This window comes from Eublepharis macularius, chromosome 1, assembly GCF_028583425.1.
Source record: "Eublepharis macularius isolate TG4126 chromosome 1, MPM_Emac_v1.0, whole genome shotgun sequence".
Lineage (NCBI taxonomy): Eukaryota > Metazoa > Chordata > Lepidosauria > Squamata > Eublepharidae > Eublepharis > Eublepharis macularius.
The window spans coordinates 228,384,393-228,526,703 of record NC_072790.1 but is presented as its reverse complement, the minus strand read 5'-3'; the positions used below and the strand labels follow the sequence as shown (position 1 = coordinate 228,526,703).

The following is a 142,311-nucleotide window of genomic DNA, read 5'->3' as shown; positions in this document are numbered from 1 at the left end:
AAGACCCCCAAGATTCTATCGTTCCACAGAATGAGCAAAACAGAAATGTTCAGGGATGCATTTTTATAAAAGGACTTTAGTTTACTAGAACAGTACAGGAGGCGCTTTATAAGGGATATTTTTTAATGAGTTGCAATGTTCTTTTTCCCCTGTATGTACCATCCTCCTTTTACTGCACTGTTCCACCTTTGTAACTCACTTTCTGTATTACAGAGCATAATGCCTTATGATACTTTCTGTAAATCTAGTCCTACAGACTCAGAGGGTTGCTGCTGATGACAAATGGTCATCAGTGTGTCCCAAGAGGTTCGGTCCTATCCCCCATCGTGCTATTAAATCTATATGTAAAGTCCTTAGGAGAAATCATTTGCGACCTTAGGGTTGGTTGTCCTCAGGGTTTTTTTTTCTGGGAAAAGAGATGGTGGAACTCTCAAGAGGGAAATGAGGAAGAAACACACGGGATTCTTTGAAATAATATTATTTTCATGCACTATTGCCGAGTATTTTCAAAAGGTGCCAGAACTCCGTGCCACTGCGTTCCCGCTGAAAAAAGGCCCTGATTGTCCTCAATATGTTCCCAGCTCTTCCCCCCTCTGTCAAAAACACCTGGTGTTGCTGCGGAGAACTTGGGCAGTAGCCTGCCCATGACTGTTGTGGTTAAGTGGCTAAAAACGAACAAATTGCAACTGAATCCTGACAAAATGGAGGTAACATTGGTCAGGAAGGCTGAGATCTTGAAGGATATTGTGCCTCCCACATTTGAGAGGATGTAGCTGACCCTTGCTGACTGGGTTAAGAGCTAAGGGGTCAGACTGGAACCAGCATTACTGCTTTCTTCCACTTCCATTTAGCCTGTAAAATGACTCCTTACCTTGACCACCAATCTGGCCACCTGTCGTGGTGGCTTTGTGACTAGACTATTATAATGCACTTTACATGGGTTTGTCTTTAAAGTCAACTCAGAGGCTCCAGTTGGTACAGAATATCGCAACTTGGTTGCTATCAGAAGCTATGCGGCATGTACATATGACACCCATCTGTAGCCATTCCATTGACTACCTTTCAGTCATCAAGTTCAATTCAAGGTCACTGTTATCACATACAAAGCCTTACATGACCGTCAACCCACAGACCTCCTCCTAAGCACCAATGCAACAGTTTTGCTCATCTGAGCTCCTGCGGATGCCACCCTGCAAATGGATAAAATCAATAACTAGCCAGACATGCACATTCTTTGTTGAGGCCCCCACCGAAATGGCCTGTGTGAGGAGGCTAAGAAGGATCCCACACTTCTGTCGTTCTACAAACTATATAAAACAGTGTTGTTCAGAAGGGCACTTTTACAATCCATAAGCAGGCACTAGGTGAAGTATTCAGAGCATTCTACCAGTCTCTCCCCATAACCAGGGATGGATTGACCGTCAAAGCCATTGGAGAATGTCCTGGTAGGACAATGGACTTGGGGCAGCTCCCCCTCAGCCACAAGCACCATTCAGACCCCAAGGCAACCCAGCACAAAGTATGTGGGGGCTGCTGACACCACTGGTGGCTCACCTCCCTGGAGGCAGTGACCCACAGCTGTGTGTGGGAGCCACGGCCGCTACCAGTGATACACTGGTATCACTGCTATTGAATGGGGGAACTAAGGCAAACCTTCTCCTCTTCCCCCCATGTTGATATGGTGGGGCTGGGGTGGACTCTCTCCCTTCTCCCTGCCATGTTGGGGGGAAAGGAGAAGAATTGCCATTGCCACAAGCCAGTGAGCCAATCTACCCATAACCAGTCCACTCACTCACAGGACTATCCCCATTTAGTAGAGAGCATGTGACAATCAGAGCGGAGATGGACCAACACTACTTCCCCTTTGTGTCTGTTCTCTACCACGGAGCACATCTCTAAGTTTCCCATTCCCCCCCATCTCAACCACTGTGTAGGCATTGCTGCCAACAGGATGTGGCAACCTCTTCTGCCCCCAAGCTGTCCATGTGGGCCTTTTCTCCTGAAGTGACTGCCAAGACCAGCAAGATAAGAGAGATCATAAAGCATTCAAGATGTTAAGCAGTATTTAAAATGACCAAGGACAAGAGAGGCCATTGAATGTAGCTCAGCCACCATACAACATTAGATGTGCTGTCCAAATTATATCAAGCAGAACAGTGTTGGGCTTAAAATAATGTTAAACAATTGACAAGAAGTGCCAGTTCAGAAGAGAGCAGATCACGAGGGTTTTTATTAGCAAGGACTGATAAGGGTGAACTATTCAGGTTTATCAGAGGTACCCAATTTACAAACATCCCAAGAGCCAAGCAAAAGTTCAGTTGGTCTCAAAAGGAGGAACAGCTTTGATTTATACCTTAGTAAGCCAGCTCCTCATGTTCCCTTTTGATTTGTGCAAAGGTCACTGCTACGGCATCGGATAACATCACCAGATGTCCCTATTTACAACTGAGAGGTACCGCTTCCCCATGCCATGGTCTTGAGCGGAATTCGGCTCTGCAGCTTTGAAAACTGCAATTCACTGCAGCTAATATGTTTTTGCACCAGGTCAGGAGAATCCGGACCTAACTCATCAAAAAACATATTGAGTAATTGGGTTAGGGTGGCCAACTCAGGCTTAGAAATTTCCTGGAGATTTAGGGGTGGCACCTGGGCAGAAATGGTGGGAATTGGGGCGGGGGAGAGAGCTCAGCACAGATGTGAAGCCATAATGTCCATCCTCCATAGCTGCCATTTCCTCTAGGAAAACTGCTCTGTGTAGTCTTGAGATCAGTTGTAATTTTGGGAGGTCTCCTGGCCTCACCTGGATATTGGCAACTGTAAGTTTGGCCCTAAGATAAACAGTCCCACAGCCAGAAATGTTATGGGGAGGGAACATGCATACACTGCTGGAGAGGTCTAGGATTGCCAAGAATTCTCTCAGAATTAAAACTGAAAGAGATCAGTTTCCCTGAGCTTTGAAGGGAAAACTTCATGGCATTAAACCCCAACTAAGCTCCCTCCACAGGCACCAATTCCAAATCTCCAGGAATTTCTCAAGTTGGAGTTGACATCCCTAGAGCTGGGGGCCATTTCAGGTCAGGAAAAGAGCACGGTTTGTGCTTATGCGCTCTTTCCTGGCACACCTGGGAATTTAGTTTTAACTGAGATCTCAGATTTAATTTATGCTTATAAACTTCTATAATTAAAAACAAAGAATAACCAGCTCTAATGTGTGAAAATGGCCACTTTCCAGTTTATTCTGAGCACTAAAACCCTTGGAGGGAGGGAAGGGGGAGAATCTAGAGACATCCTAAAACACCTGATTTACACATCTCTAAGCAATGGGAATAAATGATCCCAAAGCTGTTCAAATACTGCCCCCTTTGTGTCATTCAGAGACTGAAAATGGAAATAGTGTGAAAGAAAATCCCTTCATCCCCATGAGGTGAATGAAGAAAGGTGAGGGCTAGGTTGGTTGTAGAGGAAAGTGCCATCAAGTCTTAGCTGACTTATGGCAACCCCTGCTGTGGCTTTTGAGGCATGAGACTAACACAGGTGGATTGCCATTGCCTGCCTCTTTTTAGTTACTCTAGACTTCCTTGGAGGTCACCCATCCAATTACTACCCTGCTTAGTTTCCGAGATCTGATGAGATCAGGTTTGCATGGCTGTCTAGGTCAGGACAAGGGCTAGACTAGAGGTTTAAAACCAGTGTTCCTTCATCTTTCAGATATGAAAAGGAAACCAGATGAAACTGTGTGTCCTGATGCACTTTACAATGGTTTACGTCATACCAAAGGGTGTCAACAGGGCCTGGCCTGTTGGTGGGTAAACCAAAACAGAACTTCCTTTTGTGATCACCTGAACTTTTGCTTGGCTCTCGGGATGTTTGTAAACTGGGCACTGCTTATATACCGTTGAACAATGCACCCGCATCAGCTCTCGCCAATGAAAACCCTCATGAATTGCCTCCTTCAGAATCAGAACTTCTTGTTCATTGTTTAAAAGTATCTTGAAACTATGTGGCCGTTGTTGATGTAATTTGCACTCGGATGAGCTGCGGATGAGGGATTCTGTTGTCCTTGATTGTTTTTTTATAATGCTTAATATCCCATGTGATTTATAATCCCTTATCTTGTTTGTCTTTGCGGTCACAGTGTGAGGGAGGGTCACATTGAGATTCTGTATAGTGTAATGAAGAAATTGTCGGACAAGAAAAGGAGGATAGACCACCTTTTTAATCCCTACATGGCCATGGAATGCTCCAGGTGACCTTGGGACAATTGATTTCTCTTCACCTAACCTACTTCACAGGGTTGTGTTGAGGATAAAAAAGAAGGGTTAAAAATGTATGCTGCCTAGCCTCCTTGTAGGAAGGGCTGAGTAAAAACCAATAGAAAAAGTTCACTTGGATTAGAAATAGTATGTGGTTTATTATATAATGCTTTTTACTGCTGGTTTTAGCCCAGGTTTTTACTGGGTACTGTAATGTGCCTCGTAGTGCAAAATTTGTCTTACCATTTTTAATTTTCTTGTTTTATTTTATGGTTTGCTTTGTGTGATATTAATAGGAGAGTCTTGTTCACAAATATTTTAAATAAATAAAATGCACTCAAGCTTGCACTAGCAATATTCTAGGATGATGTTCCCAAAAGGCAAAAATCAGAACTAAGTAATAGGGTCATCAATCTAGCAGGAACATAGGCCAGAAAATCAGTAGTGTCCAGAAGGTACCTGTGCAAGGAGGGATTGGTTCATGGAGAGGGGCCAGAGAGCACTTCATTATTCCTAAATATGTAGGGAAAGGGCATGTCTGTGGTTACTCTATGTTTAGAAAGAAGGATCTTTATGGAGGCATGTTTTTTTAAAAGTCTGCACATTCATAGTCATACATTCTGGCTTTTGTGAAGCCATTGGAGCACATTGAGGAGGAAAGGCAGCATACACATATATTCATTAATAAACTGTATGTTGAATTTTCATGGACAACTGTATTGTGTGGACAAAAAATCTGCAAGAGAAGGCCACCTACAGCTAAAATAGAGGATTAAAGAAAAAAGTGTGGAGAACTAACAAAAGACTAAGAAAGAAAAAAATGATTGGAGGAAAGTTAAATATCTCCCAAAGCTACAAAAATGATGTCTGTGCAGGTGCAGGCACTGAAAAGAATCAAAGAAAGAAAAGGGCTCTTTAACATTTGAGTGGAATCTTGGGTTGCTATAGCAACCCAAAATGACACTTCAAATAGTATGGCCCCTAACCAGGAGTTTGGGAAGGCTGAGGGGAAGGAGAGAGGCTGCAGGGACCAAGAAGAGTGGTGGAGAATATGAAAGCTGTGAGGAGCAGAAGATATGGGGGCATTTGAAGGGGAGAGGCCGTGGAGTTATGGGGAGAAGGGAGCTGGGAAGGGGATAGAGACAGTGTGGGAAGTGGGTTCAGAGCGGAACTGGATTTCCCTTCCTTCACAAGGCCCCCCATTTCCCCCTTATATTCACATCACAAGTAGCTTGCCTAAGCTGTGGTATTGAAAACTGGTTCCTAAATCGAGCCTGGGCTCAGGTATATAACTGTGGGGTTCAGAAGGGGTATAAAGGGAGAGGGTTGCTCTTTCAGTGTCAGATTGGGTGTGCACCACCTTGGTGGCCATGGCTAGATAGAATCAGTATCATCACATCTTGAAGGGAAGGTCCCCTATAGGGAAAATATGGGGGGACTGCAAAATGGGACTCACAGAGAGGTTTCAAAATGACAAGCTGAAAAATTCATGGCACACAAAAGGCATTTAAGTGGGGGAGTGGAAGCAGTGCTGGACTGAAGGGCCAATTCATAGGCTACTAACCCACAGGGTGGACATGCCGGTTGTCAACAAAGTCTGGGAGATCCATGCTGAGAACTCAGTACTTAATATGTGTTGGCAGGAGTGGGCCTAGGGATTAGCCCTCCCATGATGTCATGGAATTGGCTGCAGCAAGCAGCATCACTGGGCACAGTCACACCAGTGCACCTCCTAGTATGTGCATGCTCTTTCACTTTTTGTTTACTTCACTCATATCCCCATTTCTCCCCAAGTGGCTTACAACATTCTCCTCTTCTCCCTTTTATCCCCACAACAACCCTGCGACGTAGGTTAGGCTGAGACTGTGACTGGCCCAAAGTCACCTAGCTTGCTTCCATGGCAGAGTGGCAATTTGAACCTGGGTCTCCCAGATCCTGGTCTGACATTATACCATGTTGGCTCTCTTTTCCCTTCATATCGGCTGGGCATGGCCGTGGCTGCCAGCTGTGGGGTGGTCTGCAGAGGCTGAGGTTCCTGGGCTGCCTGAAGCAATGTTCCACCCCCTGTGTGCTTTCTGACTGACACGCTTGGCACTGCTATGCACCACTCTGCCACCCTGAGACTTGGTTCCCCCCTCACTCTTACTCTGATACAATAAAAGCATTTCTTTATCAAGCCAGTTGTTATTTTACTAGAAACTCTGTTAGCCTCCTACTCCTCCAAAGAAAGACTTTGGGAAGCAAAACTGTCAAGGGGAAAAAATAAAACATACAGTGCAAAAACCTAGAGCATGCAGGCAAATCTCACACACAACAATGGAAAGCTGGGAGACTTGAGAGCCTCACTACAAGTGACATCTTACACGCGAACGGCGCTTGATCATTTTCGCAAGTCTTTCTGGGAATTGAAGTCCCTCTCCCCCACCCCTTTTCTTTCTGTTCCTTCCCCTCTCTGTTAGAATGCCTGCCTGAAGAGACGGAAAAAGCCTACGATAGCAGCTTTTGCAAATCGTCTTGCTGGGGGGTGGGGGATGCTCTGGAGAAAGCTGACATGTCGGTGAAGTCCTAGTGTCCTTTCAGTGATCTTTGGGGGCGGGCAGCTGCAACTTTGCTAATCGTCTTGCTGGGGGGCGGGAGATGCTCTGGAGAAAGCTGAGAAAGTCGCAGCTGCCCACCCCCAAAGATCATTGAGAGCAGGCTTGTGACTGGAGGAACGATTTGCAAAAGCAGGCTTTCTCCATCTCTTCAGAGCAGCCAAATCACTCCACCCCATCCAAGGACTGGTAATGCAAAAACAACATAACGATCTCTTGCAGGCGTGCTCCTTTTATGGGGAGCTTTACTGAGCCTCAGAAAAAGGGGTTTTTGTAGCTCCTTAAAGGATAAAATGTGCATATTCAAGGAACTCCTGAAAGCAACCCCAGCACCAGGAAGGCTATGATGGTAGGGAATTGTTTTTATTTCTGTATTCATTTTGAATACCAAGTAAATGAAAGTCAACATTCATTCTAAATGTTTCATTTTTATCTTGATTGAATGCGGGGGTGAGCACCAAATATTCAGCCTAGGGCACCAAAAACCAGCCCTCGGTGCAGGCTCAGTTTGCATTAGGCCTGCAGCACACGGAGGAGACGAGCCAGCCTCTGTTATCTGCATCTGAAATGCCCTTCAAGGAGCCACGGTTTGCTTTGCTGGGGAAACTTCATGTGTTCATAATCTGTCTCCTACATAGAGGAGTTCTGCGGATAAATCCTTTGCGTCTTTCCTGATAACACTGCCATCTGGAGGTGTCTTGCAGGAGGCAGGATTCTCTCAGAATGTGGGTGGAGTCTCCCAGCATGTGGGTGGACTCACCCAGCTTCTTGAGACCTATATCAGCAGGTGTTCTACCTCCAGCCAGGCAATCTTGGAGTCCCTTTCCTTGTCAACATGTTGGGTTCCCGGGTGTGCTGGCAGCTGCTCCTTGGGTGTGCTCTGCTACTGGGCCAGCCAGTCTTTGGAGACTTGAGTGCCTCAGAGCAGCTTTCTTTAGAAGACCCAGAGAAGCTGGTGCCAGAAGAGCCAGAGGAACCAGTGCCAGAAGAGGAGATGGAGGAACCGGGGCCAGAAGAGACAGAGGAACCGGGGCCAGAAGAGACGGAGGAGCCGGTGCCCCAAGGGATGGAGGAGCCAGTGTCATCATTAGAAGAAACAGGGGAGCCTGTGTCAGTGTCAGCAGAGTCAATGGAAAGGGAACTGGAGGAGTCAATGGGAAGGAAACTGACCTCAAAAGAAAGAGAGGAGATTTTTGGTCCCTTAGATGAAGGACTAGAGGAAAATGCAAAATCCTTGAGAAGATGGATGAAGATGGCGCGCGACAACCCTCGCATTGAGGAGATGCATATGTTGAAGAGAATGGCTTTGTGCCACCATAATCAGAAAAGTGATTATATTTACAGATCATATGATGGAAATATAAAAATTAAGGTAATGGAAAGAATTGCCAGGAGAACCCAAGGGAGATGGGGCAATAGACAGATCAAGACGTGTGATCCGTCTTTAATCATTTCCTGCTGTGAATATGAAGGGTGTCATGGTAGCAGAAGAATTAAAGTCAGGTCTCCCTTTCCAAAGAAAAGGGGCTGAAGAGGAGTCCTTCTTTATAACCACATCCCTCTGCTCTGGACCCATAAGCCAGGTTTGAGGGTGACAGGTGTACTCGCTTAGCGGTGAGGGCAAGCCACTCCGCTCAGGAGCACCTTGCACCTCACCTTCCAAGACTTGAGCCCCAGCAGAGAAATCAAACCCAGTGGCTCCAATTAAGTCCAGGATAAAAACAAAATATATCCCTCTGCACATCCCACCCTCTCTCGGGTATCCATCTGGAACAGTTAGGGAAAGATCGATTTGAGCAGCCAAAGTTGAATATTTTTTTCTTGTTCTTCCCTTCCAGAAAGCAATCGGGACGATGATGTACATCAAGTTGTTGTTGGTGAAAACCAACTGCACAAAGGAAGAAGGGAAGGCGCTAACCAGACTCCATGGACACATGTACAATGATTATGGTGATGATGATGATATAATGGACAGTCACGTTCCTGGCACGAGAAGAATTTGTGAGGTGCCACCAGAATCTGAAAAGGAGGTGAGAAACAAAAAAAAGGCTCTGCTATGACATGGGCAGGAACACATTCAGACCTGGGTCCTCCTAAGCAGTGTGCATCTTTGTGCAGCCTTTAGCACCCCCCTAAAACTGGTTTCCTGTGGACCCAATTGAATAGTGTTGGGGAGCAAAATGGGAATCTGCAGCAGGAAGTGGGAATCAGCAAAAATCTCCTTCCCTCGCCCTGTAGATGAAAAAGCTGTTCCATCAAAACAGCTGCTGAGCTGACGGAATAGCACCTTAGGATCCAAGCCTTTGACATTTCCACATGGGTTTTTTACTCCAGTTTTGACTCTCCACAGCCCAATTAAGGATCTGAGTCATCTTGGATGTTTTCTTAAATTGTGGTTAAAACAAACGGCTGTGGAGGGACCTGTGATACATGAACCTATTCATTCACATGCAAAATGAAGTAGGGATATTTTTGCTTGTACAAAAGCAGAGGACACAGATGGGGGGAGGTAACATTTCTCCCCCTGCCATACTCCGCTGCTCTAAGCATATCGAATCATAGGTTTGGAAGGGACCGCTAGGGTCATCTAGTTCAACCCCCTGCACAATGCAAGAAATGCATAGTTACCGCCCCCTCCCCACACACACAACCAGTGACCATTACTGCATGCCCAGAAGATGGCAAAACACCATCAGGATCCCTAACCAAACTGGACTGGGGAAAATTGCTTCCTGACCCTAAAGTGGCGAATGGCTTTACCCTGAGGCATGTAAGAAGGGGCCATGAGAACTAAGCGCTGATGTAACCCTTCCTGCCCTCCCTCTCATGATATGGCTGTTTAAAGCATTTTTCCCTGTTACGGACATATCTGCAAGAGGGAAACTGAATTCATTTGTACAATGAGAAGGATTTCTCCTCCCTCCTTGAAAGGTGGGGAAAGGCATCCCGTGGATGAGAGGGGCAGTCCGTGAGAATTTGATCCAATATCTTGGGATCCAAAAAAAGAATTTACAAGCAGAAGTGTGTTTCCCATGGAATCTAGTGGGAGTGTCCAAGCAGCTCCAAACACACATCATAACAATGTGAAAGAGATGGATACGAGGCAGACTTCTGAGCACGTATCTGCTACTTTAAATGTGCTTGTTACGAGCTCTTTTCAGATGTTTGAATTTGGCATGCCAACCATGCATAACAGCAGCAGCTGTTATGCATACCTTCTGATATGCATGGTCATCATTTTGCAAGGATAGGGCAACATGTGTATTTTCCAGCTTCAGCATGCATGACCAGAATACTGGAATAAGCATTTGTGGGCACATAATAATGTGTACTAGAGCCTGGATAAATACACACATTGCTCTAGTCACATAAAATGGTGGCTGTACATATTGAGAGGATGCTGCATGTGTGTGTTAAGTGTAAGCTCTTGTTCTACATGGTTAGTGCACCAGGTTGGAATGTCTAATAAAGGATATAGTTCATGAATATATGAGGCTACCATCCCTTGCTGAAGAACTCCATCCAGCATCATCTTTACAGACTAGCAGCAGCTTCCTGGAGACTTTCCCAATGCCAGCAATTTCTGGACTCCTTTTTACTGGAGGTGCCAAGGCTCTTATGAATGCAGAACAGGTGTCCCACCTCCCAGCTGTGCCTCTTCCCCCATATGAAAGTGCCTACTAGCTCACTGTTGCCTTCTCTGACAGGTACCAGTTCTCCAAGTTCTCAGGCCAAGAATGGCCCTTCCTGAGAGCCAAACTTGACGAGATGTTGAATCTCCCAGCACATGGAGCTCCCAACATGTGATTTGTTGAAAATGTCTGGCGTATTGGGCCCCAATTCAGATCTGGACCGCAATGAAGCAGGAAGGGTGGAGGGTTAAAACCTTAACCATGACACTCGTTTTCTGACCCCAAATGACCCAGTGGGGCTGCAAATTGCCTCTATGTTAGGACCTTTATGCTGGCATTTGTGTTCATCCAGCAAGATAAAGACCATCTTCACGGGGTCATTTAGGGTAGGGCAAATGGTGTGTGTAAATGTGTGCCTCCATGTGTGTGCGCGCACACATGTATGTGTGAAATATCAAAGTACATTTCCTTTGTTGTCCCAGCATGGATTATAGCCCTACAGAATGGCTATTTAAAAGGGTAAAAAATTGAGCTCTATACACAAAACTCCCAGCACCTCATCTGGTTTGGTCCTGAGAGACTGTAATTAGAAATGTCAGGGACTGACTCTGGAACCTTCTGCATTCAGAACACAAGTTCACTACTGAACTTTAAATACTAGCAGGGTTCATTTTGTAGAAAAAGAGCTGGAGGAACTCATTAGTATAACATTAGCATAACTCATTAGCATACGCCACGTCCTTTGACATCACCTGAAATGCGTCATTAGCATAACTGATCTGCATATGCCACCCCCCACCCCGACATCACCTATCCTGGCTGCTTTGGACCCAATCCTTGCCATTCAGGGCTGAAATTGGGGCCAAAATGCCAAAAAGGGGCTGAAAATGGCCAAAAAGGAGCCCAAAATGGTCAGGATTGGGCTGCTGCTGAACAGGAGAGTGATCCACCACTCGTCAGAGGCCCAATCTGGATTCTTTCAGCCCCAATCCAGGACGAAACGGCCCCAAAGGGCTGAGAATCTGGTGGGTGGGGCCACTTGACATGTGACCTCCTTGGGGAACTGCCAGAACTGCATTCTTGCGTGTTCCCCCTTGAAATGAGCCCTGAATACTAGGGTGGGGGGAATGCTTGTCCCAGGATAGCCTCACATGCTATTCCATACCAAAACTGAAAGTCTTTCTTTCCAAAATGGGATGGGGACAGTTTTATTACATGGTCAACAGACCTTTCAGTAACACAATAATTAAAACCAAATATAGGAATTGCAGATTTTTGATTAACAGAATTCTTGCAACATCCAGGTTCTAGTCTTGGCTCTCAACAGCTTCATTGTCATTGGTCAAGCAAAGGGTTTGTGTTATAGATTATCAGAATATGTATTCTGGGGCATGTCAAGCTTGGGAAAAAATGGTATATTTCAGACTAAAACACATTCTTAATAGCCACATTATTCAAAAGCTGACTTCAGTTACATCAGCTCAACTGCATATTATTTACTTATATTTATTGGGAGAGCCATTCTGTTAAACAACAGATGGAGAAGGTGATTTATTGCCATATTATACTTGGTTTTTTTCCCCACACGGTAGCCAATAGCACTGGGGGTATGTGTGATTTCTGGGGAGGAAATGAAATAGGAGAAAGAGTTGGCCCCCTAACCCCAGTGCAAGCCCCAGATCCAGCTGCTATCCCCCCCCCCCCGGAGTTATAAAGAACTGGGCAATCCAATCACAAATCTCCCACAGACTGTGCTTCAGACACACGTCCCAAACTTTCTCCGACTGCAGAAAATATTTTCCCCTCTCCTCCCGGAAGAACTTTGCTGCTTCTCCTAAACCAGAGAAATGTACAGTAAGTAACTGAGAAAATTTGCTTTCATTTCTGCTAGACATAGGGAGGAGAGCTCAGGAACCTCTTGAAATTTGTTTCTTTGAACTGGTGGAAAGTTTCTGGTTTCTGAGTTTTTAGCAGGGGTTACTCTGTGCTTTCAAGCTTTGGGGAGCCATCTTTAAGGGGTCATTTTTTTAAAAAGTTTCTCAAAGCTGATTTTCCTGGATTTTGGATGCAACACCGAGAATGGCTTGCTATGCTTGCTCAGTGGAATTTGCATAGCCCCTCTCTGCTCTGGTGTGATCAGAATCCCAGCCAGAGGGAGAGCAGCTTGGCCAGTACCCCAGAGCCACTCACATCATTTTTCTTGTTTCCTTTGTCCCTTGTCCCCAACTCCTTCTTGTTTTCAGATATTGGAGTGCACGTTCACACTCTTCCATGATGCAAGGAGCAGTTTGTACCATAATGCTGTTATTGGTCACAGTTGTAAGCCATTTCATCTGCCTGAAGAAGGTTACTGAAGACTCTGTCATCTTTGGATCCTGATGGAAAATTGTGGGGGGGCATGTGGGGGAGAACATTGCAAGTAGAAAAGCAACCACTGGGCTATGATATCCATTAGGTTCACATCTGGAAAGTGTCCCATTGCAAGGGGATAATCTGTCTCCCTCTCAAAACCTCTCATCGATTTCCCAGCCATCTTGTTTCTCTTGGCCCTATTAGCTTTGCTTTGAAATAGAAAAATAAAATTAATTTGCTCAAGCATTACCAACCTGTAGCATACTCTTGCTGTTTTACATTCTTCTCTCCTCCACTCATGTGGAAGCTGTGAGCTGGACCAAGTCTGGAAACTGGATTATATGATAAGCATAATGAAATGATGAAGGCCTGGATGGACAATAGTCCTCTTTATACTGCAGAAAGGTAGTTTGCGTGTGTGTTGATCAAAGAGTAGTTTCTTTGTTTCTATGTTCCATCCATAGAATTTGGATACAAAGGCCCTCTCAGGATCCAGAGAGACCTGGGTCACTTCCAGAGAGACCTAGGTCACTTCCAGCAGATAAAGCTCTTAGCTAATAAAAATTTAAAGTTACAACATAGATTCAGAGGAGTTAGCCATCTTAGTCCATAGTTGCAAAATAGTAAAGAGTCCAGTAGCACCTTAAAGACTAACCACAGTAGTTCTCAGAAGTTACAACATATAATGCGTATAAGTTGTGAAACTTATCCAAGCCAAAAAACCTCAATAGTTATTATAGTTTAAATGAAGAAAATCGAAGGCAAAAACCTCAACAGGTGTCTAAATTTGAGCAGGGGGGGGGGGCTAGGCCTTGAGGCCCAGCCAAATTTGCCCCCCATTGGCCCTGTTCATGGCTGCTCCATATGCTCCTTCAGAACTCTGGACAGCAGCTTCATTGAATTAAAGCAAAGAGGATCAACAGAGCCCAGGGTAGAATTTAACCCTTCTGGGAGGTAGAAATCCAGAGCGGTGTCTGTTTCCCCTTGCAAGCCCACAATTATGCAGAACTGAGACACTGCACCACGTCTTCCAGGTGTGAGCTGCATACCAAAGCCAGCAGATGTCAGTAACAAGCAAGGAATTGTTTCCAGCCACCAAACCCCAATCTCACAAAGACACAGCTGCACAGCAGGTGAAGGCAGACTTTATATTTTGGGAGCTTCTTAATTTTTTTCAAGAGCCATGAGAGCTGCCAGTCACTAAGTGGTGGCTTGGAGGACAAAGCTAGTCACAAAATGGCAGCTTGTGCCGAACAAAATTACACTCAGAGCTGATCGACAGTGTGTGATTGGGGAAATGTTTCCTCTCCCGTTTTCCAAAAGCAATCCATCTCCACAACCTAAATTGTAACTTGAACTGCAGGGGTAGGGGCCTGTAAAATGGAGATGTTCCCCTGGGCCTTCAGCTGAGTGCCAGTGGGTGTCCTCCTCCTCCCATCTAAGGCCACCACTTCTTCTGGGGCTGCCCTCAGCCATCTGCTATGCCCATATATGGACTTCCAATATTTGTCTAAATAGCCTGCTCCTGGACTGTTTTAATGATTTAAAAAAAATTGTTGGTTTTATGTTTTTGTGATTTTAATGTATTTTTAATGTTGTTAGCAGCCCTGAGCCCATTTGTGGGGAGGGTGGGGTATAAATCGAATAAAATAAATAAATAGATAAATAAATAATATACAGTTACTTGTATATTGAGAGCCAGTTTGGTGTAGTGGTTAAGAGCATGGGTGGGACTCTAATCTGGAGACCCGGATCTCCTCTAGTCAGCCAGTGGGGAGGCTCAACCAGCATCAACCATATGCCTGGTGGAACAGCTCCATCTTGCAGGCTCAGTGGAAAGATAAATCTGTCGGGCCCTAGTCTCTTTAGACAGAGTGTTCCACCAGGTTGGAGCCAGGACCAAAAAGGCCCTGGCTGACGCTAGGCAGGCCTCCCTGGGGCCAGGGACCATTAACAGCTGTTTTTCACTGGATCGAAGCATCCTCTGGGGCTCATACAGATACAGGCGGTCCCTGTATGTGTCCCAGTCCACGTAGGGCTTTATAGGTTAATACCAAAACCTTGAATCTGATCTGGTACTCCACCAGTAACCAATGCAGCTGGTACAATACTGGTGTAACATGTGCATTAGAAGGCACTCTGGTGATGACTCATGCTGCCACATTTTGGACCCAGTTGTAACTGCCAGATCAAGTTCAAGGGAAGCCCTACGTAGAGCGTATTACAGTAGTCTAACCTAGGGGTGACCATTTCCTGGACCACTGTAGTTAGTCATGGGTCGAAAGATAGGGGGCAAGTTGTCTGGTCTGTTGAAGATGGAAGAACAACGACCTGTCAACTGCCATGACCAGGGCTTCCATTTTCAAAGAGGCATCCAGGATCACCCCCAGGCTCCTAACTCTCAGAGCCAGTGTAAGCACCACCCCATTGAGTGTAGGAAACTTGGGCCCCAAATTCACACTCCCACAACTCAAATACAGGCTCTCTGTCTTCAAGGGGTTAAACTTCAGCCGACTCTGCCTCAACCATCCAGCCATGGCTTCAAAAGCATGCTCCAAGACATCCAGGGCTGATCCAGGCCGGTCCAGGTATAGCTGGGTGTCATCAGCGTACTGATGACACCCAAGCCCGAAACTTTGCACCAGCTAGTGAGGAGGCGCCTATAGATGTTGAACAATAATGGGGAGGGTATTGCCCCCTGTGGCACACCATACACTAGTGGATAGCGGGATGACAACTTCTTCCCTAGCACCACCCTCTGTCCGCGACCATGGAGAAAGGAAACAAGCCACTGTAATGCCTTCCCTTGAATTCCCACATCAGCGAGGCAGTGGATCAGAAGATCATAATCAACCCTATCAAATGCTGCCAAAAGATCTAGTAAAATCAGCAGCACCATTCCACCTCGATCCAGGTGTCTACAAAGATTGTCCATGAGGGTGACCAGCAGTGTCTCGGTCCCATGGCCCGGGCAGAAGCCAGACTGGAAGGGATTCTGGGCTGAGGTCTCCTTTAGGAAACTGCAGCTGTTTCTCCGCTGCCCGCTCAATCACCTTGCCCAGAAATGGGAGGATCGAGACTGGGTGGTAACTGAGCAGGTTGGCGGGATCCAGTGATCCCGCCAACCTGCCAGAGGAGCCAGAATGTCAGTGGACCCCGGGAGGGTGGGAAGTTTTCCTATAATTAGCAGTGCCTTTGTTTGAATTGTCACTTCTGCCAATTGCCACCTTCGGGTGAATACCTGTACTGTATTGTTCATAAATATTTTAAATAAATAAAATACACTCAAGCTTGCACTAACAATATTTTAGCATGACATTCCCAAAAGGCAAAAATCAGGACAAACTAATACAGTCATCAATCTACCAGGAACATAGGCCAGGAAACTAGTAGTGCCCAGAAGGTACCTGTGCAAGGAGGGATTGGTTCAAGGCTCTCCTACTAGTATCACACAAAGCAAACCATAAAATAAAGCAAGAAAATTAAAAATTGCAAGAGACAAGTTTTGCACACAGCACAGTACCCAGTAAAAATGCAGCCTAAAAATAGCAGTAAAAAAGCATCATACCATAAATCAACTACTTTTGCTAATCCTGGTAAGAGATATGACAACTTTTTCTGTTGGTTTTTACTCAGCCCTTCCTCCAAGAAGCCAGGGCAGCAATTTTTTTTTATCCTTCTCTTTTATCCTCAACACAACTCTGTGAAGTAGGTTAAATGAAGAGAAAGCAATAGTTTCCTCTGTTGGTGACACTGATTATACCATCCTTTCTGGCAACAGCTCCTCTGTCCCTTCTGGCACCAGCTCCACCATCCCTTGTGGCACAGGCATCGGCTCCTCCGGCACCGGTGCCTCCGTCCCTTCTGGTAATGGCTCCACCATCCCTTCTGGTGGCGGTTCCTCAGGCAGTGGTGGAGGCCAGTCCAGAGGTGGTGGAGGCCACAACAGAGGTGGTGGAGGCCATGCCAGAGGCAGTGGAGGCCAGCTTGGAGGTGGCAGCAGTGGAGGCCCCTCTGATTCCGACGGTGGCTCCGGCTCCTCCGGCGGCGGCGGCAGTGGCACCTCTGGCGGCGGCGGTGCCTCTGGCGGCGGCGGCACCTCTGGTGGCGGCGGCGGCGGCAGCAGCACCTCTGACGGCGGTAGCAGCAGTGGTGCCTCTGGCGGCGGTGGCACCTCTGGTGGCAGTGGCACCTCTGGCGGCAGTGGCGGCGGTGGCACCTCTGGCGGCAGTGGCGGCGGTGGCACCTCTGGCGGCAGTGGCAGCGGTGGCGCCTCTGGTGGCGGTGGCACCTCTGGCGGCGGTGGCACCTCTGGTGGCAGTGGTGGCGGTGGCGCCTCTGGCAGCGGTGGCGCCTCTGGCTCTGGTGGTGCCGGCGGCACCAGCACCGACTCCTCTGGCTCCGGCTCCTCCAGGTGCGGGTCTAGCTCTGGCTCCTCTGATGGCGACAGCTCCGGCTCCTCTGGCAGCAGTGGCGCTGGCTCCTCTGGTGGCGGTGGCAGTGGCTCCTCTGGTGGCATTGACGACAACGGCTCCTCTGGCAGTGGCAGAAGCGCCTCCAGCAGCATTGACAGCTCCTTCGGTGGCAGCGGCAGCTCCTCCGGTGGTGACTCCATCTCCTCCAGTGACAGTGATGGCTCCTCAAGCACCAACCCCTCATGCAGCAGTGGCTGCTCCTCCATCCCTTCTGGCACCAGGAACTCTGTCCCTTCTGGCACCAGCTCCACAATCCCTTCTCGCACTGGCTATACCATCCCTTCTTGCACCAGCTCCTCTGGCTCTGGCTTCTCTAGATCTTCTAAAGAAGGCTTCTCTGAGGCATCCCAGTCTCCAAAGACTGGCTGGCCCAGTAGCAGAGTCCACACAAGGAACAGCTGCCAGCACACCTGGGAAAGGGACTCCGAGATTGCCTGGCTAGAGGTAGAACACCTGCTGATATAGGCCTCAAGAAGCTGGGTGACTCCACTCACATACTGGATGACTCCACCCACACTCTGAGAGAATCCTGCCTCTTGCAAGACACACCCAGATAGCAGTGTTATCAGAAAAGAGGCAAAGGAATTATCCACAAAAAATGTCCATGTGAGAGACAGAATAGGAACACTTTGCTGCACAGTGCCCTCGCCGAGCGCAGACCCCCCCCCCCAGCTTCCACCGGCCCATCCAGTCCCTGTGCCGCGGGCCGGAAGGGGTAGAGGACAAGCCAAAAGAGGATGCCCCGAACTGGGACTGGAGGCCGAGGAGGTGCTAGCAGAGTTTGAAGTCCTTACCCAGGACAACGAAACCTCCGTCGGGCAGCTGTGAAACGAGGAGGATCTGTTGTGAGGAGGCCCCAGCAGCAGATCAATAGGAAGACCACTCCGGAGGAGGTGAGAGAAAGAGGGGCCATATTATTTATCCCTGTCAATTTAGTTAATCTAAAGAGGGGAATGCACATGCGAGTACAAGCCTTAATAGACTCTGGTTGCTCGCAGGACATTATTGCTCCGGCGCTAGTCAATGGGTTGGGGTTGGAAACCCATGCCTTGGAGTCCCCTATAATATTCAAACAAATGGATGGCTCTAATATGAACCCAGCTGTACTGGAAACAGAGTTAGTGCCTACCGGGATGGGCAAGCACTGGGAAAACTGCCCCTACATGGTCAGCCAAGTGGCCAAGTACCCACTCATCCAGGGCAGTAGATGGCTGTGGAATCACAACCCCTACATCAACTGGGAGAAAGGGATCATAATCTTTGACCAGGAGTATTGTCAGGAGCATCACTGGAGATCGGAATGGGGCGAAGGAGCGCCGGATAACTTAGAGGTCGCTCTCCTCACTACTGAGGAGCTAAATCTGATTCCACTGGAATACCGGGATATGGCCCGAGTGAGGAGGAGGCAAATTTATGGTGATTGCTGTATTCCCAGGAACACAACAATCATCATAAATACATATATCTCAATTAACTTATATAATTAAAGTGCAAAGTACTGAGTGATAGACAACAATGGGAACCACCTAATTACATACGTACCATCTGTGATATTAATAAATACACTCATAAATATGTTAAATAAATAATGCAACAATATATACAAAGCTACAATTCAGTATCAGATCATCAACATGTAATACAAAACACTTCCAGACCTGTCAGGATGTCAATTCTCTAGCCAGAGTTATGCCATATTAACTTGTGTTATAATCAGTAGTTGTCTAGTTTCCCTCCCTCTAGGCCCAGGTGTCGTCCAGGCCGCTCATGCCCATGGGAGCAAAGAGTCCTTATCTATCCAGCCCGGCCAATGACCTTGATGTCTCCATCTTCTCATGCCTTCGCAAACAGGACTAAGGGGGAGGCTGGAAGTGGGTGTTTGAAGTGTTCTAACTTTTGTTTTACATGCCATTCTCAACAAAGCTTTTGTTCAGCCAAGGGCCTCTAAGCCTTTGGATTATGGACACCTGTATCCTGAGCATAGTCTTTCAATAAACCTTTTGGAATCAAGAAACTTTGGGCTTCTTGCAGAAGGGGGGAGACGAACTCTGATAACTGGGATCCCATAGTCTGACAAGACCAATAGGTAAGTATAAATCACTGTATGTCTTCAATAAATACAATAAATATGAAGTCTAGAGGCTGTTGGTGAGTAAAGTTCCTTATACTTTAAGTGTAAACCATTGTTCTTTTAACGTAACAGATTTTTTTGATGTTATTGTAGAAGGAACCTTCAGAGGACTTGTCTGGCAAGTCCATATAATTGTGAAATCCTCCAATAGATGTCTGCTGGCATGTAATTCGCCCCTTTTGCTGAACACTTCCTCAGGGGCACCAATACACATTCACGTGGCAAACTGACCATCACGGCCGTCACAACTCGATTGGTCACAACTTGATTGCTGAGACTGAGTCACTGATATCACACGGTGTGAATATGAGGTAGTGTTCAGCAAAACGGGCGAATTACAAGCTGGCAGAACCCATTGGGCAGACATCCATTGGAGGATTTCACAATCATATGTACTTATCAGACATTGTCTATCACTCAGCACTTTACACTTTAATTATATAAATTAATTGAGATATATGTATTTATGGTGATTGTTGTATTCCTGGGAGATTTTCCTGTTATCATCCCTTCAGATCAGGCTTGCAGCACATGGGGGAAATGGCAGCCTCTATTGTCTGGATCCGAAATGCACTCCAAGGAGCCGCAGTTTGCTTTGTTGGTGAAAATTCATGTGTTCATACTTTGTCTCCCACATGGATATGTTATGCAGATAAGTCCTTTGCCTCCTTCCAGATAACACTGCCATCTGGGTGTGTCTTGCAGGAGGCAGGATTCTCTCAGGATGTGAATGTATATTGGTGCCTCTGAGGAAGTGTTCAGCAAAATGGGCCAGTTCCATGCTGACAGACGTCTATTGGAGGATTTCACAATCATATCTGCCCTGAGCCTGCTGGAAAGGTGTTGAGGGCGGAATAAAAATCAAAAAATAAATAAATAAAGATGTGCTTGCCAGACAAGTCCTCTGAAGTTCCATCTTTGGCTCCTGATGGAGCCAAAAGCAGTGAGGATAGTAGAATAGGCTCAAGGGATTTTCGGCTGATAATTACCTATCTAAAGAGCAGAGTATTCCCCAATGGAAGAGGGCTTCAAATGGCCAGTGTTCTTGACTAGGAGGGTCTTAGGGAAGGAGACCCTGAGGGTACAGTGCTCGCATCTGAAGAAGCATGCACAATTTGGAAGTGGCAAAGCCCAAGTTCTTATAGGGGAAATCCAGCCCTGGAGCATTTTGCACCAATTGGAGCCTCCTAGATGGAAGACCAATGTATAGTGCATTACAATAGTCAAGTTTTAATGTTACTATAGCATGGATCCAGGTGGCCAGGTCAGCTTTGTCAAGATAAGAAGCCATCTTCTAGGCTAGAGTGAGATTGTAGTAAGCATTTTTTTGCAGCTACCTTAACTTGTTTTTCTAGTAGTAGCGCTGGATCCAGTATAACCCATAGGCTCTTAACCAAGTCTACAAGGATCAGACGAACTCCATTGAAAGTGGGGAGTACAGTGTCTTTCAGGATATCGGACTTCCCAACAAGCATCACTTCGGGCTTGTCTGGGTTCAATTTCAATTTGTTATTTTTTAGCCATTTCGCTACGGCTGTCAGGCAGCGATCTAAGATTTCCACTGCATCCTGCGGGGACCTGGATAGCGAGATATAGAGTTGGGTGTTGTCTGCATATTGATGATATCCATCTCCATAGCTGCGAATGAGTTCTCCTAAAGGTTTTACGTAGAGATTGAATAACATGGGAGATAGGATGGAAAATTTTGGGGGTGAGGCACATGGCCCTTGTGGCTTAAGGCCAATGTTAGGATTGCGAACTGCCTAGAGAAGAGAATATCCTGCTTCTTTAATAGAAGCTAAATGGGATGTGATTTACCTCCATACCATGAAAAGCTTCAGCTACCCATTCCCAAACAAGAAAGCATTTATTCAAGGGACGGGACGTTATCCCCCAGACCTAGCAGCAACCCTAATTGCGCAGCAGACACTCCAGTGACGTGTCATGTTGAGGGAGAGAATAATGATGCTTGTAACAACTGTGCTTATATAGTGCTTTTCTAGATAGATTAGTGCCCTACTCAGAGCAATGAACAAAGCCAGGGTTATTTCCCCCACAATAGAGCTTGGGAGCTGGGGCTGAGTGGAGTGGCTGACCCAAGGCCACCTGCTGAGCTCAAGGCAGTAGTGAGATTTGAAGCAGAGTGCTGATTTGCAGCCCAAGCACTTAACCACTGTGCTACAGCAATCCTCTGTACAACTACAAGCATGCCATTGTTGTCCTCCGTAAAATATCGGAGCGCATTAAAGAGAGGGTGTGCAACAATAATGTAAAGGTGAAAATAAACAGGTCAGTTATTGGCTCGATATGACAACGGGCAGGGTAAGTAACAGATGGATGGGGAAGTTAAGCCTCATGGGGAGGTTTTTTGCAAATGGAATGCTAATGCTTCACTGCATCCTGAGGAGGTTCTTTTGCATATGGATTGGTGCTTGATATGCTAATCTTATCTGCAGGGCTATTGTAAGATGTAGAGTATTTTGTTAGCCTGGTGTTTTTCAGGACTGGAAACCAAGCTCTATTCATTCTTAAAGTCTCTTCTTTCCTGTTGAAGTTGTGCTTATGCTTATGAATTTCAATGGCTTCCCTGAAATGTCAGGAACTACAATGCCAAGACCGCAGCGATACAGCCCGGAAAATCCACAACGACCATCGTTCTCCAGCCGTGAAAGCCTTTGACAATAAAACTATAGACTTTGCTTCTATGTACTGTCTGTTGCTGTAAGTATGATGCTACTGGAGAGTGTATATGTTGTTGAATATGTCAGTCTTAGAATTGCTTACGTTCTGTTTAGCATTTCTTCAAGCCTGCTAGTTTTAAAGCTTTGCATATTTGCATTTACTTATTTGCAATTACATTGTTTGTTGAAATGTCTTTGAAATGGACTGTACTGACTCACACTGTGTAATCCACCTTGAGTCTCAGCGAGCAACTAATGCGAATGAATAAAGAAAGAAGGCAGACCCAGGAATGAAGAAGTGTGGCTGAAATGGAGCAGTCAAAAGGATGTGAAACTTTATGGCATGTGTTTCAATTGTTAACAAATGGAAGTTAGCCAGGTTTTCTTTCTTTCTTTTTAAAATATAGTTGTAATTGTAATGTTAGTAATAAACTCGGATTTTAAAAAACATAGTTGTTTTTCCACCCCCCACCATGTTCTTAGAAACTAGAGGGTAAATTTGAAGTGCGGGCTGGTAGAATTCAAGATATGAAAGATGGTTGTGCTCAGACATTGATACCAACCAATGAATCAAAAAGATGGGGGAATGGAGATCCCATCTTTGCTTGGTATTGAAAAGGAAGAAAAGAAAAGGCTTGCTCTGTTCTTCTGTGGCTCAGATACAATGATCAGTTCAAGGCCCAGAATGGGAAGCTTCATTTAGTCTTTGTTCTCCCCCTTCCTCTAGTTTATCCTCACAACAACCACCCTGTGACGTAGGTTGGGGCAAGATAGAGTGGCTAACTAGCCCAAAGTTACCCAGTGAGCTTCTATGGCAGAATGGTGGCTCAGACCTGGGTTTCCCAGATCCTAGTCTGGCTCTCTGGTGTGCTTGAAACAATGGAAGCCGCTTAAGTCAGAGGCTGGCTCCTTAGGCTGAAAGAAGGCATCAAACTGTGTTGAGCAGAATGGCTAAATCTACCCCACTATTTGTGAAACCCCAGTCCCCTCATCTCACTATTTGTAATGTTGAGACTATAACCGTGCCTTACATATAGGCTCAGGTGGATCTGCAGTAGACCAGCGAGATTCAAATCCACTAGCACCTTTAAAGACCAACAAGTTTTCCAGGCTGTAAGCTTTTGACAGTCAAAGCTTCCTTCGTCAGATACCAGATATCTTACAAAGGGAGCTTTGACTCTCAAAAGCTTATACCCTGGTAATCTTGTCAGTGTTTAAGGTGCTACTGGACTCAAAGCTTGTTCTTCTTACTTTATAGGGTTGTTGTACAAGTTATAAGAGACTCCCTTTGAACACTCTAAAGCATTCTATAAAGGCTCAGCATTATTGTTATTGCTATTATTAGGCCACAGGCTCAAGGATGGATGCAGCATTTTCTATTGCTTGGACAACAATTGTCAGGTGCTGGTGGACATCCTCCCAGTTGCCTGACTTCTTGGCACTGATGTACGCATCAGCAAGGCCAGGAAAGGTGGCAATGAAAGATGATCTGGAGGCCATGATAATGTGGCTGTGTGGAGAGAAAAACGCAGAAGTGAGAAGGGACAGTATATATCAAATGTATTTGAGTACATTTTAAAAAATTGTTTATTTCATTTATAGGCTGTCTTTCTTGCTGAGGCTCGAAGCTATTACACATCGAGAACAATGCAATAAGAACAATAGAGAACACAGAACCAACAGCAAAGACTGGGCTACAAAATTACAGGGTAATATGTCCTAAAAACAGGACAATACATGCAAATAAAGTAACCCAGATGAATCGCAAAACTGGTCAATGCAGAAATAAGCACTGAAGTATATAAAAAGAACAGAGCTATGAAAACACAGTAAACTTCACAGATGTTAGACAGCTTTGTTTCTATAGTTTATTGTAGGCAAAAAGACAACACAAGGCAGGGTTCTTAACCTCAGGTTTTATGCTTCTGTCCCTCTTTTTGCCTCTGATATACTTTCTCCTCCCATCTTTCTTATCTGACCTTACTCTGCTTTTTCTTTCACTATAGAGGGGAGTTCATCTGCCCAGCAACAGATGACGCTCTCCCTAACCAGACACACTTCTAAACAGCAACAATAAGCTGCAAAACAACTATTAAAACACAAAACCTATTCTGTATTATAAAAATGTCCTCCTGAGCATTTTCTGTTTACACATTCTATGGAATGCTAAGAATGGGGAATTCTCTGTCATTGACATCAGGTTTCTGCTTCCTCTTAGCTGGCCAGCAGTGGGGAGAAAGATAGCAGGAAATGGGGGGTGTCAGCAACGTCCCAGCATACTAACATCACTCCTCATGTGTCCACAAGTGATGTCAGCACATTGCTGGGAGCTGCTGGGAATGCTCTAGTAATTGGGCAAAACTTTATGGTTAAACCAAATACCAGAACATCCCAATGCCCCCAACAATGCATTGAAAGCACTTCTGGGGTCACGGGAATGATGTCATGCCAGGTGCACGGGAGCAATGTCACTGGCGAGCCACCCTGCCACTTAATAAGTCTCCCTTACCCCCTGCCAGTTACTGGGGGGATCTGGCAACCCTAAGAAGAGCATACAAGGTTTTTTTGCCTCATCAGACCTTAAGTACAGGCAGCTGTCAATCTGAACTATTTGCAAGATGAACCACCTTATTCCCTATTATTAAAAAATGCCCTCATGGTCAGCTCTATTTCACAATTGTAAAAGTGTAGGAGCTTTCCTGTTCACCTTAGAGATAAACTACACGAGACAAATTACACGAGGATACTCAAGTGAAGGGAGATGCAATGTTAGATGAGAAGCATAGTTTGAATTTCACCTCTCTCTACAGAGCAGGCAAAGATTGCTCCTCAGAGGATTTGTTCATTGCCAGAGAAGGCTCTGTCAATTATTAACAAACCTTCTGAGAAGTGATTTTTGCAGCTCTGTAGAGTGGTGAAATTAACAAACCCTCTGAGGATAAATCTTTGCCGGCTCTGTAGAGAGAGGTGAAATTCAAACTACATTTCACGGCTAACATTGTATCTCCCTTCACTTGAGTGTCCCCGTGTACTTCGTCTCGTGTAGTTTAGCTTTTAGACAGCCCATTCCGCTACGACAGCGAATGCTCAGGTATGGGAAGCTATTGATCCGACTATTTGCAGGGTGGCACCTTCAGAAGGCATTAGTCAGATCTCACCGTGGAGCATATTGTGAAAGGTGATCCTGTATAGCTATATAGGTTCTAGGCCATGAAGGATCTCATAGGTGATAACCAAAACCTTGAGTTAAATCTGGTAATTAACGGGCAGCCAACAGAGGGATTGTAGAATAGGTGTAATGTGTATTTTCCATCTGACTCCTGATAGTAATTGAGTTTTCCAAGCTAGAGAGACTGTGGAAGTAGGAAGAGGTTTCCCCCGACTCTGAGCTCCCAAATTGGTTGAGATTCTGGGTGAGTGTCCCAGATCCGAGTTAGAGAGTCCACATGTGTCTAAGGAAAAATGTGAAAGTGAGCACATGTGGTAATAACACTAATGGTGGCACTTTCCCCCAATGCAGAGCCCTTCTTTGAGGTGCCTTGTGCCAAAAAGACATGGCATTAACAGGACCAGAATATCCTAGGAAAGTGGGTTTATTGATCCATTTACCTGTAATAATACTTGTCTGGGAAGGCCCTGGGGTTTAGGAATGCCCTTTCTAGCAACATCAGCTGGTCATTCACCATCCGCACCTGGAGGGGACTGTTGAGAGAGAGAGAGAGGACAGGTTAGGGAGAAGAGCGCTGGGCTCAGGTTTCTTGAGCGTCACAGCCCCAGCAAAGTGCACAGAGATACAAACATAATAACAACAACAATCACTACTACTACAACAACAACAGCATTCAATTTATATACCACCCTTCAGGCCAACTTAATGCCACACTAAGGGCAGTTTACAAAGTGTGTTATTATTATCCTCACGACCATCACCCTTTGAGGTGGGTGGGGCTGAGAGAGCTCCGAGAGAGCTGTGATTGACCCAAGGCCACCCAGCTGGCTTCAACCGGAGGAGTGGGGAATCAAACCCAGTTCTCCAGATTAGAGTCCTGCTGCTCTTATCCACTACACCAAACTGATTCCCTACAGCAACCCTACTGGATCAGACCAATGGTCCAGCTAGCCTAGTATCTCATTTCCATTAACAGGCCAGTCAGATGCCACAGCGAAGTTCATAAGCAGGGCCTGCTGGCAACAACTTTCGTCTGCTCACTGCTCCCCGGCATGTGGTTCTGAATGCAGAGGTCCCATTCAGCTATTATGCCTAATATGCAATGATAAAACGAATCCTCTAAAAATCTGTCTGTCTTTTAAGTCCATCTCTGCCAGTGGGCATCACTGCATCACGTGGCACTGGGTTCCACAATCAACCACCCATGGTGTGAAGCGCTGCTTCCTCCTGTCTGTCTTGAATCTACTGCCAATCATACAGTGATCCCCACCCCCACCCCCGTGGCAGTTTCTAGTATTACAGTAGAGGGGAAACGTTTCTCTATAAATATTTTCATACTATGAATATTTTGTAGACTTCTGTCATGTATGGCATGTTGCCTCTTTCCCTAAACAAATCCCCAAATGCTTTAGCCTTGCCCTTTTCCGCACTTTTCCCAGTTCTTCATATCTCTTTTTTGCAGTGACCAGAATTGTATACAGTATTCCAAATCAGGCCACACTAGGGACTTCTACAAGGGGATTATTATACTGGGTATTTTATTCTCAATCCCTTTTCTAGTGTCCCTTAGCATGGAATTTGCCTTTTCGTATCTCCACGACACACTCAGCTGACATTCTGACACTTTCACTAAGCTATCCACCAAAATCGCCAGGCCTTTTTCTTGATCTACCACCACCAATTCAGTTTCTAGGTGAAATTGGAAGAGGGGGCCACACTTTGTACTGACGTTGAATTTCATCTGCCATTTCATTTCCCATTTGCTCAGTTGGAGAAAACCTACATGGCTGGTGAAGGTCAAGTTCATTTACAAAGCTGGCGATGCAGTGCCTCCCTGAGGCAATATCTGACACCAGCTAGTCTTTGGACGTGTCAGAAAATAACATTGGGAACTCATTCAGCCTACGCTTGATGCCAAGTCTTGCTCTGATCAGCTCTCTGAATTTTTTGCATCTTGTCTAGCTAACATAAGTTTTTAGCGGTTAAGAGACTGAACTATCATCCCAGAGACTACCAGTCCACATCTCATCCCAGCATAGTGTTACCAACTCCAGTTTAGGAAATTCCTGGAAATCTGGGAGTGGGGCCTGTGGAGGGGAGAGCTTTTATCTAGAATCTGGGGAGAGCTTTCTCCTAGAATCTATGGCATACCACAGAGTTTGACCACTGAAGCTGCTCTTTTCTCTAGGGGAACTGCTTTTTGTAGTCTGGATATCAGTTGCAAATCTGAGAAATCTCCAGGCCCCACCTGGAGGCTGGCAACCCTAGTCCTGCCACAAACTCACCTTAGGCCTTCTGTCTCTCAGCTTCCTCATCTACAATACTGGGTATAACTCTATCCGTTTATATTCAAGGCTTGTCATAAAGATTACTGAGATGAATGAATGTGAAGAGCTTTGAATGTGCCCACAATACTTTATAAATCCTACAGAACATTATTAAGGGAGGGAGGCTGCTGACCTGGGAGACGCTTCTTCTTGCAAACGGGCAATGCGCTGGTGGAGGCCGGCAGCTGCTGACTTGAATTGCGAAATTGCATTCTGGAGTGGGACTGGAAAGGGTGGGAGGGAGCCAAATGTATTTATTAATTAAGATATTTATAACCCTCTTTTCAATTAAAGCATTCAAGATGGTTAAGAAAAAGTTTGCTAAGAATCAAAAAGACACAATGGGTAACCCTAGCCCATAAACTAACTGTGAGCCCCTGAACTTATAACACTGGCGGTTCTTTCTATGACCTTTTTCTTATTTCTGCATCTCAGCTCATGGGTATGCTCTCTCCTGCATCTCCTCTGGTTTCTCTAGAATCAGGGCTTTTTTTCAGCTGGAACACAGTAGAATGGAGTTCCAGAACCTCTTGAAAATGGTCACATGGCTGGTGGCCCCGCCCCCAATCTCCAGACAGAGGGGAGTTTAGATTGCCCTCCGCACCAGCGCGGAGGGCAATCTCAACTCCCCTCTGTCTGGAGGTCAGGGGGCGGGGCCACCAGCCATGTGACCATTTTCTCTGAGGGCAACCCACTGAGTTCCACCACCTCTTTCCCCAGAAAAAAGCCCTGTCTAGAATTATGGCTCAGTTTACATATTGGGTGAAACTATGAGTCTGTCTACACGAGACCTCTTACACGAGGATGCCCAAATGAAGGGAGACGCAATGTTAGCCAGAAAGTGTAGTTTAAAAATACAAGACAGAGCCAAAGTTGAAATTTACAGGGCTTTCTGGGAGGTGAAGATGAAATAAACAAACCCTCTGAGAAGCGATCTTTGCTGCTCTAGAAAGGAGAAATTGTCTTTTTAAACTACACTTCCCAGCTAACATTGTGTCTCCCTTCTCTTGGGCATCTTTGTGAAAGAGGTCTCATGTACAGAGACTCTATGATTCAACAATAGTTCGTGATTGTCTGAATAAAGGCCGCTCCACAAACTAGTTAGTTACAGTCCATCAAACTAGGATCTGAAAGCACAGTTTGAAGTTGGTTTATTAACCACGGTTCGAAGCTTTAACTATGATTTTGCATGATGTACAAATGCAGTCATCCTGGCTTGTTTCCTAGAACTGCCATCATGGACTTTCCAACAATGACACTTTTCCAGCATTTAAGTGACTGTGTTGCAAGCTGAATCCTGGTTTTGCAGACTAACCATAATTAAAACGAACCACGTGTTTGCGTTTTGCATGAACCAAGATTAACAGTGTAATCCTAAGAAGAGTTACACCCCTCTGAAATCAATGAGTTTAGAAGGGTGTGAGTAGTAACTGTTACTACTGGCATGATTGCTTAGCGTTGCATTGTAAATCTCAGAGTGGGGAGCAGGTGCCTGATCTTTAGTGTCAACACCTGTGCATGAACATTAAGGCACCATGTTGTGCACAGACTGCCATGTGTGTGTTATGTGCCATCAAGTCATCTCCGACCTATGGTGAACCTATGAATGAAAGACCTCCAAAATATCCTATCGTTAACAGACTTACTCAGATCTTGCAAACTGGAGGATGTGGCTTCCTTTATTGAGTCAAGCCATTTCATTTTGGATCTGCCTCTTTTCCTACTGCCTTTCACTTTTCCAAGCATTATTGACTTTTCCAGAGAATCTTGTCTTCTCATGATGTGACCAAACTATGATAGTCTCAGTTTTGTCATTTTAACTTCTAGGGAGAATTTGGGCTTGCTTTGATCTAGAACTCACTTATTTGTCTTTTTGGCTATCCATGGTATCCACAAAACTCTCCTCTAGCACCACATTTCAAATGAATCAATTTTCTTCTTGTCAGCTTTCTTCACTGTCCAACTTTCACATCCATACATAGTAATGGGAAATACCATAGTTTGGATGATCTTGGTCCCCAGGGAGACATGTTTATATTTAAAGATCTTATCTAGCTCCCTCACATGCTCTTCCAAGTCTCAATCTTCTTCTGATTTCTTGGGTGCAGTCTCCCTTTTGGTTGATGATTGAGTGAGGGAATAGAAAATCTTGAACAATTTCAATTTTCCTATTGTCAGCTTTAAAATTGTGTAATTCCTCAGTAGTCATTACTTTTGTTTTCCTGAACTTCAGCTGTAATTTTCTCCTTTAACCTTCCTCAGTAGTCATTTCTTCACTGTTTTCTGCCAATAACATGGTGTCATCAGCATATTTCAAATTGTTAATGTTCCTTCCACCAATTTTCACTCTACCTTCTTCTTAATCTAATTCACCTTTCCTTATGCCATGTGTTACCCTTTTCTAACATATTGCAAGACTATTATGCAGTCCTAATATATATGTAACAAACACTCCTGGCTTTTAAATCAACATAGGATAGGCTATTGCATGGTAATTCAGTGTAGCAGAGAGACTATTCAGCAAGTTAACTTGTAATGGTGGAGAACGGAGGGTTTAGGCAGAGATCCTTGTTTTGAGAACAGGGGAGTTAACAAGTATTGTCTATTTTCAGCTGTGATGTATGGGGGATACATTCCCTTTGATTTCCATACTTTAGTACATCCAGGGGTCATTTTGTAGAAAAAGAGCTGGAGGAACTCATTAGCATCACCAGAAGTGTGTCATTGGCATAGCTGACTTGCATATGCCACACCCCCTGACATCACCTATCCTGGCTGTTTTAGACCCAATCTTCGCCATTCAGGGCCGAAATTGGGCCCAAAATGGCAAAAAGGGGACCAAAATGGTCAAGATTGGGCCACTGCTGAGTGGGAGAGTGATCCACCACCCGTCTGAGGCCCGATCCGGGCCATTTCGGCCCCAATCCAGGCTGAAATGGGCCCAAAATGGCCGAGAGTCAGGTGGGTGGGGCTACCTGACATGTGACCTCTCTGGGGACCTGCCGGAACTGCGTTCCAGCTCATTCCCCCTTGAAATGAGCCCTGAGTACATCTAGCTCTCCATAAGATCAGGTCCACTCTACAGGATATCTCACGGGGATTTATGCAGGCTGCCCCCGTGGCTATCACCCACCCAGCAACACACAGCACCATATCAATATGCCACCATCTCACCAAGCGACACGCTGTGGTTTTTCAGGTCTTCCACAATATACTCATGGTCTACTGCTTTGTACAACGTTTCCAGCATCTCTCCATAGTCAATTGCATTGAGTGGAAGTATCAAGGTATCTGCCAAGCGCACCAAAACGTTGCCAGCTATCCGTGCCACAGCCTGGTGGCTGGTGAACCCTGGAAGAGAAAGAGAAGGATTGACTGAATTGCTTCACTAACCAACCTGGGTCACAGTCAGTGGAGATCCAAAGTGGCTTACATTGTTCTCCATTTTATCCTCACAACAACCCTGTGAGGTAGGTTTGGTTAAGTGTGCTTGACTGGTGCAAACTTCCATGGCAGAGTAGGGAATCAAACTTGAGACTTCCAGATCCTAGTGTGACACTCTAATCTCTGTACCAGATAAGGTATGAAATGGAAAGGGGATGGGGGGAGGCATTGTGAAAAATTGGACTAACATTGAGAATGAAATGAAAGTAATCGGTGAATGAGTGACCGTAGAATTATCAGCTTAAAAATCCAGAGGAGTTAGCCGTGTTAGTCTGTAGTTGCAAAATGGTAAAGAGACCCGTAGCACCTTTAAGACTAACCACCTTTATTGTAGCATAAGCTTTTGATGAGCCCTGTGGCACAGAGTGGTAAGCTGCAGTACTGCAGCCCAAGCTCTGCTTACAACCTGAGTTCGATCCTGGCGGAAGCTGGGTTCAGGTAGATAACTCAAGGTTGACTCAGCCTTCCATTCTTCCAAGGTCAGTAAAATGAGTACCTGGGGGTAAAGTGTAGATGACTGGGGAAGGCAATGGCAAACCACCTTGTAAAAAGTCCTCCAGGAAAACATGGACGTCCCCCCATGGGTCAGTAATGGCTTGGTGCTTGCACAGGGGACTACCTTTACCTTTACCTAAGCTTTTGAGAACCACAGTTCTCTTCGTCAGATGCATCTGATGAAGAGAACTGTGGTTCTTGAAAGCTTATGCTACAATAGTTGGCACATCAAGCACCAATCCATATGCAAAAGAACCTCCTCAGGATACAGTGAAGCCTCCCGCCATTAGCATTCCACACCCTGGGAAACTCCTACAGGATGACTCAGCTCAGTCCCACCCCTCCTGAGTAGATATAAATGACCTGCCACATCTTTTCCACACTGTGACACTGAGAGATCTCTATCTTTTGGTGCTACACCTCTGAAGATGCCAGCCACAGCTGCTGGCGAAACGTCAGGAACTACAATGCCAAGACCACAGCAATATAGCCCGGAAAACCCACAACAACCATCGTTCTCCAGCCGTGAAAGCCTTCGACAATACATCGAACACCTCTACGGGGAGGAAACATTCCAACAGACCCGGAGATTGGAAACACTTCGGAACAAGAAAGCACATCTACTCTGTTCTTTAACCTTTCTCCTACGCTGCAGGGACACAAGAACCATTCCATCTTTCCTCATAACAAAAAGAATCTTCAAAACCACACAGGCGAACCGCATTTATGACCATCTAGAACAGGCCCTCTTACGTGAGAGAATCCACACTACCCGCAGAGAACTTGCTGCCACAGACAAGGAGCAATTTTGCCTGCAAATCAACACCAGCCATAAAATGAGAAGTCAGGATTGGGACAAGGTCGATAATCTCACCTACAGGAAGATGGAACAAGTTTTTACCAACCACACATCCAGACAGAAACAGAAGTTTAACAAACTACAGGAAAAAAGACAGACAAGCCCAATGCTCAACAATGCACGCATTGTCATCAATCTGACAGACTGTCAACTCTCAGCAGAAGAAACCTCCATCTTGGCAAAGGGAGGAAACTTTGCAGTCACCCCCACCAGAATTCCTGTGGAAGACATCATTGCAAATGTAGAAGCTGTCATTCATCATCTACCTGAAGAGGAAGCTGAGGAAATAAGAGGAGAGACAGCCAGGATTCTACGAAAGGCAAAGCTTCCCACCAGCAATATAACACGCAAGGAGAGAGATGCCATCAAGACCCTCAATGCAGATCCAGACATCATCATTCTACCAGCTGATAAAGGCAATGCTACAGTGATCATGCAAACAGAGGAATACAAAAAGAAGATAAAGGAACTACTGGACCCCTCCACCTACAAAAAACTAAAACGAGATCCCACCTGCAAAATCACCAGGCTAACAAACGCGCTGATCAAGAATTCCTCACTACATCCCGATACGCACAGAAAACTATGCAAGACAGAAGCACAGCCACCCAGACTATATGGACTCCCTAAAATACATAAGGATCCAGTCCCACTCCGACCCATCTTGAGTGCCATTGGTTCACTGACATACGAATTAGCTAGACATCTGGCCGATCTCCTGCAGGACCACATCGGGAAAACCTCGTCTTACATCAAAGATTCAGCAGATTTCATCAACAAAATCAGTTCTCTGAAACTCAATCCGCAAGACATACTTGTCAGTTTTGATGTTGTATCCCTGTTTACCAAGGTTCCAGTAAAAGACACTATTGCACTGATTAATCAGATTTTCCCAGAGGATGTAACAGCCTTATTCCATCATTGTCTGACAACCAGTTACTTCCAATGGGATAACGAATTCTATGAACAGATGGATGGGGTGGCCATGGGGAGCCATCTCAGCCCAGTTATAGCAAACTTCTACATGGAACATTTTGAAAAAACAGCTCTAGAATCAGCACCCCACAAACCTAGTGTATGGTTCCGGTTTGTGGATGATACATTTATCATTTGGAGCCATGGGGAGGAAGAATTGATGGGGTTTTTGAATCATCTCAACAACATCCACCTGAACATACAATTCACAATGGAGAAAGAAATCGAGGGAAAACTCCCATTTCTGGATACCTTGGTCATCCGCAAAGCAAACTTTCAGTTAGGTCACAAGGTCTACAGGCAACCAACTCACACTGATCGGTACTTACACAAAAACTCCAATCACCACCCCCGACAGAAAAGAGGCATAATGAAAACATTAGTGGATCGTGAAAGACGGATATGTGAGCCACACTTTCTCAATGAGGAAATTAATCATCTAAACCACGCACTTCAGGCAAATGGCTACTCCAGAAATGAAATCCAAAGAGCAATCAAACCCAGGATGAATCAAACAACCAAGGAAAAACAGTCTCCTACAGGAAAAGTGTTTTTGCCATATATCAAAGGAATTACTGATCAGATGGGAAAGCTTATGAAAAAGCATAACCTCCAAACAGTATTCAGACCCACCCGAAAAATACAACAGATGCTACGATCAGCAAAAGACAGTAGAGACCCCCTCACCTCTGCAGGAGTATACCGTATACCCTGCAGCTGTGGACAAGTTTACATCGGGACCACAAAGCGTAGCATCCAGACAAGAATAAAAGAACATGAAAGACACTGCAGACTTGGACAACCGGAAAAATCAGCAGTGGCTGAACATAGCCTAACTCAAACAGGGCACAGTATCTTATTCCAGGACACCAAAATACTGGACAACACTTCCAACTACTTTGTCAGACTGCACAGGGAAGCCATTGAAATTCACAAGCATAAGCAAAACTTCAACAGGAAAGAAGAAACCTTAAGAATGAACAGAGCACGGCTTCCAGTTCTGAAAAACACCAGGCTAACAAAACACTCCACACCCGACAAGAGCCCTGCAGAGAAGATTAGTACATCAAGCACCAATCCATATGCAAAAGAAGCTCCTCAGGATACAGTGAAGCCTCCCGCCATTAGCATTCCATACCCTGGGAAACTCTTACAGGATGACTCAGCTCAACCCCACCCCTCCTGAGTAGATATAAATGACCTGCCAACATCTTTTCCACACTGTGACACTGAGCGATCTCTGTCTTTTGGTGCTACACCTCTGAAGATGCCAGCCATAGCTGCTGGCGAAACGTCAGGAACTACAATGCCAAGACCACAGCTATACAGCCCGGAAAACCCACAACAACCAATAGTTGGTTAATCTGAAAGGTGCTACTGGACACTTTACAGTTTAAAAATAAAAGAGAGGCTTGTTCAAGATCAGAAAGAAACACAAGTAGAATCTTGCTGCATCAGATCAAACAGTCCATCTACTTTACCATCCCATTTCCCACCTGATGCCCCTAGGAAGACTGCAAGCAGGGCACGAAAACAAAAGCCCCCCTCTCCTCTGATTCCCCGGCACGCCTTCAGAAAACATACTGCATCTAACAATGGCTATCAAGGCTAATAACTGCTGGCAGATTGGTCTACCTTTTATATCATGAATCCTGTTAGAAGAGACCAATAACCCATCAAGTCCCACATGCTATTTCCCACAGTGGGCAACAGATGCCTTTGACAAGCCCACAAGCTGAATGTGAAGGCCCACAAGGCTTCCCTTGTTTGTTTAGCTTCAACAACTAGTAATCTGAGGTATACTGTCTCTGAACATGTAGGTTCCATTCAGCTATGTTGGCTAATAGCCATTGACAGACCTGTGCACCTTAACATCCTGTGGCAGTCAGCTTAATATATTAATGATGCTTTTTATGAAAGAGCTCCTCCTTTTGTCTGTCTTGAACCTGCAGTCAATCAATGTCATTGAATGAGAGAGAGAGAGAGAACAAGAGAAGGCAGAAATCTCTCTCATCATTCATAGAAGGTTTTTAACAGGAAGGGGAGAGTAAAGTTAGAAAAAAGCAATGAAGAAGGGAAGCAAGAGGAAAGTTTTTAAGAATCGAGATATTAACAAGGAGGTGTGACTGCTGAATAGTTTTGAACACCACCTGCCACCTCTGGCCAGCTTCCCCCCTCCACCTTTCCACCCTTTCCCCACCTGCTACCTGGGTCAATGAACTTATCCGCATAGTCAAAAGTGTCGAAGGCTGTGTGGTAGGCAGGATAAATGCGAGCTGAAGTCTTGCTCTAGGTAAAAGAAAGGAAGGAGACCTGATTAGACAGTCCAAAGTAGCCCAGAACAAAATAACTTCAAAGAGACTGGAGCTGCTATTAGAGCAGTAGTGACATATGCTGTTTTGGGAAGGTGTAGAGAAATGCCCTTCACCCAAGTATGCACCCCAATATTGCATTTATTGTGACTCTGTCCATGCACAGGAGCCCAGCAGCAAACTCATAACTGGCGGAAAGGAGAGAGGGGTGGGAAGGAGCCATTAAGTTCCTAGCACAGACCCCACCATCTCTTACTTAAGCTAACAGAGCTGGCCAAAGCAGGACAATAGGACATCCTGCTGCCAGGTTACACGCAAAAGGGACAGAGACTGCTAACAGCCAAGAAAACTCTTCCTTTGGGGGCAGGAAGATCCAAATGACCTCCGGGTGGGACAGACTCCCCCAGAATAGATTCTAAATTCCCAGGACACAAGGAAAGAATCTCTCTTCTGTTTTGAGCAGTTTCTTGGAGAGACAAGCTCTGAGATGCTAAGGTTTCACCGAGGAACTCCATCTTGTCCTCAAGGCAGGGGACAATGGACAGGAGTTCCCACCTGCGCATCTAAGAGAATGATGAACTCTAACTTACTGAACTCTCAAGTAAAGTTAGCCTGTCCTAAATTAAACATCCTTAAGGAAGTACCTAGAAATGGGAGAGGGGACTGTGTGTTTTTCACCTTTGTTCCCTTGCCAAGCCCGAAAGCTTAAACGGAACATGTGTATTCTTTTATTCTTTGATTAAACTTCCTTGTATTTTGAACCCTCTAAGTCTGGTCTCTGGAAACTCACATCTCTTTGGTCTTGCGGTCTAAAGTCAGGAGCGGCTCAAGGGTTTTCGGTGCTTGTGGCTGGCCGGGCACCGCCCCCCCTGCGTGCGCACAAGCACCACCGCCGACCCAATCGCTGCAGCGGGTGGCTCTGACAGTGTGCAGGTGGCCTCTGAGCTCTCCCACTCGGTTGCCTGCACTGCCTCAGATGCCTGCCCACAGTGGCTGTGCCCGGCTGGGGGCATGTGCTGGCGGCGGCAGCAGCGGGGCAGGGCGGGGCAGGAGGGATAGAAGGCTGCAGCTCTGTGGCATGCGCTCCCATCACCCACGCCTCCTCCGGCGCTCCCTCCGGCACCCCGCGCCTGAGGCCACCGCCTACCTGGCCTCAATGGGTGCGCAGGCCCTGTCTAAAGTAATGGTAATGGGAAGGGGCAGCTCAGAATCTCGCCATCCCTGGAGCACAATAGCTCTAAACAGCAAAGTTGTGACAGAGCCCCCCCCCCCCTCCAGGCGCCTGCTTGTAGACACATAATGGGAGGAGCGTGGCAATGCAAGTTGGAAGTGTTAGATGTATGTGTAATGAATATTCCAAGTAAATGTGTGCATGTGTCTTTAAATGCTTGGTTTGAGCTAGGTCAGGGGTGGGCAAATTGCGGCCCGCGGGCCACATGCGGCCCGCTACAGAGTTTTTTGTGGCCCACCAAGACAGTAGAAAAGTGTGATAGGGTACATTTGTCTCATTAAACTGATTCTAAAATTAAATGTGCTTGCAGCTATAGATGATACGAAATTAGCACAATAAATAAATTGAATAAAACTACCACTATTTTATTTAATTTATATTTATTGATTTTTATGATACAATTTATACCTTTTCTGAAATGCAAAGTTAACTAATGAATGCAATCATTTTAAAAGGTGCAGCCCTCCGCTAACCTCCGCTCCCACAAAGTGGCCCCCGAGCCAAAACAATTGCCCACCCCTGAGCTAGGTGAAGAATGGGGGTGAGAGAGAGGGAAGAGTGAGTGATGTGATTGGTTGATGAGTGAGAGTGTGGGTGGAGTGAATGCAGTTTGAGACTGAGAGGAGAGAGAGAGGGTTTTTTGCAGTCAGAAGAAAGCAGGCTAGCTGTGTGCTGCCTGAATATGTTGAAGTGTTTATGAGAGAAATATAACCTGTGTGGAACCTGAACTGAGCATGTTTGTGAAAGGACACTCAGTCAGGGAAAGAGAGGCCAGCTGTGTGAATGAGAGTAAATGAAATAACTTTAAGAACCAAGAACTACTTTTATGAAACCAATACGCTTCTTGAAAAATAAACATTTATTTTGTTTTGTTATATCCCAGTGTAGCTGTCATTGCTATATCCCATTCATATCCTCAGGGCCACACAGAACCATGAAGGAGCCTGACGCTTAAACACGTTACCAAAGGGGAAATTTGAATAAAATATTATGGAATAATATATTCCTGGTGGCAGCAAACTACACAGAGGGTGTAAGGGGAAGATTAAAAGAAAAATCTACCCCAAAGAAAGTACAGGTCATAACAGTATGACTATGTTAGACCGGAGATACTTCTAAGCAGGGCTCATTTCGAGGGGGAACGCACAGGAACGCAGTTCCAGCAGTTCTCCAAAGAGGTCACATGTCAGGTGGCCCCACCCACCTGACTCTCGGCTATTTTGGGCCCGTTTCAGCCTGGATTGGGGCCAAAATGGCCCAGATCGGGCCTCTGACGGTTGGTGGATCACTCTCCCACTTAGCAGCGGCCCGATCCTGACCATTTTGGGCCCCTTTTCAGCCATTTTCAGCCCCTTTTTTGCCATTTTGGGCCCAATTTCGGCCCTGAATGGCCAGGATTGGGTCCAAAATAGCCAGGATAGGTGATGTCAGGGGGTGTGGCATATGCAAATCAGTTATGCGAATGACACACTTCTGGTGATGGAAAGGGGCATGGCATATGCTAATGAGTTATGAGTTCCTCCAGCTCCTTTTCTATGAAATGACCCCTGCTTCTAAGGATCATTGGTGGCAGTCTGTGGTTATACAGTTTGTACTTGGCATCCTTGGGGAGTGAGAGGAAGGGATGCATCACCAAGAAGGGACCTGGATCAGCCAGGGAGCTCTTCCAACCTCCCAGGGGTCCAATCAGAAGGAATCACAGAGGGAAACAAGAACTTTTTGAACACTTGTCCCGTATCCTTATATAAACAAAAGGTGGCTTTTATGTGCCACAGCAGCATTCAAATTAGCTGCATGAACACTTGCCGTTTTCAAGGAGAAGTTTTGCGGAAGCCAGGGGAGGAAAACCACAAAGCGGACTGCTTTTAAGATACATCTGTAGGCATCCTTATTCAGGGAACACTTACCTTATCATAGGTGTAAGCAATATCCATGGATGTGATGCCTAAATAGTGAACAAAAGGGGCGTAATCACTTCCGGCACCCAGAGACCCTAAACTGAAGAAGAGAGGAAGACCGCAAGTCAAAAAGGACTGTTTCAAGTGGGGGACAGAAAGAGCATCTTTCAGAAACAAACACCAATAACCGGAGCCCTTGTAGCAGGGGTGCATAATCCCCAACATTTCACAGACACAAATAGGGACATATTTGCAGCCAAGATCAGGCTTGCCTGGGCTATCTAGGTCAGGGCAACAGCAGTCCTACAGAGTTATTTTTAACCATGAAAATGGCGTGGGTCCTGTGCATCAGCTATTTAACAGAGTGGGGGGACAAACACCAGGAGCTTCAAACACAGTTCTCCAAGCATCTGAGCCCAGAGACACTAGCAAGCCACCACCAGCCAAAGCAGATAATACTGAGCTAGATGGGTCTATAGTTTAATTTGGTTTAAGGCAACATCATATATTTATAAAGGAAGGCTGTAGACTGCACCACACTTTAATGTTCGTGCACATATATTTCCTTGAATGTATGATTGAGTCAAGAGATACATCCACTTACTGTCTCAGTGATTAAAAGGGGGAGGCTGTAGGGAGGACTTTGAATAGAGTTGTCGGGTCCCTATAACCAGGGATTTTTTTCTGGGAAAAGAGGGGGTGGAACTCAGTGGGTTGCCCTCAGAGAAAATGGTCACATGGCTGGTGGCCCCACCCCCTGATCTCCAGACAGAGGGGAGTTTAGATTGCCCTCCGTGCCGCTCCATGGCAAACTAGACTCTCCTCTGTCTGGAGATCAGGGGGCGGGGCCACCAGCCATGTGACCATTTTCAAGAGGTTCCGGAACTCCATTCCACCGCGTTCCAGCTGAAAAAAAGCCCTGCCTATAACCCTTCTGGTGGGATGAGGGGAGATTTGACAGTTACCTTGTGCCTCCAGTGCACTCATGCAATGACATCACTTTTGGCCCTTTGGGGGCTGAAATTCCCCCCAGTGAAGCCCAGGAACATGCCCACTGCTGGCGCGATAAGATCCCTTCAGGAACTTATGTCACACCCCGCTGGGAGCATGCCTAGTGCGTACTTTCCCAGGTTGCCTGCCAGGGACAGGTGATTTCTGGGGGGCTTCCTTCTTTGGGCAAACTCCCGGGAGATTGCCTGCCACTGGTGGGCACCTGGGTACCCTAGCTTGGAACCCTGAAAAATAACATGCTAACAATACTGTACAATTACATGAAATGGATAACAAGGACTTGATGGCATCTGGATTTATGGATTAAGAACCATGAACAATAGAAAAAAGAGAGCTCTTACGTTTAACTTAGAATAAGTGGGACTCTGAAAATGATCTATATTTGTAGTGGAGAAAATCAGAACTCAATCTGTAGTTTAGTTCAAGGGTTTCTTTTATCTTTTTTTTCTTTTTTCATTTGTTTATGTATTGTTAGTGTGTCTTCTTTTTAGAATGTTTTTTTATCCTCTATGTTTGTTGTCTATAGCTTTTGTTATTGTTTATAGTTTAAATAAAGGAAAATTCCATTAAAAATAACAATACTGTAACATAGTACTGCTAAATGGTCAAAAGAGGGGAAATGGTTTACTAGGGACAGTGACCAAAACACCAGGACTGTCTCTAGTAAATAAGAGCATGGGTGGGAAGGTCCATGATTTCTTACAGATCCTAGAAAATCTGCATACAGGCACTGGACCATATTTTTCACAGTGTGTGTAGTAAGGAGCTTGGGATAAGTCTGTCCTACATGACAAAGGTATGTTAATACCCCCTTAACAGCTTTGATCAGGCCCTCTCAATGGGTCTTGATGGCTGCCTGTTACCAAGTGCTGTCAGGTATGGGAGGTGCCTAGGCAAATGCTCGGAGATTTGAGGGGTGGTGCCTGAGGAGGGAGGAATTTGGGAAGGATGTGATGCCACTTTGGGTGACATTCTTAAGAATTCCTCCAATCACTATGATAAAGACCACAGAGAATAGAAGAAATTCCTAGAGCTCCAACTATGGAGGCCATTTTTTCCTGCCACTCCTCAATTTCTTGAGGGTTGATAATTGAGGGTGGGGAATTCTGTATTGGAAAGTCTAATGGCAGGCTACTCAGATCTTATCATTCCAAATTTATACCTGCATTGGCTCTCAGTTGGTTTCCAGACCTCAAGTCCAGACCTCAATTCAAATACTTTTGAACTTTAATGCTCTAATGGTATAGGCCCTGGATACAGTCCACCTGCTACCATAGCAACCTGTGAGTGAATGCAGACCACTGCTGTTTGAAGTACACGGTGGGGCCTTTTCCTCAGCATCACCAAAGTAGTGGAATTCCCTCCCAAGGGGATTCCATCTCACTCGTTCTCTGTTGGTGCTTTGTCACCAAGCCAAGGAAGCTCTTTGGTGGAGAGTCTGGGGATATCTCGGCTGCTGAGATCTGCTGCTGGTGTTTTGTTTTTCATTCTGCTCCTCTGCTTTCCCTGGTGGTTTTTAAACCTGATTTGAGTCTGTATCCTTGGTGAAATGTTTAGTAGCCACCTAGAAGATTTTAATAAACAACTGGAGTATCAATGTATTAGTTAATAAACAGCTTCTCCTCCTGCCACTTTTTCACCTGGGGATGACTCCATAAATAGAGCTGGTTCTATTGTAGTGGAGTTTCCAGTTATCATACAATGGAATGGGATTATCTCCTGGGGTCTGGACCTAGAGAGAAAAAGCATGTGAGGTTTTTTTTTAAGAGAAGACAAGCTGCTTCCACATGAAAGAGGGCTTTCCCTTTTAAACTAGAGCAAAGGGGGGGACCACATATGCCCTGACTTAAGGGAGAATTGGCAGGGGGGCTTCAGGGGCAATATCTGGAAGTTCTGCCCACATCTAACCCAGGGAGGGGTGGTGGAGGAGCAAAAATCTGCCTTCAAATTGGCAAAGCTAAGATTTGTTTTGTTCCTTTCCCTCATTCAGCCCTTCAATGGCCTTTCTTTTAGTTCCCAGCTGAGCCATACTTAATTGGGAAGGGGAGAAGGGGTTGCTGGGTAGGGTGGCTGGAGATCTCCCGGAATTTCAACTAATTTCCAGACTACAGAGATCAGTTCATCTGGAGAGAATGGTTGTTTCAGAAGGTGGGTCCTGTGTCATTATATCCCACTGAGGTCACTCCCCTCCCCAAATGTTGCCCTCCCCAGGAAATTCCCAACCTGGAGCTGGCAACCCTGTTGTTGGGCCATGCGGGGGCGGGGGGGGAGCAAGATCGTGATCACATTGTTGCTTCTATGTTGATACAACAGAGGGACAATGGGTTGGGAGCAGAGCCATCAGCCAATGGTGCAGGGATGGGGCATGTGGACTCCCATGTAGAACCAGCCAGATGGTAGGAATATCTGTGAGACAGATAGAGACTGGCTCTTTTAAACAAGGGTGATGGCACTGGTAACTTCAGACTTTAGAGAGCGATTCACCATGGAGCAAAAGTTACCCATTCCAGCAATCCACACAGTCTAACAGCTTTTATTCCCCTGAATAATTATCCTAGTGTTTCTCCTTCATATAGAACAGCAGGATTTGAGTTCAGTAGCACCTCAGAGACAAACAAGATTTTGATACTGATATTGAATATTATGATTTGTGTATATTGACCCATCCAATAAATTTAACAAAAAAAAAAGATTTTCAGAGTACAAGCTTTCGAGAATCAGAGCTTCCTTCTTCATACTCCCTTTTTCAGACACTTACAGTCTGAAAATCTTGTTGGTCTCTGAGGTGTCACTGAACTCAAATCCTGCTGTTCTACTGCAGACCAACACGCCACCCACCTAAAACTTCCTGCACATAGATAACGCCATTCCCATAATTAGGCTCGTCTTCTCTTGAATCAGCTGTCCCTTTAATAACAGACCTGGATTGCCGAGGCTAGTCCAATCTTGTCAGATCTTGGAAACTAAGTAGGGCCAGCCACCAAGGAAGGCCAGGGTTGCTACTCAGAGGCAGGCAAAGGCAAACCACTTCTGAATGTCTCTTGGCTTGCAAACGCTACGGGGTTGCCATAGGCCAGTTGTGACTTGATGGTGCACGCACGTGCGCACATGCACACACACAGAGCAGCAATTAGTAAGTGATGTTTTGTTCAATGCCCAGAAGTGCTTCACCTACTGATTTCTACTGATCAAAACACTATTAAAGTTACAAGAGCAGGGCTCGTGCCTCTTCTCCTCTCGTATCCACACTCAGAACTGGGTTACCTGCTTGGCTGCTGTAAAAAGGACACTTTGGGCAGGTGGGGTTCCCTGGGGTCTGAAGGTAACATTGGCTGTCAAAGGAGAAACAGAAGCATCAGCATAAGAAAAGGCCATCCAAACTAAAGGCAGGAGAGGGTAATCATCTCTGCCTGCCCCACCATGGCTCCTGAATCTTTAACAGCTACATGGCAGGCAAAATTCAACAGGAACAGCTTTTATCATTATGTACAGTGGCCAACCGGGCTGGAGTACCATGTCCTCTTCCTTCGATAAAGGTTTAATGTGTGGAAACAGGCAGCTCCTCATGGTAAATCATGTCACCTGGCATTTGCTGCATGTCAAACCTACGTTAAAGGGACAGATAGATGTTAAAAGGACAGCCAGTTGGCAACCATAAGCCTGCCCTACTCACGGTCTACCAAGCTGAATACAGGCTGCTGGCTGTGTATGATGGTCCATCACGGCCTGGATGAAACTCCTAAATTTACTTCCTGGCCAAGAATGCAAAAAGAGAAGGGTTGTTACGCTCTGGCAAGCCACGTGCTACTGGACTACATGTCAGGCCTGCTTTAGAGGGAGCCATGACATGGTACTCCTTGGTTTGGCTGAGCCCTGGCCAATGTGTAAGTCTGCCCAGTGAAGGCAGGGATTCGTCTCTCTTTTTTTTGTAAATTCTCCTCACTGAACCACAGCAGTCAATAAGAATATTCAGAGCAGTCAATAAGAATATTCAGAGCTAGTTAATGCACTAGCTACATAGGTACAGCTTGATTGTAAACAGAAGTGAGATCAGCGATGCTTACCAAAGACTGCAATGTCCACATTGATGTAGGCCACACTGCGCTGTTGCAATTTGCTGAAAAATTCCTGCATGGGAGAGACATATGTCAGGTAGCAAAGGTGTGTGCTGTACCATCTGGTTCATTTGCAGGTAACTTGGATGTGCTGTCAGAGTTCTGGGTGTTGTGAAGGCCACCACTGGTAGACTGATCTCATTGGGTAGTTTCTATGTTGTTTAATATCTGTCTTAGAATTGCTTATGCTCTGGTTCAGCATTCCTTCAACTCTGTATTGGATTTCTGCTGGTTTTTAATCTTTGCAAAGTTGCGTTTATAAACCCTATTCACATTGTTTGTTGAAATGTCTTTGAAATTGACTGTACTGACTCACACTGTATAATCCACCTTGAGTCTCTGAGGAAAGGATGGACAATACATACATACATACATACATACATACATACATACATACATACATACATACATACATACATACATACATACATACATACATACATACATATATACATACAGGGCTTTTTCTGGGGAAAGAGGTGGTGGAACTCTGGGTTGCCCTTGGAGAAAATGGTCACATGGCTGGTGGCCCCGCCCCCTGATCTCCAGACACAGGGGAGTTGAGATTGCTGAGTGGCACGAAGGGCAATCTAAACTCCCCTCTGTCTGGAAATCGGGGCGGGGCCACCAGCCATGTGACCATTTTCAAGAGGTTCCGGAACTCTGTTCCACTGTGTTCCAGCTGAAAAAAAGCCCTGCATACATACATACATACATACATACATACATACAGTTTGGGTTGTTACAATCTTGCAAGCAGAAAGGGTTATTCACCCATTGCAAAAGCCTACTTACACAGGGACGTTTTTTCATATGTGGCGGTTTTGTAAAGAGGTGCATAGATACTATACACAAACTAATACAAGCTATTTTGCAGATATCCATTCCTCTCAAACCAGAAACTTTCTTACTAAATTGTATGCCAGATACAAGCAAGGAGCAAAAACATTTGATAATTCATATAGTAACGGTGGCTAGAATTTTATTAGCGACCTACTGGAAACAACAAAGAATTCCACAGCAAGAAGAGTTAATAGTGAAAGTAATGGAAACTGTGGAAATGGACAAATTAACTTCATTAATGAAAGAACAAATGGAAGAAGACTTTTCTGCACCATGGGATCCCTTCTACAAAAGGATGACAAATAAATATAATGATCAAATGTAATGTAATATTAAGGATAATAGTATATGATAGAATAGAATGCACAGTTAAAGATGTAGTAGGATGAAATATAAGAGGTGAAGAACTAGATAATGTATATAGGCAAGCATAATGATGACTGTCTCATGTTCTTTCTATGTATATGTGAAAAACAATAAAATAAATATATTAAAAAAAAAGCAAAAGCCTACTTATAGAATCATAGAATCACAGGGTTGGAAGGTACACCTAGGGTCGTCTAGTCCAACCCCCTGCAAAATGCAGGAAAGCCCCATATACCCCCCCTCCCACACACAGACACAGCGATCCTTACTCCCTGCCCAGAAGATAGCAAAACTCCATCAGGATCCCTAGTCAAGAGGGGAGAGCAAACCTCCCCTGCCATGGCGGCAGCAGCAAATGGCACAGGAATAGGGAGGAAAGGAAAGCTGCAACCTCCCCTTATTCCTCTCCCAAAAAAACTGGAACTGCATTCTGCCAGCCTGGTTGCTGGAGTGGCTGTGGCCAGTGCCCAGAACTGCGGATTCCTGCGGAGACCCGTCACCCCCCTGTCCCCTTTACCTCTGTGTACTCAGTGGAACCGATAAGACCAAACTCCTCAGCACCCCAGCTGCCAAAAATAATGGACCTTCGTGGGCGCCATTTCCCTGCAGAGAAATCAGGCCAAGCCTTAATTCCTAGTCTCTTAGGTGCTATGTGCAGGTACAAAATAGGATCAGTTGCACCTGACACCAAAAACCCTTTTAGTTCCATATTGATGGAGGTGGTTGTTTATGTAGATAGCAACATTTATCCTGAGAGAACAACTCTGAGACACCTGGCCAACTTTTGATCGCTCTATCAGTACAAAATAAACAAGGAATGCTCCTGGTTCTTCTGTGGGACGGTGGAAATGGCCAAGATCAATGAGCCCCAGTGGGTGGGGGGAGCCAGGATCCTTGTATTACACCCCAAATTGTGTCCCCTGCCCACTAGGGAGACTTCTACCCACATTTACCAAATAACACCAGCCAGTAGAAAGAAATTGTCCCATGTGCCGGCTCACCTTCCTTCACCATCTTGCCTAAAACTCGTGTGATCTCTAGCATTACAGCCGTCCCACTGCTGGGATCAATAGCACCGTGCACCCAGCTGTCCCGATGGTTACCATATATGACGTACCGGTCTGCGGGAGGAGAGATATAAAGCTTAACAATAGTGAAAACATGAGCCTGCCTTATACTACATCAGGTCATTTGTCTACCAAGGTCCGTCTGTCTGTCTGCAGCTCTTCAGAGTCTCAGGTCTTTCATATCACCTACAAGCAGAGCTTTTGAACTGGAAATGGCAGGGACTGAACTGGGCTGAAACGAACAGGACAGGCCTGTTTCCCCCCTATTTTATTGTATCCTGCCAAGGTTATCATTCATCTCCATTTCTTTTAACCAGAGAGCCTAACTAGATGTTACAAACTGCACAAGTTTCCCACAGGGACTTGTAGCTATACTGTAGCTGCTAGTTCCAGGTGGCAATTCACGACGAGTAGACATGCAGCAGGGCCCAATTTGGATCAGGACTACTGTGCAGGAGAAGGAGGAATTCCTGCCTTCTCCCCTGTGCTGTTTTTGGTGGCTGAAACAGCCAGGGGGTGGGCATGGGAAGAGTTTTATTTGCTTCATTGGGAGCCAGCATATGCATTGAATATCAAGTGAGATTATTTATAAAAACGCTACCACACAATTAGGAAACTGCAAGAAACAGGGTCTTTTCTGTTGTGGCACCTCACCGTTGGAATGCCCTCTTTTCAGATAATCACTTGGTATTAAAGTAGAAAAGAGTCCAGTACCTGATGAATCTGACGAAGAGAACTGTGGTTCTCGAAAGCTTATGCTACAGTAAAGTTGGTTAGTCTTAAAGATGCTACTGGACTCTTTACTATTTTGCTACTACAGACTAACACGGCTAACTCCTCTGGATCTATCACCTGGTATTGACTTTATTGAGCTTCTGGTACAGGGTAAAGCCATTCTTATTTACTTAGGTCTTTTCTGACTGTGTTTTTTTTCACTGTGGCCACATTCCTTCTCAGGCTGGCCTCTCTTCTTCCACTTGCTTTGATTGTATTTTCTGGGGTTCTAAAGCTGATCTTGCCAGATATACAACATCTCTGCTGTTTTTGTCTCCTTTCTCTTTACAGGTATTAGAACCCTGAGTGTGGCCAGAGACGCAAGCCAAAGCTGAAAACCTGTAGCCGTTGAGTGGGCTGACCACTGGACTCAGAACCTGCCCCCAAACATGGTTTAGGTTTGCTTGATTTTGCTTGATTTGGTTTTGTTGTTTTGCTTGATTATTGATTTGGTTTTAGTATTTTGCTTGATTATTGATTTCGTTTTGGTATGTTGCTTAATTATTGGGGTTTTTTTTAATTAAGAGTTTTATATAATAAAAAAGAAAAAAACAAGATTCAATTATACAAAAAACTAACAGACAAAACAAAAAAGAAAATAAACATAAAAGATAAAGAAAAACTAGATAAACTAAAAAGAAGCTTCCAATTTTCTCTTAAGACTCTCTAATACTTTCTCTAAGTATTAGGATTTTCACATTTTCTTTTATTCTATGTTAAAAGTTTTTCTAATGTCCAAATTAGTCCATAAATCCACAAGTCATCGAATCATTGTCTATTTCATGTAAAAAGTCTGTAAGGGGTTTCCATTCAACAATAAATGAACTTATTGTCTTCTCTCAAGTTTGATTATTGGTTTTAATCAAGTATTTTTGCAAACCAGTTTGGTTTCTATCTCAGAGAAAAGCAGGGTAAAAGTTCCTTAAATAAATAAATACATTTGTGGGTAGCTGTGTTGGTCTGCAGTACTTGAGTCCAGTGGCACCTTAGAAACCAGCAAGATTTTCAGTGTAAGCTTTTGAGCATCAGAATTCCCTTCTTCAGACACAAGTAGGAATGGAGATCTTTGAGCCTTTATATCCCAGCCAAAGCCACATGGAGCGTAAAGAATGTAACTCTGTTTAGGATGTTATTGGATGATGCCCAACTACGTAGAGGGACTCACCAGGCTCAACACTTCCTCGAATAAGCCCCAACACATTAGAAGATTTCTCAATCCTTCTCTGGTTGTAGACGTTCACCTGGACCTCACTGGGAAGGAACGATTCAATCACAACATCAGAGTACAAAAACACTGGTTAGGTATGTTTGATGGGATCTGGGTGGTCAGACCCTGGTGACATTTACTACAATCCTAAAAAAACTTATACCTTTCTAATCCCATTGATTTAGAAAGGTGTAATTTTGGGTCAGGACTGCACTAATAGCTTCCTGACCTCATGGAAAGGAGGGATAAAGAGAAACCCAGTTTGAGTTTTGTGTATCCTGCTACCTGGTATTAAAGAACAGCCCATCATCCTGGAATCCCGGTCCCAGGTTGTAGACACAGCCCAAAGATCCTTGCCAAGTGTCATCCGCTGCAGGGCCAGTCAGACTACTGTAAGTACAAGATAATATCAAAGTCTCTCTCTCCTCTGCCATACCATCTTTACCTACCTTTCAAACTCATTTTTTGCTTGGAGAAATCTATCTTCTCCTTGTTCTTTTGAAGCATTGCTACTATGGATGCTATATGGTTTAGGGCGCAGCTGTTTTGTTAAGTTACAAGGAGAGTAAAGTATTAAAACTGGCATTTTTAGAGTTTATTTCCCTAAAGATGGGCTAACAAGATTTAAAAGCTGCTTTCCCCTCTTTTCAAATTGTCCCTCAAATTAAATTTGGGAATTTCTAAATCTGGATGCTTAGAACTTCAGCCTTTGGACTCTTTTACCTTTACAGCTTCTTGAGAATTTGCATATTTAGGTTGTATTAACATACCCCACACAGCATTACCCACCAGATCAGCGTCCTGGCATCCTCAAAGCCAATAGGTTGGGTTGGGATTGGGGGGATCCCCGTGATTTGGTCCTCTGGGATCCTATAGGTGAAATCTGAAAATACAGAGGAGGGTGTAATTAGTTAAGTAGATGAACTTGCTTACAACAGTACCAAGACTCCAATTGTGACTTGAAGGAATTCAGGCGAGGGATTCATCCTAGGTACCAATTTCAGCTGAAAGCAGGAATGGCAAGAGGAAGACCAGCCAAAGAAGGTTCCTTGCATCAATATAACAGATCCTTAATAAAAGGCTTCCTTGTGGGCCCTCTTAACCCAGTATTCTGCTAGAACCAGGTCTTCAAGGCCTTCCCTGGCATTCCTCCCATGCTAACTAGAGATGCCAAGGATGGACACTGAGCCCTGTTATATGCAACGCACGTTCTCTACCCAAATGGCATTCACAGCTGTCTTATTCTCAGGCAGATCCTTTTGATCCAGCTGCTCAGATAGGAAGCAGTTTGAAGGTTTCTGTTCTTTCTCACGCCACTTTGTTAACCTGAACTACCAAGGAGCAAACCAGGGACAGTCTGAACATGCCATGCATGCACTTTGCCAATGAGCTTTAGCCCTTCTGAGCCCTGCTGTAGAATCAATCGGATGAGATGGTCTGCAGGTGGAAGCTAGAGCTGGGTACAATCTACTCTACTTCCTCCTTGGCCATGAATTGATTTGGTGGAGAGATGCTCATAGTCTCAGCAGAATTTGAAGCCTTTCTCCTGTTCAAGGAGCTTTCTTCTGATGGAAGTAATAGGATATAACCCGTGGGAAATAGTGCAAACTGGATGTGGGAAGGTGGTGTTGGTACAGAAGGTGCACAGGTTTTGTGCTCATTGCCGCAGCCTAGTTCATAAACCATTTAGATAGCATCACCTTTGGCAGGATAGTATGGTGTCAGCAGATCTCCAAAGTGGTTGTTGTAGGACCCCCTCTCCACTCCTGAAGGGGGCAGGTACCAGGAATAGGGGTATGTCTCCTCTGCTGATGCTTTTTTGTCATTGATGTCACCTGGGTCGGTGTAAACCACCACCCCGATTACACCAAATTTGGCCGCGTTGATCGCCTGCCAAGAAAGGATAGTTGGATGGGTGTGTGTTTCAGAGTTTGTTATAGGAATTCTGTGGTTCCAAGACTGGATTTAATTCCTTCCTACGACACTGGCTAACTGCTACGATTATGGTTGTTTTTAAATATCTAGCAAATTTTTTTACCTTAAACTTGCTTACAAAAGGTCATTTTCATAGTATCCTAAGTCAAAGGTTTTACACCAGTCCCAATCATGTATACTGTTTCAAAAAGCATTTCCCCGAAGAGTGGGAAATGTCTTGACAGGCTGTTTCCTTGAGTGAGTAGGCGAGAAAACACTGAACATTTACACAATCTTTGTAATATCAGCTTATCTTTAAAATATGTCTACATCTCCTCCAAGACTGCCTGAAGCAGTGTGGCCACTACCCACTTAGGTACGTTGCCCCAAAACTGGAATGTTGGCCACCAGGTGATAACTGAGGTCCAGGAATACCTTTTTCAAAAGGTGTTGCACAACAACCTCTTTCAAGGTGGTCAGAACTACACCCTCCTGCAGAGGGGTATTATTATCTCCTGGACCTATTCAACCAACTATTCAACCAACCCAGTTCAGCTCAATACCAACAGCCACAAAGGGCAAGGGTTGGGTCCAGGTGTTGGTGGACTGCACACTTCTGAACAGCTTGTCCACTTCAGCAGGCCTCACCAACAAAGTCATCCATAGAAGCAGGACCAGAGTGGACCAGACTCAAATGGCATCCTGAGGTTGAACTGCACAAACAGTGAAATCTATGTCATGATGACAAGTGAGCAATTTTATATTCAAAATGCATTGCAAAAGCAACATAGCAGGCCTGTATGTTTTCTGGGACTGCATTTGCAGGAGACTGGGATAAGAGCCCCTTCACAATCCAGAAAAGCTCCACTGGATGGTGTTGCATGGGTGCAATGGTGGTGAAAACATGAGCTCACTTTGCTGCCATCACTGCCACAGAGGAGGCATGATAATATGCTCTCAGCTGAGCTCAGTCATATTTGAGTTTTCCTCTACTTGTGCTCCAGTCAGCTGACTGATTTCTCCATTGCTCCAAGCTCATCAGTAAACCAAGGAGCGTTCCAGGAGAGTAGACGTCACTCTAGAACCAATCAGGTCTACAGCCCAGGTCATCTCCACATTCCAAAGATTGACCAGGGATATGACCAGAAAATCTCCAAGAGATGTCAGGAAACCACCCAGATCTATCAACCTCTTGGTGTGGAGCACTCTGATGGTGGACCTTATGCACATTTATGTAGAATAGAATGTTACTTACAACCAACCTGTTATATCATTGATGGAACTAAGGCTGCTTCCACACACGTTGGATAATCCACTTTCAATACTCTTTAGTGAACATTTGAAACTGATTTTCCATGTGTGGAACAAAAAATCCACTTCTAAAGGATTGTGAAAGTGCATTGAAAGTGGATTATCCAACGTGTGTGGAAGCAGCCTAAACGGTTATTATTTAAATATAGGATTAATGTCTTATATTTTGCAAATTAATATTTATAATCAATAACAACAACAATGCATCATAATACAACAACATTATTTCAATAATATTTTTTTTTGAAAATGTGAAATTTTGGCTTCAGTTAAAGATGGTGGAGTTGTAAGAAGCAACTCTGTGCTGCTCCTGTCTCTTTTGCATGTTATACTTTGATTTGCACCTGTTTTGTCCGATGCAGCAATCACTTGCCTTTATTTATTGTTTTGTTTTCTTTTGCTAACAATTTGTGATAAGTGGGCTTATAATCATTTTCAGCTATGAGCCATAAAGGAAAAGACCTGAAGACAGCTCCCCCTTCCCCAGCTGGTGCTGAAATTCAAGAAGTAATTTCTTTGTTGAGAAATATGGGAGCTCAGCTGAAAAAATAATATGAGCAGTGGGGGGAGGTGAGTTTCTGTGCCCTCCTGCCCAAAGTCATCTCACATCGTTATATGATCGTCTATAGGTGAATGTATAACGTGCTGCTATGTTTGCAATTTTGATAGCTGTATTTATATGGTGCCAATGTTTTAAATGAATGATTTGTATTATTTATATTTTAAATGGCTATTCCTGATGTATTGTGTACTGTGTTTTAAATTGTTGTAATCCGCCCTGAGCCCACTTGGTTGGGGAGGGCGGACTATAAATCTAAGTAAGTAAATAAATAAATAAATAAAACAACTTTCTTCTAAAAACAAGGCTATTGATCGTTGTTGTGGATTTTCCAGGCTGTATTGCTGTGGTCTGGGCATTGTAGTTCTTGATGTTTCACCAGCAGCTGTGACTGGCATCTTCAGAGGTGTAGCACTGAAAGACAGAGATCTCTCAGCCCGGAAAATCCACAACAACCATCGTTCTCCGGCCGTGAAAACGTTCAACAATATAAGGCTATTGATCATTCGATTCAACAACTTCAGAAGTCTATTGAGTGTATCAGTACATGAGCTCAACAGATAAAAATTCAGGATTTTGTTAGTGTGGTTTTTTTAATATCAAAGGAGAAACTTGAATGCCTCTAGGTAGGTCTTCCTCACCTTGGTGGCTCGGCCAGTCCCTCCATAACGGGTTATGGCTATTGTGCCATTCAGATCAATGCCGTTTCGGACGAGTTCTTCATAGTCACTCAGTTTACCCTCATTAGCATAGACCAGTTTTCCCTGTAGAATAATTTTTTTTAAGTTAGCAGAAGAACAGTACCCTAGATTGGAAATAGAGATCCTATGATAAATGAAGGCCAGTTCAGAGAATTTAGGGCTGACTGGCCAAAGGGTAGGGCTACCAACTATAAGTTGGGAAATTCCTGGAGATTTGGGATGGAGCCTGGAGTGGGCAGGGTGGACCTCAGTGGGGTATAATGCCACAGAGTCCACCCTCCAAAGCTGCCGTTTTCTCCAGGGGAACTGTGTCACTTGTAATTCCAAGAGAACTCCAGAACCCACCTTTGAGTGAGCCACAGCCCCACCTTTGAGTGTTCCTTAGATTTGCAACCAGAAAGGGTGGTTTCATCTTGGCAGATTCAGCCCTTAGACAAGCATTTACTGAAAGAGTTATCTGCCACTAGTTCAGTTTAAGGAAGAAGGGCAATTTTTCCCTTCTAGGAGCGCACTGCTATTGACCTAGCAACAATGCCAACAACAGGGCACTACTTAAGATGAGCACACAGTGATGCGGCAACCATCATAGGATCCTAAGGTGTTGTCCTTGATCAGCCTTTACAGAGGGCAAACTCCAACCACCGATTAGATAGTAAGATTAGAGATTAGATAGTAGGATAAACTGTGCACTTTGTACCTGAGGGTTCCCTGGAGGTGCATAAGCTGCGTAGGGTTGGACCACTCTTGGGTCAGCCTGGTCTACTGTAAGATTTTCCTCTTTCTCCCGGGAGATGAAGATCTGGGTGCCATTTTCCAACACTGTCATAAAAGAGGAGGAGAACTTGCCCAGGGCATCCCAAACTGTAATCTGCAACCCTAACCCTTAGAGTACTTTCATTTGCACTCCATTGGACCGATACCTTTACCTGGCTTCCATATCTGAGGAAGTGAGCTCTAACTCACAAAAGTTCATAAGGAAATAAATGTTGTTAGTTTTTAAGGTGCCACTGGAATGTTTGTTTTGCTATCACAGATTTTGCCTCACCAGAATGAAATTTTAAGACAAGTCTCTCTTATCCCCATTCCTTTGAAACAGAATCTGCCAATTTGGGTTTTATCCTGTCTAGTTTTGTATTCCTTAGGACTTCCTTGCTATAAAGCTGCTGTAGCATTAGCATGTTAAGCTCATATTAGGGAAACCCAGAGTCATATCACCACTTAGCCTACCTCATAAGGTTGTTGTGTGCTGATCAAGACAGGCGATCAGAATCTGAACTCAGAACTTTTTAGCACAACGTTGATATGTTTCCAAGTGCATCCTTGAGGTGTCATGTAGCTCAGATCTCAGTCCTGCAAAGGTTTACTGATTTCAAACTTTGCTAATCTTGAGCTACTGATTTCCCACAGTGAAGGTGCTGCAAGCAGATCTTTTGCAACTTTGTCAAGCAAATCATTGCTAAACCTGAGTTTCCAAAATAGCTTGAAAGGAAGGTGCTACAAGCAGACCTTATCACATTTGCCAGAGAGCTAAGCTGTAAATGTCCAAAGAATAATTTGCAAACTAAATATAATATCTTTCCATTTACATTTCAGCCTTCTGTTATGGTAGTATGACATATTTTAAAAATTGCCTTTAAAGTGAAAATGCTAGCCTGCTAGGGGCATTCATAGAATCATAGGCTTGGAAGGGACCTCTAGAGTCATCTAGTCCAATCTCCTGCACAATGCAGGAAATTCACAACTACCTCCCCTCCCCACGCTCCCAGTGACCCCTGCTCCATGCCCAGAAAATGGCAAAATGCCGTCAGGATCCCTAGCCAAACTGGTCTGGGGAAAATTGCTACCTGACCCCAAGGTGGTGATCAGCCTTACTCTGGGCATGTAAGAAGGCCCATGAGAACTAAGCACTGATGTAACCCTTCCTGCCCTCCCTCTCATGATCTGCCTAGGTTCACAGAATAAGCACTGCTGTCAAATGACCATCTAGCCTCTGCTTAAAAACCTCCAGAGAAGGAGAGTCCACCACCTCCCAAAGAAGCCTGTTCCACTGAGAGACTGCTCTAACTGTCAGGAAGTTCTTCCTAATGTTTAGCCGAAAACTCCTTTGATTTAATTTCCACCCATTGGTTCTGGTCCGATCTTCTGGGGCAGTGGAAAACAACTCTATATGACAGCCTTTCAAGTACTTGAAGATGGTTATCGTATCATCTCCTCTCCAGGCTAAACAGGCATTGTGGCATAGTGGCTTAGCAGCTGAGCTATGAAGCAAGATATCTCCTGCTTCCAGTGCCACTGCTGATGAGAACCCATGCTGAGAATGAGACGCATTTGGCAAACTGTCCTGGTAGTATACAAATATAACTTACTATTATCTACGTCTAACCAATTTTATTGTAGCATAAGCTTTCGAGAATCAAGTTCTCTTCATCTGATGAAGTCTTAAAGGTGTTAGTCTTAAAGGTGCTACTGGACTCTTTTTGATTTTGCTACTACAGACTAATACGGCTAACTCCTCTGGATCTATTATCTACATCGTTTTCCTGATCTGATTTTCATTATTGATTTAACAGTCTAGCTCAGGGTTCCCCTGAGGTTCTGATTGAACCTGAGGCCACTTTTGGAATTTTGAGAACAAGTAGCAGGCATCATAGCAAAACAGCTGCCATGGGGGCTGAGTCCAATCACAGGTTCCATAGAATTCCCAAGACAAAAATCCTCATTTGGTGAAGGCAGCTGTTTCTAAACGGATGCTCTCTGCAGGCATAAAAGTGATGCCTCCTAGGTTCTTCTGAAGCACCTGCTACTCCAATAAAATAGACAAAAGCCAGGACAGGCAGTTTGCTTTGGGAAAGAAGCAAGTACCAGCAAACACATTGGCGGGCACCATGCTGCCTGCAGGCTAGTTTTCCCTGAATGGACAAGAGAAGCCAGTTGCAAATTATTGCTATAGTGCAATTTCCAGTGATGTGTGGCTGCTGATCTCTGCCATTTAAACAAATGTCAACAGGTAGGCATCCCTTTCCTGCCACCTCCCCAAAAGCCCATGTCTGGCACTCACCTACAGCCACACTGTTTGGTCTCTCCGAGTCAGGGAAAGATAGGAACACATCATAGACCACCTCTGTGGCATCATCCAAACCAGTTTTAGGGTCCTTCCAGCGACTCAGCAGCAACTGCACCAACTCTTTGTCCCCATCAGTGCTAGCCATGTGGGGCTGGGAGGACAAAGTCCTAATGTGAGAAAACAGGACTAGCTGGTGAGTTTGGGGATAGTAGCACATGAGGAAATTTGGGATCTGAGCTGGAATTCAGCATCCTAAAGCCATTGGCTTCCTCCTTTCTTAATATACCAGTGTGGTGTAGTGGCTAGAGTAATGGACTACAAATCTGGTTGACCCAGGTTCAATTCTCCACTCTGCCATGTAAGCTTGTTGGGTGACCTTGGGCCAGTCACGTACTCTCAACCTAACTTACCTCACAGGGTTGTTGTGAGGGGAAATGGTGACAGGAACATGATGTAAGCCACTTTGCATCTCCATTTGGGAGAAAGGTGGGATATATATGAAGTAAAAACATTTTTTTTAATTCACAATGATTGCAAACACTGCTACTGAATTCACAATGATTGCAAACACTGCTACTTTGAACCTTACATTCACCACATAAAGCTAACAACTGATTCTCTAGTTCAAAATATTACTTATGTGGTGTATTTCTGGCCTTTGTGCCACTGCATTCAAACTGGCTTAGAGTTCACAACAACATCTAATGTATGATGCACACAACACAAAGGGAAACAAGGACAGAAAGGGAAAATAAGCACTTTAGGAACTACTTCTTAAAAGGGCCAATTCACGTATTACGAAGTTCTTGTGTTCACCACGTGGACTTCACTACAGATGTGCTCTGGGAGTTCCCAGCTGAGAACTTAGGTCCTAGAACCATAGGAACCTGATTTGGGTCAGGACTCTGGTGAAATAGGAGAAGGAGCTTCAGTCTTCTCCTCTGCTCCATTTCCCCATTCTGAAATGCTCCCAGAAAGCTGCTGTTTTCCCACTGAGGAAACTTATTTATTTATTTTATTTGACTTAAATCCCACCCTCCCCACAAATGGACTCAGGGCGGCTTAGAAATAATTACAAGTAAATTTCCTCCATGGAGCCAATGGATGCTCCCATGGGCATCACAAAATGGGAGGGCAGTGCTGAGGGGTGTGTGTGTGTGAATCTCCTTATCCTTGTGCACCATCCCAATCTCAATCAGGGCACCGCACACCTGGAAACTGAATTTCTGGCACAGAATTCCAGGTGCATGTCTGACTCAAAGTCTCTATGGCAGCTATGTGTCTGCTATGTGGACTTTGTAACATGTGAACCATCTGTAAGGTATCTTTTATAATTGTTCCACAACAACCAGACTGAATGACTGCAGGCTAGCATTCTGTGTCCAACTGTGGTTAGTGGCTTTTGAAGCTTTGCAAAGCAGGGCATGAAGCTTTGCAAAGCAGGGCCTTCTTTTGTGCTCTGTCTTCCAGCATCTGGTGTGCAAGGTATGCTTCTTCTGATAAAGGAGGTTTCTTTCACCTAACAATAGCCCTTGTTAGATAATATGTATTTGATCTAATCTCCCTTTACAGCCATCAAAATGAGTAGCCATCAGCACCATCTTGTGGTTACAAATTCCATAAATTCATCACTGTGGCTAATAGCTATTAATAGACCTGTCTTCCATTAATGTGACTAATTGTCCTTTAAAGCCATTCACCATTGCCTTTGTCACATCCTGTGGCAAATGAACTGTGGCAGTGCTTAGAACTCTCTATATTCATTGTTTTATAAATCACTATCACATTCTAAATGACCCTAAACACCTTCCCTTCATTTTAAAATACTGTGGTCCTCAAATTGCATTTGACTTATGACAGCCCTGTCGGGTTTTCCAGAAAGAGATGTTCAGAGGTGGTTTGCTATTGCCTCCATTTGCATAGCAGCTCTGGACTTCTTCGGTCTGTTAGTCTGTTGCAGGAAAACAGATCTATTGGGACAGGATCTTTTATGGGCTAGAGTTTACTTTATCAGATGAATGATGGGCCCCAGTCCACATTAACTCCAGTCACAATAACTGAACAACAGCACAACACTGGGCTTTGAGGGTATAATTCATCTTAAAATGGCACCGTTAATCTATTAGTTTTTAAGATGTACACATGACTCCTTTTTGGAAAGGAGATGTTTCCTTTCTTCTGAGCTGCCACTGTGTCAGAACAACTACTCTATATGTATCTGGACAAGTGGGTTAGTAATAATTTTTTTCTAGGTTATTTTTTTAAAGGTAAAATTGGATTAAAGAGGCATACCACCAGAGGCACCCCACCAGAATGATTCCACCCACCACGCACCCACCCAAACTAAAACATTAGGAGATGTTTTCCAACTTTACCTGAGGTTCTCACGGATGCGAGTGGCCTCCACTTGGTTCATGAAGTCTTGGAGCAGATCTTCATCCAGATCTCGTAAGAGGCTATGAACCCAGCTGGGGGCTTCAGGTTCATCTGTGCCTTTTGGGATTGCAAAGTGCCCCAGCAAGATTCCAATGGTCAGCAGCCCAACTCCAGAAAGCACTGCTGCAAGGATATATTCCCAGTTCTTGCTGCATTTTACCATGTCTCCCAGTGGCAGAGGAAAATGAAGGCTGGTTATGGAAACAAAGGCGACTCCAACCCTATGCCTATTACTTGGCTGGGATAGAAAGGGTAATGTCTCCTACTCAGAGATGCCCTTTGATCAGCTGGGAGGGGCTGATAAAAGAATTTGGCACTCTTTGATACAGGAAATGAGATGAACAGAGGTAAAATGTGTCCAAAGAGCACAGAGAGGTAAGATGGAAGAGGGGGATGTTCACCTGCATAACTCTCTAAAGCAGGCCACTTTATTCATAAGGAAACATGCCTCTTCCCATCACATGTTCAGCCTTCACTCTCATCAAATTCCCTTGGACTGGGATCTGGGAGACCCAGGTTTGAATCTCCACTCTGCTAAGGAAGCTTGCTGGGTGTCCTTGAGCCAAATGCATATTCTCAGCCTAACCAACCTGACAGGGTTGTTTGTGAGGACTAAAAAGAGGAATTATATGATCCAATTTGGGTCCTCGCTGGGGTGAAAGGCAGAGTATACATGAAGTAAATACATAATAAATAAATACATGGATTCTCTCTGGCCAAGTTTGGGCCAGTCACACTCTCTGTCAGCCTAAATTACTTCACAGGATTGTTGCTACAAGGATAAAATGGAAGAGGGGATGTTATAAGCCACTTTAGGTACACATTGGGGAGAAAAGCAGGATATAAATATCTAAACTAATAAATAAATTCTGAATCATAGAATTCTCTTTAACATTCTCTTTAAGTCTGACTGCTGACCCCTGCTATTCAGTATTGTCTCCTATGACCGGCAGCAGCTCTTCAAATTGTCAAGCAGAAAGCAATCTTTTACAGAAAAGCTACCTGAGATCTTTTAACAGGCCAAATCAGGGATTAAAACTCAGGAGGGCGAGGGGGAACCCATTCAGAAACCAGGACAAATAACAGAGGTTAAAAAGGTCTTTCTATTTTTCTCACACCAGAGAGCTGATAGTTGCACTGTTTTAATTGCATATTTTGTTTTTCTCGTGGGCACAAAAGCAGCAGTGGAGTAAGGCTGAAAGGCATTTTGAGGGTCATGTGTGAAACTGACCCAACTCTCTAAGGTCTTTCTCAGCGCTGTCATCAAGATTCTTAGAACTGAACCTCGGACTGTCTGGATACAATGCGGGCACTTTACCGCTGAACTATGACTCAATTAATGAATAAAAGTGCTTGAGACAAACTCAGGCATCCATCTTGCTCAGTATTTTGTATTCCAGCCAGTGGCTCCTCTCATGGCTTTCAGATGGTTGAGATCTTCTCCAATGCCTGCTACTTCAGACGTTTCTGAAAACTGAAGATTCTAGGGATGGAATCAGGTGCCTTCTATATGAACACATGAAGTTGCCTTTATACTGAATCAGACCATCAGTCCATCAAGTTCAGTATTGCCGACGAAGACTGGCAACAACTCTCCAGGGTCTTAAAGTCAAGGTCTCTCATATCACCTACTAACTCATCCTTTTAGCTGGAGATGCCCAGGATTGAACCTGGGATCTTATGCATGCCCAAGCAGATGTTCTACCACTAAGCCACAGGCTCCTCTCCCCAAAAGGATGAGCCCCACCTTGCTGATTACAGGAGAATCTACACACAATTTGCAATTCATTTTTCAATGTATTCATGCAGTTGGTGCACTTATCTTTATATAGGCAACCAGTTAAGGGGAGCTGCTCTTGTCACTTGCTCAAAACTTACTGGGTTACTGTGGTTGATTGTCCTCCTCTCAGCCTTTCAGTTTGGGAGGTCGCAAAAACTAGAATTCCCATCAACACCAGCAAGAAGGCACGCTAGGAAATTTGAGAGTAGTTATTTATTGGAAAGTTAGTATCTTGTTTATTTATACCTTGGGCTTTCTCCCCAATATGGACACAAAGTGGCTTACATCATGCTCTTCTCCTCCGCCTCATCTTCACAACAACCCTGTGAGACAGTGTGATTGGCCGAAGGTTACCTAACAAGCCTTCATGGCACAGTGGGGATTTGAATCTTCCGTCTCCAAGATCCCAGGCCAGCATTCTATCTACTACACCATACTGGCTCACCACACAGGGGGTATCCTCTGTTTAAAGAGCCAGGAAGGGTTACCTTCTCCCCTTTGGAAAAGTAAAATTTGTGAGCTTTGGAAGGAGCAAGAATTAGTAGGATGGGTGCAGCTAATAACTTTTCTCTATATGCAGAGGCATGTACATTTTGTGAAAATCCCACCAAATGCTCAACAAATACTTTTTGGGAATTTTTGAGCATTTCATGCTCACACCAAAAGGTAAGCAAAACAATTGTGGAGGTGTTTACCTATCTCTGTCATCAGTGGGAGTTTTTTGCCCACCAACTCATACCTGGTGGCAGCAGCAGGCAAGTCACACATGGTGGCAACGGCGGGCAAGTCACACATGGTGGCAATTTCAGTATTATAATTTTAAAATGATTGCTTCCTTTAAAATAAACTGTTTCTTGTGCTTTAAAAGTGGTGGGGGTCAATTTTACCCCATTTACATTTCTGAGAGGATTCGATGTTTTCAATTAGGGGTATTTTTGGCCCCCAATCCCAAATTTTACACTTCTTTGTCCTGCATTGCTGAAGAAAGTTATTCTTGAGGCCTGATATTTTTCTTAGCCCCTAATGCCATGATTGAGAGAGCAGGTTTCCATTTTTTTTGGTTTGTAAGTTGGTATCATTTTGACCCCAATTCCAAAGTAGTGTAATCAGGGTTTTTTTTCCTTGAGAGGGTTAAAAAATGGTCTAGGATGACACACTGCTTGGCAAAACCGTTCCACACTCTTTATGCTGACCTTGCATACTGCTCAGGTGGATCCAAGATGGCATCCTGACTGAGCAGACACACAGGCATGCTGCTCCTGCTTTTACTTGGCTCTAAGATAAGAGTCTGTGCTGAGCTTTGATAAGTTACAGCTGGCTTGAATCTAGTGAACCTCATAGCGAACCTCAGAGTTTCTTTTACTTCCCCCAGACTGTTTTTTTCCGGAGAGTGAGTGCCGAGAGCCCAAAGCTGGGGAGCCTGGAGGCACTGCTGAACCAACCGGGGGGAGTTACTGATGTGGTCTCCCAACTGAAGAACTGGGAAACAAACTTTGAGCTTGACTTGGTGATTTGCAGCATTCCCCTCCCCTCTCTCTCTGCATTTGGAGCTAGTGGGGGGTAGTTTTTTTTCAACTAATGGGAGCTTCTAAAAGAGCCCATTACACAGGTAGGGTTGCCAGCCTCCAGGTAGTGGCTGGAGATCCCCTGGAATTACAACTGATCTCCAGGCCACAGAGATCAGTTCACCTGGAGAAAATGGCTACTTTGGGGGGTGGACTCTATGGAATTATGCCATGCCAAGGTCCTTTCCCTCCCCAAACCCCACTTTCTCCAGGTTTCTCCTGGTTTCACACACCCCTGGATCTCCAGGAATTTCCCAACTTGGAGCTGGCAACCCTATACACAGAAGATTTACTTTCTCCCCCAGCATGTAAACAGACTAAAATGGATGACTTTCTCCCTGCCAAGTTTATCCACACTGACCTCTGTTTTTCCACCTTTGGATTGCTTTACCCCCCTAATAAACATTGAAGAGGACACTAATTGTGTAGTTGAGAGGGGAGCTAACCCATGCCGGCAGCAAACGACTATGTTCTTGTTAACAACAGAACCCCCAATATCATGCTATTCGATTCCATGCAACTAACAGCGAAAACGGTGGAATCCATTTTTGACAGATTAAAAATAATGGAACTTAAAACTGACCAATTTACTCAACTCACTCAGAATCTTCTGCTGCACGCAAGAGTTGGCATAGACTCTGTTGGACCCACTGCTGGAGAACTGCCTTCTCTCCCCAGAGAAGGAAACTCCAAAAAGGTCAAGGCTCAGCAGCTGCAAACTGAGAAGGCTCAATCTCAGTTAAAGCTACAGCCCTGTAAAGTGTGCCTAACTGTCTGCACTTACAAAGGCCATATGTTATCTTGGAATTCGGTAAGAAGGGCCAATTGCCACCTAAGAGCCCTTCTCCATGAAAATCCACTATCCATGGACTTAATTTTGGTAGAGCCACTTAAGGACCTTAATAACCTACACCAGGCTCAAAGGGTTCTCCTCACCTTTGGCAGCCCCAGGTTTCCTAGCCTACTGCTACGTCGGAAAGAATTTTCCGATCTTCCCTGCTAGGGTTATTAACAATTTGTTCTTAAACTCTTTGCTACCAAGCTGGCAAAATGACAACTTTCTAGTGGAGGCTGAGAGCTCCACCACACAACCTGTGTCAGCGCACTCCTCTCTTGAGAACTCAGTTGAAGAGGAATTACTCAACTCTTTCTTGGCCCTTCCGCCTGCTGAACAATTTGTGATTACCACCAGATTAGGAGTGATGAGAGACCAGCTCCTGAGAACAAAAGATGAATTAATACAGCAAGGGCCAAAGCTCTCTTCAGGGTCTAACATGTTTGAGAACTGCTCAGAGATGACAACTCTCCCAACTCCCCTCATACCAACAGGAACCCAGGCAGCTCTTCTACAATCCTCCAGCAAGAGAATCCCAAGAAGAAAGTTGCCGGCAACCACATCACCCAGAACATGAGCCAGCCGCAATGAACCTGGGCACTCTGGCTACAATTCCATCCCCTGGTGTTGCTTTGGACGGCTCGGGAAATCACTGGGAGCCAGATACCAGTCAGTTGATGGAATGTAAACTGGAAACACATCACTCTTCAGCACACATTTCAAACTCTTCGGACAAAGGAGTCCAACCCAGAAACGACTGTATTCTCCATGACTCAAGAGGAGATTGGGATAAAATCACAACAGACTGACCATTAAAGTTATTGTTATGGAAATTGGGGGTGGGGGTGGTGGAATAATAAACTCCATGACAGAATTTCTAATATTTTTGCGTAGTTTTGATATATTATTTGTACAGGAAACTTGGATTCAGGATATTACTTCCCTAACTCTGCAGAGCTTTAGGGCATTTGCCACCCTGGTTTTACAGCTTGGCTCTCCATTACAGCTGCAAGACCAGGATGCCTACATTTCCCATCAAAACTTGAGGGAAGCCGACTAGTGTCCAACCTGTGTAAGACGTCACTTGTAGTTTGGCTCTAAGACTCATTCTCGAGGCCAGGGAAGTGGTGGCTTAGCAGTGTTTATCATGGTCGATTTAAAAGCTGAAATCCAAGTCATAGAAAGCATTTGCCCAAACAATGGCTGAATCCACATTACCTCGGCGCGTTCCGGTGTTGCACTAAATGTTCGCTAAACACCCAGAAGTATAGCGTCTTTCAAGCGCGATTTCTGAATCGCGCTAGAAAGACACTATACTTCCGTGTGTTTAGCAAATATTTAGTGCAACACCGGGACGCGCCAAGGTAATGTGGATTCAGCCTACATTCAGATTCTACTAATTAAGGGTCAGTGCATAGGCACCTTACTGTGTGTTAATGTTTACTTACCCCCAAAATATTCTAGATCTCAGGATAAAGGAAAATTATGGGACCAGCTGTTTACAACTATTGCAGACTTAACATCACTGTATCCCAGTGCCAAGATGATTTTAGGTGGGGATTTCAATGCCAGGATTGGCCTGGGAAACCTTGATACCTGTATGGACACTTATGCTCAGGTTGCTAAACAAGCCTCTCTTTTAGACTGTCACTCCTCAGACCCTGTAATTAGCAAATCTGGACTGAAATTTTGAGAACTGCTCTCTTGGTTCAACCTGTATATTTTGTATGGTACAACGTTTGACAGATCAAGAGGTTCTTATACATACCTATCTACTCTGCATGCTAGTACACCATAGCTGTCTCCTCCACGCTATTGGATCAAGTGAACTATTTTGAAGTGGGCAACAATATTGCAAGCGATCATTGCCCACTAAAACTAGTGATAAATTTTAAGAGTAGAATTCCTCTGGCCCTAACTCCTGAATCCACTGAAGATATGTTTCCCGGTCTCAGGAGACGCAGGTGGACAGAGAAACTACAAAACACGATCGCTTTAGCCTTTGAGAAGACCAATCTAAAAATCAAGCGACAAGCTTTACTTCAATCGGACACTAATACAATTCAACAGTATGAAGAGAGAGTTCAAACTCTTAAACAGCTACTTATTAACAACAGACCTCTAAAACAGCAATCTTACCCCTCAAACAGGTGGTTTGACTCAGAATGTAGAATTTTCAAGGAAAAAAATTGTTAGACAAATGAGGTTAACTCGACATAGCAAAGAGGCATCCAGTATACAACAACTAACTATACTAAGATCCCAATATAAGAGCCTACTCTAAAGCAAAAAGATCACTCATGCTAAATATTTATGGAATGAACTGGCCCAGGCTGTCTCTGAAAAAAAAGAAGCCCGCTTTGGAGAGCTGGTTTCATTTCGGTTAGGCAAACCCCCTCAACAATTAGAAACACAAATACCTGGAAATATTTGGCATGCGCACTTTACCAAAATCTATGACTCTTTCCCATCCACATTTGAGTTGTCAAGATCAAGGTAATGGGTCTCTGCTATTAACTTACATACGTTACCAGAGTGGCCCTTAATGATGGAGACCGAAATTGGAAAACTAATTACATCATTAGCTTCTGGCAAATCTCTAGGGGCGGATCTGATCTCTACAGATCTGATAACAGCTTTTCCCAGCTGGTAGACTCCAATACTAGCCAAATTGTTTAACCAGATAAACAACTCAGGTATATTTCCAGCCAGCTGGAAAACCAGCATAGTAGATCCCCATTCATAAAAAGGGGACAAAACTGATCCATACAATTACCACCCCATAAGCCTTCTTGACACTACATCAAAACTGTATGGAAAATATCCGTTTCGAAAGCTAGAGGGCTGGGTAACCAATAACCAATTTATATGCCCCCACCAAGCAGGATTTAGAAGAGGCCAAAGCACAACAGACCATTGCCAAACATTATGTCAATTGGCCTATTCAGCTATGAATGGATCAACCAAAGCTCTGTGTTTGCAGTGTTTGTGACCTGGCCAGAGCTTTTGATTTTATAGATAGAGACCGACTGGGAGAAATTGGCAAAGACTAATATTGACAAAAGACTGCTGGTTCTCATCCGCGAGTTACACTCAGATACCTATGCAAAAGTCCAAGTGGGCCTCTTAGGCTCTAGTGAGATTCCAGTGGGTAAGGGTAAAGCATGGGTGAGTACTGGTTCCCTTACTATTCAACCTGTACATAAACGACATCGTACTGAGATTATCTGGCCTAGAATTTGTCTCGCCTACTATAGGCCATCAGAAAATTTAAACTCTATGATACACAGATGACATGGTCCTAATCTCGTGAACAAGAACTGGTTTAAAGAGGCTCTTGTATAATCTGGGCAAATACTGCAAAGAAGAGAAACTTACCATTAATTACATGAAAACTAAAGTAATCGTTTTCCAGAAAAGACCAAAAGGGTTTCTTTGGAGTATACATGGCATTCCAACTGAGCAATGCAAAACCTATAAATATCTGGGTTTACTATATAGTGATACCTTGAACTGGAACATCCATCTAGCTTATATAAAATCCTCAGCCTTTAAGACCATTGGAATAATAATGAGATTCTATTATACCAGGAGAGGTTTTCTTATAGATCCAGTCGTAAAACTTTACATCAGTAAAGTTATTTCTCAGCTATTTAATGGTATTGAGGTATAGAGTTGGAAAGAACAAACACTCACTGGTCTGGAAACAATCCAAAGTCTTTTTCTGAGGTGAATTCTAGCACTGCCAAAGGGGTTGCCAGCGGCTCTGATGTGGACAGAGCTTGGCCTCCCCCTCAATCAGGGCTCGTGTTCATTTAGCCATTTTAAAATCATGGAAAAAACATCTACTAACAAATATCAATTCATTTGGTAAACTTAGTTTTAACCTGTTGCAAAGCAAAAACAAAGCCTGCGCCGAATTTTTCAACAATATTCTCTCCTGTTATACCATTCCAGACTATTTGTGATCTTTGGGGAATAATTCTGACTTGCGGGAATGGGTGTTTAATGGGGACATTGATTATTCATTAGTAGTTCAATCAAAATTTGCTCCATGGTATAAAACTATTAAAAAAGATCATCTCAGAGCCTCGTACCTGGTAGATATAACAGCGTATAACCTCAGAACAGCATTTACATCTCTGCGCTTCCAAACTATGTCAACACAACTACTCGCTGGAAGGTATCTAAAAATATCCCAGGAACGACTCATTTGCTTATGTGGAAGTTCGGTGGAAGCTCTTCCCCACCATGTTTTGGTTTGCCCTTTATACCTGGAGCCCAGAAATAAATTTCTGGCAAAGACATTAGAGAGTTTAGGTTCCTTTTCTGATTCTGACAAACTAGAACTTATGCTGTCAGATGTGGATCCCTTTGTTTCCGACAGGACAGTGCTTTTTGCTTTAGCCAGAAAAATTAGAGCAAATGTGGCTCTTAAAAAAGCAGTCTGTTGAAATAAAATGTAATTTTTATGTCGGGATGTGAGTTTTTTGAGATAGATGTAATTTCAGAAATTTTAGAGTTGTAAATACTTTGTAAATATGTTTTTAACTTGTAAAGGCCAATGGCCTATGGCCACATACAATAAATTCCTATTTGTAAAATTGCATACTGCTCAGCATCAAAATCATCATATGTTCACTTGCCCTCTGCCATAACCTTGACCAGGACTTTTTTTCAGTAGGAACACAGTGGAATGGAGTTCTGGCACCTCTTGAAAATGGTCACATGGCCGGTGGCCCCACCCCCTGATCTCCAGACAGAGGGGAGTTTAGATTGCCCTCCATGCCGCTGGAGCGGCGCAGAGGGCAATCTAAACTCCCCTCTGTCTGGAGATCAGGGGGCGGGGCCACTGACCATGTGACCATTTTCGCCAAGGGCGATTTAAACTTTAAAAAACTACCCCCTTGTTCCAGCTGACCCAAAGTGACATCATTGTGCGGTCCTGAGTTCCACCATGTAATGATTTCAAGTAAATGTGTGCATGTGTCTTTAAATGCTTGGTGAGATAAGTGAAGAGTGGGGGTGAAAGAGAGGGATGAGTGAGTGATATGATTGGTTGATGACTGATAGTGTGGGCGGAGTGAATGGAGTCTGAGACTGACAGGGCAGAGAGAAAAGTTTCAGTCAGAAGAAAGCAGGCTAGCTGTGTGCTGCTGCCTGAATATGTTGAAGGGTTTATGAGAGAAATATAACCTGTGTGGAACCTGAACTGAGCGTGTTTGTGAAAGGACACTCAGTCAGGGAAAGGGAGGCCAGCTGTGTGAATGAGAGTAAATGAAGTAACTTTAAGAACCAAGAACTACGTTTATGAAACCGATACGCTTCTTGACTAAATAAAAGTTTATTTTTGTTTTGTTATATCCCAGTGTAGCTGTCATTGCTATATCCCATTCCTGTCCTCAGGGCCACATAGAACCACGAAGGAGCCTGACGCTTAGGAACGTTACCAAAGGGAAAACCTAAATAAAAAATATTGGAATATAATATACCTGGTGGCAGCAAACTACCCAGAGGGTGTCAAGGGAAAGATTAAAGGCAAAATCTACCCTAGTGAAAGTAAAGGTCATAACACACCACCTCTTTTCCCAGAAAAAAAGCCCTGACCATGATGACCATGTGTGGTAAAACTCTGGTTGCAAACTCACCAAATGTGCTCCTTTGATGACAGCTCGGCCATCAATGTCGTCTCATAATATCCTGTCAACTGGGCAGACTCTGGGCAGCAGATGATCAAAACAAGGTGATTCTTAAGTAGACCTCCATTGTTTTGTTTTGGAAAGTGGTAGCTGACGAAGAAAAAGGCACAGAAAACTCCCACGCTGGTGAATGCCACTGCATTCAGAGTGACAATTAAGAGAAAATGGAGAATCCTTGACTTCTGGATGCAGTCATAGTTGGCAACATTCCAGGGTTTGTTACTTTGCTTGGCTTTTCTGCCTCAAGGGCTGTATAGAGACATAAGATTCTTATCACACTACAGATGCTGATTTTCTGTATTTCCTACCCCTAAGCATTTCTGCCCTGCTCTAATCAAGCCGATTGCATTTTGCATTGTACCTTTGCATCCTGACTCCCTTCTTTGCAACACCCCTCCCACCTTCTGACTGGAATATAAGGGCTTAGGGATCTCCATTGCTACTTGTATCTGAAGGAGGGAGCTTGGAAAGCTTATACTCTTGGAAATCTTGTTGATCTTTAAGGTGCTACAAGACTCAAATTATCCTTTTCTGTTCATAACTGTCGCTGCTCAGCATCTCTTGTGATACACCTGGCTCCTCTGTTTCTTTTCATGGGAATGAGAAGTCCTGTGTGAAGGACAGATGGGCAACTGATCAACTACTGACAGCTGTCGAAGGACAGAGATGGAATAAACAGGATGGGAATAGCCACAATGGTCCAACTGGGATTTGGAACACAAAGCCACACTCTAAAGCAAAGCTATGGAGCAGAGACAAAGGAAGTACTCCAAATGTAATGGATTTCAAAATAAATTCTTGGTACAAAACTCCAGAACTCTCTTTCTGGGGAAATTCCCCTTCTGTTACCATCTTCTGCCAGTACGTGTAGACTATTCTATTTTACTTGGGCATCCCTCCCCAGTGTCATTAATCTATATTGTATCATATATTTCTGGATTCTTGATTTTAAATTGTTTATCCTTTATACTTGTGTTTATTGTTGTTGTAACCCACCCTGAGCCTGCTTGCGGAGCGGGCAGGCTAGAAATTGAATGAACTAACTAACTAAACTTAACCTTTTGCATTTATTTAAAACTCTGGTTTTAAATTGGTTTAATGATGCATTTGTATTTTGGGTTTAATGGCTTTTAAGATGAGATTTAAATTCGTATGTTTTAATTTATTAGATATCTTGGTACCTCGAGGGGTGGAAAGTGCCATCAAGTCACAGCTGACTTAAGGTGACTCCATAGGGTTTTCAAGGTAAGATATTCAGAGGAGGTTCACCATTGCCTGCCTCTGTGTAGCACCAATGGACTTCCTTGGTTGTCTCCCATCTAAATCTAACCAGGGTCAACCCTGCTTAGCTTCCAAGATCTGAGGAAACCAGGCTAGCTTGGGCCATCCAGGTAAGGGGCCTATGAGAGCAGAAAAGTGGGATAGAAACCTTGTTAGTAAAATAAATAGAGGTCTGTATCCTACCAATTTTTCTACTGGCAAACAGGGAACCCATTTTTACCTTAAAAAATATGCTGTGAATCAAGGGGTCCATGTGGACAAAAGCCACACACAGGGCAGTTGCTGGGATGAGAAGGGGAATCAAAAGAGATTGTGTGAGAGAGCTGGTAAATCTAGCCCAGTATTTTTTGTGGGGCAGCCATATTGTAGCAAAACTAAACACCATGAATCTCATGGCTCCTTGCCTGATTCTGTAAAATGGAGGCCACAGGAGTTACTTTTAAAATAACATTATGTGTATGCATCCTCTATCGGACAATCAAACTAACCATAGCTTGTTTGAATTAAACTGCGGTTTTGCCTGGTGTCTGAACTGAACCAACGTCACACAATTGACAAGATGTTGGTTCTGGTGGTGGATGACTGGCCTGAATCCTTGTGCAAAGGAAGTGTAAGGGAACGGGGGGCGGGGGGGTGTAAGCAGAGCCTGCATTTCAAATTTTGAAGCTGCATGGCTCTAATTCTTAACAGCGATGGCTAGAATGCTAGCAGGTTTTATACTGTTAGCCTATCAACAGTGGTAATTAAAAGGATTGGATCTTGAAGATCTGTTCCACTAATGGCAGCACCTTTCTTCAGCACAAGGAGCTTTTCCCTGATGCCGCAAAAGAATGCGTCTTGTGCTGGAGGAAGGCACCACTGTTAGCAGAACACAACTGCAGAATCCAACCCATAAGCTCAAACTACCATCCTAGCTACTTACTGCCCCAACTACAAAAGTTTACACACAAGAGCGAGGACAGATAGCTTTATTCTTCAGCTTCACATTCTTTTTATTAAGGGAGATACGACCACAGTAAAGACAGTCCTGGGAGAAGCAGCAAGGGTCTGTCAGGGCTTCACAGGAAATTGGATGTAACCCAGAACCTGTTTTCAGACCAAACACATGAAGGCATTTGCAAAAGTTCCTGTATTCCACATGCTTCTCACTGCTGAGTAACTGTAACCCACTTCCCCAAATAATCTGGAATGAGGGAAAAGGAGCATGGCGCGTAAGTGCTTTCTCCTCACACCGGTAGTAGTCTTCCTCCTTCAGAGTGACGTAGAATCCTGAATACTCTCCAGCCCCACACCTTCCTCCTTGGCACCCCTTTGGAGTGACCCTCTTCCATGTTGGGAGTGTGGATCACTCTTCCCCTCCAGCAATTCCTCGACAGGGTTTGTGAAGTCCTGGTAGTAGCGAATTCGGTGTTGGTGGCCTGAAATTCGGCCTGGCTCACTCCCCTCTTGGTAACCAGCTAAGTTAACGCCTCCCTGCCTGCCAATCTTTAAGGGTTCCTTCGCCTGGATTTTCTCCAGCTCAGAACTTTTATGGAGCAGGCTGTCTAACATCTTTTGGGCCGTCTGATAATCCAGGTGGGTTCCCGGTGTATTCTCCATCAAGCCTGGACACCATGAGACCTCGCCGTCATCAGAGCTCTCAGAGCTGCTGAGCTCTTGCACTAGCTTCAATTGCCTGTTTGGTGGAAGGTCAGGGGGCGAAGGAGGGTGCACCAATCCAAAGATAACAGACTCTGGGCCAGGCAAGTGAGGGAAACTGCTAGGTGCTGAGGGAGCCACCAGGGCCTCTTGCCTCAAGTATAAGAAACGTGGCGTTGGGAAGGGGCACAATGGAGTAGTTTCCTCCCCGCTGCACTCGCTCTCGGTCGAGTTGACGTGTTCAGTAGAGAATTTTGTGGACTTCTGTTTCCAAGGAGTGAAGGCTGTCACCTGGGTTTGGCTCCTGCAATGCTCACTGGGTACCTTGTAGCCCAGCAGCGGGGTCTCCTCTCCGTTGGGGGCAGCTGTGTCTGATTCAGAGCTGCAGCCTAACTTGCTGGTTTCGGTGGCTGAGTCAGACTGGCTCGGTGTGGTGTGAGCCTCAGAGGTCCCGTCCATGAAAGCAGGAGGGGGTGCTACATCCAAGAGGTGCAGAGAACAAAAGCTGTCAGGCGACTCGGCCTTCTCATTATGCTGGAGCTCCGTGCCAGATTTGAATAGCAGTCCTGAAATCTGCAAAGGGTCAAGGAATTGAAGAGACACCACAGGCCGGTCAGACATGACTTAACGCACTTTCGACCATAATTTTGTATTGATTTTAAATCAAAGGAACTGAGAATTACAGTTTGGTGTCATCTTGGGAGTTGTAATTTGGTGACGTTGGTAAGAATTCTGCATTAGAGATACCCAGCCCCTCACAGTTCCCAGGATTCCCTGAAGAGAAGGACTAACTCTTAAAATCCATTTTAAGTCTGGTGTAGATACACAGGGTTTTTTTTTAAAGTTCACTTCTCTAGTAAAGCCTTTCAGGTACTACCTTACCCTTACCTTACTTATTCCCATACACAGAAGCCATGACAGTTAAAGTACTATGCAGGCAGTCTTTTATACATGGTGTTAGGAGAAGCCAGTTTGATGTAGTGGTTAGAGTGGTGGATAGAGATTTGAGTTCAAATTCCCACTCAGTCACAATGCTTACTGGGTTGACCTTGGACCAGTTACTATCTTTCTGTCTCACCTACCTCATAAGGTTTTTGGGAGGATAAAAGTGGTGGAATTATGTGTGCTTCCTTGACCTCTTCGGAAGAGAGCAGGTTAAAATGTTAGTAACAGTAAGAAAATCCCCCATTCCCTTAGCCTCTAATCTGCAATAGAGGGAGAAAAATAGCAACCTATTTTAATGAGTTGTCATATGTGCAGTCATTTCAAAATTCAAAATTACAATGCGAATAGCAAGCAGGGCTCATTTCGAGGGAGAACATGCAGGAACGCAGTTCCAGCAGTTCTCCAAAGAGGTCACAGGTCAGGTAGCCCGCCCACCTGACTCTCGGCCATTTTGGGCCCATTTTGGCCTGGATTGGGGCCGAAACAGCCCGGATCAGGCCTCTGACAGGTGGTGGATCACTCTCCCACTCAGCAGCGGCCCAATCCTGACCATTTTAGGCTCCTTTCCAGCCGTTTTCAGCCTCTTTTTGCCATTTTGGGCCCAATTTTGGCCCTGATTGGTCAGGATTGGGTCCAAAACAGCCAGGATAGGTGATGTCAGGGCGAGTGGCATATGCAAATCAGTTATGCTAATGACACACTTCTGGTGATGTCAAGGGGCATGGCATATGCTAATGAGTTATGCTGATAAGTTATGCTAATGAGTTCCTCCAGCTCTTTTTCTAAGAAATGACTCCTGATAGCAAGCATGTTGTTTTGTATAATGTTACCTTCCCATATTTCACAGAGAAGAAAGAAAACCTATAAGAATGTTCAACAACAGCTCTGACCTTGGAGAAAAGTTCTTCGTGTTGTGACAAATGAAGACCACAGACTTGAGACATTGTCCTAAGTTTGCTATCAGGACATCGGCTTAGGCCTGCCTTCCTAGGGTACCGGCTCCATTTCAGAGCACAGACTGACCCTCAACACACACCTCCTCCCCCTGCCCCCTTTGAGTCCCAAACTCACATTTAGTTTCTCCAAGGTGCAAATGGTGTTTTGGGCAGTGACGAGTCTCTCCAGGAGTTCATTAATCCGCTGGTTCAAAGCTTCCCTCTCTTCAGCCATGCTGTGAGCCTGGAAGGAAGAAAAGGCGAAGCACAGAAAGCAGGTTAAAGAAAACAAAGAGCGCATTGCTACACTACTAATGTACATCCATTTTATACCAGTTTCCTAAAGATATCAATACACCAAAGAATTCTGGGGGTTGGATAAGAGGGAGCAGATGAGAGATCTCCTCCCATCCCCAGGATTCCCTGGAGAAAGGAAAGGACCTTTATGGAATAAAACCAGTATGTGATTGTTGTTGTAGATTTGCAATATAGGCTTGCAAAATGACAGTACCCAGGGGGAAGATTGTTTTAAAACAGCACACCAGCATGGGTAAGCAATCCCATGCAATGGTGATATGTGCCTACTTGCAGAACTCTAGAAGCATTTTGCTCTATACACAGGGCCAGTTCTCAGCCCCAAGCACTAAGAACCCCCAAGGCACTGGCAACAACTTTGGTGTGGGAGAAGGCAATAGCTGGCATGGCTTATACCTATCAGACTTGTGCATGGCTTATACCTATCAGACTTGTGCAAGAGCCAGCCCCTGAGGCAATGGCAGCACCTCTGGGGATCTACGCTAATGATGTAGATCCCATGACTATCCTACCACTCTACTGAGCAAAGTTGGAAGCTTTCCTCCAGAGCATGGTGCCTTCCTTCAGTGGAAGCATCACTTCAGTCGGAGGAAAGTTCCTTAAGCTGGGGGAACTTCCTTCAGCAACAGGTTGGATCTACACCAGTGTGCCTTTCCTCTCTCTCTTTTGTTCACTGGTAAACCAACATCATTATGTTGTGGGGGTTTGGGCACATGGGCCAAAATGGTTGTCTACTCATGGTCCACAACCACCTTATACAGTCAGGCCACAGGCAGAGGTCTTTCACATCGCCTACTTCCTGATCCCTTTAACTGGAGATGCCGAGTACTGAACCTGGGACCTTCTGCATGCAAAGTAGATGCTTTAGTAGATGCATGCCAAGTAGATGCCATGGTCCCAGCCCAATAAAAATTTTTAGAAGTTAAAATCTCTGAGCACATCTTTCCACCTGTATACAAATGTACAAGTATGAGCAGCCATCCAGCATATCGTAGGTAGAAAACACTGTTAAATGAGTTCTAATTGTGTGTGCGGGGGGGGGGGGGGGGAGAACAAAGACAAAAGATCCTTACAGGGTTGCCAACTGCCTGGAGAACAGTGTCCTGTTCCTTTGGTGGTAGAAAGTGCCCCATTTCGACACATTAAGGTTTTTTCTCCAACACTGTAGGCAATAGAGGTACAAAAGTGTTCCTGTTTTCAGCTATGAGGTATGGAGGGGGATTAAGGAGTGTGTAGCAGCCAGCCAGTTTTCTGTTTAACCCTTAAAATAAGAGTTCTAGTCCATCCTTTGCCATATCTCTCCCCAAAACAAAGTGTCTCTTACAATATTCTGAAGTTTCTCTTCTAGCAACTGGTTGGTCTGCCGTGTGTCTGAATAATCTTTCTGAAGCCTAGAAGAAAACATATGCAGAAATAACACCTGTATCAGGGAGTCATTGAAAACATTTACATTTCTAGAGCCAGATTAAATTCCTTCCCGACATCTCCACTTTATCGAACTTACCTGCAGAATTTTTCCTTTAAAGCTTCCAATTCTTCCCAGGTTTTCTGTAGATCATTCTGGCCTGATTTAGACTCTTCCTCATCCTTTTTGGCTGAGGCTGTTGATTGTTGTTCCTGAGGGGACCTGTAATGATAGTAGGAGCCAAAGTGTTTCATGAGTGTGTGCCTGGAGGGAAGCAGTTCCAAGTAACACCAGCAGAGAATTGAAACCAAAAGATAGCCGCCATTTTGAGATCAGTCATTGGCGTATAGCAATGGTACTTACTCCTCAGATTATGAGAGCCACGTTCACAGATACTAGCAACCAAAAAAGCCACATTTACTTTGAATCCTGTCATGAGGCCTGAATCAGATAAGCAGGCTCACAGAACAGATAAGCAGGCTCACAGTTTATCTGTTCTTCAACGGCAATGGTTGTTTCAAGGAGAGAACCACCAGTCAACCACAAGCCCCGCCAGGCAAAGGCCTTGTCTACTTTCCTGAAACACGGGAACAGTGCTCAGAAGAGACACAGGTGGCATGTCAAAAAGAGCCACAGATGGCTCCCAAGTAGAGATGGGCACAAACCACAAAAAAACCGAACCACGAGGTTCGTGGGTTTTCACTAACCAGGAACCAGGAACTGGCACGAACTGGGGCAAGTTCACAAACCAGTTCGTGGTTCGTGGGGTTTGAATGCCCCTTCCGGCTGTTTAGCAGTGGCAGGGAAAAGGGCATTTGACAGTTTAAAGGGCCCTTTCCTGCCTTGCAAGGGGCAGGGCCCTTTAAACTATCAGCTGGCAGGTGGGGGAGAATCTCACCCCCTGCACCTGCCAGCTGATAGTTTAAACGGACCTGCCGCTTGCAAGCAGCAGGAAAAGTTTATATGGCCATTTCTCTGGGGAAATGGCCATTTAAACTGCCCTTTTAATACAAACCAAATGAACCAGTAGACCAGTTTATGGAAGTTCGTGGAAACGAGCTTCCACGAACCACTAGTTCGCGAACCATGAACCAGGCTGGTTCGTGGGTTTTTTTGGTTCGTATTTGGGTTCGTGCCCATCTCTACTCCGAAGCCACTGAGTGAACATTACAGGTGAACAGTATTAAAGTTGGCTTTACACTTTCAAGTCTCCCATGGAATCTATTTATTAACTTTTCAGTGGCAAATATTACAGGGCCTGCCGGGAAAGGCATATCTGGACAAAGTGAGAGTAGGGTTTGCCACTTGCCAGTACCATTGTAGCTGTAGTTTTATGAGTAACTCAATGTGTAGACATTAGCGGCAACTGACCCTGGCAAATAAGGAGAGTATGGAACCAATGCCTAAAATTGTTATCAAGCCAAAGCCACCTTAGAGCTAGATACTTACGTAAGTTTTTCTGTGTTCACCTCTTCCAGCAATTCCTGGAGAGCAAAAGAGAAAATTCATCTCAAATCCAAACTATAGACAGCATTGGGATTTATTTATTTTTAGAGCTTTTATATGCTTGCCTCTCTGGAATCCATACAACGGGTGACTCCAAGCAGCTCATGACTCTATGCCAATATAACCCAAAATTCCTTGTGCATCCCATCTGCCTTTGCCCAATGGAAATAGGGACATACTTGTAAATACTACTATTCTTTCTCATACCAAAGTTTGCTGCTCAAGGTCCCCATTTACACATTGTTGAATGCTCTCATAGTCTGTTCCCCGTTGATTTAGAAAACATCAGTGTTTGTTTTATTAAAAGGTTTGTTTTAAACTAATAAATAATATGCTATCACACTTAAAAACAGATCTCAGCAACTAAAGGGTGTGAAACGGCTGGTTGTGTATTGCATGGCACCTTAGTGTTTATGTGTAGGCAATGACATGCATGCACACTAAAGATAAGAGCTGACCAGGGATCCTGGGAGATGAACTGAAAAATAACAGTAGTACACTACACTTTAATAACAGCAAATTCAAAGTCCAATAGCACCTTAAAAACCAAAAAGATTTCCAGGGGTATTGTTAGCAGTCAGACTTGTCCTCATGTTATTAAGGAGCCTTATTAATATGGAATATCATAAGCCCCTCTCCTCATGAGTTTTAAACACAAACAAACTGCCTAGCTAGGCAGGAAAAATACTAGAATGAGAGCAATGAGATAAGACTAGCTTCCAGCCCCACATCTCCAGAGATGTATAACAAAAGGGTCTCCAGAAGTTCATGTTAATCTTGTCATCCACCCTGCTGATCGTTTCTGATCTCATTTCTCCACCTGAGTCTCTCAGGGACTGATAAGCCTCACCCATCAGGAGTCAACAATCATTTTTTTACACCTTTAGTTCCTCTCAGGAAGGCACAATCAAGCCCTCCCAGTCCTATTGTCCCACCTCCGGAGACAGCCATCAAGCTATTGTTTTAGGGCAGTGACTCAGTTCTGCCTCAGGGCATGTTTCACAGTAACAACAACATTCGATTCATATACCCCCCTTCAGGACAACTTAATGCCCACTCAGAGCGGTTTACAAAGTATGTTATTCTTATCCCCACAAGAAAACACCCTGTGAGGTGAGTGGGCTGAGAGAGCTCCTAGTTGTGACTGACCCAAGGTCACCCAGCTGGTTTCAGTTGGAGGAGTGGGGAATCAAACCCTGTTTTCCAGATTAGAGTTCTGTGCTCTTAACCACTACACCAAACTGGCTCTCAGTATATCTGACTGCCCTGCCATGTGCTCAATGTGTGTTCTGGAATCTCCCCCCACACCCTCAGACTATGTCTGAATCCCCTTTCTCCCCTTTCATGAGATGCTGGCCATCCACACTGCTCCTCCATGGAATCTTCTTCACTCTCCAAAGCTCTCCTGGAACTGGTAAATATCACTCAAATCTTGAACTTCTATTCTCACTTTCCTCACTGTTTCTCTAGTTAGCTCTCTGTGTGTATTTGCTGTGGGTATTTTATGTCATTGATCTTTTTTTAAAATAATTTTAAAGCTCTTTTAGTTAAACATCTGCCTGTTTATTAAAGAGTTCTCTACAGGAAAGGACCCTCATATACATAGGTGGAGATCTCGCCAAGTTACCTGCCTCTCGCTGCTTCTTCTTGCATACTAATTCTCCCAACTCACAAGGAGACCTCCTAGTTGGGTAACAGTATTAGCTTTTGAGAGTCAAACTCCTTTCATCTTGCATCTGACTCTCAAAAGGTTAGACCCTGAAAATCTTGTTGGTCTTTAAGGTGGACTCAGATCTTGCTCTTGTACTGCAGACTAACATGGATACCCATCTGAAACTACTCTGTAACATGGTATCCTCAAATGGAAAAACAGGAAGAGTGATTTACAAGGGAGAGGAACTGAAAAATAGGAACCATCCATGGAACACAGAAATGGTAAGAGAAACTAGATGTCAGAGAGAAGGGCCATCTTTCTAAATGTGCTACTCGTAAGAAGAGACAGACATGCAGGGCATGAGCCTCGTTCTCTGGCTTACCCTTTGATTTTATACTTACTTAGCCTTGCTCACACTTTTTTCAATCATATGCTCACAGCCAACCAGAGGTGAGAAACCTGCTTTTAATTTTTTTAAAAAGTAAGCTACTCAGGAGCTCATGTTCCATGCACCCACCACTATGCCCTTTTTGTGCACCCACTGCCTTGGGTATGGCCTCTCTCTTTCAGTCCTTCGGGAATCAAAGGCTGCAATCCTAAGGACACTTTCCTGAATAACATAAGACATACATCTGAATAGACATGCTTGGGCTTGCTCCCAAAAGCTTGCAAATTTAAATGCACGTGTATGGAAGGCCGTGCTATCATTCACAGAAGAATTTCAGGGTACAGCATAGGACATTCATTAGATCTGTTCTGTACAGTCCTACACTTGTTGCCCAACATCTCTTGCCAAAAGTGGCTGCCTTGCCTTACTCCCTGGTACAGTCCACTTCTGCATGCTCTTTCATACTGGAGACAGGGAGTGGAAGAACGGAAGACACTGGACAATATTAAGTCCAGCATCTTGCTTCCAAAAGCAACCCTGCCAGATGCATGGGAGAAGCTTAGAAGCGGGGCGTGAAGAGAAAACAAACCATTCCTCACTGTTGCTTCCAATTCCTCGATGTTGCTGTCAATAGACCTCCATTCCGCCGTAAATATGTAAAATCCCTCTTCAAAGTTATCTAAGCCATCCCACCTTCATGGGGAGGACAGAATAGAAATGTGAAATAAATAAATAAATCCCTGCTGCCCAGGGCAGTGAGTTCATAAGAAATACTTTGTCTGCCCCAAATCCTTCATCGGGAAACTGTGGGTTGAATCCTACGATTTCCTTCCATCGCTTCTTCCTCCTACCAAGAGAGACTTCCATCAACACTGGAAGATGTTTCTCTGTCATAGGAAGTCTTTCTCCATCAGAAAAAAACTCATTCTCTATTGAAGGAAAACTCATCAGAAGACAGTTGTAGGATCCAGCTCCTTGGGTTCTAGTGCATAAGAGAAACAAGTTTCCTCTGCTACTTCTCCATTCTATGCGTAATTCTACAAGCTCCATATCATGTCTCCCCCCCACACACACACACACCTCATTTTCTCTTATTTTTAAACTAAGACTCAAGGTCTGGTTAGACAAATCAGAATACTAGCGTTACTTTTTAGCCTTGATTTAGGAAATGGGCTCCTCCAACCTCTTTTGGCTGCAGTTTGCTGCAACTTTTCCAGTGCTACAATATCCTTTTTAAAATGAGTTGTGTGGAGAAACAAGATCCCTGTGACAGTATTCCAAATGCAGACACTCCACATAGGCCTTCAGAACAATTAGAATAGACCCATATCGTTAGATTTGTAATTAGCTTTGGCTACGAGTCTGTTTTCCAAATTCAGTTCAAGGTGCTGGTTATCTCTAAAGCGCTTCACAACCTGAGACTGTCTCCTTCCGTATGTCCAGGTTTCCGAACTATGGTCCCTCGGCAGCCATTTGTTGGCTATTCCACTACTTACGGTGGCCAGTCTGGCATTAGTCAGAGACCAGGCCTTTTCTGTTGTGGATTCTGCTCTGTAAAATGGGCTTCCTGAGGAGGCAAGGGGGAGGCCTCCTTGGTGATTTTTCAGGAGACGTTACAAAGCTTGCTTGTTTGCCAGGACTTTTAAGGAGTTGTGAATGACAAGCGTCTCTTAATGGGTGGGAGAGAAAGGGAGACTTGGGGTTTGATTTTTTTGTTTCAAATTGAAAATTTAACGACTATTTGTAAGCCATCCTGAACCATGTGGAAAGGCAGAATACAAATGTTTAAATAAATAAATGAATAAAAGTACACTGCTAAGATTTGACCTTTCAGGGAAAAATTAACTACTGTCAGGTCTTACCAGGTTCCATGATCCCTAAAGTAGTCTTTTCAGAGGTCAAAAGAGGTCTTACCTTCATCTCTCACCAGCCAAAAAGCTAGCAGGATCCAAACCCTTATATGAGTGCACGTGTGTGTATATGCACTATTTTTTTTAATTCTTTGTATGCTCAACACCCTAAGTAATGGGGTCCCAAACAATAGAAAAATTCTGACCTTATAATCAACGCTTAGCCGAATAAATTAGTTTTAAATGTCAGAATACATGTGAAAGAGTAATTTTTTAAAAAGAGTACCTCTATGCATGGGTAGAACATCAATCCATCTAGCTAATTTGTCTTAAGATCTTTGCACATCTCCAGGGGTGTGGGGCTGAAAGCTAGTCTTGCCTCATGACTCACACGTCATGTGATTTTCCTTCTCCTGGCCGGGAGTTGGCAGCCATTTCCTGCCTCACCAAGCAGCATTTCTGTGTTTAAAACACAGGAGGAGAGGGGCTTAGGATATAGATATATTCATAAGCTTTTCTGTTAATGTGAGGGCAAGTTCGGCTGCTAACTCCTAGCAACAGAAAAATCCTAACCTTATAATCAACACTTAGCCAAAGAACCTGGTTTTAAATGCCAGAATTCAGCTGTAGAATATGTAAAAGAGCAATTTTTTAAAAAGAGTACCTCTGGTACATGGGTAGAACATCGATCCATCTAAACTTTACAAATATTAGAAGTCAAGAGAAGGGCCTATGATCCTTAGGCAGCGTACAGCTGGCCTTTTCTTTCCATGAGGTGGTGATGGGTGTGGTGCAAGAAAGCCGAAAATGTTCTCTGCTAGGGTTGCCAGCTCCAGGCTGGGGAAATTCCTGGAGTTTTGGGGGTGGTACCTGGGGGCCATACAATGTGGCGATGAAGGGGCCTCAGCAAACTATAATGCCATAGACTCCACCCTCCAGCTGCCACTTTTTCCAGGGGAACTGGAGAGAAGTTGTAATTTTGGGAGATCCCCGGGCCCCACCAGGAGGTTGGCAGCCCTACTCTCTGCAGACCTAAGTAAGTTCTCCTTGCTGAGGGCCCCTCATACCTTGCTGAGTGTCTTGGCCTTCCCTGCCAAGCTCTGCTGATGCTCCTGGGTGTTTGGCTTCTCCGCAATTGCTGCTATCTCCTCCTTGGCTTTCTTCATGTACACTTCTTGATTTTCAGTGTCTTTGCCACTCCCTGCTTTGGTTTCCCCTCGTTTGTTTTGCCCCTCGCTTGCCTCTCCTGATCGGTCTGGCAAACTCCCCATGCTGGCTGTTAGAGGAGCAGCAGAGACCCATGCTGGACTGGTGCTAACCTCATCAGTAGTCCTGGCAGGTGATGGACTGGCCTGTTGTCTACTGTGGTGGCTGAGGGCAGTGTCCCCCTTGGCCTCTGGCCACGCTAGTCTCCTCCTCCCACGTGAAGTCTTCTCCTCTTTCCTTTTCCCCTCAGCCACATCCAGAAAGGAACCGGGAGAACTGGCTTTGCTGCTGGATCCTTTGGAATCGGATCCATCAGTGCTGGGAGTTTTGCTGGCCAAGGCAGCCTCCCGGGGCTTCCAGCCCAGCGAAGAGAGACTGGAAGGGCTCATCACTTGCTGGGTGATCTCATTGAGGAACTGCGAAAAACGCAACTTCTCTTCCATCAGCTTCCTCCGTTCGGTGTTCGGTGACTTCTTGGGGGCACTCAAATCCAGGCTGCTTGGGGGCTGCTTCTCCCGCTGCAGAGGAGCCCGAGACTCCCTTTCCATTGAGCGCACAGTGATGGTCTCAATGGACTTTGCCTTCCGCAGGCGGTCATCTCCAGCAGCAGCCCCATTCTTCAGAATCCCTTTGCTGGGGGCCAGAGCTCCCATTTGGTGAGGCTGCCGAGGAGCCAGGATTTCAGCTTGTTCATTGAACACAAGGTTGCGCTCCAGGCCTCTGGCCTTGTAAAGATGTCTGTCGACACTGTTGGTTTGGCCTTGTAGTGACTGGTCTTCCTGATGGCCTGGGCAACGGAGCAGCCGGTCAGCACTCTTGCTCTGGCCTTTCCTCAAGCGGACCAAGGAGCCCGATGGGTCTTCCGCCTTGTAGGCTGCTCCCCGATTCCGGCTACGGCGGAAAGCTTCGTTTGAAACATCCACACAGGACTGAGTGTGTGGACTGGTTGTCAGGAAGCCCTCCTTGTTGAAGCTGGCTTCTGAAGACCAGGACGCTGAGGAAGTGGAGGCTGCAGTGGAAGAGGATGAGGAGAGGGTAGGGAAGCGATCACTCCGGCCGTCTGTCCACTGCTGGTGGCAGCTCCGCAGGGCCAAATCAGGAGCCACCTTCCCTTCTTTGCCCGATTGGACAGGCATGAAGAACTTCTCCATGACTTGTAGTTTGCCAGCCGGCACGTCCACACCTCCGCCATGATCCCCTTCCCACTGGATCGGAGTGAACGTCCCTGCTTCTTCTTGAGCTTTCTTGCAGGACTTTCGGCGGATGGCTGAGGCACTCATCCTGAAGCATTAGAAGCTTGGGCTAAATCCGTCTGTTGCTAAACATCGCTTACCTCCCACGCATATGTAACTATACTGACTGGTTCAGTGGAGCATAAACTGAGAATGCCGATATAATGGGCACTGGAGCATTTGACTGAACAAAGAGAAGTAGGCTGACTCATTAGTGTCATTTGTCCTGCCTCCCCTGCCCACCCCCACCCTCCGCGTTCACACTTTGAATGCCAAACGGAAGCATTGTTTGCTTTGTACATTGATGTCCTGCTCCATCTGTCCCCCCCGCCCCATCAGAATGGAAGGTGGCATACATAGCGAGTTCCCAAGAAGATTCCTCTTGAACAAACTCAGACCTGCTTGACTTCAGCATGGTTTCAGCATCAGGTGCCTGCAGACGACACCCTGAAATTTGGAGCAGGAACGCAAAACATATTTTGGGATACTACTTCAGTTGGCTTTCTTTTCACACCCCCATTGGACAGTGGTTAGGTAGCGCAGCCAAAGCAAGTAGTGGCAGAGCAAACATACAAAATCCATCTTATTGCAAGTCAGACCATTGGTTTATCTTGCTCACTATCACTTGCTGCAGCTGGCTGCTGATCTAAGGCTCCGAAAGGCCTTTCCCAGCATCTGCTGCATGAGACTGTAGTTGGCGACACCATGAACTGAACCTGGGACCTTCTAGATGTACACTATGCACTCTAAGCCAGAGCAATCTCTGGACTGGTATGATGTATTATTATTTGTGTTGCTATTGCAGATAATTGTCCTACTACAGGTTATCAACCATTCAAGAGATCTGTGAGCAGCATGTAAAATGGTCAGTTGTGCACGGTGCAGTTCCTTACTGTTCATGCACAGGCATGTGTGCCAGAGACAAGCTGCATCAACCTGCCTACTCAGAGATTTGATGTCTAAACTCAGAGGAGGAAACAGAACTCAGAAGGATAGCAGTGCTAGAACCTCACCCTAACTCACGTTGTTGCCTTCTACTGAGTCACACCAGTGATCTATCACGGTCAGCAGGCCGATCAGACTGGCAGTGGCTTTCTGGGCTCTCAGGCAGATGTCTCTCACGCCAGCTATCACCTGCTCCTTTTAACCTGGCATCTAATACGTGCCAAGGAGATGTTCTACCCCTGAGCCATGGGCCTGCCCCACTAACATTTCAATAAAGTGTCCCTGAAAAGCAAAAACACGTGTAGCTGCAAATCCACCATCTTTCTTTCTTCCTATGATTATTTCATTTTTATCCCACCCTTCTTCCCAGGAGCTCACAGCAACAATTTATCCCACAATCACCTTGTGAAGGTAGTTTAGGCAAAAAAGAGAAAGGCCCCAAATCTGATGGCAAGCAGAGATTTGAACCTGGATCTCGGCAGCCCTCGGCCAATACGCTAACTGCTATACCACACCTGTCAAACTGCCGTTAGCGTGAGGAGCTAACAAGCCACCCTTCCTTCTGATCTCCCTCTGAGCAAGGAATGGGTCCATCTTGTCCCTAGCACAACAGAAAACATCTATTCATCTTGTGGTACAATATGCATCTCTTATGTACACGTGTACGAGTATTTGATCCTATGAAGTGTGCAAATGCTTGAAGAGGGGGGGGGGCTGCAATAAGAGGAGGAGGACATAGCAACACAGTCCACTCCTGCTGCACCAAGGAAAAGCTTGTTCCTTCAGTGGTGGTGGAAAGTGCCGTCAAGTTACAGGTGACTTATGGCAACCCTGTAGAATTTTCAAGGCAAGAGATGATCAGATGTGGTGTGCCATTGCCTGCCTCTCTGTAGCAATTCGAGACTTCATTGGTGGTCTCCCATCCAAGTACTAACCAAGACTGACCCTGCTTAGCTTCTGAGAACAGGCCAGGCTAGCCTGGGCTATTGGAAGGGGAAATATAATCTTTATTCTCCCCCCCCCCCAGACCCATCTGCCTCATGGTGTTTTGCCCATGAGATTCTGCCTCCACCAACACCACCACTGCCTTTTTTGGGACATCTTAGGGGAAATGAAAAGATGTGCCCCCACAAGTTTTATGCACTCGATGGAATCAAATCCATATACAGAAACACGAAGGTGCCGTAAAGAGCGCAGTCTGCACTTCGTATCCTGAAGTGGCCAAGGTATATATTGAACAGCTGAGAATGTACTGTAAGGCAATCTACATTTATATTACATCTGGAAGAGAGTTTAGCAAAAATATAACACCCCCAGGGTCAGTGTGTGGCTGATAGCACTTTTCCTGGCCTCTGGTTACAACATACTATTTTTAAAAATTGAACCATCGTAGCATGTGGACAAATTACAGAGAGCTTGCAGAAGTATTATTTTTAGCCGGACTTTGTATACTGCTTGCAGGCAGACGTCTGTAAAGCAGAACTCCTATAACGCTAGCCTGTGTGTGGTTAAAACCACTTTTCATTCTTCTTTGAGGGCCCAGCCTGACCCAGCCAAACCACCACACTGACTGATACAAAAGGCTTTCGATCAAACGGCAACTCCTCCCACCTCCCTGGTTGATAGAGATCAAAGTGCCCAGCTCAGAGATCAATGGCTTGGCCCTTCTCACCACAAGCGAGGAGACCTCAAGGTCACGCCTGGCTTCTCCCCTGCAGCTGCTTCACTGTGACTGGCAGGAAATCAATTAGGGGTGAAGCATATTAAATCAGAGGATAAATTACTGTAATCAGCTGGTACTCGATAGGGGAGGCTGCACCTCTACCCCAGCCCATTCCTCAACCAAACTCTTTCATCCACAGATAACAGACCCCTGACTGGGGGACTTTCACCTCCAGGGGCCACCACACCTACAGACAAAACAGTAAGAGCAGCCCAGCTGTTCTAACATGGTTTGCCTGCTGTACGTTTGGCACCTTAAACCATTTTGTTTGTGTTCCAGATCTTTGGTTTGCCAGGATGCCTGAGCTAAGCCTTGCTCGCTACGCATTCCATCTCTCTTTGATGGGTGCGCTGCTTGCGCTGTTCTTCCGATCCTGCACAGAAGCACCAAACAGGATATACGCTCAGGAAGATATGGCGCAGCTTTCAGCATGCTGGACTCTAACCAGAGGGGAGGGCAGACAAGTATGTAACAAGATTTAAAAGCCTTTTATTACTGACACATTGTACCAACACGCAAGCTATTCAAACGCACACAAAATATGGCTTTGAATAAGCATGGTTTATGAACAAGGCCTGGACCAAGATCTACAGACCAGCACAAGTGGACCACACAAAGATCTAAAATGTACTATTTCTGTAACAAGGTTTTAAAGCCAAACCCACTTTCCCTCCTACTTGCCTTTATCACATCCCTTCCCTGAGTCTTCTGTTCCTTTTGCTAGCTTATGCAGCCCCCCCGCCCACCAAAGCTTCTTATAACAGAGAACAAGCTCTTCAAAACCTATGCATGAAAAAAGTGATCAAAAAGATTTAAAGCTAACTTGCATGATGGTGTTTGGCTGTGATGAAAGTTCCCTCTCCCCACTTAAAAAAGAAGGCAATGCCACTATGAGGTGAGGAGATATCCCTGTAATTCTTCCACATTATAAAACAAGAAAAAAGTGTTTCTTGAATGACAGGACCTCACGGGGCTGGACCTAGTGGATCCATCCTGCTAAACAGCAATGCTTTCTCAAAGCACAAGGAACATTCCCCTGACCCAAGAGGCTCTCAAGAACCACGGGAATGTATGGGATCTAACCAACATTCAACATAAAAACAAATTCATCTATAAACATCCAGATGCTGGCAAGTCAGAGGCCCTAGCTTCTTTCCCCTTTTGTGCTCTTAAGCGGGTAAAGCCAACACAGAAAAAGAAAAACTGCTGAAAAAATCATGCTGGAAAAAAACTGCTTTATACATTACCATACATTTTGAAAATGGAAAGCCAACATTCTATACCTGCCACCTACAGAAAGAGGCAAGAACCCAGCTATGAGTTCCACTGAGTAGACAAAGTTAAGAGCAGAATGAAACATTACACTGGGGATGTGTGATGTTAAAAAACAGCCATAGGGATCTCCGATTTTGACCTAGTGCTTGGCCAGTTCTATTAGTCCCAGGAGAGAGAGAGGAGAGGAACAATCCAAATGTTTGACTTTTTTCTCCTACCTGGACTAATAACAGTGAGGGAGGGATGAGAAGAGAACAGAGATTTCGGCTGGGGAAAGAGTTAACATAACTCTCCTACACAGTAGCCCTGTTCCAAATTGTGGCAGCTTTTATGGTTAAAATGCATGCTGGGAAAGGCATTCATAGATCCCCTGACATAAAGTGTCATTTGACTGTAATTCTGTGAAGAACTAGAGACCGGCTGTGCCATTGGTTGAAAATGCACACATTGTTTTAGGAAAAGTTACACTGGAATGTAGCCAGTAATTCATCCGCTCCTGCCCTGCCCACACACTATGGCTACTGCCTCCGTCACAACAAAATCCACAACTATGCAGCTGGACCTGTGTAATGCATTGATGTTGTTACCACCATCTACAAAGGGCAAATGCGTAACAACCACTAAGTCCTCCTGAAAGCAGACACATTTCATGCGTTTCAAGATCAGGCAAAGTCCAGTCTGTCCTGTCAGATCTGGATTTATGTACAAAGAGTGTTCAGGTGATCGATGCACCAAGGTCCAGTGGAAGAGATGTCTTTATTCCACAAGAAGGTCAAACCTCTCTGCTTCTTCAAACTCTGCATTCATCTGGGCAGCCCATTCATCCAGCTCCATCTTCTGAAAAGGCAAGAAAAGACACATTCGCTGAAAGGGTAGCCCTGACTGGGTGACCAAACAAGGACCAGTATAGTAGGAGTGCCAGGAAAGCCTGGCTGCTGGCAAGTTTTCAGGGTTCCCCAATCACAAACAGAAGGCAGAGGCCTGACTACTGGAAATTATGGCCAGTGTACATACACATACACACCAGTTTTTAAGATGTCAGCAGGAACTGCTTTCAAGCCATAATGGCTAGAAACTTGCTTTGAAAAAAGAAAACAAAAGCTGAGATTTGCAGGATGCCAATAACGCTGTCCATTTCTGCTTTACTGCAAAACTATGCTAGAATCCAGAAAGACCCTCATTAAAGAGTGTGAACCTTCCTCCAATCTCTCTTGCTTCTGGATCCCTTTTTACCTTCTCTCCCACAAGCACTCCATGCATATGACCAATGGCATCCTTTTCTGAATGGAGGACTTCTCAGCTCCCTCTTTAGCCACAACATCTCAGATATTCTCACAGGAATGATCTCTTGTGGCCCTCCCACTTCTGAAACCCTAGGCCACAGACGGGCGAGGCTACTGGCATGGTCACAAGGTAAGGAATTCTTACATTAAACTGCGGCGCCTTCTTCTTCTTCCGTTTCTCCTTCATAAACGAAATGCCCGGGATGTCTGTGTCAGGCTCCTTGAAGACCCTGGATCCTGTCAGTGTTGCTGCCAATGTAGGGCTTGTCCTTGTGTCTGCAGGGGGTGCATCATCCAGCCCTTCTGGCACCAGGAGCTTTTCGAAGCCAAAGAGCGTCTGTCGCTTGTCCAAGCCACAGTTAGGTGTGGAGGTGTCAGAGAAGCCAGAGCCAGGAGAATCCCGGCTCCCCAGGAAGCTGTGGCTGAAGGAGGCCTCCAGACGGCTGTATGACCGGCGTACCCTCTTGGCCATGGCCACATCCCGCTCGTCCTCAGGAGGGGACTCCTGGGCATTGGTGCTGATTGGAGACAGGACATCCGCTCCTCCTATCAGGTTCTCTGTTTCAGAGCTGGAAGGGCAGCTTGGTGGAGAGGGCTTCAGCTTGGCATTGGTGTCACATCCGCCTGGGCTTTTGGCCCTGTTCGTTCCTCCAGGGACATTCTCCTTGTCTTCTTTAAAGGAGACCTGTAACAGAGGAGAAACAAACCTTCAACAAGAATGTACAGTGAGCTTGGGGGGATTTCTCGCCTCAGAGACAGCATTTAATTAGGGGAAGGGTCATGGCCCAATGGGAGAAAACACACACTCTCTCTCTCTCTCTCTCTCCCCCTCTCCCTCCCTCCCTCTCTCTGCATCCAGAAGGTCCCAGCATCAATCCACGGCGTCACCATTTAGAGACTCAGAAAAGGAGGAAACTCTTTTCCCTGCCTGAGACTTTGGAGGACTGCTGCTGATCCCCTCGGCGAGTACAGTACTTCAGGGAGGGGAGAAGTGAGGAATCAGCAGCCGAGTTCCATCTGGGCTCAGTTTATCTTCCTCTCTCTGCAGATAACTATAAGGCTTGGCCATGACCAGAGGCAAGACTCCAACCACCCCCACCCCAACTTACTCCTCAAAGGAAAGGGCACCTCCAACTGGGAAATCTTCTGATACTTCCAAACCATGCTCAGGCCACAAAGAAATCAAATTTTGGCACAAACACCCAAAGCTGCCTTCGACCGCTGCCAAACCATTGGTTTCTTAAGATGAGTATTAGTTACTCTGTTAGCAGCTCTCCAGCAGGGTCTCAGGTAAAAGCCTTTCACATCACCCGCTACGTAATCTTTTTAACTGGAGATGCCAGGGGCTGAACCTGGGACCTTCTGCCTACAAAACAGATGAGCCAAGGCCCCTTCCCTGAAGCCACTGGCAATAATGAAGATAGTCAAAGGGCAGGTGCCACCACTCGTCTCAGGCCTAGGACAGGGCAAAGACTAGCAACCATGGTGTGAACACACAGCCAGGCCACTGAGTAGCCAAGTACCAGCAACTGAACGAAATGAGATGGGCTCAAGAGATAGGAATGACCATTGTGTCCTAATAAAGACTGGGGTTTGGATGGGATGCCACCTCAAAAGCATGGAAAGCACACATGCCACCTCAATGTAATAGTATTTTATTTTATGCAAGCTGTCTCAGGAAGCCTTCTGGGGCCAACCAGCAAGCTACAAATCAATAAATCTAGATAAATAATACTTTTGAGCTGCTCAGATGCATTGCAGTTTTGGTGTCAACAAATATATTTGATTGGGAACAGGCAAGTCCTATGCAAAGAGCTGTTGCTTGGCAACTGCCAATCACCAGGCAAGAGAAGCCTGGCTGCCATCAAGAGCAAATGCTCAGCCAGCCTCCCTTGCCAACCTGTCTCTCCTCCATGAGGCACAATATTGCTTTCAGTATCAGTTACTACCAGTACTGCTGCTTTGAGAAGGCCTTTAAACATGAGAAGTGGGATATAAATTATCTAAATGAAGACATGTCAAAGCTAAAACAGTGACACATGCACGGGCAGCCATTCATTCACAGCTAATTACAAGTTTGGAGCCCAGCATCAAAAGCTGTAACAAGGGAACTTTGGACTGAGATGATGGGTGGCTTACAATGGCAGGAGGGAGCAAACTGCCCAAAACCTCAACACTGCTATAAGATGCAGTACAGATAGAGTGACAAAAAGGCTGATTCACAGCAACCCTCTGCCACCATCACTGGTTCTGCTGGTGGCCCTTCTGGCCTTGTACTGCCAGTACCTGAAGGAGATCCAGCAAGAGGTGGTCCTGAAATCTCTGGGAAATTAAGACTTCTTTTCTTTAGCTACAAACATGTACGTTAGCCCAGAGGAGTTAGAGCCACCTGCAGAGAAACTAAATGGCGTGACTCTTTCCTCTACTGTTGAAGAAAATGTTGGATCCCAATAAGGTGTCTTCCCTTAGCACTGCAAGACTCCAGGCACCGTAATGGAAACAGTGACGAAGAGCAAGTGTGCTTTCCAAGGAATTTCCCATGTTGCCCTTTCTGGGCTTTGCAACTGAATGGCTCTAGCTTCCCCCTGTAAGTGTGACAGAACTTGATGGTGCTTGGTGGATAATGTCCAGTGAACCTCTTTACTAAACGCCTTCTAAATAACTGCGTTCAGTTTCCAGTTCCTTATTAGCAAGCTCTGTAACACATTCCATTCCTGCACATTTGTGAAAACTCATTCAGCCCCAAGGCCAGCAGAGGCTGAGACGGTTGCCTGGAAGCTAACAGGCACAGATTTTGCCCATGGCCACTGAATGCCCAGATAACCATGGACACACTGTGTGAGGCTCCTGAAGAGGCTCTTTGGACATATAATGCAGAAATCTAGAAACAGCACTTACCCGAGGACTGCGCCTGGGAGTTAATGTGGACTCCTTTATCTGATTTGGAAAAATGAATAGAAAAACAAGAACATTTCACATTTATGTAGTGTTTTTGGTATTCAGAGCTCCACACACATTATCTTCTAATCCTTACAACAGCCCTGTAATGTAGGCCAATATTATTTCAAGTTTGCAAATGATGGGCTGATTTGACGCAAATCTGGAAGGGACCTAATTTGAATCTTGTCTCTGCCACAAGATACCCTTAGGCAAGGCACTCCGTCTCAGCCCCCATCTGCCATAGGAAAATAATAATACTCCCCTACCTTACAGAGCAGCTTGCTTGAAACTACACAAAACTGAATTCTGAACCGGAGACCTCCAGATTCCCAGCTCATCTTCCTAGGCACTATGCTACACCAACAAATGATGTAGCACTGTGACAATGAATGATGTCATACAGCAAGTCCTACATAAGAACACGGAAACTACCTAGCTTTAGAAAGGATCAGTCAAACAGTAACACTTAGCCTCTGTAGAGAGCATTCAAGTCTTCAAAGCACTGTACATACATGATTTTGGTACAACGCTTAACCCTGTAAGGTAGGGTTCATATTGCAGATGAGGGCTGAGATGGAGTGCCTTGCTTCAGGCTACCTTGTGGCAGAGACTAGATCCAAATCAGGTCCCTTCCAGATTTGTGTCTCTTTCTCTTCACTGCTATGCTACACTAGCTCTTACAAAGTGCAACTCTTGAAGAAACGAGCAAGGTTAACAGTAACACCCGTCTTATAATATTGAGTATCAGTACCTGAGCTTGGCAACCTATAGTATAATTTATAATACAGGAGGATGAGCTCAAAGAAAATTCCACAATGGCCAAATTTGATATATGCATGTATGTCAAATGTATTATGTGTAAGTTGCATATCAGACTGTAGAAAGAAAAACCTGTACATGTCAAAATTCCTTTTTCAATACAAAATACAGAAACCATTCGTTCTGCTGCATCTAGTCACCCTAAAGAAAGGAGGAAGCTAAAACATAACAGTATTTTTTAAATGGATCTCATAGGACAGCTGGTGATTAAAGCTGTGTCCTGGATCTAAAATGATAAGACTGCATACATAGAATAAATTCATAGATGATTCTGCACCACAAGAACTGTAGCCAAATCCATAAAACTCTACATACCTGCCGAATACGCGGCACAATCTTTTTCAGGGTTATTGGCCTCATTGCAAACGGTACTGGAATCTGCAGAGATGACAGAAGACAACACAGGTGAGGTGAAGAAAGGAATACTACAAGCATGAATTCCTGGGGAGTGAGGACTTTTAAGTTTCGTAATGCATCATGTATTCTGAGGGTAGCAATTAACATATCACACATTGCATTGCGTCTGCTTACTGCTGGTTTAAGACGAGACTTGCTTTTCAGTTGCATACAGAAATACTACTAAGTGGAGCCAGCTGAACAAATTTCAGTGCTGGAGACAAAGAGCAGAAAATGGGTTTCACTGGCACAATCCAGCGGGATGATCTGCTGCACAGGTATTACTGAACACAAATGCACATGTGCCAGAGCACAGTTCCCATTCATTCTAATTGGTCTTGTGCAACTAAAATCATGTCCCATGGGTCAGATCTGTCCATTCAGACACCGTTAATAATATCCAAAATCAGCTGCTTGCAGTCAGCATTCTACTTGGCCTAACAGAGAATCTCGACCAGGCTACGGTGGTATTAGGGCTTGACAAATCAGCAGTCATAGAAACATAGAACGGGAATGGACACCAAGAGTCATTTAGTCCAACCCCCTGCATAATGCAGGAAATGCACCCACCTCCCAGCCTCAGTGACTCCTGCTCTATGCCTAGAGGAAGGCAAAACAACCTCCAGGATTCCTGGGGCAATCTGGCCTGGAGGAAAATTCTTTCCTGACCCCAAAGGGGGGATCAGCATTAACCTGGACGTGTAACTAAGGGCCACAAGAACCGAGCACTGGATCATCCCTTCCTGCCCTCCCTCTCACAAAACACTACATAGGAATTTCCCTGCTGGATCAGATTAATGTTCCAATAGTCTAGCATCACGCTTCACACAGTGGCCAACCAGATTCCCCTGGAAGGCCTTGAACATAACATGGAAGCCCAAACCTCTCCCTACTGTTGCTTCGCTGCACAGATATTCAGACTGCCTCTGAACACTTTGTCATTGGAGCTAATACCCAATGACAAGCCTGTGTTCTATGAAAATGTCTAAGTCCTCTTTTAAACTGGTCTGCAGTGTCTTTCATGTTCTTTTATTCTTTATATAAAAGAATTCTTTATATAAAAGAATAAAAGAACATGAAAGACACTGAAGACTTGACCATCCAGAAAAATAAGCAGTGGCTGAACGTAGCCTAACTCAAACAGGACACAGTATCCTATTCCAGGAAACTAAAATACTGGACAACACTTCCAACTACTTCGTCAGATTGCATAGGGAAGCCATTGAAATTCATAAGCATAAGCACAATTTCAACAGGAAAGAATAGACTTTAAGAATGAATAGAGTATGGTTTCCAGTCCTGAAAAACACCAGGCTAACAAAAGATTCTATACCCTACAATAGCCCTGCAGAGAAGATTAGCATATCAAGCACCAATCCCTATGCAAAAGAACCTCCCCAGGGTACAGTGAAGCCTCCTTCCATTAGCATTCCACACTCTGGGAAACTCTTACAGGATGACTCAGCCCAACCCCACCTTCCTGAGTAGATATAAATTACCTGCCAACATCTTTTCCACACTGTGACACTGAGAGATCTCTGTCTTTTGCTGCCACACCTCTGAAGATGCCAGTCACAGCTGCTGGCGAAACATCAGGAACTACAATGCCAAGACCACGGCTATACAGCCCGGAAAATCCACAACAACCAACGTTCTCCGGCCGTGAAAGCCTTCAACAATACAGCCTGAGAACCACTTACGAGGCATGAAACCCACCTCGGGTCTTGCCTCAGGCTAGAAATTGGCTATTTAAGACCACCCTTTCTGGTCACAGATCAGATGCTTCAATCCTTCGAGATCTCACTCCCACTCCATCCCACCTTGTGGAGTGCTGGTCACTTTACTAGGCATTCTGCTCCTCACTGCTGAATATCTGCTTCTCAACGGACAGGTAACGTATTGCCCACCAACCATCTTTCCTGCTAATGCAACCATCTCTATACCCTTTCCACCCTCTGATTTCCTAGTCCTGTATTGAATGTGTGATTCTTAGACCCTGTAAGCTTAAAGGTTCTTAAGTAAAAGCTGTGATTCATTTTAAAGTATTAGTTTCATCCGTTATTGTGCATGGTCCGGAAACTCTTAACAGGAGGATCCATTTGACCATCAAAAGCATCACTAACATCACAGTTGACAAGGAACACACATTGCTTCCTTTCACCATTGAACCAGCAACATCAAGAACAGCCCTATCAATTTTACTTTGCTTCTTTTGACAGCAAAAACAAAATTGGCATGAGTTCCTTTACAGTGAGAAGCAAAAGTGTGCGGTGCCCTCCGTCCCCATAACACAGATGTTATCTGGGAGCAAAGCTGCCTCCTCTACAGGAAGCCGTCCTCTTTTTTCCTGCATGGACTAGAATACAGTGAAACAAGGGATTTGCTGGGGAATCGCACAAAAGAAATAACAGATCAATAATTCCCAATTTCTGTATCTACATGAAAACACTGGATGAGGTCATCTAGAGATCTGGGCTGGGTTGTCATTGATAAGGCGATGATACTCAGTGCTATCTCACACTTCTCACTGATCCCAGAGAGGCCATAGAAACCCTGAACTTATGCCTGGAGGCCCCATATGGCTTGAGATCAGCATGCCTGAACGTCCACCTACACCCATGTCCCCCTAGGCCATCTTTTAAGGCCCTGTTTCGGATGACTCCTCCTTTTGAGATCAGGCAGGTGGTAACCCAAGAGAGGTCCTTCTTAACCATAGCAGTAAACCTATGGATTTTCTCTCCAGGGAGAGTCATCTACCCCTTCTATCACTGGCTTCTACCCATGGGTGAAGATCTTTTTGTTTAATCTGGTATTCATAGAATCATAGAATCATAAAGTTGGAAGGGGCCATACAGACCATCTAGTCCAACCCCCTGCCCAGTGCAGGATCATCCTAAAGCATCTCTGACAAGTATTCATCCAGCCTCTTCTTGAAAACTGCCAGTGAAGGGGAGCTCACCACCTCCCTAGGCAGCTGATTCCACTTTTGAACTACTCTGACCGTGAAAAAGTTTTTCCTAATATCCAGCCAGTACCTTTGTGCATGTATTCCCTCAATTATCCCTTTTTTATTGTATGTGCTTTTAATTTTATTTTAATTTTGGTTTTAATTGTTTTATTACATTTTTATAATGTTTTAACTGCTAGCTACTTTGGTGGCCCTCACTGGGGAGAAAGGAAGCATACAAATATTGTAAAAAACAAACAAACCCAGACAGGCAGATTGCAGACCTTAATGCCAGAAAACTGAAGCAAGCCCTAAGGTATTATCCCTGGATCACAGATGGCACTTAATCCCTCCCTCGCCAAGTGTTTATGGGACAAAAGCTAAAGAACACCTTTTTACTTACCGGACTACCCACCATCTTTTTTGCCACCAAACGAGGCTTCCCCTGAGACAGAGGCTGAACAGCGGAGGTCATGTTCCTCTCAGACCTGCGCCGTGGAGGAAAGGAAACAGCATCTAGGGAAAGAGGAAGAGAAAAGAATGGGACACATTTTGAACAACTTCAGATAACCATCTGTTGTAGCTCTTAAGTCTACTACTTCCAACACTCTCAAACGAGTCATTGCAAAATAATTACAGGTTTTATTTAAAACCTGTGTATTAAATTACACTACTGTGTATTAAATTACACTACAGAGAACACATAAAAACAAGATTCAGTCAAAAGAACAGACAATTCAATCAGAGTGGGTGTGGCTCATTTTCAAAAGATGATGAATTTTCAAAATAGGATGAGTATAAAATTATGAGCAGAAATAGTTTATTTTTGGAATGTCCCCAATGAGCCAAAGTCTGATCATCTAATCGCTGCATATGAATTTTAAGTGTCTCTGGAGTCCTTCTCTGAAACTTTCCTCCTTGAGTACTGTAATGTTCAGGTGCATTACTGCCTGTCCAGAGTAGCTGAAACATTCTCCTGCTGGTTGCTAAATATCTCTTTTTTTAAATGTCTGATTTGTGTCAATGTATTCTCTTGCAAAGAGATTGGCTTAGTTCAGGAAATCTAGCCCTGAAGAACAAATAAGATGCCAAAATCAAGACGGCACCATTAAGGCCAAACAGGAAACCAGGCTGCTGCCTCGCAAATAGAACCTGCTGGATGGAGCATATGCAAATCAATCTATCTAATATATCTGCATGCCTTAAGGAAATTGCTGTGATAGAATATACAAATTAGAGCTGTTCCATTGTACTGAACAGTGTTAGGGATCTGGTGATTTGAGGACTTGCTGAAATATCATACAACCTTAGTTGTCAAACAAGGCTGACACACAAGATGTTTTCGTTTCTCTTCATATTAAAGGTACTTTAAGCCATTCTGGAATTCGGAACCTTTGGAAATATTACAGAGGTCAGTGCAGAGTATGTGGCTCACTTATCCTCTCAACAATCCTGTGAGATGGGTGAGGATGAAAGAAGCGTGTCGCGCAAAGGCCCGCAGCAGTTTCACAGCTGAGCGGGAAGTTGAACGGGGTTTCCGCGACTATAACCATTGGAAAACCCTGCCAGAAATCTCTCCTCTTTTCCCGATCCTGCTCTCAGCGGAGCTCCCATGGTGTCACCCCTTTCATAACGCGCGCCTCATGACGACACCGTCCCAGGCCTCTCACCTGCCCCCGCCTCCCCAGCGGAGCGAGCCCGCCTCAGACGACAGCGGCCAGCGCCGCCGCCCCCTCCGCCCGCCATGGATCTCCTATGGCTTCCTTCCTCCCTTCAAGATCGCTTCGCCGTTTAGAATCGCCCGCCACTGCTTTGCCGGAAGTGACGTTTTGCATGGCGGGTGGTGTGAAACTATCGCGAGACTAAAAGCAGCCATTGGTCAAAATTTTCGGCTACTGGTGTCGCTCTAGGCATCAGCAACTCTATGGCGAAACCCTCTATTGAGGAAATAGAACACCTGGACAGGAAGTGTTCCATAGAACAGTCTATCCCTGTAGCTTCTATGATTAGCACATCCGGCCAACCAAGTTCCTACTCTATCTTCCAATGTACATCCCGGATGGAGTTCACCCCTGTGATGCCAAGTTGTAGAGCGGCACCACTCTGCCTCTATGGTGTGAGCCGAATCCATCTCCTCTATGGTAGAAGCCGTCGCCTTAACGTCATACGTTCTTTTTCTCCCGGCCGTTGGGATCATGTGTGACGCCATCACTGCGCGACTTTCCCGGAAGAGACGTGGCAGTGGAGCCAGGGGTCAAAAAAAGAGCCCCCCCGCCCCGAGATGTGATTCTCTCCGCCCTTTTTTCTTGTTTCCTGCGATGTGTGGCTGTCGAAGACTTCTTGGGCAGGAGCTTCTTTCAAGCAGGGGAAGAGCGAGGGCTAGGGCACCGCCTGGGTTCCTGTAGGAAGAAGGTAAAAAGGCTGAGCTGGAGATCGGGGAGCCTGGCTTTTCTTCTGGGATCGGGGTTAGAGAGAATGCAAAGGAAGGCATTGGGTAGCCTTTTGGGGGAAGGACTCGTTAAGAAAGGATAATAATGTGAGGGGAAGTTAATGGGTAGGCGAGTGGAAGTGGTACATAGATTTCCTAAATACGTCCTCTAAGTGTGATGTTTTAAACTGGGATAATCTTATGGAGAAGTAAACGCCATAGAATTAATTGGGATTTGCTTACATTCGGTGGGATTGGAAGGCATGGTGTGTAGGTGAGGATGCCGATCCTAAATTTTTTGGCAGAATGGGTGTCATTTTTTTGTTATACCCATTGATAGTGTTTATGACTTGCTCCTAATGTTAATTTAAATTAAATGTACTTGAATTCAATAAAGCTTACTTCTAAGTAAGTGAGCATGGGCTGTTTCTAGTGTTGCCATCCTCCAGGTAGCAGCAGGAGATCTCCTGGAATTGCAACTGATCTCTGGGCTGCAGAAGTCAGTTCCCCTGGAGAAAAGGGCTGTTTTGGAAGGTGGACTCTATGACATTATCCGCACTGAGCCTGCTGGTGTGGGGAGGGTGGAATATAAATCATAAATAAATAAATAAAAATTATACATCACTGAGGTTACTTCTGTCCCCAAACACTGCCCTCCCCAGACTCCACCCCCCAAATCTCCAGGAATTTCCCAACCTTGACCTGGCAACCCTAGCTGTTTCTGTCATGACTTCTTCCTGTACCTTTGACAGGTATACATGAAGTCTCCAGGTTTTGTTTTCCTTTTAAGTGAATCTACACATTTACACACCTGTTGCCTTAATAAAGGTACTGGAGCCCTGCAAGAGAAAGAAAGAAAGAAAAGGAGAACCATTGTAGGAGGTGGGGCTGTGAATGCACTGATTACACTGTCTGGGAGGGTATCAAGGTGTGTTTATTTTGGAAGAATGAAAGGGAAAGAGGTGACAGTAAGAAAGTGGCAGTGTGACTTCTAAACTTCTCTGGCAAAGAAGACATAGAAATTAATACTCAGAGGGTGTTTGAGAGTGAGTTTTGTAGCCTGGAGCACAACTAACTACACCCTCTTACTACAGGAAACGTGGGATCAGACACTTGGGTGAAAAGTCTCCGTCCCACTGTGCAACACTGTAAACTCCTTTTTTCCCCTCATCCTTTCCAGCTCACATTTTGGTCCTGAGTTGTCACTCTGCTGACCACCATGGGGCTCTGTAAATGCCCCAAAAGGAAGGTCACCAACTTGTTCTGCTTTGAGCACCGGGTGAACGTCTGTGAAAGCTGTATTGTTGCTAACCATGCCAAGGTAAATAGTACTCCTGGCTGGGTACACTGGAGTAAGATTTATTTATATTCTGATTTATAATGATCTTGATCTTTATAAAGCAAATGATCTCGAAAGTGGCTTACAACAGATTAAAATGATGTGAAAAACATGGCTTCAGATCATGGCTCCTGGTCCATCTCTTGGACTCCCAGAGATTATATGGGGACCAGATCCGGTGATACGGTGTTTTTTCTGCTATTCCCCTTGTCCTTGCAGATCTAGTAATGAGAAATGATTCCCTATTCCAGAAGCATGTTTGTAATGGCAACTCTGAGCTTCTCACCCATGAGGGCTCAGCAGTGCCTTTAAACAGGAGGGGATATTGAAAATCACCTTGGGAACGGGAAATGTGGATGGTGTGGAGGAAAATTTCAGGGGAATGTTGTTTAAATCAGTTGTTTAGAGCATGGGCTTTCCCCCAGCTACATACTTTAGGTCTGTTTTGCTGTTTCTGTTGACGTCTCTAACAGTGTACCGCATGAAAAACTCAAGTGCAAACAGAGACAGTCTTGCAGTTGCTTAATTTCTTGCCCACTTTTGAGAAAATGTCTTATTCTATCTGGTATTTTGTAGTAGGAGTTTGTAACATCTTTCTTTGTTATTTTTTGTTTGTTTGTTTGTAATCTTTGTTCCACTTAGCCCAGTCTTGTCTCTTCTGTCTGGCTATAGCTTTTGGGGGCCTTGGGCCTTTCTCAGCTCTGCTACCCAAGATGCAGTTTAACAGAAGATGATAAAGTTGAACTAGGGCCTTCTTTAAATAAAGTTGAACTAGGGCCTTCTTTGAGGCTGCCATACCTTACCACGGCATCTCTACCAAATATTTCTCTCTCTTTTAGTGCATTGTTCAGTCATATCTCCAGTGGCTTCAGGACAGCGATTACAATCCCAATTGCCGGCTGTGTAATACTCTCCTCTCCACCAAAGAGACAGTTCGGCTCATCTGTTATGGTCAGTAACACCTTGGTATCTTCTCAGGTGTCACATGTGTCCCAGGTGACTAGTTTGGAGTCAGCACAGTGTTGAGGCCAAAAGAAGGCAAGCAGGTGGACTCTCTAAGTCCAGTAATACCTCTAGTCTTGGATAGTTACAATACTGGCCTTTCATCAGGCTTCATGTCCTAATCATATAAGGGCGAAATAAGGAAGAATCACTCCGCTATGTAGCATCCTCTATTAGTTCTAGGTTGCTGAGGTGGGGAGGTTGAACATGGGCCTACTTTTTGATCCTTTACTGAAACTGAGAGTTAGAAACTTGATCTCATAGAGATCAAGCCACGTGTACTGCCCAGAGCTTTGTGGAGGAAGATGTGCTGGATAGATAGAATGATAAAAATGTTGTTATGCACATATTAAGTAAGGGAAGTTTGTGGTCACAGTAGAGATCTCCTGCTCCCCCGTCAACCTGTGCAGAAGCATACAGCTCTCGGAGGTAAGGTACAACCCTTTCGCTTTTTTGAGAGTTGTTTTAACAATCTGTCTCTCCTCTCTGTAGATCTTTTTCACTGGTCCTGCCTCAACGAGATGGCAAATCAGCTGCCCTCAAACACCGCCCCCGCAGGCTACCAGTGCCCCAGCTGCAAAGCCCCCATCTTCCCTTCTGCCAACCTAGTTAGTCCAGTGGCTTCAGTGCTGCGAGAGAAGCTGTCGACGGTTAACTGGGCTCGGGCTGGCCTCGGGCTCCCGCTGGTAAGAGACTGTCTTGCAGTATCATTCTGGGCAGAGGAGTGCTGTCTGCAAATGTGGCTTGCGTGGTTCTTGTATTTTGAAAGGGCTACTGTATGTATGCATTCATCAAATCTGAGTACAGTACAGAAAGTTGAACTGTCAGGTAGGAGCAAAAGAAGGCAAGGGATAAAGGGTAGCATGGTGTGAAATAGCTACCAAGTAGGAGTGTCCAAATATCCACGGGGCTCTGTAAATGCACATTCGCAAAGCAATGTACTGATTGTGTTGTAGTGGGGAGCATGGAAGAAGGGCTGCGCTGGGTCAGGCCAGAAAACACATCTTCTTGTTTTCTGCCAGATGCTTCCAGGAAGCCCACAAGTAGTGAACAATAGCATCTGTTTTCCCAGTTTGTCTGTTCCTTGGCCACTGGTATTCAGAGGTGCACTGCCTGTGAAGTAATGAGTTCTTTTTAGCTGTTATGGCTGATCGCTGAGGATAGATCATTCATGAATTTGGCTAATCTCGTACCGCAGTCTGACCAACATGCTTTTGTGATGGTGAAAGTTAATGATATGTTGTGTGAAGTCTCTTCTTTCGTCTTTCCAGGATCGATTGTCAATCAGTTTCACAGGACAAATCCTGATTCTGATACTGAGAGAAAAATCTCTTCCTGCTTTCTCCTTACCTTTATAAAATGTGTCTGTTGGACCCTCCTGCCCAATTTAAATGCCCCAAACATTTTAGCCTTTCTTCAGAGAGGAGGTTCTCCAGCACCCTGGTCATTTTGGTTCCATTTCTATTATTTAAGCTAAAAGTTGGTGACCAGAACTATGCACAGTATTCCAAATGTGGCTGTACCTTAAGAGTTACAATGTTCTTGTCCTTTTAATCTTACGGAATCATTTTGTTTGAAGCGGTGAAACTTTTGGGAAAAAAAGCCTTGCTTGGGAACAAAGAAGGAATATACGTCCTCTACTGAAGTTTGTGGAGAGAACAAGATCTGTGGTTTGGGGTAGATAAGCTTGGAAAAATTCCCATGCTTACTAAGAGGATGGCAGCCCGCTCCCTTTTTTGCTTCCCATTATAAAAGAATGCCCTTGTAGGGGAAACAAGGAATTGGATCCAGGTAGCAGTAAGAGATGTGAAATCCTGGGGAAAAATATGTCCCGTCTCTAATTACTATATGGATGATTTTGAAATACTTTGTAACGTTTTATTCACTCAAATGTACTCAAAATGTTATGTAAGACAACCTGTAGCGTTAAATCATGATTTCTGTCAAGACTGCAGATATATGTGACACATTTTTAAGGATACATTTTTAAGGAAACGTTTATTGTTTAGTGTGACTAATTGGCCACAATTATTGCTGATGATAATGTTTGATAATTATTGGATTTCTGTGTTATCAGTGTTCAGGTTTAGCTTGATAACCATGTGACTGCATGACTGCAGGAGGTGGTTTTAGTAGTGGGACACACTTTGTTTACTACAAAATGTATTTTTAACTTTAATATTATTCCCCCCACCCCTATTTCTTAGACAGAAAAAATTCAAATACATATGCATGGGATGCGTCAGTTTTCAGCTGTCTCCCAAGTATTGGATATATTTTCAGTTTTGTTTGTAGAAACCTAAAGAATGAATATTTGTACATTCCATAGATATGCCGAACAGTACATGCTAAATAAGTTATAGATGATTCATTTTATGATGTTTGTAGTAGCCAAAATAGGTTTAGGTTTGATAGGAAGTTGTATTGCATATTTTACAATTATTCCCCAAATGTCCATTTTTTCCTATGGCTTCAAAATTTTCTGGAAATCTTACATCTCTAGTGGTGATCGAACTGTTTCTCCTTGGGTGTCTACTCTTCTGTGGAGAGATGGAAATAGCCATGGAAATAAAGGTCCAGATTGACACATCCCTGCTGACAACGAGGCAAACCTTAGCCAGGCAGGCCTGGGCAAAGACTGACTTTTGAGCTGAGGGAAAAAGTTAGCTTCTCTCTGTCCCCTTGCTTTTGAAGCTTTTTTCAGGTCCCCGTTGAGTCCCCTTCCTTTCTCAGTCCACATCATGACCCCCTGCTTGGTTTCGCTTTCCATCAGATTGATGAAGCTGAAGTGGTCCAGGAGGTGGATTCACAGGACACCACTGACTACACTGACTGGTCCAGCTTCACGGGTGAGTGGTGCCACAGTGGGCAGGAGCTGTGCAGGTTCCAGAGGTTCCGCCTCCTGAGGGTAGCTCACCTGGCTCGCCGTGTGCAGGTGTTCTGTAAATGAATAAAAAGCATATGCTTCTTGTTTGTTCTTTACGGTTAGTTTGCCATGGTCATTCATTTTCTCAGTTGTCTGTTTCCATTGACTTTGATGCTTTGGATATTTGTGGGGTTTTAAAGTCATATCTACATTTTCTTATTGTGACGGTTGATGCTTGGAGTAAGTATACATGAAATGCATCACGACTTCCACGAGAGCTAGGAACTTGATTTCAGAGGGACCCAAGATCCTAGCATCCCAGACCCTGTGATGATCCTATGAAGGGGCAATCATGTTTTAGAAAATGAATCTGCAAACTAAGCCCTATCCAGGTTTTTACTCTCTCTCTTATCCTCTTCCACTCCAAATCCAGTCCTCAGCTCTGAAGAGGCCAGCCAGCAGAGCTCTCAGTCCGCCTTCGCTTACAGCCCGAGCGCCACCCTCCACTCCTCGCAGCAGCAGCAAGGCCTGAACAATGGGGGCCTGCAGGAGCAGCACACAGTGATCAGCATGGGCGCAGAACCAGTCACCATGAATGCAGGTACGCACCTAAGCAGGACCTCCTTTCTTGGTAGTCTGCCTTAACAGTGTGCGGTCCCCTTAAAGCCTGTGGTAGCAGAATTGCAAAGCATTCTGGGTTGCTTGCCGGGGAGTTAAAAGTTCTTTCTTACTGAGCCAAGGAGAGGCCTTTGTGCCTTCAAAAGTGGGGACAGGGCTAAAGTTTGCTAATGGACTGTGTTGAAAGGGGGCAAGTCTATCATGTCCTCTCGCCCCCATGTAATAACACAAGCTGGTGAGTCTGGGGACACCCCCAGGCCCGTGCCCTTTGGAAGCTGGAGGGGTCTCTTTCTTGAGGTAAAGGGTGACAGTTCTCTCCCCTGCCTGTCTTAGCAGTCCAGGTCAGCCGTCAGGCAGTGCAAATTTAGAGAAGCGCTCCAAAAACAGCCAGCCTGAAGAGGGGCAGGGAGAGGGAGGAGGACCCCTTTAGTTTTGTTGCTTGGGGTTGCTGAGTAAGCAAACCAAAGCTGGAAGGATCCGTTCCAGCCTGGAATCCACAATAAAAGGCAGTGTGGGATAATGGTAAGAGTGTTGGGTCTAGGTTTGGTCCCCACTCTGCCATGGAAGCTCACTGGGCCAGTCTCTCCGTCTAACCTACCTCATAGGGTTGTTGTATGAATAAAATTGAGGAAAGGCAAACTTTGTAAGCTACTCTGGGCCACCATTGGGGAGAAAAGCAGGGGATACATGAAGTAAATAAAATTTCTATACTGCTTTTCCACAGAGGATTTCACAAAGCAGTCTGCATGAAATAAAAGAGAGCCAGTTTGGTGTGAGAGCCAGTTTGGTGTTGTGGTTAAGAGCACGGGACTCTAATCTGGAGAGCTGGGTTTGATTCCCCACTCCTCCACTTGAAGCCAGCTGAGTGACTCTGGGCTCATCACAGCTCTCTGGAGCTCTCTCAGCCCCACCCACCTCACAGGGTGATTGTTGTGGGGTAATATAACACTTTGTAAACCACTCTGAGTGGGCATTAAGTTGTCCTGAAGGACGGTATATAAATCGAATGTTATTATTATTGTTAAAATACCAAACATATAAGAGCCAGCAACCTGCAAGAGGAGTGCCTGTCTCCTTCCTGTCCCCCTTCAGTTGCCCAGTCAACAGTGGCTGGAAGCTGAAAGTTATGGGGAGGGGCTCTTGGTGGGAGCTGGATCCGGGTCTTGTTGCCTGTGCCCCTCCCTCAGATGGCCATGGTTGTCTAGGGAGAGGGGAACGAGAAAAGATGGGTGCGTACACACGCAGTGAAGAAGAGGAGAGGGAGATTGTGGTCGGGAAGGAAGGGTGTTTTGCTGCTTGGCGCGTAGGGCAGGCCTTAATGGGATCCATTTGGCGACCAGCCTTGCATGTCTCAAAGTGGATGATGCTGGGAGGACAGCTCCTGCTCTCCTCTCCATAATCCATTCCCTTCCTTGCAGCTTCCTCACCACGGAAAGTTTATGACACCCGAGAAGGCGGGGGCGGGAGAGCCTCCGACGCTCGTATAGACTTTGACGAAGATAAGTACCGCCGGCGTCCAGCTCTTGGCTGGCTGGCCCAGCTGCTAAAGTAAGTGATAAGGAGCGAGGTCGACTGCAGGGTGGGAAGGTGATGAAGGCTCCCCTTTGCTAGGTCTTGGACTGGGAAACTGGTGATTCCCAGACTCCTCCATTCACAATCCTTTTCTCATATGTCCTGGTATGTCCGCTGTCGGAGTGAATGATGCAAAATGTTGCTCAGTGGTTAAGATGGGTTATGGAAAGGTTGTGGCAGACCCAGGAACTCATCAGCCCCAGGTGCTGTGAGAGGGGCTGAGAGAAGAGGCACAGGCAGTAGCTGGGATTGTATGGAAAGGAGGACAAGGGGCAGAAAGTGTGGAGGGGCACAAAGCTGAGCACAAACTGGAGCTAGGAGGCCTCACTGTAGCAATGGTGGCCTTTTTCATTTCTGTGTTAGTCTTGTTTACCTTGGATTGTCTGCCTGCAGACAGCCCTTATGTTAGCTGTTGTATAGGTGCTTAAGAGGAGAAGTTGGCACAGTAGCAGAGGGACTGCTTTGCATGCTGGTGGTCTCGGGTGCGGTTCCTGGCACCTCCAGTAACAGAATCTCATGTTGTAAGCGTACAGAAAGACTTTCCTGCCTGAAACCTTGGAAAGCCACTGTGGGTCTGAGCAGACGTATTGGGCTAGGCAAACTGCTGCTCCAATTCAGTATAAAACTGCTTTCTATGTTAAATAATTGGAATGTATATAAACGTGGGCTGTCTCGTTCCACATGTGACATTCAATTGCTGTGCTTCCTTTTGGCTTCAGTTCCTCTGCCTGTACTGTTTCTTAGTATTCTGTTGCTGTCATTCTTCTGAGAGCCAGTTTGGCGTAGTGGTTAAGAGTGCAGGACTCTAATCTGGAGAACCGGGTTTGATTCCCTACTTCTCCACTTGAAGCCAGCTGGGTGACCTTGGGTCAGTCACAGCTTCTAGGAGCTCTCTCAGCCCCACCCATCTCACGTTGTGGGGATAATAACGACATTGTAAACCGCTCTGAGTGGGCATTAAGTTGTTCTGAAGGGCGATATATACATTGAATGTTACTATTTTGTTATCATTCTTGTCTGAATAGTTGGCCATTCTGTGACCATACAGCAGCTCAGCCAACATCAAACAGGAGCTCACAAGCCAGCAGCCTGGCTTTAACTTCTTCCGTGCCAAAGAAGGTGTTCTTTCCATGTTGAGAGAAGGCATCAGTGCTTGTTTGTATTCATTCTTCCCGGCAGGAACCGTTTCAAGTCCAGGAAGCAACCGCGGTCCTTGATGCAGAGATTCGTCATCCTGCTCCTGATTGGAGGGATCGGCTTCCTCACTCTCATCATTGTCATGATGAAACTGGGCCGGGCCTCAGCTGACAACGACCCCAACCTGGACCCCATGTTCAACCCGCACATCCGGGTCGGGCAGCAGTGAGTCGGACAGCTTTCCCCACGCCTGCTGTGCACCCTTCCCTGCTCTGCAGCTCTACTCTGCTTGGGAAGACTGAACTGGGGCTGGCTCACTGGAAAACTGCAGCCACATGTCCCTCCCTGGAAGAGCACAGCAGGGCTCTGGTGCCTGTGAGTTCCACCCTGGGAGCTTAGAAGAAGATGCTCTGAGCAAAGGGCAAGTCCTCCTCCTCCTCTCCTGTTCTTCTAACTGTGGATCCAGAGCTTGGACCTTTACTTTTTTGGAGCCTGCAATAGTAGCCTTCAAGGATACTAGCCTAGAAAGTCAAATGGGCATCAGAAGAGGCCCACAAGATGAACTTCCAGCAGGGGGCAGCACCTGCTTCACAACTCACCGTGATGCTATAGAAGAAAAGGGGGGTTCCAGATCGGGTTTCTACAGCTGCCACCTGCTGGAACCTCTTCCTGCTGTATTCATCCATGGCTACATCTGTTGTGGGGAAGGTCATCCCAGGTTTATCCCTTGTCACTTGGCCATATTCTCTGCCCAGGTGTAGTGGGGGCTAGAAGGTTGGTTTGATTTCTCCTGGCATAGTGATTAAGACTTACAATGGAAGAATAGGGTTGAATCATTCTCCTCCCCTCCCCCGCCAAGCTCACTTGCTCCCTGGTGTTCTTCCTCTTCCTGCCCCTATATTGAGCAGGCCCAATGTTTGACAAGCCGCCTGTGTCCCAAGAATCCCAGGAGTGCCTCAGATGTCTGAGGCTCGGCGGGAGAGTCGACTGAGGGTGCTTACGACCAAGAGACGGGTGCTGTCCAAACTGGGACCTTGCTGGGCTTGCCTCACTCTGAGTGTCTCTAACGGAAGCAGGCTGATGACCTGTTAAGCAGACACCCCTGCCTCTTTCCGTTTGCCTGTCTGCAGGGCCTCTCCAGCTAAGAAGTGCACGAAGCAACAGGGCTTACACACACACACACACACACACACAAACACCATAACGTGGGTCAAAGAAGCAGGTCTACAATATTCTGCTGCATTAGGGGACCAGTGAAACATTTGTCCTGTTGAGGCTGAATTCTCATATCTGTCCCAGTAGGCCCTTTCATAGAATTCTGGGAGCTGCTTATTGGGATAGAGTTCAGAATTCACAGCTGAAATGGGCACGTCTCTTCAATCCTGATAAAGTACAGTTAGGGGTTGCATCTTTGCGGGGGGAGGGTCTAATTCCTAAGACAGGGTGGGAGGTGTTTGAAGGAGTTCCATGTTTTTAAGTTATATTAATGATCTGATATGTTCTGAAATCAGTAGATGGGCTGTCAGATCTTATGATTTCTGGCCAGTCAGCCTCTCTGTTCCTGGCCCTTCCACCCTTCTCTCTGCTCTGCCAGACTTACATGGTGGTTCGAGGGCAGCTTGTAACGGCGTTACTCATGAACCTTACTCTTAAAATGGAGGATGCTGCTAGGTGGACAACATCTGAGAGCTTACATGAGATGGGTGTCCCGTGAGCTTGTGCAGCAGGTGCTGGGTTATTCCTTTGTTCTAATCTAATGTTGGTGTCGCAAAACAGCACTCGGAAAGCTGTGTAGCTGTATTTACTGCCTCAATTCCTATGGGTTGTGGAGGGCCTGGTAGAAACGCAAGACTGTGTAAGACACTAAAGCAATAGACTTGTGTGTTGCAATTCTATTAAACGCTGTTGGCTAAGCCCTGAGCCCCTTTTGCTGCTGCTTTTCCTCAAAGGGTAAATTGGAACCGCAGTTCCCAAATCCAGGGGGGAATCGCTTACTCCTGTTTCTTGCAGTTCTCTATTCGTAGCGCTCTTCCCTGTAGGCAATGGTGAAAAACTCCATGACAAAACGGACAATGAAGACAGCGAAGTTCAGGGCTGGGAAGAAAAGAAAGGGGGTGGGATTTGATCACATTGGGTATGATGATGTGCATTCTTGGCAAGAGGAGAAAGCTCCTAAATCTTAGCTTTCTGCTGTACAGGCAGATTGGGGAGGGTCCCCACCTGCTTTGCATCCAGGACGTGCCTGGTGAGTCTTTGGAATCTCCTGCTGAAACATCTTGGTAGGGCTGCAAAAGACCTTGGAGAGCTGGTATCAGCCAGATGTTACTAAGCTAGACAACCCAGTGGTCTGGCTCATTTGCACTCTCCAATGTTGCTGTACATTGAACTAGTAATGGGAAAGGGTGATTGTGTTCAACTTCCGTGAACAATAAAAAATGGTTTTGGATTTCCTTCGCCCGATTCTGTTGGGTTTCATAGATGCCACTCCATGTTACTAAAAACTGCATTTAACTAAATGCAAATTTAAGGCAAGGGGGAGATGGGTCTGTCCGACATTTAGGAAACTGCTCTTTTCCTCACCCACCCCACTGGGGAGAAATGCATCATGGGGTTTTCATGACTATCTGGTAATCTTTGAGGTAGCTCAAGATGGGTAGCCATGTTGTCTCTAATATAAAAGAGCAAGAGTCCAGTAGTATCTATAAGACTAACAACATTTGTGGTAGGGTATGAGCTTTCGTGAGTCACAGCTCACTTCTTCAGATTCCAATCTTTGAAAATATCTTCCCTTAGGAGGAATCTGCCCTGACCAGGATAGCCCAGATAAGCCTGATCTCATCAGATGTCAGAAGCTAAGCAGGGTCAGCCTTGGTTAGTTATTGGATGGGAGACCACCAATGAAGACCAAGGTTGCAAAGGCAGGCAATAGCAAACCACCTCTATTAGTCTCTTGCCATGAAAACCCCACCAGGGGTTGCCATAAGTCAGCTGTGACTCGAGGGCACTCTCCTCCACCAGGAGGAATCCAGATTCTGGTCTCCCTACCCCCACGCCAGGCTGCTGAGTTACAGCACTGTTTGAACTTTTTAGCAACTTAGGCGGAGGCAGCCTTCTAGAGATCTGGATAACTGGTGAAGAAAGGGGGAAGTCCCTTTAGTGAGGGTAAGTGGTGGAATAAGGCAGAAAGAATTTTAGGATGCTCTCAGGACTATTGGAGCCGTAGACCTTGAGAGACTCAAGAAGGCTTTAAAAAAAAGATGACTGAAAATATCTTACAGCTCCAGGCAGTTCTTGGGCTTCTTCCTCAGAGTTTTTCTTTAGATGGAACTGGCCACTCCCGGCTAATAAGCCGTCGAGTCTGTCTGGTGAGAACAGTACTCCAATCTTAAATGTATGCCACATCCCTAGCTACATTAGGTTGATACCTCTCTCATAATCTAGAGGGAGAACGTAGGGTGTGACTCTACCCTCTTTCTGATTTTTGACTATCCTCCAACCTTCATCTTCCCCCCCTCCCCATACCTTAATTTGCAAATCCTCACCAAGAGATGTGAGAGCAAAACACATCAGCACACTGTCTTCTGCTTGCAAAGTGTAGATGGTTGCGAGCAAAGCCCAATAAAAACTGGCCACTTGTGAGAACTGCAGAACAACAAAAGCAGTGTAAAGATCTTCATCTCGAAGTGTTTTGTGGGTGCATATGCATATTCTCTGCCAGCATTGAACATTTTTTCTCTAGTGTGTGGGCTTTCCGTTGGCTCTCTTCCCAGTCTCACCTTGCCATAGTTCAGACGGGTTTCACCATACTGCTCTAACTGAAAATGAGCCTTCCTTAGAGTATACTAGGCTGTGTCATGGAAAGCCAAAACATTGTTTCTTCAGTCATAGGTGATTATATACCACAAACAACTAGGTAAGGGGCTTATTTAACAAGCTTAACAGAAATCCCATCCTTTTGCCCATGCAAGCTTGGCATATTCTGTGAGTGAGGTGGAACTTTTGGTTAATAAGCGTCACTAATAGCACCAGCTCCTCTGCATAAGAGACTCCATAATGTGGGTAGGGTAGATTTGATCTGAGGTGAAGAAGAGAGTGAAAAATTAGTCTCTTACGATGCTTATCAGAGTTTCTCTTGAGGAATAAAACTTAAAATGCTACAATTAAAAGCAATCAGGGAGGTGATTTTGGATGAGGCCTACGAAATATCCAGGATCATTCCTCACTAGAAATCACCCCAAGTCATTATTAGTGCCCCCCTACATAGTCCAAGAAGTATGTGTTCTTCTAACCACCCTCAAAGTGAGCTTAGGCGGCGGCTCTCTGTCTTGTGGATATGTGGGGAGGGGAGGGGAGGCTGTTCTCTTTGTGGATATGCGGGGGGGGCACTCTGACTTTTATCCAATTTCCCATTTCCTGGGACTGCTTTTAAGATATTGTACAATTAGCAACAAAGGCTGTTGTGGGGGAAAATACAGTGGGCTCTAGAAAACTGATTTATCTGTGCTCTGCAGCTGGCTGAATCAGGCTGCTGCAGAGCCCAAGAGTGCTGCTGAGGGCTGGGGCACAAGGGGCCCTGGAGCACTCTGCAGCTGCCCAATTCGGCCCCAAATTGGGTGGCTGCAGGGCCTGAGAGCTCTGCCGGGGGGGGGGGGGCAGAAAGAGCCTTGGAGTGCTCCTGTGGCTGTAGCCACCCAATTCACCCCCAATTAGGGTGGCTGCAGCTGGGGTGGTGATGGAAAGGGCCATGGAGTGGCCTACTGAGGCATACAGGAGCACACCATAGCTCCAGGGAACGCACTGGGAGGCACGGTCCCCCACCTTTCCCATAGCCAATTACATGGGAGCAGAGACTGGCAACCGTACTGGTGGCACGGAGGCCTGGCACAGCCCTCCCAAGGCCCTGCAGCGGCCGCTCCACTGTGCTGGGTCTTCCTGCCACTGGCAGTGGCCTGCTGGGGCCTCCTCGGGCAGTCATGTTGCCAAGGACTCACCTTTTATCCCTGTGGAGGAGTGTGATAGTGCGCCTGTGCAGGATAAAAAATGAGTTGTTGCCAATACGGCTCGCCTTTTATATAGTAAGAAGAAGAATACGGGAGGCCTGATTGTCACCCACTGTAGTTCAGCCCTTGTCTACCTTGCTAGGTTGTTTTCTAATTCTAATTATGTTTTCAGGATCTCTCCACCATCCTGAAATAATAGCCACCCTCCTGGTTTTTTTCTAACAATAACAAATGCCATTTAGAACCCTTGTTTTGTCTATGGGTAGAAGCCATCCCCTTTAATTGTTCTGCATACTTAGTTGGTGGGTATTTAAGAGCATTATAAATTATATCAAGCTGGTGTAGTACAGTGGTTAAAAGAGGGAGCTACAAGCCCAAACTTCCCTGGTTCAAATCCTGACTCTACCACAGGTTCACTAGGTAGATAGCCTTAGACAATACCCCACCTGAGTCTTCAATTTGTGCATAAAAACAAACCTACTTTACAGGGTCTTTGTAAGTATTACAGAATAATACATATTTAGTAACTGAAAGCGCAATATAATGTATACATATTAAGTTTTATGTAATTCTGAAGTCAACTATTTTCAATTGTTTAATTATAGATTGTTTAGGTAACTGGTGGCTTCCCCCATTTTGTTCCCCAGTTTGGCGTCTATCCCCAGAGAGGGCTTATCTATTTTCTGTAGCCAGAATTCAAAGAGAACATCCCACACCCAAGCCTCTCTAAGGCAACTATCTGTAACTTAGGCAAAGAGGCAGTAAGCATTTTACCAATAGTGTTATAGTAAAATGGAAACTCATGAGATCCACCCTTTGGGATCCAAGGAAGTGATATAGGTCTCCAATGATGACGCCTGTGTGGATGATCAGCAGGAGGATGGAGGCGATAGTGAGTACAACTTTGCTTGGAAAGGTGACAGTTACAAATGGATCCTTCCAACTCATCCTCTGTGCCCTCCTGTAGCTGGCGGTTACATGAACTTAGGAAAGCTAAGAGGCCTTGCGTGTTGGTGCTCTTGCCTGTTACAAAGGCTCAGAGAAGCTGGATTCTGGGCTCTTGAGGTCATAAGGATCCAAAGGTTCTAGAACGGTGGGGGTGGGTTTCCTTGTTTAAAGCAAATGAGAAATTGGAAGGCTATTTTATTTATTTAGTAGCCTGCCTTTCTCACCAAGACTCAAGTTGGATTGTATCTGGTCACTGCAGTTGCACTCTGCTTGGTGATTTCCAGGTTATTTCAGGAACGTCTAAAAGCAGTCTCTTCCACACAAGTTAAGCAAGAGAAGCTAATACTTTAATTTTCTTTTTTAAAAACTGACAAACCAGGTGTTTTTTCCCTCGCCTTTTGTTGTATTTGTGTACATATCTCAACCATATACTTTTCATGTAAAACTACTGAATTACAAATTTCAGAGGTATAGCTGTGTGAACCTGCAGTCAAAATAACAACTGGCCTTGTGACGACTTAAAAACTACCATTTATTGTGGCACAAGCTTGCATGACTCAGAGCTCATAAAAGCTTATGGTGCCATACATTGGTTAGTCTTCAAAACAACACATCACTCTTTCATAATTTTTAAAGACTGATTAAAAGGATTTCCTACCCTCCTCCAAGCTCTGAAAATTTAAGCAACGCTTTTGCATCTTAGAACGGGACGTATCGCGTGAAGACTTACATAGCTAAAAGCTTCTCTTTGTAAATACATTTGCTGCACATAAAGACAACTATGTAAGAAAAAAGGATGCTAGTCTTTTATTATTGTTGCTGAACTGAATTTATAGGACAAAGGAGCGAGCGGCTGCCCTAGAAACATTATTCACGAAAGTGAATCCCCCCAGTCCCCCCCCGCGCCTTTATCGCTTCCGGAAGTGTCAGTAAACAGGTTGGTTTCCATAGCAATGGAACAAAACTTTATTGTTCCTGGAAGATCTTTTTCAACAATACTTTATTACTCCGGGAAGTGCTGGCAGCAAGGGTTTTTTTTTTCAACAAAACTTTATGGTTCCCGGAAGTTCTGACGGCTCTTTTTCTACAAAACTTTATGGTTCCCGGAAGCGTTCCGTCACTGTGCCCCTCATATATTATTATTATTGTCGTCTCCCAAGCGGATCAGAGGAGGCTGAGGTGACAGCCAGTCTGATGGCGGCTCCTCCAGCCGAGCGTGGCCCTGAGCCGCTGGGCGGGAAGCGCAGGCCGCACGGGATGCTGAAGCTCTACTACGGGCTCCCGGACACAGCGGGAGAGGGCTTGGCGGGCCCGGCCAGGGGGGAGCTCGGGGGCCCCATAGACATCAACGGGCCCCACTTCGACCCGGAAGTCTTCCTCACTAAGGTGATGATTTCAGGACCACGCCCCTTAGCAATAATCCTCCCCCCATTAGTCTCCATGCCAGCCGCGCTTTAGTGAAGCCTCCCTTTTGTCTAGACTCCGTCTCTTTGCAAACCCCACGGGCAGCTCTTGCCATCGCTGGTCTGTCGGAATTCTTGCTTTTGAAGCTGAATGTCTCTGGGCATGTCCAGAGTGCTCAAGTTATCCCCCTTTCAAAATCGTCTCTGGCTAAAAGAAACTGAAAAAAGATGTATGGCTTTGAACATGAACGGGGTGCTTTTGTCAGTATGGTATAGCAATTGGGAACGGTAGAGCTGGTGATACCTGGGTTCTAGGTTGTCAGCTGTGGGTTGGGAAATGCCTGGAAATTTGGGGGATGATGCCTGGGGAGGGCAGTATTCGGTATAATGCCATAGAGTCCACCTTCCAAAGCAGCCATTTTCTCCAGAGGAACTGACCCCTGTTGTCTGCAGATCAGTTCAGTTTTAGGTGGGTAGCTGTATTGGTATGCAGTAGAACAGGTTTTGAGACCTTAGAGACAACAAGATTTTCAGGGTGTAAACTTTCAAGATTCAGAGCACCCTTTCTCAAGCACCACTGAAAATCAATTGTAATTGTGGGAGATCTCTAATCCCCACCTGGAAGATGGCAACCTTCCCTGGTTCAAATTTCTACTCTACCCTGAAGATCACTGGATGATATTGGGCCAATTACTCTCTGCCTCATAGGCTGCTGTGAGGATAAAATGGAGGATTGAAGCACGCTGCCCTTAGCTCCTTGGGATAAGGGTGTTATAAAAGCGTGACAGATAGAAATGCCAGAGCTGCAGCTCAGGAGGAAAGTAGTATGCCTACTCAGTTCCCATCACTTTGTTTATTTACTTTATGTATCACTGGCCTTTTCTCACAGAGACTCAACAATTAGCTTTTCTTTAGTGTCAAGAAGGTGCTGGGGCAGTGTGGAATGTAACAGTCATGCAGCTTCTACTCTGAAGGATTATAAACAGCGTTCTAGAGGAGGGGTCAGATCATCTTTGATTAGAGAAGGAATAGTAGGAAGAACAGCTGCTTGTCGAAGGCTTTCACGGCCGGAGAACGATGGTTGTCGGGGGTTTTCCGGGCTGTCTTGCCGTGGTCTTGGCATTGTAGTTCCTGACGGGTGGCCATGGGGAGCCCACTCAGCCCAGTTATAGCAAACTTCTACATGGAACATTTTGAAAAAACAGCTCTAGAATCAGCACCCCACAAACCCAGTGTATGGTTCCGGTTTGTGGATGATACATTCATCATTTGGAGCCATGGGGAGGAAGAATTGATGGAGTTTTTGAATCATCTCAACAACATCCACCTGAACATACAATTCACAATGGAGAAAGAAAGTGAGGGAAAACTCTCATTCCTGGATACCTTGGTCATCCGCAAAGCAAACTTTCAGTTAGGTCACAAGGTCTACAGGAAACCAACTCACACTGATCGGTACTTACACAAAAACTCCAATCACCACCCCCGACAGAAAAGAGGCATAATGAAAACATTAGTGGATCGTGCAAGACGGATATGTGAGCCGCGCTTTCTCAATGAGGAAATTAATCATCTAAACCACGCACTTCAGGCAAATGGCTACTCCAGAAATGAAATCCGAAGAGCAATCAAACCCAGGATGAATCAAACAACCAAAGAAAAACAGTCTCCCACAGGAAAAGTGTTTTTGCCATATATCAAAGGAATTACTGATCAGATGGGAAAGCTTATGAAAAAGCATAACCTTCAAGCAGTATTCAGACCCACCCGAAAAATACAACAGATGCTACGATCAGCAAAAGACAGCAGAGATCCCCTCACCTCTGCAGGAGTATACCGTATACCCTGCAGCTGTGGACAAGTTTACATCGGGACCACAAAGCGTAGCATCCAGACAAGAATAAAAGAACATGAAAGACACTGCAGACTTGGACAGCCTGAAAAATCAGCAGTGGCTGAACATAGCCTAACTCAAACAGGGCACAGTATCTTATTCCAGGACACCAAAATACTGGACAACACTTCCAACTACTTTGTCAGACTGCACAGGGAAGCCATTGAAATTCACAAGCATAAGCAAAACTTCAACAGGAAAGAAGAAACCTTAAGAATGAACAGAGCATGGGCTCCAGTTCTGAAAAACACCAGGCCAACAAAACACTCCACACCCGACAATAGCCCTGCAGAGAAGATTAGCACATCAAGCACCAATCCATATGCAAAAGAACCGCCTCAGGATACAGTGAAGCCTCCCGCCATTAGCATTCCACACCCTGGGAAACTCTTACAGAATGACTCAGCTCAACCCCACCCCTCCTGAGTAGATACAAATGACCTACATCTTTTCCACACTGTGACACTGAGAGATCTCTGTCTTTTGGTGCTACACCTCTGAAGATGCCAGCCACAGCTGCTGGCGAAACGTCAGGAACTACAATGCCAAGACCACGGCAAGACAGCCCGGAAAACCCCCAACAACCAACAGCTGCTTGTTAGAAAAGTACTGGGACCCCCCATGCATTTGCAAATAAACCAACCCCACTTTTAATATTTCAAGAAATTACCATGATATGTTTTTTAAAAAGCTTCCCCATAACCCTCCTTTATTCTTAATTGGTATTATTTTAATTGGTACGTTCAAATAATGTTACAACTGAGGAGAATAAAAACTGAAAAGAAGCCTATGTAAGGGCAGTTGGTGTTCTCTTGTAGGGGCCCAATTACATACGATGTTGCCTTGTATTGAGAATTCACTGGCTGTGTACCATCTATTTGGAGTGTCTGGGACTGTCCAGGAACTCAGAGAGAGATGTCTTTCCTAGCTTGCTGCTTGAGTTCCTTTTCTCCATTGAGCCTGGGGCCGAAGGGAGCAATGACTAAAGGGTCAAACATCTGCTTGGTACGCAGAAGATCCCAAGTTTAATCTCTAGTATCTCCAATTAAAAGAATTGGGTAGTAGGGGATGTGAAAGATCTCCTCCTGAGACCTGGAGAGCTGCTGCTAGTCTGAGTTGATAATACTGACCTTGATGGACCAAGGGTCTGATTCACTATAAGGCAGCTTCATATATATACATATATACGTGCACAAAGCATGTGCTTTGTTTATTGAGCTAAATAAATAAAATGACTCCCCATTATTCATGCTTTTGAAGTACTGAATATAATATAAGGTTATTACATCAGGAGTCAGACCAGTGATCCACTCAGGCTGCAATCCTAAGATCACTTTCCTAGGAGTAAACCCTAGTGAATAAAGGGGAACTTCTCAGTTGACCTGCTCAGGATTGCTCCTTTAGTCTTGCACTGTCTCTTGCAGCTAGCAAAGGCTCTCCAGGAATTTGGGCAAAGGTTTGACCCCTGCAGTCTGAGACACTTTCAAGTTATATAAACATTTGCTTGATCTCTGAAGGAAGGAGGCCTCAAAATTAAGAGCAAAGGAGATAGGGCCAAATGGGGTCAGCTACTTACTTCTCTGTTCTATGCACCAGCTGCGGAAGGAATGCCCCCTGGCTCAGCTGATGGACTGTGAGACTGATATGGTGAAGCAGATCCGAGCTCTGGACAGTGATATGCAGACACTGGTCTACGAGAATTACAACAAGTTCATTTCTGCCACAGGTACTGAAGGGACTCTGGCATCTTGCCATGGTATAACCTCAGTGGGATGGGGCTGCTGCTAGGGGTTGGCTTCTTTAAAAATGCTGAAAGAGATCTGTTTTTCTTCCCAGTTTATTATTTACATGACTCTTAAACTTGCATTAAAAAAAACAGGTTGAACCAGTCTCAAGGTCCCTCTAGTCCAGTGTCATGTTTCCACCAGTGACCAAGCTGGTTCTTCCACAAAGCCCACTAAGAGAGCCTGAATGCAACAGCTTTACCCTGCTGCTTGCCTCTTAGTGACTGCTATTCCATGGTACACTGCCTCTGAACTTGGAAGTTTAGTTTATCTGGTATGTCTGATGGTTATTGGTAGACTTTTCCTCTATTAATTTTTCTGATTGTTCTTTAGGTAGATTTAAAGGTAGTCCCCTGTGCAAGCACCAAGTCATTACTGACCCATGGGGGGATGTTGCATCACGACATTTTCTTGGCAGTCTTTTTAACGGGGTGGTTTGCCATTGCCTTCCCCAGTCATCTACACTTTACCCCCAGGAAACTGGGTACTCATTTTTACCGACCCCGGAAGGATGAAAGGCTGAGTCAACCTTGAGCCAGCTATGTGAACCCGGCTTCCGCCAGGATCAAACTCAGGTTGTGAGCAGAGCTCGGGCTTCAGTACTGCAGCTTACCACTCTGTGCCACAGGGCTCCTAATTGTTCTTTAAAGTCAAGTAAATCGATGGCCATTGCAGCATTTTATAACAGCATGTAACAAGGTTACGAAGGCCTTATATCTATCACTCAGCTTTCTACCAACTCTGAAAAAAATCATTTACATGCCAATCTCATTTTAAAGACAAGGACCAGATGCAAATAGAGGTTTGTCTCACCCATGGCCCACACACAGGGAGCCCATCAGCATGGGAATGCGAGCCTATTGGGAGACTGAGTCTTTCCCACTTTGAATTTCCCCGCTATTCAGACACAATCCGCAAGATGAAAAATGACTTCAAGAAGATGGAGGATGAGATGGACTGCTTGGCAGCCAACATGGCTGTGATCACTGAGTTCAGTGCCAGCATCAGCAGCACCTTACAGGATCAGCACGAGCAGATCACCAAGCTGTCAGGTAGGAATCGAATTCTTTGATGGGAAAGGAGAGCACCATGGGCCCTTGGATCTGCTACGAGGTCTTGGGTAATGCTGCCAGGTCCCCTTACTCTCCTGGCAGGAGGGGGGGACCTGGCACTCACCCCGGCTCAACCCATTACTTCCATGAAGTGGGTGCACTCCAGAGTACGTGGGAGCACGCTTCGCTCCCAGCACTGTGTTCCACACTATTATTCTCCCTGCCAGCCAGGTGAGAGGTGGCGGGGGACAGAGGCTGTGGGTGGGGTATTCCTTGCCCCCACCAGGGGAATGGCAATCCTACTCAGTAGTGGCAGCAAAACACTGGAACCTCTTCCCTAGAAGGATTCATCTTACTCCTATTGGTGTCTTCTGCTAGCGGGGTGAAGATCTTTTTGCTTTGTTTGGCATACCCCTCCCAGTAACTGTTATTGGCCTTTCTCTGGGGTTTTGATGTTGTGCATTTACGTGTTGATATGTTTTTATTGAATTTTTAGAGATTATTTTAAATGTGGTTTCAGTGCTCAGATGTTTCAATGTTCAAATGTTTGCCATCTTGGGGAGTCTATTTGGGTGGAAAGGCAGCATAAAACTGTTTTAAATAAACACCCTCCTCTCTCCTACCACCAGGTGTGCATGCACTCCTGCGCAAGTTGCAGTTCCTTTTCGAGCTGCCTGCCCGCCTGACTAAATGTGTGGAGCTCGAAGCCTACGCCCAGGCAGTTCGCTACTACAGCAAAGCTCGTTCCATCCTCCACCAGTACCAACACATGCCCTCCTTCCGAGGTATCCAGGATGACTGCCAGAAGATCATGGCTGACCTAGCTCAGAAGCTGCGTGAGAAATTCAGGTAGGCAATGGCAGTGGGCATTTGGCATCAGGGTCCTGTTAGCAGGGAGGCCATGTGCTCAACAGCCATAGATGGGCCTGTGTTTGGGGGCTATCATGGTTGGAAGCTCTGAGAAGAGTTAGCAAATCAGTATGGAATCTCTGCAAATATACCTCCTGAAACTCAAGAGGCGGTACCAAACGACCTCCATGCTCTGAAGTTGCTATGCCACTAAATGGGACAGCAACCGGGACGGGTCCTTGCTGCCATGACCTAGTTGAGAAGTCATCTGCCAGAACCTGGTTGCAACCAGGAAGCTGGACTCCTCCTCCAAAAGAATCTTGAGAATTGTAGTTTGGTGAGACTCTCCTTACAGAACTACTGTTCCAAGGGTTCCATGTGGGGGAGAGGGTGCAACGACTAAATGTGTTATAACAGAGACAAGCCCTAAGAGTTCCTCCTTTCTCCTCAGAGATGGGGGCTCTGGTGCCAAGGACTTAGCAGAATGTGTGGAGCTGCTGCTTCAGTTGGGAGAGCCAGCTGAGGAACTGTGCGACGAATTCCTCTCTCACGCCCGCTCTCGTCTGGAGGCCGAACTTCAAAGCCTGGAGGCCGAGCTGGGGGAAGGGCAACCGTCATGTATCTCTGGCCCAGCCACGGACATCCTCGAATTTACTGATCGTGGCTGCAACAGCTTTGTCAGCAACATGTCCCTGGTCATTGCCTCGTACCAGGAGCTGTTTGTCAACCGGGAGAGTGCAGAAGGGATTGCTCACATGGCCCACGACAAGCTGGTAGCATTCGTGGATGGCTTGATGGGCCGCTACTTTGCCCTGGTGGAGCGGCGCATCCAGCTGGAGAGAGGGGTGGGGGACAACTCGCTGCTGGTGCGAGCCCTGGACCGCTTCCACCGGCGCCTGCAGGCCTTGGCCAAGCTCTTGCCAGCCTCCCGAGCAGCTGCCGAGGGCACGGAGATTGTGGTGCGCGCCGCCAAAGAGCGCATTCGCCAGTACCTCCAGGCTCTCCAGAACTTCTACGTGGACTGCTTGACAGATGTACGCCAGTCGCTGGCAGCCCCACGGCTCATGGGCAAGGACAGCCCCAACCTGGCGGAACTCCTGGGCACCATCTCTGCTTCTATCCTCAACCAGATCAAGTCAGTGCTCACCTATGTTCACCTGTTCACTGCCAAGGACATCACTTTCTCCAACAAGCCTTATTTCAAGGTAAAAAAAAGTAAAGGGTTTTTTCTTGAATGTATTTAGTTTTGCAGAGGCTCAGAAACTGAAGGCAAGTAATATTAAATTAAAATAGTCATAGATAACCTTTTGCAAATAAGTACTCTGCTGGTTTCATTTTGACCCTCCCAAATAGAAAAACGAGGCCTCTGATCATTGCTGCCTCTTTTAGGGGAGGGGCCCTGGCTCAGTGGGAAACCTCCTCTGGGACAGTATTTGGTGATTTGGTGGCAACCGCTTCAGGAACCACCTGTGCCCCCTTGCCTAGGCAGAGCTATCTGTGTCAAATGTCTGCTCATTCAGCTTCCAGTAGGGACAGCCACCTGGAGGATCAAGGGCTCAGCCTATAGGTAGAAGCTTCCAATCTGGACTCCCCTTCTTGTGATTCACCTGATCTGGTCTGTGACACAACTTCAAGGGGTATTTAAACCCTTCCTCAAAATGAATAGCAACCACAACTAAAGACGTTGCTGGGACGCTCCCATTAAGCTTCTTGGCTGCTGGCTCCTTTGCATAGTACATAGTACAATGAGATACTTAGGTATCTCATTGTACTATGAGAAGGTATCTTTCTGTCACTCTGGAGCAGAGGGAGTTAGAGCTTTTTGGTAGAGCTTTTGTTCTTGACCTCCATTAGCCCTTGCCCTGTTAACAAAGAATTGCCCACCTGTAGCTTTCAGACTTTCTCTGAACTTGCCTTTGCGTCTTCATGCTCCTAGGGCGAATTCTGCAGCCAGGGGGTCCGTGAAGGCCTCATTGTCAGTTTCATTAAGTCAATCTGCCAGACAGCTCGGCAGTTCTGTGAAAGCACGGGAGACAAGGGTGGGTCTACGCCCCCCGCACTGCTGCTGCTCCTCTCCCGCCTCTGCCTGGACTATGAGACTTCCACCATCAGCTACATCCTCACCTTGACTGATGAGCAGTTTCTCGTGCAGGTATTTCCCCCTCCTCCTTTTTATTCACTAAATTTGTGAGCCGTTTTTCAGAATTTCAGGTGTCTTCTATGGGAAGAGGTTGTGGGACAACTGGTCCCAGAGTAGGATGGGTGTCAACTTGTAAATCATCACATGCTATTCCCTGCAGCTCAAAACTGAGTTCTTCAAGACTTGGGTAATCTATGCCACAATTCCACAGATGTGTGGGCTGAGAACATCACTTAAAAGTGTTCCTAGCCATCCTGGTTAAGTTATGCCTGAAAAGAGTTTAAATAATGCATGCTCTAGCATAGTGGTTAAGTGGTTAGGTTGTGAATCAGCACTCTGCTGGTTTGATTCCCACTAATGCCATGAGCTCAGCAGCTGGCCTTGGATAAACCACTCCTCTCAGCCCCAGCTGTCATAACACTGACTTTGTTCACTGCTCTGAGAGAGGCACTAATCTTATAGAAAAGTGGTATATAAATGCACTGTTGTTGTTGTAAAGTCTCAGAGGCACTGTTAAGATTTTCTGCGCTTGTTACTGAGATTACAGGGCCACGTTTTAGATCCTTGCAACCTCCCATTAGTAGAAGGATGATTAATTGTGCAAAACTGTTTAGATTCGCAGACTGCAGAACTAGGCAAATTTGCTTTTTTGAGCAGAATTTTTAAGAGTTGCATACTGTGACTGTGTTAGTGGCTTGTTCATTATCCGGCTTAGACTCCCCCTTTGTGAGGTCAGAGTCGGCGGTTGAAGCATGCTCCATCACTTTTCCTTGCTCCATCTTTGGATGAGCCTCCACTTATAGAGAGGAGGGGGGTTTGGCTCATCCTGTTACCTCTCAAATCCTTCTCTCTTCTACAGCATCTTGGGAGTGGTTGGGACCTACCTGCTTTGCCCTCCCTGGACTGGCCTAGTAAAGGATTGCTTGGGGGTGGGCTGAACCCAGACTCCTCCAGTGCCCTCTCTGCAGGGATGGGCCCCTGGTGAGTGAAGGGAATCTGGGCCAATGGCCTCTCTGGCTGAGACCTTCTTTCTTCTGCTCCACCTGCCTTTGAGGTTATAAGAAGTTGCTCTTCCTGCCTATACAGGCCCTAGGAGGTTCTAGCTGCTGCTGGCCTCCTCTTCTGGCCTGTTCCCAAGTACAGTCTGCTGCTGGAGCCCAGCCTCCTTTCTGGGGCATGTGCCATGCCTGCAAGGCTCTGAGGCTGCTGCTGGTGCACCTGGTGCTGGTGTGGCTTTGTTCTTGTTCCTTCCCCCACAGCCCCTGCTTGGGCTGCCTGTGTCAGTGATGCCTGGATGAGTTTGTCCCCTGCTGGAAGCTCCTCTGGAACAGCTGAGTGCAGGGAGGGGTGGCCACCCCCAGACATTCATTCTGCAATTCCAAAAATATTTCTGGATTCAAGCTGCAAAAAAAAAATGTTTTGATTGTCTTTTACTGGCAGCACCAAATTGTGGGATGTCCTTCTAGAGATGCTAACCTGGCTTCTTATATGAGGGTGCCATTTAGGAGGCAAAAGAGGGCGGTTCTGTTCCAGTGGGGTTATGGCATTGGTTAACGTTTTATCGGCTAGGGATAGAGTATTGATAGTCTGTTGGTTTGCCACATTAATATTTTACATTCTGATTTGTGAGGCTTTACAATTGTCTGATTTCAGAGAGTTCACAAAGCAACCTTACAAACTATTTGCCGGGTCAAAAAAGCAGGGTTTCCATATTTTAAACCAATAAAATCAAGCCAACAAGTTGCTAGCTTATGTAACCCTTCCTTAACCATCAAGCCTTTCCAGCTGGTATGAATGGTGAGAGGGATCCCTTTTATTCTTCATGTTTGGGATTTTTGATCCTGCCTATTCTGATGCAGAGAGCCCTCCATCTTGGGAGTGGCGCATGGCTGGAAGAGGGGGGCATGGCCCACCACATGCTCATGGCGAACTTGGCACAAAATCATGGCTGGGTGACCGTATTCTGGTTCAAAATTTAGATGACCTTATTCTGGGTCAAGATTTGATATGCAGCAGAGCAAATCCCTCGCTGTCACCTGTTGAAAGTCAGCCTTTAATGCGCTTAGGACTGGTCACAATCAGAAACACATGTTAGAAACCCAGCCCTGAGCACTCTGGAACCCCTGTGTGCGGGTTATTTCCTTCTTTCAGAAAATAGTAAAAGCGTCACAAGACTGCGAAGTGGCAGAACAAAGAACTGTACATATTGTACACGGTTTGCATAACCTGGGTGCTGGGCATCACTTCCTTATTGCAGACATTTGGAAGTTGCAGTGTCTTTCACAGAGGTTTTGAGTGATACCCAGGGATGTACACTTCTTCTTCCTCGGTCAGGGGAACTTCTTGGAAAGCTTGTTCCAATCTTCTAGAGAGATGCTTCTCGGTCAAGCATGTTGCCCACTGAGCTGGCCTAAGGGATGGAGGTTCTCTTCACCCCATCCACATCCAATACTGCTTGTGTAGGATAAAAGCTGTATACTGGAAACAGGTTAGATGTTTGTGTATTTAAAGCATTTATATCCCACCCTTCTTCCCGCCAGAACAGAGGCCCAGGGCTGCCTACAGTAAGTCTAAAAAAAATCTAAAATGAACACGGGACCAGCCAGAAGTTTAAAAAGAAAAATAAAGTAAGTCTAGATAGCTGAATGCCTTGTCAGCAATATTTCAAATACCAGAAGTTCTCTGATGCACAGCAGGTGTAAACTTGCAGTAGAAAACTGCAAGAGTCCAGTAGCACCTATAAGGCTAACAAAATTTGTGGTAGGGTATGAGCTTTTGTGAGTCACAACTCATTTTTTCAGATACAGCTAGAATGTGTGTCCATCTGTCCTTATATCTTGGAGAGTGGAGTGATTTCCGATGCCGAATAACAATAGCAGGTGAATGACAATAGCAAGCATGATTGGTTGGGGTGGGGTATGCAGAGGGGTGGAGAAATGGGCATTGATAATACAGGAAGCCTAGGTCTGGATTCAGTCCAGGTGGATGCATTGTCTTGAGCTCCATTATCAGTTGCAATTCAACAGTCTCAATTCAGCAGCAGAAAACTAACACACAAGATTGTAAGCAGAGCCCTGATGGATAAGAGCAGCGGTCTATGTAGTCTAATGTTCTGTTTCACACAGTGGCCAACCAGTTGCCCTAGAGGGCCAATGAACGGGGCACAGAGGCCAAGGTCTTCCCCTGATGCTGCCTCTTAGCTCTGGTATTCAGAGGTTTACTGCCCCTCAGCATGGAAGCTCAAGTTCCCTTTAGTCACCATGGCTAGCAGCCGTTGATGGACCCCCTCCATGAATCTGTTGAAACCCTTCTTCTTACAACCAGTAAAAGTGAATCGCACAGTTTAATTACTCATTAAATAAACCTTCTTTTGCCAGTCCTTGAATCTATTGCCCATCAGCTTTGTTGGGTCCCTCTGAGTTCTCGAATGATGGGGGAGCGAGCAAGAAAACATTCTATCCACTTTTCCACCCTGTGCACTCTATCCACTCTCCTCCCCCCCCCCCCCCGGGCAAGGTCAGGTTTCCTAAGCAGGAGTTCAACAGTCTTATGGCTATGAAGACAGCTTTATTGTGAACCCCTGCCTGCTATAATTCAGGTGATTGGTGTATGATCCGAGATTTATTACAAGTTATTAATGGCTCTGTTCTAACATGACAAAAAGGGAATCTGGCCCAAACCAGTTGCCCTTTGTCAAAAAAAAGGATTAAGTTGGCCAGGTAGCCCCAATGTGGAATGGAGCATGTCTTATTCTCAAGAACGCTCTAGGTGTCACTCTTGAGCCATATTGAATCTTACAGTTGTGTTGCAATAGGGAAATGTGGAGAAGACCCTCAAACTGAGGTTTCATGTCACAGTCCACATGTAAGAGTGACAGTTAATGGGCTAATATCAGATTCCTTTAACTTGACTGCCCATTGTCACTATGCCTAGTGGCTCCTGGGAATGAAGAGGGGCCACATAGCTCAATGGTAAAGCTTACCCTTTGCATGCCAGAGGTCCCAGGTTCGATCCCTAACATCTTCTCAAGACTCTATAGAACCTGCTGCCAGTCAGAGCACACAGTGTTGAGCTAGATGGATCTGTGGTCTGGCTCAGCAGACGGCAGCTTCCTCTGTTCACCTGCAATAGCATTCGGTCCTTTGGCAATAATCGCAAGGAAAAACAAAAAGATAAAGAGCATCTATTAGAAGTTGTGTGGCCAAAATTAATCTAGATGAGGATGCTATTGTTTTAACACAACAGAAATCCTCTAAAAGAAATTAACAAGTTCATGCTGGTGTAAGGAGAATGAACCAGCTATAAAATAACTGGACCCCCCTCTAGTTTCCGTGGAGACCAGGGGTAAAAGTGAGCAGGCCTAGGTTAGTACAGAAAATCTGAAAGTGGTTGAAATAGGACCCCCCCACACACACACAACTTCTGCTCAGAGTCCTCTAAGAGAAAACTCAAAGCTTTGTCTCTTGGAACTCTGCAAACGCTTGTGTAAATCAGCTTTGGGCTCAGAAAAAGACCATCGTATCTGTAACTCCCTTCTCTGCACTGAAAGGCACGTATCTAAAAGGAGGAGCAATTCGGCTTTTGCCGGACCTGTGGCACCAAGACAGGAATCAAGGAAGCAGGTCTTGCATACTGTTACTGCGCTTTCATGCACAAGATGTCTTTTGGTGTCCAGTTCTTGACTATCTGAAGATCTTTGGCACTGTTGATTCCTGGCTCGAAACTGGTGGCAGCACCCAAAAGCCTGACCTCTTAGCAATCATGATAATGCGCCTCACCTGCCCAAGCCCATTTTGTAACATGGCACAGTAGAACTGACTTACTTTAGAGAGTGGGTGGAAGGGTTGCTAATGTAAATGACACTTTTTTGTACATTTGGAAAATTTTTATTTACTTTGTTTATCATCTACCTTTGTCACTGAGGCTCAAGGCAGAATACAGGATATAAGCCAGTGCAGACAGGCAGTAGAAGGCAACCAACGAACAATGCAATAGGATTAGGATTACAGTATTAGAGAACAATGCAAAGAACCACCTACTTAAGGGAAGAAATGCTGTAAGCAATACAGAAGGTGGATTCGAGACATTATAGTAAAAGCAAGTACCATACGCTTAAGATTGGCTTCCTTGCCCTTCTCCCTTTCCAGGACCACTCCCCTGTGACCCCAGTGACTGGGCTGTGTGCTGAAGCCCGAGAAGCCGCCCAAAAGCTGCTGAACCATTACGTCAAGGTGCAAGGCCTGATCATCTCGCAGATGCTGCGCAAAAGTGTGGAAACCCGCGACTGGATAACAACCATTGAGCCGCGCAACGTCCGTGCCGTCATGAAGCGTGTGGTGGAAGATGCCACCTCCATTGATGTGCAGGTGAAAGAAGGGGTGGGCATCCTTCCCTGTGAGCCCAGCAACATGCATTTTTCCTCATTTTTCCTCTCCGAAAGCAAGTGAGAGAGAATTTGAGAAGCAGCCCAAAAGGATTCAATGCTATTCACAGTGAAGCAAAGATAGGTGTATGGTCTGTGTGTATTGCAGGTTAGGAGACAAAAGCCACCTATAGTCTCCCCTGGAAGTAAGCTTACCTCACCAGGAGACCCTGCAACAGTTGACAGCCTCCCTCATCCCATCCTGAGCACTGAGGAGGGACTTTGTTTCTTGGAGAGCAGGATTTGAGTCCAGTGGCACTGTCCGGGGTGGGCCCTCCCCCCCCCCGGACTGGACCCGACCCCCCACCCCCTCGGGAGCCCACCACCAGCCACCCGAGCCCCGCCCAGCCCCCCAACCTACCTGGGAGCCCACGGCACAGGGTTCGGAGGGGACGTCGACCCTCGGCTTCCCGGCCGCGCTCCTGCTTGCGCCCCCGCCGCCGCGGGAGCCGCGAGACCTGCCGCCACCGACGCGGCCTTCACAGGGGCAGCGGGGCCCGCCACCGCCGCCGCGAGAACCGCCGGGTCTGCCACCGCCGCCGCCGCCGGGAGAGTTGAGCCCGGCGCCGCCGTTGCCGCGGCGGGGCCGGCTGCGGCCACGGCCGCCTCTCGCGACCGCGGAGCGGCCGGAGCCGGGCTGGCTGCCCGGCGGGGCGACGGCCGCGCGGCAGAGAAGCGGGAGCGGCGGACGGAGGAGGGTAGCTCCGACGCCGCCGCAGCCGCCCGGGGAGGTGGCTCCGGGGCGAGCGCGGCCCAGCGCGGGGAGGGGGAAAGCCCGGATGGGGCGGGCGGAAGGAGGGACGCCCAGCGAGACATCCCTGCTCTGGGTTGGCTGGATGGCTCCTGGGAGGGCTCCCCGGTCTGAAGCGGCACCGGGGATTGGTGAAGGGTGGTGGAGGGAAGAAACAGGCACTAGAGAGAGGGCAGGGGGAGGAAGGGTGACGGAAGGGCAGGGGAGCCAACCAGGCGGGAGTAGCCAGGTGTTAGCGACTAGGGCAGATGAGCCAGGGGAGAGGGTTGGTGGAAAGCCAGGGGGCAGAGCCAGGAGGGACTATAAGAAGGGAGCTCCCAGTGACGCCGAGGAGGAGACGGCTAGTTGGAAGGTTGGACACAGAGAGAGAGCGAGTATATTCCAGAACGCCAGATAGGAGGCAGAGCTTGGTGCTTGAACCACTGCCCCTATCCAGTCTGAGGCCGAGGGAGCACCTTCAACCTCCCCCTGGTGGTCACCCCCGGGACGGCAGGACGCGGGGAAGGCGCGGCCGGCGGGGCGGGGCCTCACAAACTGGTGGAGAATGCAGGCACTGGCAGCCCCGTGAGGCACCCGCGCCCGCACCTGCCCACTCCAGCCGGCTGGAGCAGCCCCCGACCCCTCCTGCGCCCGGCGGTGTTGAAAGCGGCGAGTGTGGAGACCCCTGCCGAGACTGCAGGCTCCACGATGGATCTCACGCAGTTTGGCCAGTGGCTGGCCGAGCACCAGGGGCAACTATTGAAGGAGGTGGCCCAACAGCAACTGGATGCGCAAGCCGCTCTCGCGCGTCAGCAGCAGGACGCCCAGGCGAACCTCATCCAGAACCTTCAACAGGCGTTGGCCGGCGCTGGGGCCGGGGCCGCCGGAGGCGCCGGGCCCAACCCCAGGCCGCCGTTCCACCTCGCTAAGCTAGGCCCGGAGGATGACGTGGATGCGTTCTTGGAGGCCTTCGAGCGTACCGCCGAGGCGGCAGGGTGGGCACCGGCCCAGTGGGCCTTCATCATCGGGCCTTACCTTACGGGGGAGGCGCAGGCCGCCCTGAAGGCCCTTCCCAGGGCCGAAAGCGCGGACTAGGCGAGGCTTAAGGAGGCGATATTGGATCGCTACGAAATCACCCCGGAGACTTACCGGCAGAAGTTCCGGTCCATCGCCTTCCAGAAGACTGACCGGCCTCGCACCCTGGTGGCCAATCTCCAGGATGCCGCCTACCGCTGGCTGAAGCCCACCTCGGATGACGGCTGGAGGATTGCTGACCAAGTGGTCCTCGAGCAGCTGCTCCAGGTGATTCCGACGTGGGTTCGAAACTGGGTGGCCTATAATAAGCCCGCCACCCTGAAAGAAGCCACCACGCTGTGGGAAAACGTGATGGCCGTGGAGCCCCGGGAGCCTGGGAAGCCGGAGCCCCGCCCCGGCAGCGACGGGAGCCGCAGCACAGGCGAAAAGGGGGGACAGGCGCGGGCGGGACCCCGGCACCCCGCCCCTGCCCCGCTGAATCGAGCAACCGGAGGACCCTCGGCCGGGCCCCGACTAGCTCTCCCGCCGCCCGTAACCCCCGCTACGCCTAAGCCCGGCAGCTCAGCTAGGGAGCCGGGAGACAAAGGGCCGTGCTTCACCTGCGGGCAACGGGGGCACTGGAAAAGAGAATGCCCCCTCATGGAGTGCGACCTGGGCTGGGACACGGCCCTGCCCGCAACGAGCCGGGCCCCCCGGCCTCCCCCTATGCTTGTCTTGGTCTCGGTGATGGGTAGGAAGTTGACGGCACTCCTCGACAGCGGGAGCTCCGTGTCAATGATCCGCTCCCACCTCCTGCCCGCAGACCTCCCGGTGGTCCGTCAGGCCGTCATCGCCTGTGTCCACAACCATGTGGAGGAATGCCCCGTCGTCTTGGCCCCAGTGACGTATCGGGGCCAGACCTGCGAGACGCCCTTGGCCCGGGTGCAGGCTCTCCCCTACCCAGTCTTGCTGGGGAGGGATTCCCCCCACTTCCGCCCCGCCATGAAGATGGCCCTTCCCCCGGATCGGGAGGAAGTTGGGGAGGTCATGGTCGGGGACGACGAAGGAGACGCCGAGGGACACCCGGAGGAGAATGGAATCGGGGATGTCCCAGCCCAACTCCGCCGGGGATGGGGAACCGAGCCCCGATTCGCCGCCGCCCAGGCCGAGGATCCCTCGCTGGAAAGCCTACGCCAGATGACCGCGGTAAGTGAGGGCCGGGTCCTTGATCCCCGCCGAGCAGGACGGCTACCGCGGGTCATCCAAGTAGGAGGGCGCTGGTACCACTTAGTGAAAGGAGGACCAGGGGAAGTGGCCCAGCTGTTGGTCCCAGCTGCCTACCGCCCAGAGGTCCTCAAGGCCGCCCACGACCACCCCTGGGGCGGCCATCAGGGTGCGTGAAGCACTGCGGCCCGGATTGAAGCCCACTTCTTCTGGCCGGGGCTAGCCAAGGAGGTCAAACGCTACTGTCAGGCTTGCCCGCTGTGCCAGCGGCAAGCCAGCCGCCATCCAGCCCGGGCCCCGTTGGCCCCGCTACCCATCATCGAGGAGCCCTTCTCCAGAGTGGCCATGGACTTCGTCGGCCCGTTGCCACGGACGCCACGGGGAGCCCGTTACATCCTGGTCCTGATGGACTATGCTACCCGGTACCCTGAAGCCATTCCCCTGCGCGACATGAAGGCCCCGGGGGTCGCCCGGGTGCTGCTGCGATTCTTCGCTCAGGTAGGATTGCCCCGGGAGCTGCTGTCGGACTGCGGGAAGCCTTTCACGGCCCAGCTCACCAGACATCTGTGCCGTACGCTGCAAGTACGACAAATCTTCACCAGTGTCTACCACCCCCAAACCAACGGGCTGGTGGAGAGGTTCAACCAGACCCTGAAGGCGATGATCCGCAAGTTAGCCCATGACCGCCCCCGCCAGTGGGATTTGTACATAGACCCCTTGCTCTTCGCGGTCCGCGAGACACCCCAGGCCTCTACGGGATATGCCCCCTTCGAGCTCCTGTATGGGCGGCGACCCCGGGGGATACTGGGACTGGTGGGGGAGCAGTGGGCCCCGAGGGCCGACCCCGAGGGACGACCCGCCCCCGAGTATGTTCAGGACCTCCAAGACCGGCTGGAGACCTGTCGGGCCGCCGCCCGGGAACATCTACGGGAAGCCCAGCAGGCCCAGAAGGCCTACTACGACCGGGGAGCCAAAGCTCGGACATTCCAGGTGGGGGCGAAGGTCCTTGTCCACAATCGGGTCATGGGGCCGGGCCCAGGGGCCCCGTGGCGGGGACCCTACCCCGTCACCAAAGTGCGGGGGCCCCTGTCGTATGAAGTCCAGTGCGGGCCGAGCCCCCGACACCGGAAGAGACTGCACATTAATGACCTGAAAGCCTGGCACGAGGCGGAGGTGCACCAGTGCAACCTGTCGCCCGACCCCCTAGAACTCCCCGCTGGCGAGTTGCCGTGGACCCCGAGCGGACTCGCCGAAGAGGAGCCCGTCCTGGACACGGACCTCCAGGACGATCAACGGGCGCAGGCAAGGGCAGTGATCCGACAGAACCCAGGTCTTTTCTCCTGCCGACCGGGCCGGACCACTATGCTGTCTCACCACATACCTACACCCCCGGGGCAAGTGGCAAGGACCCCCTGGAGGCCACTCCCTCTAAAACGGTGGGAAGTCGTGGCCAAGGAAGTGGAGGACATGCTCCGCCTCGACGTCATCGAGCCCTCTCGTAGTGCGTGGCGGAGCCCCATCGTGCTAGTGGGGAAACCGGACGGCTCCGTACGCTTCTGTGTGGACTACCGGCAGGTCAATGCCATCGCCACCTTCGATGCCTATCCCATGCCCCAGGCTGACGTACTGATTGACCAACTCGGAACGGCGCGCTACCTGTCAGCCCTGGACCTCACGAAGGGGTATTGGCAAATACCCATGGCACCCGAAGACCGGGAGAAAACGGCCTTCGCGACCCCCCAAGGCCTGTTCCAATTCAAAGTCATGCCCTTCGGGCTGCATGGGGCCGCCGCCACCTTTCAACGCCTCGTGGACCAGGTGCTGGCCCACTGCCAGGGGTTCGCCCGAGCCTATATAGATGACATCATCATCTTTAGCCCGGACTGGACGTCACATCTACAGCACCTGAGTGCGGTCCTGGCAGCCCTAGCCGGGGCCGGCTTGCGAGTCAACCCGCGCAAGAGCCGGATCGGGTTCCAGGAACTCACGTACTTGGGATTCCAGGTGGGTCGCGGGGTCTTACGCCCCGTACCCGACAAAGTCACGACGTTGGAGCAGAGCCCCCGTCCTCGAACCAAGCGGCAGATGCGGCGCTTCTTGGGGCTGGTGGGCTACTACAGTAAATTCATACCCCACGTCGCCAGCCAGGCCAGCCCACTCTCCAACTGCCTGCGCAAGGACCAACCGGCTACCATACACTGGGACCCCGACCGGCTCCGTGCCTTTGAAGCCCTACGCCGGGCCCTGTCAGGGGCCCCCGTGTTGCGGAACCCCGACTTTGAGCAACCGTTCCTCGTACACACGGACGCCTCCGACGTGGGGCTGGGGGCGGTCCTCTCCCAGGAAGTCGACGGTCAAGAGCACCCCGTGTTGTTTATCAGCCGGAAGCTGCAACCGGCAGAAGTCAGATACGCTACCGTAGAGAAAGAGGCCCTGGCGGTGAAGTGGGCAGTGGGGGCACTTCAGTTTTACCTGGCCAACAACCCCTTCACCCTGGTCACGGACCACGCCCCCCTGCTATGGATGGCCCGCATGAAGGACCACAACCCACGGGTTCTCAGGTGGTACCTCTCTCTGCTCCCTTTCAGCTTCCAGCTCCGACACCGTCCGGGACGGCTCCATGCGAATGCGGACTACATGTCGCGAATCCCGGAACATTCCACGGACCAGGAGGCTCCCGACCCCCAGGGGGGTGTGTGTCCGGGGTGGGCCCTCCCCCCCCCGGACTGGACCCGACCCCCCACCCCCTCGGGAGCCCACCACCAGCCACCCGAGCCCCGCCCAGCCCCCCAACCTACCTGGGAGCCCACGGCACAGGGTTCGGAGGGGACGTCGACCCTCGGCTTCCCGGCCGCGCTCCCGCTTGCGCCCCCGCCACCGCGGGAGCCGCGAGACCTGCCGCCACCGACGCGGCCTTCACAGGGGCAGCGGGGCCTGCCGCCGCCGCCGCGAGAACCGCCGGGTCTGCCGTCGCCGCTGCCGCCGCCTCCGGGAGAGTTGAGCCCGGCGCCGCCGTTGCCGCGGCGGGGCCGGCTGCGGCCGCGGCCGCCTCTTGCGACCGCGGAGCGGCCGGAGCCGGGCTGGCTGCCCGGCGGGGCGACGGCCGCGCGGCAGAGAAGCGGGAGCGGCGGACGGAGGAGGGTAGCTCCGACGCCGCCGCAGCCGCCCGGGGAGGTGGCTCCGGGGCGAGCGCGGCCCAGCGCGGGGAGGGGGAAAGCCCGGATGGGGCGGGCGGAAGGAGGGACGCCCAGCGAGACATCCCTGCTCTGGGTTGGCTGGATGGCTCCTGGGAGGGCTCCCCGGTCTGAAGCGGCACCGGGGATTGGTGAAGGGTGGTGGAGGGAAGAAACAGGCACTAGAGAGAGGGCAGGGGGAGGAAGGGTGACGGAAGGGCAGGGGAGCCAACCAGGCGGGAGTAGCCAGGTGTTAGCGACTAGGGCAGATGAGCCAGGGGAGAGGGTTGGTGGAAAGCCAGGGGGCAGAGCCAGGAGGGACTATAAGAAGGGAGCTCCCAGTGACGCCGAGGAGGAGACGGCTAGTTGGAAGGTTGGACACAGAGAGAGAGCGAGTATATTCCAGAACGCCAGATAGGAGGCAGAGCTTGGTGCTTGAACCACTGCCCCTATCCAGTCTGAGGCCGAGGGAGCACCTTCAACCTCCCCCTGGTGGTCACCCCCGGGACGGCAGGACGCGGGGAAGGCGCGGCCGGCGGGGCGGGGCCTCACAGGCACCTTAGAGACCAACAAGATTTTCAGGGTATAAGCTTTTGAGAGACAAAGTATCTGATGAAGAGAGCTTTGATTCTCAAAAGCCGGACTCAAATCTTTCTCTTTTCCAATGCTGCAGACAGACTAACGTGGCTACCCATCTTGATCAAATCCTATTGTTCTACTGTAGACCGACACAGCTACCTGGAACTATCTTAATTCTTAGGCACACAACCACCAGAGAAAAGGGTTCCCAAGATTTTCCCAATAACAGCAGCAGGAACCACCAGAAATAAAAACAGTGCTAAGCAGCATACAGCAGTCGATAAAAACAAATGTAAACTTTGATTTAAAAAGGAGGGGAAAAACCCCAAAGCGCACATAGCTCAATTACTAAAGCCTCAGAGAATAAAAGAAGTCTGAGCCTGTCACAGACATGAACAGTGTTGACATCTCAACCATTTGTATGGAGAAGGTATTTCACAAACGGGGAGCCACAACTGAAAAGACCCAACAGCCTCTGAAGAAGACCTTAAATAGTGGGCAAGTTCCTGTGAGAGAAGGTAGTCCATTTATCATCCCTGTAGTGGTGGAAGTGAAAAGAGGTGGGCTTTGGGGGAGAAAATACTATACTATACCAGGGAGGGAGTGGCCTGCTGGGCAAACTCCTCCAATGGGTGCAGGGATAGATGGAAGGGGGTGGAGTTTCTCCAGTTCGTAAGATTCCTAAAAATGAAAAGCAACTTGCCCACGTCATAGAAGCTTGGAAGCAGGCCGCTTGACCCACCCTTAGATCCCAGGCACCCAGAGGCAAGCTGGGATCTCTGAGTGGTCAGGGCAAGATGCATTGCTTTTTTTCTTACTGCAAGTTCCCTTTGGAAAGGGAAATCATCATGTCAGCACATAAGGTCAATAACTTCTTTACTTAAATCACATTGCATATGATATACAAAGAGAGAGAGAGTGGGATAAAGATACCTTTTGGCATTCCCTTCCTCTTTTACGTATCTTCATTGCCTGAGAACCTGGTTGCATCTGCTGGGCTGAATGTAACCATGTGCTTCTGAGGCTGTGTAAAGTTTGTGCCCTTGCCACTGAATAGTCACAGCCGGTCTCTAGGATCACAGAGCTATGCTTGTTTCAGAGATATGTTGCTACAAGATGCTGGTCCATCTCCAGTCTATTGAGTCCCATCTCCCAAACATTGCCTCTCACCGCAGGTTGGGCTTCTGTATGAGGAAGGTGTGCGTAAAGCACAGAGCAGCGACTCCAGCAAAAGGACCTTTTCAGTGTACAGCAGTTCCCGGCAGCAGAGCCGCTACGCACCCAGCTACACTCCCAGGTGAGCAGGGCAAACGGGACTTCTCTAACCTTTGTTGGGCGTACCGGATGCCGAGAGGGACTTCCTCCATCGGCTCAAATTGGGCCTGTTGCTATTTGGCTCTTCCTTCCTAGATCTGCCTCTATCCCTGGCCATTCTACGTGAACTAAATTCATTCTGGAGCATTGTGCAACAGCATACGCCTGAGTTTGCTTTTTCCGTTGTCCCTCATTCAATTGTAAGAATCTGTTTTAAATGATAAATTGCCCAGCATTGGCAAAAAGGAGGAATTTAAGTATAGAGATTGTTTGCATGCCTTGCTATGCTGAAGCTGATATTTATGGGACTGGCTTGGAATGGTAGTCCACAACTGGCAGGAAACCCGCTGCCTGGAGCCCTGCCGTACAGACGCTCTCAAAGATGGCCTCCATAAGTGGGCTGCAATCCTTAAATCATCTATACGTTAAAAAATAAATAGGAGTCCGGAGAATATCTAATACAACTTTACAAATAAGTCCACAAGTTACTAGTCCCCAAACATTTCTTACAGGCCCAAACCCATTTGCCTGTGTTATTTTGTGGCGTGTTGCTAGCCTGAAAGAAAATAAACATTTACAAGAGCTTCTCCGCTTGGTCGCCTGGGGACGATCCTTCATTCTCCCCCAGCGACCATGTGAATGGCTATTAGATTAATTAATTCCTTCTCTTCCCCCAAGTGCCCCTATGGATACCAACCTGCTGAGTAATATCCAAAAGCTGTTCTCCGAGCGCATCGATATCTTCAGCCCCGTGGAGTTCAACAAGGTGAGGATGCTGCCAAGGCACATGTGCCTCAAGCTCATCTTATTTTTAGTCTGTACAAGTAGGGAACTGAAACACTCATGGATGGGGCTTCTTCACAAGGGTGGCATGAGGAGCTATCAGCTAGGAGAGAAGGGCCAGCACTGCATGAGCCAAGGGTGGCAAGAGATGTTGGGCTGTCTTTAAAGGATGGCAAATTTATTTATTTACTTCATTTATATCCCATCTTTCTCCCAGTGGGGCCCCAAAGTGGCTTACATTGTCATTTTCTCCTCCATTTTTATCCACAAAACAACCACCCTGTGAGGTAGGCTCAGCTGAGCTTGTGTGACTGGTCCAAGGTCACCCAGCAAGTTTCCTGCTGGTTGCCAGCCTTTTGCTGGCAACCCTGATCCCCTCACCCTAGGCTGCAGCATGAGACCCAGTGAGCAGCGAGGATGTGGCAGGAAGTCACAAGCATCAGTCATGTGACAGGAAGAGGCAGGACCAAAGGCTGAACCTGCCAGTGGTACAAAGGAACCCTCTCCAATGCCTTGCCTTCCTGCTGTTCTTCTCTGCAGGCATGCAAAGAGGGGCAAGGCGCCCCGGAGCCTTTGCTGTCTGTGTATGTGCCGATCCTTCCACAAAAGGGTTGCCAACCTCAAGGTGGGGGCTGGAGTTCCAGAATCACAAGTGATCTCCAGTCTACAGAGATCAGTTCCCCTGGAGAAAATGGCAGCTTTGGAGAGTGGACTGTATGGCATCACAGCCCTGCTGAGCTCCCTCCATTCCTCAAGCTCTGCCCTCCCCAGGCTCTTCTCAAAAATCTCTAGAAATTCCCCAACCCAGAATTGGCAGCCCTGTTTCAAAAAGTGACCAAAGACGCAGCTCAGTATGAGTTTGCAGTCCAACAGGTGGTAATCTGTAACTCCCCTCTGAATGCGGACTTGTGTTGGAGACCACCAACTAACCCGTGATCACTGTTTTGAATAGTCACCTTGCTTGTCTTAAATAGATTTGAGTCACGGTTCAGACATCTTGAATCTTACGACTTTTTGAATCCAGCATTCACAGTTATTCCTCTGTATTTATGTGTCTATTATCTGTTGGCTAAGGAGACCATTCATGTGTTTGATGAAGCAGCTTTAGTCTGTAAAAGTCTCCACCACAATATCACTTCAAGTCTTTAAAGTGCCACAGGACTTTTGTTTGAAAAGGTCCAGAGTTTCAGAGATGAGCTCGTACATTTCCCCTCTGCTGTCTGCCCTCCACTCAGGTGTCTGTGCTGACTGGCATCATCAAGATCAGCCTGAAGACATTCTTAGAGTGTGTCCGCTTGCGTACTTTCGGGCGCTTCGGTCTGCAGCAGATTCAGGTGGACTGTTACTACCTGCAGCTTTACCTTTGGCGCTTTGTCTCCGACGAGAACCTGGTGCATTTCTTGCTGGATGAGATTGTAGGCAGCACGGCCCACCGGTGTCTCGACCCTGTGCCTATGGAACAGAGTGTGATCGAAGTCATCTGTGAGCGTGGATAGCGTGGGTGCGCATGTGCGTATACTCTTGGGCATGTAAAGGAAAAGGGCCAAAAAAACATTGAACGTCTGCCACACTTGTGAATCTCGCTTCCAGACCTCAAAACCCAGCAACTCGAGTGTGGTATAAGAAATAACTTAATCCCATTGTGTCCTCAATATTCCGCACACACACACATATTTATTTCCACTACAACCAGTCATTTGGTACACTGGATAAAATAAAACCATGTCATTTAAAAACACTGGCTTTTTTGCTTTCTGTTGTGATTAAACTCTTCAGATGGTTTTAAAATGGTGATGATATTTTGTGAGAGGGAAGGAAATTGCTGAACTGAAAACCAGGCTCGCATCTGCCCAAAAGGCGCAGCTAATCCCGCTCTCTTATACGTGCATCTGTATGATACATTTTTGTCTTACATTACATTTTTAGAATTTCGATTCAAATAATACAAAAAAATGTTGTGAACCCTTCAAAAATGTACTTTGTGAATCATACTTTCCCAACACCTAAATAGAAAATTAAATAAACTGCTAAGCAATTAAGATCTTCTGCAGAGGAATTGCTTTGTGTGTTCCCTCTTTAGAAATGAGGCCTTTCTGGTGGTAGCACCTTAGCTTTGGAATTCTCTCCCTGCAGTTGTTTATTTATTTTTAAGCTTGTTAAGCTTTCAACAGTGTCTGGGTTTTTTTACAACTAGTTGGATCGTTCGGCCATGTGATTATACTTTTATTGTTTGCACCGTTTAAAACTGTTTTGCTTTTTTTTATCATGGATTGTTTTTCTATTGTATATATTTTGATAATTCGCTATGAGCTGCAGACGGATTTTAATAGAAAGAGAAAATTATTAAATAAGAAGGAACAAGAACGTGGTTGTAATGTTGCCACGTGTGGTCTAAAGATGAATGTCCCTGAGACGTGTCAGTGTGAATGTGGCCCACTTTCCTGTCTGAAGCTAAAGAAAGAAAACTCTCATTTCCCCATCTCTCACTCAAATGCTAAAAGAGGTGCTGGTTTAGCTTCTCCACCCCCTGCCCCCAAAGGAATGTTCCTGAATCCCAGCAGTAAGGGATCTTTTTACAAAGTGGATAGATGGCTCTCCAGCCTTGGAAGGAACACCAGGAGCTTGGAGAGAGAGAAATCAGAAATAACATTTGAGGAGAATAATACAAATATCTGGATGAGGAGATCAGTAATTTCAAGTAGTCAAAATGATATCAAGTATTCAGTGGTAATACTAAAGGCGACAGTCACTCCAAGCATCCAAATGCTTGCAAAGATATTCCACTCTCAGAGAGGTTTTGATATTAACCTATAAAGCCCTAAACGGACTGGGCTCAGCATACCTGAGGGACCATCTCTTCCCATATACTCCCCGGATGGTGCTGAGATCAGCTGGTAAGCACCTACTGGTGGTCCCTGGCCCCAGGGAGGCTCGATTGGCCTCAACCAGGGCCAAGGCCTTTTCGGTCCTGGCCCCATCCTGGTGGAATTCTCTGTCTGTGGACACCCAGGCCTGCCAAGATCTTGTCACCTTCAGGTGGGCCTGTAAGATGGAGATGTTCCGCCAGGCGTATGGTTGAGGCCATCAGGGTTTCGACCAAATGAGCCTCTCTCTCGGTCTCTGTGTCTGTATGGGGTATTGACCATCTACCCCCCCATATATGAGCAACCACGCATGGTTAAGCCGCACCTCCACCTCCGTCAGATGCTATATGGTTTTTATACGGTGAGTAGGTGTTTTATTAGAAAGCTGTGTTAATTGATTGTGATTTTATCTTGTATATTTTATCTTCTGTTGTGACCCGCCCTGAGCCCGCTTGTGGGGAGGGCAGGATATAAATATAATAAATAATAATAAAATAATAATAATAATAAAGTGGCAAGGGAGGGGGAGAGTGAGTGTGCCTATCGGTATGAGGGAAGGGAACATGGTCAAAGGGAAGAGTATTTCTGAAGAAAGAGTAAAATGTTCAAGCAGTGAGAAGGCAGGAGAGAGATGTTTTGGTGAGGAAATTCCAGTGTTCTAAATTGGACTCAAGAAAACCTTTCAGTAGAAAATGCTGTCAGAGGAACAATTGTTTCTTTGGCGCACACTGAGAGATTCTCTGTCTGGCTAAAGGCATGCCGGTTAAGCACCAAGAGTCTTTGCTTAATGCTAGTGGCCAGATAACTGGGTACAAGCAACTAACTGGATGGATTCTAATTCGATGTGGTTCAACTCCTCCACTGTCTCTCGGCCCTTTGTTAAGCAAGCCAGAAACTCTGTTTCTGACACACAAAGAGGAGCTGGGCCTGGCATCAAAATGGGTGCGTGCATGAAGAAAGAGCAAAATGGAGGCTTGTTGGCAACAGGCATGATGATATCCCCAACTTTGGTAAGTTAATTGTGTTTTAAAGCTTGTTTTTACAGCGATGACGTCTAGACTCTTTACAATCGAAACAAAAGAATGTTCATTTCCACAGATTTCAGCCCATCAGTGGCCTCGCCAGCCTGCAGCAAACACCAAATACTCTGAAACCTCATCTTTTAGCCACTTCAGCCACAATTCACAGTGCTGATCTTTACTTCCATGTTGGGAGGCTATATACAGCAGGCTGTGTTCCCTGCCAGAACGCCAAATTGAACAACCTAGCCATGGTGGGAAGGGGAAAGCTTCTGACCGCTCAGGAATTCTTCTCCACATCCTGCTGGGTTCTGAGATTTTTCCGTAAGTGTTGCCTGCACATTTCTAGCCATAAGAACTAGAAACATTTAAAGTGAAGGCTGAGATCCTGCAACAGATAACTCCACAGTCATAGGATATAACAGCAGACAGGCATAGAAGCAGACCTGTTTATAAGTAACAAAAAAAAATCAGGTCTGAACTAGCTGGAATATTTCTGTCCTTACCACTTGAATACATGACGTAGCTTTATACTGAATTAGATCTTTGTTCCATCAAAGTCAGTATTGTCTACTCAGACTGGCAGCGGCTCTACAGGGTCTTATGCAGAGGTCTTTCACGTCACCTAATACCTGATCCTTTTACCTGGAGAGCCAGAAATTGAATCTGGGCCTTTCTGCATCCCAAATATATGCTCCACCACTGAGCCACAGCTCCTTCCACTGAATGCTCTTGCTTTGGGCTGTGGACCATGTTAAACAATGTTTATTTTGGGATCGAGCCTTCAGATAAGAACAGAAGGTATAAAGTATCTTTGGAGCCAGGCTACACTAGTAGAAACTTTGGGTCTAGCGTATCAGGAAACGTCCTTGAACAAGCCCTGTGAAATGAAATAGGAGGCTCACAAGGACCAATGACCTTGCAGTAGAGAATGCTGCCTGTGGAGACCTCTTCTGGTTGCTTTCCCCCCGCACCAAGACAAATGTAAAAGTTTGACAGGCTATCAGCGTAGCCTGCTTCCTTTTATTTTTCTTCTCTCTAAACTGACTGCCCTGCCAGTGTGGTTTGTGTTCTCCTCCCCCCTGCCCCGCCTGCACATGATGTTGTAATTTGACGTACACCTTGCACCACTGCCAAGGCTGATGAGAGATCAGTGATTGTGTAACACAATGAGGCGAGCACCTGCTGTGCCTTTTGTGGTGGGGACAGGCTGTCCTTTCTGGAGCTAGTGCCTTCCGTGCTTGACAACCACCACACAACCCATGGGGCAAGGGAAGATGGTCTGGGATTCCTGTGTTACGCAAGCTAGCTAGCTAGCCTGCTTGACCAATGGGGGGAAGTCCCAGAAAACAACGAGGAAACCACCAAGCTACTAGGCTGGTCCCTTGTGGCACTTGAGCAATGGAACTATCTACTGGGTCACCTATCCAGATCCTCTATTCCCGCTCCAGGCTTTACACAGGGCCTCCTATATGCTCATGTTTCCTGCTGCAAACTTGTAAAAATACAGACAGCATACACATATCCTTAAATATCATGTACCCAATTGATCAGAATTAGATCAGAGTGGTTAATAAAGGGTAATGAAGATAGCAATGGTGCAGTCATCTTATTCATGGGTCCTTGTCAATGCTTGTCAACGTTTGCCCTTCCACATGGCTTTTATACATGCAGGTCTCATGATCTCCAGCGTAGCCTTTTGGGTGGACAAAAAGAATCTCTCCTCCTTTTCTCGCTGGCAGAGAAGCTGGATTTTCTGTTCCCACCTTTTGCTTTAAAATTATGCAAGGTGGGCTACTGCAGGGTCAATGAAATGGCAAAGAAGGGACACAGTAGAGCGTTCAGCATTCGGTAACAAGAAAGGATTTGGACAAGAATCATTAGAATGTGACGAGGATGTTGCAAATAGGTGCCCGTTTTCTCCTATGGCATAGTGGTTAGAGTACTGAACTAGTAACTGGAAGATAAGAGTTCAAATCTTTACATAGCTAGGAAGCTCACTGAGTGACCTTGTAGCAGTCATTTTCTGTCATCTAACATCTCTCAGGAGCAAAATGGAGGAGGGGAGAATCATGAATGCCACCTTGAACTCCTTGGAGGCAGTGGTGTAGCGTGGGGGGGTCAGAGGGGCGGCCGCCCCAGGCACATAATTTTTAGGGGGCATCGTGCTGAGGAGAGTCTGCATTGCATCCTCAGGGGGCCGCCCGCAGCGCCCTGGCCACCTGCTGCACCAACAGGGCAGCCAGCTTGCTGGGCGCTGAGCTGGCCTGACCTGCAGCCAAGGAGCGTGCCGAGCTGGCGCCAGCAGACGCAGCGGAGGGCTGCCTGGTAAAAAGTGGGGAGGCAAGTGGCCCAAATTGCGGGAGCGCTCCTGGGGGGGGCGCTGCACCCTGTGCAATTAAGTGATGTCATTGCACAGTCCTGGGAGCATGCGCGTGCTTTGCACACGTGGTGCCAGGGGCACCACCTCCTGCCAGGAGTTGCCCCGGGTGCTACCAACCCACGCTACGCTGCTGCTTGGAGGAAAGGCAGGCTAATAATGCAATAGACAAAAAAGTTGGATTGGCAGGCTTCCAGAGAGAATGTCGTTAGATAAAGTTATCTTTTTTTCTAAAGGAGGAAGTCTAACAGATTAATAGGGCAAGGGGAAACCTTGCTTTTCTTGAGCCAGTGACACACACAAACACATATCTATCACTTGATGACTAGCAGGTATGAATAAACAAAAAAAAACTGCTCTGAACTTCCACATCCTTGGAAGGATGTGTGTTTGAGCGGCAGCTGTCCTCATACTGAGCTGTGAGTCATTCAGATTGAGTAATGATATACATTATGCAGAAACAGGCTTAGATCAATGGAGGGGGTGATCTATAGCCACTGAGTAGACTCTATTGGGAGTCAGTACAAAGAAGCTTTGCGTGTTATTGGGGTGAGTTCCTAGCAGTAGAGCACATGCTTGGCCTGGGTGCACCGCGATCTAAGAAAGAATTCCAGTAAGCAGGTCTGGGTAAGGTCCCCCCTGCCCCATCATGTGAACTGCTCTAAATTATACATAGCAATTAGGGTTGCCAGGCTCCAGGTGGTGGCTGGGGGTCTCCTGGAATTACAACAGATCTCCAGGTGACAGCGATCAGTTCCCCTTGAGAAAATGCAGCTTTGGAGGGTGGACTCTATGACATTATACCCCACCGAGGCCCCTCCCCTCCCCAAACCCCACCCTCTCCAGGCTCCACCTCCAAAATCTCCAGGAATTTCCCAACCTAGACCTGGCAACCCTAGTAGCAATGGCCTGACTTAACATAAGGCAGCTTCTTACACTCTGATAGGGGTCATGGGATGTGTTCTTACCAGTCATGCCTTAGGTTAGGAATGGCTTGTATTCTCAGGAGGTGCTATGTT

At 46.5% G+C, this 142,311-nt stretch overlaps 5 protein-coding genes across 6 annotated transcripts; 2 read left to right on the top strand and 3 right to left on the bottom strand.

Annotated features, from left to right (window-relative positions):
- Positions 1–22,473: 22,473 nt before the first annotated feature.
- Positions 22,474–58,432, bottom strand: NAALADL1 (N-acetylated alpha-linked acidic dipeptidase like 1). Of its 2 annotated transcripts, none has more exons than XM_055001333.1 (19): positions 58,136–58,432; positions 55,755–55,927; positions 53,394–53,515; positions 52,637–52,759; positions 49,912–50,101; positions 49,001–49,094; positions 48,497–48,601; positions 48,170–48,255; positions 46,165–46,284; positions 45,681–45,766; positions 43,904–43,967; positions 43,104–43,171; positions 41,480–41,571; positions 38,838–38,928; positions 35,595–35,676; positions 30,789–30,965; positions 27,748–27,838; positions 25,728–25,820; positions 22,474–23,628 (listed from the first exon to the last, which is right to left on the bottom strand). In XM_055001333.1, the coding sequence occupies exons 1-19, from the start codon at positions 58,357–58,359 to the stop codon at positions 23,460–23,462; spliced, it is 2,250 nt and encodes a 749-aa protein (XP_054857308.1). In that variant the 5' UTR covers positions 58,360–58,432; the 3' UTR covers positions 22,474–23,459. The 2 variants fall into 2 exon arrangements, with proteins under 2 accessions (XP_054857308.1, XP_054857316.1); XM_055001341.1 differs by lacking the exon at positions 22,474–23,628 and adding an exon at positions 25,457–25,570.
- A 27,159-nt stretch (positions 58,433–85,591) lies between these two features.
- Positions 85,592–96,511, bottom strand: CDCA5 (cell division cycle associated 5). The gene is made up of 6 exons (XM_054988666.1): positions 96,429–96,511; positions 95,162–95,274; positions 91,731–91,793; positions 90,555–90,593; positions 87,802–88,341; positions 85,592–87,210 (listed from the first exon to the last, which is right to left on the bottom strand). Exons 1-6 carry the CDS (start codon positions 96,502–96,504, stop codon positions 87,130–87,132), a joined length of 912 nt encoding a protein of 303 aa, XP_054844641.1. The 5' UTR covers positions 96,505–96,511; the 3' UTR covers positions 85,592–87,129.
- A 501-nt stretch (positions 96,512–97,012) lies between these two features.
- Positions 97,013–108,166, top strand: ZFPL1 (zinc finger protein like 1). Its single transcript, XM_054991115.1, has 8 exons — positions 97,013–97,170; positions 98,367–98,507; positions 99,365–99,476; positions 100,020–100,213; positions 102,301–102,376; positions 102,827–102,994; positions 104,430–104,559; positions 105,763–108,166. The coding sequence occupies exons 2-8, from the start codon at positions 98,406–98,408 to the stop codon at positions 105,947–105,949; spliced, it is 969 nt and encodes a 322-aa protein (XP_054847090.1). The 5' UTR covers positions 97,013–97,170; positions 98,367–98,405; the 3' UTR covers positions 105,950–108,166.
- On the bottom strand, positions 107,735–111,668 carry TMEM262 (transmembrane protein 262). Its single transcript, XM_054972959.1, has 3 exons — positions 111,495–111,668; positions 109,263–109,362; positions 107,735–107,814 (listed from the first exon to the last, which is right to left on the bottom strand). The coding sequence occupies exons 1-3, from the start codon at positions 111,666–111,668 to the stop codon at positions 107,735–107,737; spliced, it is 354 nt and encodes a 117-aa protein (XP_054828934.1).
- Positions 111,669–112,778: 1,110 nt separating this feature from the next.
- Positions 112,779–137,048, top strand: VPS51 (VPS51 subunit of GARP complex). The gene is made up of 10 exons (XM_054991104.1): positions 112,779–113,054; positions 116,562–116,691; positions 117,655–117,801; positions 118,431–118,650; positions 119,102–119,855; positions 120,587–120,802; positions 125,938–126,156; positions 134,108–134,229; positions 134,925–135,012; positions 136,265–137,048. The coding sequence occupies exons 1-10, from the start codon at positions 112,863–112,865 to the stop codon at positions 136,523–136,525; spliced, it is 2,349 nt and encodes a 782-aa protein (XP_054847079.1). The 5' UTR covers positions 112,779–112,862; the 3' UTR covers positions 136,526–137,048.
- The last annotated feature ends 5,263 nt before the right edge of the window (positions 137,049–142,311 follow it).

What these genes read in the sequence shown, in the direction of transcription:
- ZFPL1 (XM_054991115.1), top strand. Translation starts at nt 98,406, where the DNA reads ATGGGGCTCTGTAAATGCCCCAAAAGGAAGGTCACCAACTTGTTCTGC. An exon ending in CTGGCCTCGGGCTCCCGCTG is followed by an intron (nt 100,214 to 102,300) that starts GTAAGAGACTGT and finishes GCTTTCCATCAG; the next exon opens with ATTGATGAAGCTGAAGTGGT. An exon ending in ACCAGTCACCATGAATGCAG is followed by an intron (nt 102,995 to 104,429) that starts GTACGCACCTAA and finishes CCTTCCTTGCAG; the next exon opens with CTTCCTCACCACGGAAAGTT.
- NAALADL1 (XM_055001333.1), bottom strand. Translation starts at nt 58,359, where the DNA reads ATGGTAAAATGCAGCAAGAACTGGGAATATATCCTTGCAGCAGTGCTT. An exon ending in AGGCAAGATGGTGAAGGAAG is followed by an intron (nt 45,767 to 46,164) that starts GTGAGCCGGCAC and finishes ATTTCTCTGCAG; the next exon opens with GGAAATGGCGCCCACGAAGG. An exon ending in CAAGAAGAAGCGTCTCCCAG is followed by an intron (nt 25,821 to 27,747) that starts GTCAGCAGCCTC and finishes CTCTCTCAACAG; the next exon opens with TCCCCTCCAGGTGCGGATGG.
- CDCA5 (XM_054988666.1), bottom strand. Translation starts at nt 96,504, where the DNA reads ATGGCGGGCGGAGGGGGCGGCGGCGCTGGCCGCTGTCGTCTGAGGCGG. An exon ending in AAAAGATGGTGGGTAGTCCG is followed by an intron (nt 91,794 to 95,161) that starts GTAAGTAAAAAG and finishes TCATCTCTGCAG; the next exon opens with ATTCCAGTACCGTTTGCAAT. An exon ending in AGAAGGCGCCGCAGTTTAAT is followed by an intron (nt 87,211 to 87,801) that starts GTAAGAATTCCT and finishes TTGCCTTTTCAG; the next exon opens with AAGATGGAGCTGGATGAATG.
- VPS51 (XM_054991104.1), top strand. Translation starts at nt 112,863, where the DNA reads ATGGCGGCTCCTCCAGCCGAGCGTGGCCCTGAGCCGCTGGGCGGGAAG. An exon ending in CAAGTTCATTTCTGCCACAG is followed by an intron (nt 116,692 to 117,654) that starts GTACTGAAGGGA and finishes CCCGCTATTCAG; the next exon opens with ACACAATCCGCAAGATGAAA. An exon ending in GCAGATCACCAAGCTGTCAG is followed by an intron (nt 117,802 to 118,430) that starts GTAGGAATCGAA and finishes TCCTACCACCAG; the next exon opens with GTGTGCATGCACTCCTGCGC.
- TMEM262 (XM_054972959.1), bottom strand. Translation starts at nt 111,668, where the DNA reads ATGAGTTGGAAGGATCCATTTGTAACTGTCACCTTTCCAAGCAAAGTT. An exon ending in ATTTTACTATAACACTATTG is followed by an intron (nt 109,363 to 111,494) that starts GTAAAATGCTTA and finishes GTTGTTCTGCAG; the next exon opens with TTCTCACAAGTGGCCAGTTT. An exon ending in TTTTGCTCTCACATCTCTTG is followed by an intron (nt 107,815 to 109,262) that starts GTGAGGATTTGC and finishes TTTTCTTCCCAG; the next exon opens with CCCTGAACTTCGCTGTCTTC.